The sequence below is a fragment of the Rhipicephalus microplus genome, chromosome 5 (genome assembly GCF_043290135.1).
Source record: "Rhipicephalus microplus isolate Deutch F79 chromosome 5, USDA_Rmic, whole genome shotgun sequence".
NCBI lineage: Eukaryota > Metazoa > Arthropoda > Arachnida > Ixodida > Ixodidae > Rhipicephalus > Rhipicephalus microplus.
Window position 1 is genome coordinate 50368230 of NC_134704.1, and position 144179 is coordinate 50512408.

At 46.5% G+C, this 144179-nt stretch overlaps 1 protein-coding gene across 1 annotated transcript; it reads right to left on the bottom strand.

Moving 5' to 3' along the window:
• Nucleotides 1-16210: 16210 nt before the first annotated feature.
• LOC119173871 (uncharacterized) lies at nucleotides 16211-93281 on the bottom strand. Its single transcript, XM_075895408.1, has 3 exons — nucleotides 93110-93281; nucleotides 83742-85884; nucleotides 16211-20242 (listed from the first exon to the last, which is right to left on the bottom strand). The coding sequence occupies exons 2-3, from the start codon at nucleotides 83825-83827 to the stop codon at nucleotides 18904-18906; spliced, it is 1425 nt and encodes a 474-aa protein (XP_075751523.1). The 5' UTR covers nucleotides 83828-85884; nucleotides 93110-93281; the 3' UTR covers nucleotides 16211-18903.
• Between the last annotated feature and the right edge of the window lie 50898 nt (nucleotides 93282-144179).

The window sequence follows — 144179 nt, forward strand, 5'->3', positions numbered from 1 at the left end:
GTGCAGCCCGGCCGGCTTCCTCAGGTCACCCGTACAGTATACAAGACGCACAAAGAGATGTCCAAGGCAGTTCCATCTCGGGTGGCGAACACATCTTGTAGGTTTCAGGCAACAACTGTTTTCGGCCTTTTCATATGATACCCACCACGGTGGTATTGTAGTAGCGGCGCTCCTCTGACCCAAAGGTCGCGGGATCGAATACCGGTAGCGGGGGCCGCATTTCGACGGAGGCGGATAGATAACATGATATAGTGTTTCTTCTGAAACAGCTTCCCGCGATGACGTGGCTCTGTTATCGAGCACCTGCTTGCCATGCAGAAGGCCTGTGTTCCATACCCACACGAACCGAAGAACAATTTTAGTATTTCATTATTTCATCCTTCTTGACTTCTCGCTGACGACGCCAACACCAGAAGTTCGACGAAACTCTCTCTGTTGTTTCATGCATTTACTTTCACTGATGATCGCGTTACGTGACAGAGGGGTGGGTGGACTCACAATTTTCTCGCTGACACGGCGCAGAAAGCGGTATGCTTAATTATTATTGTCACTGATACAGTGCACTTACGTGGCTTAGAAACAGCGTTTTCGGGTGTCGGCGCACAGCTTAACGCCTCAGGTATTCGCCTGCAGAGCGGAGGGAATAGGTTCGACTCTCAACACTAACAGTTTTATTTTTATTTATCAAACCGTAAGATTTATAGCATTTTTTAAATATCCGTCTATGTGACATAAAGGCAGACGGACAAGAAAGTTCCATCGCTGATCGCGTTGGGCGCTGACGCTCTGCACATCTACGCTGCAGAACGACAGACCGCGCCACAATGTTTTCAGCGTACAGAAAGTATGCAATGATGCTCTCGGTTCGTTTGATCGAGCAAACGTTCCCCCTTAACCTTAGGGTCTTCGGGTCAATGGTCTTTTCAAAGGGAGAAATTTGAGGCAAGGATTCTCCTGCTACTCTGGCTTCCCCTTAATGGATAGTAAAAAAAGCGGAGGCGGAGACCGCTGTGCATCGTCTGCTATGGTACCTGGATGGATGTATCCGGCTGTTCCCTTTAAATCGGGCAGTGGCTCATGCCACCTAGCCATAAAGTTAAGTAATATCACATCGCACGCGCGCCATCTAGGTTTCACCGCTCGAGGCAAAATAGGAGGCACTGTAGCAGACGACACGCAGTGAACTCCGCCTGTGGCGCTGACTGCGTTGCACCGCTATAGTTTGCATGGTGGCCGTCGTGGCGCTCTGCGTTGCGTGGTCACCCGCTTCGCGTTCCCTCTAACAGTGGCCGCGACTGTACGCTTGTTCTGAGCTTAATTGTCCACTGGGAAGTTGGCTTTCCCGGATTGCATGGTCAAAACCAGCGAAAAAAGTTGAGGGACTTATGACCCCTGATAAGGCACAAGTTTTGTCCGACGTCACGACTTGCCGAGAAGGGCGTACTGTGCCTTTGTTCCAAGCTAATGTGTCTCTTGAGAAATTAGCTTCCCCGCAATACATGGTCGAAACCAGCGAAAAAAGTTTAGGCTCTTATCACCCCTGATAAGGGTCAACTTTTGTATGACGTCACACCTTGCCGAGAAGGACGTACTGTGCGTTTGTTCCGAGGTAATGTGTCCCCTGAGGCGTTGACTTCCCCGCAATGCGTGGTCAAAACGTTCAGTACGCCCTTCTAGGTGAGGTGTGACGTCAGACAAAAGTTGAGCCTTATCAGGGGTGATAAGGGCCTCAAATTTTTAAGCTAGTTTTGACCACGCATTGCGGGGAAGCCAACGCATCAGGCGACACATTACCTCGGACCAAAGGCACAGTACGCCCACGTGACAATTTGTGACGTCAGACAAAAGTTGGGCTTTATCAGGGGTGATAAGTGCCTGAACTTTTTTCGCTGGTTTCGACCATGCATTGCGGCAAAGCCAAACTTCCTAAAGGACACTTTAGCTCGGAACAAACGCGCAGTACACCCACGTGACAAGTCGTCACGTCAGACAAAAGCTGTGCTTTATCAGGGGTGATAAGGGCCTCAACTTTTTTCGCTGGTTTCATCCATGCATTGCGTAGAAGCTAGCTTCTCAGGAGACACATTAGCTTAGAACAAAGGCACAGTACGCCCTTCTCGGCAAGTTGTGACGTCAGACCAAACTTGAGCCTTATCAGGGGTGATAAGAGCCTCAACTTTTTTCGCTGGTTTCGACCATGCATTGCGGAAAAGCCAACTTCTTAAGGGACACTTTAGCTCAGAACAAACGCACAGTGCGCCCACGTGACAAGTTGTGACGTCAGACAAAAGTTCAGCCTTATCAAGGGTGATAAGGGCCTCAACTTTTTTCGCTGGTTTCGACCATGCATTGCGGGGAAGCTAACTTCTCGGGAGACACATTAGCTTGGAACAAAGGCACAGTATGCCCTTCTCGGCAAGTTGTGACGTCAGACAAAACTTGAGCCTTATCAGGGGTGATAAGAGCCTCAACTTTTTTCGCTGGTTTCGACCATGCATTGCGGCAAAGCCAACTTTTTAAGGGACACTTTAGCTCGGAACAAACACACAGTACGCCCACGTGACAAGTTGTGACGTCAGACGAAAGTTCAGCCTTATCAGGGGTGATAAGAGCCTCAACTTTTTTCGCTGATTTTGACCATGCATTGTGACAAAGCCAACTTTTTTAAGGAACACTTTAGCTCGGAACAAACACACAGTACGCCCACGTGACAAGTTGTGACGTCAGACAAAAGTTCAGCCTTATCAGGGGTGATAAGGGCCTCAAAATTTTTCACTAGTTTTGGCCATGCATTGCGGGGAACCCAACTTTTCGGGGGACACTTTAGCTATGAACAAACGTACAGTATGACCACGTGACAAGGCGTGAGGTCAGACAAAAGATGAGGCCCTTATCCCTCCTGATAAGGGCTAACTTTTGTCTACGTCACACCTTGCCATCGCCCCGCCGCGGTGGTCTAGTGGCTAAGGTGCTCGGCTGCTGACCCGCAGGTCGCGGGTTCAAATCCCGGCTGCGGCGGCTGCATTTCCGATGGAGGCGGAAATGTCGTAGGCCCGTGTGCTCAGATTTTGGTGCACGTTAAAGAACCCCAGGTGGTCAAAATTTCTGGAGCCCTCCACTACGGCGTCTCTCATAATCATATGGTGGTTTTGGGACGTTAAACCCCACAAATCATCACACCTTGCCATGGAGGGCGTACTATGCGTTTGTTCCGAGCCAAAAGGCCGCTTATGTGTCGGCTTACCCGCAATGAATGGTCAAGATAAGTAAAAAAAGTTGAAGCCTTAATCACTCCTGGTAAGGATAATTAAAATCGGAGAAAAAAAATCATTGCAGCCCTTGGATTCGAAGCTGGTCCCTCGTGCTCCGAAGGGGAGGGTCTTAACCACTAAACAAATCACGAACGCTTTGCAGGCCTGAATACGCATGAACCGTGTGAATGTGTAACCAACCAAGAACAAAAAAGGTTTTCATGGGATCACTGAGATTCGAACGTGGGCCCTCACGCACGGAATGCTCGTGCCTCAACCATTAAGCTAAGCGTCAACGCTTTGATGACTTATTACATACGAACCATGTGAATGCGTCCAACCAAGAAGAAACTTAAAAAAAAAAGCTTTTGAAATTTCAACGTAAGTCTTCACGCTCCCAAAGCTTGTGCTTTAACCATTGAGCTAGCTGCCAACAATTTGTTGGCTTGAATTCACATGAACAATGGGAATGCGTCCTACCAACGAAGAAAAAAAAAAGGCCTCGCCACAGCATTGGGATTCAAACGTACACCCTCACGCTCCGAACGCGAGCGCCTTGAAGATTCAGCGAAGCACCAATGCTTCGTTCACCTTTTTGTATATGAAGCATGTGAATGCGTCCTACCGAAGACGTCTTACCTACTGTAGGCTTACCTTCTTGATCAGAAGTGCACCAGCCCTCCCTTTTCATGATGTTGGGCAAATTTTTGAGTGAGCGGAAAAGATAATATTTTTTATTAGAAACGCACTCACATTCAGTTTTCCAAAGATGGGACAACTCTTTAAGAAATTGAATAATACAGTTCCAAGGGGTATAGCTTACCTTTCTAATCAAATATGCACCCGCAATCGGTTTTCATTTAGCTAAGCACCGATGTCTTCTTGGCCCAAATGCTAATGAACCATGTGAATGTGTCCTACTCACGAATAAGAATTAAGATTCATGGCACCACTGGGATTTGGACCAAGGCCCTCATTCTCCGAAGGGAAGCGCATTTAACCGATAAGCTAAGCACCAACTTTTCGTTTTAATCACTTGGTTTTGGTACCAAACGTCTAATACACACACCACTTAAAATGCATGAATTTCACGAAGTTCATGTGAGCAGTCTATTAGCAGTGTGCTGGTTTTGTCAGGCTAAAGTTACCGCAAGTGTACCAGCGGCTCTGGTCTTGAGAACCACTGTGGTGCTTCCGGTGCCACTTTATAAATTTCAGGAAACCGTCGGATGCATGCCATGAATAGCCCGTGCAGACTACGCATCCTTATCAAAGTGGCAGCCTGGCATTCTCGCTCTCCACATGCAGTGGATGCCCATAAGCATAACTGCATCAAAAGAGACCACCGTCTTCATTCACTATATAGTTCTTTTTGTTCTTGTTGTCCTTAACTTGTGGCTCATACCCACTGTGGAGATCAGCCAATAACAATTAGAAACCTAACGCCGCGCGAATAGAGAGAGAATTCTTTTTTTTTCCTGTTACTGCAAAACATCCCAAATATGAACCCCTTCCCAACAATGTAGAAAAAAAGCATGGCCTATAGATTCTTGTGGTTTACAAATTAAACAATGCGTACCTCAAAATAAAAAGCATCCCTTTTTCTCCAAGAAGGTGTTAACAGGCAGTGTCTCGCGATGGAGTTTACAGAAAAAAGTTTTGGCTCCCAGCGTCGCATGCATCTTTTTTTACCCTCTTCAAAATGTCGCTGTATACCTGGGCCTCCTCTGTACTAAGATCGGAACATTGTCACTGGAAAAACAATAGCACATAACGCAAAATAAAGTGCTTTTCATCTAAAAACAGCCAGGTACCCTCATGAAAAATGCACACCACGAAATTTTACAATGGACACTTTTTTTTTTTTCAAAATCGCACACATCTACCCGTAAAGGTAACGCTGAGCAGCATGCCATGGGTCGACTTGAAATTCTGTAAGGAGGTGCTGCTCTTTCTTCATCACCTTAGACGTTCATGGTTGCGTCCACAGCTGCTTTGCGAGCTCTCACCTCTGCCGCACTCATGCCTATGTCTCCATTCATATTACGCAGAGTGTGTGTGAGAGAGGGACACTAAGCGCATTTATTATACAGAACAGCGCAATGCTCCTTGTACACTCTTTTCTTTTGGGCTGAAGACAGATAATGAATACGAAAATGTGTCCTAATTATTTTGTAAGAAACCATTGCTTCTCGTAGAAATGTTCTGTAGTAGACCAGGCGTTACGGCGCCCGTTGACACAGTGTAGTCTGCGATGGGGTCGCACAGATGAACATGCAGTGCCACGATGAGTCCGCCCCACCACCGGTAGGGGCAGCTCGGGCGCAGCTTTACCTTCCGCAGTGGCATCTCGTGACGTCTTCCCCAACCACGTGAATGTCGCCAGTTTCCGACCATGACCCGGCAATAACCACGCAGGAGAACCTACAACGATAGATAGCAAAATGAGGTTAATCGAAACGGCAAGTCTGAGAGGAATTTTATCATCTCCTTTAGACGGCAGAGCTCGTATATACGAGCTATGATATACGAGCATATGACGTCATATGCAACAAAGCTGACAACGAATTTCACTGGAATGGCATGGTTCTCGCAGCAGCTGGAAACATATCAACGCGTTTAGAGGAAATGAATGCACTCCTCGAAAAATATATACATATGTATTTGATAAATGTTTTCGAAAATATGTGTAGCTTTAACCATGCTGGATGTAGCGCTGAATATGACAATTGCTCGCCAGATTCTCTGCAGAGGCCGTCAAAATTTCTTCCTCCCGCTTCTCCTCACTTTATAGCCATGGGGCGCTGTGGTTGTGGAATAAATAAATAAATAAATAAATAAATAAATAAATAAATAAATAAATCAGTTTTTTAGGATCTTAACTTTTTTATACTCCATCGATCGGTCAAGCTGTTTCGAATACATGCGTTAAATATTTGGTCAATCTTTTTTTCCTTGACTTTCGACAGGTCCTGTATAGAGGTCCACGAGAAGACTTACCAAGAAGGCATGTCCCGCGACTATGTCGACAGTTTTTTCAGTGCAATGAAAAGAGCCGGACAACGAAAAAAGTCTATAACGTGAGTGTCCAGAGCCACACGGGTCCAATTCGACGAACACGATATGCATCAGCTTGACCTTAAAATGAGTACCGACACAAATTTTACGATTGCCTCTGAGCCCATTACACAAATAATTACTGCTACGTTGAAAACCAGTTTCGCTATCGGTATCGAGGGTGTGGTATCACAATGACGTGTCAACAGCCTTGCATACCACAGGGACGTGTCAACTGACTGACTAAGATCTATGTCGTGTGGTTCGTGTAGATCCAAGTTACCGCTTGGGCAGTGCATTTTTGGTGAGGTCACGTACAGCCCAGAGTGTTTTATGGCTGCAACGAGAAAGAGAGAGAGAGAAAACGAGAAGAAAGGCAGGGACGTTAACCAGAGCTGAGCCTTGGTTAACTGGGGACGGAGAGAGGGGGAAGGAAAGATATAGAGGAGGAGAAAAAGGTCACTGACTGGGCCGACGCATTATAGTTTGACATCACAAACGATAAAACAGGCTGTTGTCTTTGAGAAAACGCAACAGAGTTTTTCTATCTTCATATTCACACGACATAAGCATATCATCCCTAAAACGTGAGATTGATGATGATCTTTCTGTGCGTCGCCGTATCACCAGCCTCTGTTTGATTCACAAATTTTTTCACAGTTCCCTCAATCAAGCACCTTACAATTAACATCCCACCAATGCACATATCTCACTGCACGACCCATCCTTATTCAATCGCACGCGCTCGCACTACTACTTTTGCTGCCTCATTTTTTTCTTCGCACAACAGTGGACTGGAATGGCCTTCCCCATGACATTGCAGCCATCACGTGCTCATCAACGTTTGCGCAAAACATAAATGCATATTGTTTGTCAGAAGATCACTCTCTGTAACCTCCATTTGTTAACTTACCCTCATCGGGATGTAATACCCCCTCACCGGGATCTTTAAGGTAATAAAGCGAAGTTGCCTTTCGGAAATTGGATGGGCAGTGCCATGGTCCTAATACTTTCTCGACAGTAAAATCACTTCTGTCCAGTTGATTCGAAACACTGCGCAGGTGAAGCCTCTCGTTTGTGTATGCCGGGCAGTAACATAAGATATGTTCAATAGCCTCATCAACGGCGCAGTCGCTGCACTCCGTGCTGTCGGCCATCCCTATCTTAAATGAGTAGGCATTGGTGAAGGCTACGCCCAGACGCAGACGGCACAACGCGGTACCTTCCTCCCTAGAAAGACCAGAGGGTAGCCGCAGTCGTAGAGATGGGTCGAGAGAATATAGTCAATGATGTGCGAACTGTGATGACTGCCACTTCTGGGGTGTCATGTTCAGCGCCAGATTACTTAGGTATCTAGCCGAGTCAATCCTAGAGAAAGGTACGAGAAAGCCTTTGTTAAAAAGCGGTATTCACATTGCCAACGAAAGCTCCTTAGCTACTAGAATAACTATATGCGTGTCCCCCGGGGGGGGGGGTCGCAGGAGGTTGACGCCCCCTAGTCACCTAAAAGGGGGGCGCAAAGTCATCCCGACACATTGATATAATAGGGAGGGGTACAGAGGGGAACCCTACGCATGCCTATGGCCATAATGTTGTCTGGGCTGTTGTTGATATACACGAACCCCCTCGTTATGCACTGTCGGAGCTGTGACATCACCTTTTGTGCCCCCGTACAACAGTTCAGAGAGCGGTGATCTTTCGCTACGTTGAAAAGGTGATTAAACGGATCCAGAGATGGGTACTGGTAAGGCGTATGTCGACCCTTATCCACTCCCCTTAATTTTTAAATGTACAATCTGAGCTCAGGTCTTGATGCCGAATATGATCTAATATACACTCACACTGTAACAGATTGCAATAACTCTTTGTTGCTTCCGTCTTTGTTGCTTCTGTTGCTTCAAACTGTGCGTATTAACTACGTTTATGTTTGCATCATTTATTTCTTGTATTGTGCCCTCACACTAACTGGACCTGTATAAACTTTTCTGCAGTATTTAGTAAATAAATAAATAAATAAATAAATAAATAAATAAATAAATAAATAAATAAATAAATCAGGCAGTAAAGAAAGAAATAAAGAAAGCAAGAATGTATTCTATAGTGCCTGGTCACGCACCCTGCTTTCGCCTTATCCTCTTCCTACACATCCCTCTCTCTGACTGGGGGCACGAATGAATAAATAAGATGATCTCGAGACGACCTTGTAAGGCATTCGTTCTCAATCGTAGTAGGAAGCTATTTCAATCGTAACTGTCGCTTCCATTGCGGGCGAGTGCTCGTGCCCCGGTGAGCCGGTCGCCAACGTGGTGACGTTTCTCTTCCTCACCTCCATGATATCACTCACCGTCTACGTTTCCACCGGTGGACTGGCTCTGGCTTTCGACGAGGTCCTGGGGTTCTCGCTTCGACCGAGATCGCAGGAGCTGGTATTCCGCGCCAGAGAAGTGTTCAGCTGAAAAGACCTCCGAATACCTTCTATATATAAGCAGCAGTAGTATAGTTGATGCAGATGTGGATTCTGAAACTTCTTGCTCACACTAAACTTTGAGGATTGGCCAAGAGTACGTCTCGCTCGCTTGTTTTCGTGCCGACCGGTTGTGCCCCCGCGATTTCCGACGACAGCGCAGTTCTGGCTGACTGGCTCGCCCTACATATTCTCCTGACGCCGACAAGCGCTCTCGCCGAGTGCTGCCCCGTCCTCGGACTCCTGCGACCGTGTCCATCTTTCCTATCTTCTCCTTACTTCCGTATCTGGCTGTCCCTGCTTCTCGCTCTCTCCTTCCTCTCCCTCCGTATCTATACTTTTAGTCCTATCCTTTTAATCCCACCTTACCCCCACCCCTCGTGAGCTACTGTTGAGGTGTCCTCCCCCTGAGAGACAGTTACGGGGCTCACTTTTCTCTTCTTTCCATTTAATATCACATCCCGCCTTCCCCAAGAGTACAGTAATTAAGGCAAGATATTCTAAGTACAGAAGTGAAATGAGAATAAACATTTATTCTGAGCAAAGCAGTGTGTGCCTTACAAGTGCACTCTAAGGAGGGAAAAAAAAGCCATTAGGTTCTTCTATGAGGGTTCTTGCTTGCCGCGCATATGACTCTCTTTAAAGAGACACAGGAACTCTTTTTGGGGAGTCGTTATACTCTCCTGAGAGTCACGTGGTCCACAAGAGAGTTAGTGTGCCTCTTTAGAGAGTCAGTACACATTTTTTTCTCAGAGTGTGGGCGACTTCCTCACTCCAGATGGACGCGGGACGTCATCCATCTACTCGTTGCTCTCGACACCAACAACTGAAGGACACGCCATACTGTGACGACTTTGGACCGATTGCATGCGGAGGCTCGAGTTAACGTAGAAAGTTTTCTGCCACCTTAAAGATCGAATATTTTTCGAGTACACCTTCATATACCTCTAGCTGTTGAACGATCGTTTTTATCTCTGTAATGATGCAGGGGGAACACTCAAGCACATATTTCGTTATAATCGATCGATTCATACCTGCACCACTTTGTGGAGCACGCCACCCAACAGCCGTGCTACAAGCCGAGACATTTGTCCAAGTTTAGGGTAATGCCCACCTGCCAACTTAAAAAAACGAACAAAAAAAGATAGAGAATATCGCCTATCGATTCACTCGCCTTCTTTATCCCGACAAAAGACAGCAACATCAGCTGCGCATGCTATTTCTACCTCACCGTTCCTTTAGCCCACAAGCAGGTATACTTTCGTTGATAATAAGTTTGATACATAAAGGTTCAACGTGTATTGCAAATGATACCGCAGAAACTATATCTCGGTCGCACACCATTCCTTACTCGAAAGCTTTCAGTTTACATGCGCGCCAATCAGAATACGCGCATAAAGCATGTTTCACATGCGAGTGACTGCACGGTGGCGATCGAGGCGATCAGTGGCAGCAGGACGCGTGAACGCGAGTTTGTTTTATATGCGCCACTTTCGCGCGATTCGCGCCGCTTGATGGGCAGTGTTTCCCGCACTGCGGAGTCGGAGTATACAAGGGCCGTTCGACGCGCTTCCCGCACAGCCGCAACGCACGTGCCGGGACCCCTACCGCACGCAAGCGGGGGACAAATAAGGCAATAGGCGACGTGCTTTAGCGGCGCCACCAATTGGTTTATTTGTCCCCCGCTTGAGTGCGGTAGGGGTCACGGCACGTGCGTTGCGGTTGTGCGGGAAGCGCGTGGAACGGCCCTAAGTTCCTTTCGGCGCGCGTGCGTTTAAGAGAAAACTTTATTCGGGCGAACCTGCGCCCGGTGAACGATGACTCAAACTACAGCAATTGATACACTCCGTGCACTGACAGTGACAAACAAAGGTCGGCCATCGCATAATCTGCCAAGCAATGAAGCGCATCGGCGTTTATACGTGTGCCACCGATAATTCTGGCGTTATCGCTAGCGGTCACGTAAGATCCAAAACAAGCACGAATGTGCGCATTGCGCGCGCAGTTTGATCACAAGGTTCTAGGATTATCCAGGTGGTTCCCAGTCATTCGGGTGTGGCTCGCGCAAGGCAGCGGTAACATAAAAAATAGAAAAAAAGGAGCGCGTGTGGCAGGTCTACGGACACATGTTAGCCCAAAAGATCGTCAGTCCCATTGTCATAAAACAAGAACACCACGGGATAAGTACATAGTGCCTTCGGCATACGTCATTAATATGTCACACTCGTTGATGGTGATTTTGGCTAAATAACAGGGGTCATTTGATAGAAAGCTCTTACTTACGGAGGCTGTTGCATATAGAGGTGACTGCGGCGTTCCTGCTGATGTATCTGTCGCTGCCGTTGTCGTTGAGGAAAGGTCTGCTGCTTTAACTGTGGTTGTTGCTTCGACCATCCATGGGTGTCGGCAAGGCCTTGTTTTGGAGTGCACACCCATGTTGCATCGCGGCTATGGGATGGGGAGAGTTCTGGTATAGCTTGGGTGGGGGGCATACGTTGGTGTAGCTTGGGGGGGGGGCAAGTGTTCCTTTTGCACCCCCCTGCCAACGCCCATGGCTGCTGGTGTTGCCGCTGTGGTGGCCTCTGAGGTGGCTGGCTCTCGGCTGTAACGCGTTCACTTACACGTTTGGTATCGGTCTGTACGTGTCTCGCCACACATTACTGGTCTTAGCAGTTGGTTCTTCCGAAGACTATCACAGTTGCCTTCTTCTCTTCCACCTCCTCCTGGATTCGTTTACTGCTACCAGTCGTGTCCATTTTTTAAGGGCGAAGCTCCTTAGGGTGTAGGTCTGTTTTTCCCCCGTTGTTGTTGTACATATATAGCCACCGATTGCTCTAGAGCGGGTATTTGCCGCAGGGGATGCAATATAAGAGATGGCGGTACAAGGAGTGTTCACTAGATGGACGCACGGATGGACGCATGGACGGACGGACAGACAGGCTAGCAGACGGATGGACGGACGCGCGGAGTGGGTATGTACCACAGGGAATGAGAGATGGCGGTACTCGGAGTGTTGCACTAGATTGACGCACACACGGACGGACTGATGGACAGACAGACTAGCAGACGAACGGGCGGATGGACGGACGTACGGACGGATTGACGTACGAACGCACGGACAGATGGACGGACGCATGGATGGTCGCACGGACGGACGGAAGCATGGACGGGATGACGGACGCTTCGTCCCACTCATCATCCTTCACTCCGTAAATATGCTGTGAATTGTTTGCTCCATCTGCCAACAGCACTTCTTCCTTAGCCACAGGCATCGTTATGTCTCGAATTCCATTCAAATGATGCATCAAGACCGCAGTTTTTTTTTCTTTTGTCAGCTGGCTTAGCACTCGGCGGGCGTAAAGAAATCGGCATTAATCTGGACATTTGTTCCTCCCGACGTTCACCGAAAGCTCTTCCGCCTAAACCTCGCCCATGTGGTGTTCAGGAAGTTCTTCGCTTCAGCTTGGGCCTTATACTCTTGCGCATGTATCGTGCTGTAGGCCGTCATCATGTCTGAAAAGAGCCGGCACGCTGCGAAATGCGGTGATCAGCCTCCTCGCCGAATATTTATCAGTCTTGAACACGCAGACCCAGCGACGCTCTGTTCGCCCCGACAACGAGCACGACTTCTCGGGCAATAAGTAACTAATGGGGGAGGCCGTACACTGCGAGGTCTGCATTGACAATGAGGCTCACCGAATGAGTTGAAGAACCTGCGTCGGTGCAGCCGTCCTTGCGCCAGCGTTGTCGCACTACTTCGTTCACATTTTCACAAGATTCCAAAGATGCTTGCACGTCGCCACCGCGAACGTTGAACATCGGTCCAAATAGTTTGCCGAGATACTCGAGCGGTGAGCGTTTAGTGGATCAATGCCATATGACGGAGCGAAAGTGCACCCTGCTGGGCCCATAGTCTGCTATAGGCTGTTCCTTCTCGAGGACGAACCGTGTTCTTCAGCTCGTCTCATCAGTGGAGGCTAGTGGCGCATGTTTAAATTTTATTTCCTTGACTGCTTACTGCAAAGTTAGTCTTGGAAAAATAAAATACGAGCAAGTCAATCAGCCTACTCACTCTGCATGCATGCCTGTTTATCCGAAGCGCACTAATATGGGGTCACGTCTTGAAGAAAGAACAGCCCTGCAGACGACTGGCCCAGCTGAGCGCGCTTGATGGGCATGCCTCGCCCCGTTCAAAGCTTGCCTTTGTCACGTGGCACTGACACACACAAAAATCCCCACTTGTTTGAGTTTGGTACGCTACGTAAAGGTTTGGGCCGCTCTAATGCATCCAATCAGTTTTCAACCTCGTATGAGGTGGCGTGGGTCGATAGCAAGGCAGTAACATTAGCAGCAAGCATCTCATTGCCCTGCGCGCGTTCTTTAAAAATGATGGCGCAAACAAGATTAATTTGATGCGCCACCAAGGCAACTCGGGATGCATATCAAACGATGAAGTGCGTCTCATAAACCATGGTACGGCTACATACTGATACGCGTGTTAAAAACAGACACCATTATACAGTGTTACATAACTTAAAAGACAATCGAGGCACGATAATCTGACAGCCCTGCGACGATATTTCTTCATATGCTGTTCCGACAGTGCTCGTCATAACAGTCCCGTTCGTACACTGTATACGGTGGACGGAGGTGGAACCAGTCCTGAGAGCGAACGTGCTTCTCTGGACTAGCGGCGTGTAATTCACAGTAACCGTCTAGTGTTGGTGATTCGATAGCGTATCTGAGTGGCTCCATTGTCTCAAAGGATTGTTTTCTCATTGTGCGCGAAATGACGCAAAATGCCAGTTCGCCTAGAACAGCTTCTTAAAATCGTTGTTGCACAGACCTGCGGCTTCTTTTTACCGCGAGGGCGGCAAGAAGCTGTTTCTGTTTTCACCCCGCCGTCGAAGTACACCCGCCGCAACACCGCTCGTAACACTCTTTCAGCTGCTACCCTCTTTCTTTGTCTCTGCCCTCTCCTCTCAAACCGGTGCAAGAGGGAAGTGATTTTAAATGAAAAGAAAAGTGAGCCCCGTAACTGTTTCTCAGGGGGAGGACACCTCAACAGTATATATATATAGCTCACGAGGGATGGGGGTAGAGAAGGGAATAAAATGATAGCATTAAAATGTATAGAGATAGAGAGAGAGGAAGGAGAGAGGGAGGACTAGGGACAGGGAGCGACGTAAGTAAAGAGAAGACAGGAAAGAAGGACGCGGTTGAAGGAGTGCGAGGACAGGGCACCACTGGCGAGGGCTCTTGTCGGCGACAGGAGATGGCGTAGGGCTAATCCAGTCGGCCAGAGCTGCGCTGTCGTCGTCGTAGGGGACCAGCGGCAGGAGGTGGCGTAGGACCAACACAATCGGCCAGATCTACGCTGTCGTCGGAGATCGTGAGGGCACAAACGGTTGGCATGGAATCCAGTGAGCGAGTCAAAAAACTGGTGAACGCGCGAAATTATCGCTTCGCCTTGTCGCCTTCCACCCCGTGGCATTTTCAGATTTCCACTCCACCCAGTGATTGGTCCGTTGCCTGCGTTGGCTCGCGCTGCGCTGCGCGCAACGTGCTCGCTCAGCCTTTCCCGACGGCGAGTGTAGCAGACGCTCTCCCCACCCGCTTCCCACTTCACCGCTATCAAAGCCAGCAGCGAGATCAGGCGCGTAGTCACTTGTGTCCCATTTTCAAGGAGCTTCGCTCTTCGGTTGTATTCGTACACGGAACAACTGCTAGTTTTTGTTGTTGTTTTTATGCGCTTAGAAAACTGTTATGCTTATGCAGTACGCGCAAACTTACGTCACGGAGGATGCCATAGTCGATAGTTATAGAACGAGAACAAAACGACGACACAGAGACAAGAAGGACTATCGTGTCCTTCTTGTCTCTGTGTCGTCGTTTTGTTCTCGCGCTATAACTATCGTCATGTCATACCCACTAGCCCAAGCTGCCATGCTGCCATAGTGTTGCACAGCCGACACAAGGATAAGCTGTGATTTATCTCTTTTTTATCTCTAGAATTACAAAGAAATATATGAATCGTACAGTGATACGCCTTACGCACACTAACGTCATTTCAATATTCCTTTTATTGGGGCATTAGCTGTCACGCTGTTACGAGCTTTAATGTAGCAGGAGTCCTCGCAACGATTGATTATAACTGCCTGGACTGAGTACAAACTTGTATTAAATGCGCGCGGGATGTCCATGAGATAGTTTTAGAATACCGTACGCAAAAATTGTGGGCGTATAGCGCTAGCGTTCTCCACTCAACGAGAGCCCGCAAGAGGTTAGCGTATACAACCCATGTGCAACACAAACGCAAAGTTTTGTGTTGCGCTGGTCTAGAACTCTTCATAGCATAAAATACACGAGATGATAGTATATTCACTGCACATGCTCAAGGTGTCGGTAGCCGATTCTTCAGAATACAACTGTACTACTGGTGAAATCATGGTTAAAAGAGCCGAGCATGCCACTGACCATGTAATCAAAACAAAAGGACTTGTCAACGTTTGTTCGGATCCTCTGGTCGCTGTCTAGTCATTTGTGCAGATTGTGAATAGCATAATATCTGTTGCGGTTTTACGTCCAATAACCACGGTATGCTTATGAGAGATGCCGTAGCGGAGGACTCCGGAAATTTATTATTTATTTATTTATTTATTTAATTAGTACCCACAGCGCCCATACAGGCATTATAGTGGGGGGGGGGTACAGAAAAGAACATGAAAATTGCAGGTTCACATAAGTTCACATAATTGCATTCACATAAGTAAAAAAGAGAAAAGAAGTAGATTTCCAAAACACAAAAACATACACAGTTGCACCGAGCACAGATGCGTCAGAAAAGTCATATGTATTAGAGAAAAAAAAAGAAATTACGGCCATCTGGGCGTTATTTAGCATGTCCCCAAATCCAAGCACATCAAAATCTGGTCGGCGTGGCTGGGATTCGATCCAGCGACCGTCGGGTCAGCAGTCGAACATCATGAGTTAAGCACCCGATTGGTATGTGCTTTGGCATGGCAGGAGTTCTCGTGGCGATTGATCTGTATACATCAGACACTCACCTGTATTAGGTGTGCATGGGATGTGCATGTGCTTATGATCCGCAAAAAAAAAAAAACACATGTGTATGCACATAGAAGACACGCATGATGTTGGTCAATATTTCTTCGAAATATGACGGGACTCAACTGTTAAAGTCCAGTTTAAAAGGACGGAGCAGGTGACTGACCATATAATTCAAAACGAAACAAACTTGCTATATTTGCTCGGATCGTCTGCTTGCTTTCCGGTTATTTATATAGATTTGTGAAGGGTCCTGTACGGACGTCCAAAGCATCACATTATTTCACATGCGGTTAGTGAAATGGTTGACAAGAAAGCAGTCCACGTACTGATGTAGGACACCGTTGTTTGTAGTGGGAAACAATGACAGTTGTGTTCATCGTCAGTATTTCTCTTTATTATTTCAATAAATAACATGCCTATCCTACACTGTTTTCACAATTGACTTATTCTATACAACACTATGTACAATATATATCGGCAAACTGTCCTTATTGCAGATGAGCTATTGCATTAGAAGAACTGTATACGCGTAACAGACTTTAGCCTGTATTCTCAAGAAAAGTGGGACACTCTTACACTATGCATAAAAAAATTTCGCAAGAGAAAGTGCCAACCGATAAGAAGGAAGAACATGTAACTGTCAGGGGCATTTGGCCAATGGCAAAAACTCTTACGAATCAAAATCTTCGTTAATTTGGCCACCAGAGTGGCAGTGGCTCTAATAGTGCAGGTGCGCACACATTATTTTAGAGGCCACTACATTTTTTTTTGTTTTTTATATCACTCGAAAAAAGCTTTGATTTTTTTTTCTTCGATGCGATCTTTGTGCCATTTTCTTGTTTTTTTTTCACGGTATGTTTTGGAATAATTACCATGTACTTATTTTTGAGGGTTTGGAATATACATACCTTTATTGCTGTACGCTCCCACGGTTACCACGCTAGCCAGGTATAAATTATAATGCATTGTAGTGAAAGAAGGGAAACTTTCGCGCCCAGAAGTATAAGGTCATGGTCTCAATGGTCAAACTGCGAAGCCCTGACGCTTATTACGTTGCAGATTGAACGGTCGTGAGTATATAGAGTTATTTTATATGCTACTTTTACTACCTAAAGGTACCATATACAGTAACCATAGTCGTGAGTCACGTACAGCGTCATCTGTCCGGGAGGATTGATACTTTTCTGACAATGAATATTCGTTTCTAATTTTAAAGTAATATCCACAGTATTGAAAGTAAAGTACATCAGGCGCCTTGTTGTGCTTTCCAAAGGAATGAATTCCCGCTGACTATTTTGCTGCTGTATAGCTGCTGTCGATTTATCTCTTAAAGCCTCTATATGGTCTTGAGGAACGCTGTAGCGGAGGGCTCCTGAAATTTCAACCATCCGGTGTTCTTCATCGTGCATCCAAAACAGGCATCAAGCATTTAGACTCCATCTAAATGCGATCACCATGACCGGGATCGAACCTGCGACCTTCGGGTCGCCAATCAAGCACCACAAGCGAGTTATTTTACTTGGGAGTTTAGCGGTATTTTAATAAGTTAAGTCAATTTAACCCCGACATCACTGAGGAAGAAAATATATGGCAGCATTGCGAAGGAGAAACCCATTGAACACTTGAGCGAATAAATCTGGTCACATAGTCAGCAGTGAGAACACCGTTCGAGTTTTCCCCAACTTGTACGTTATTGTGGTGTCGTTTCACCACCCCTGGAGGATGTGACTTAGAACGGGACGCAGACACGGTCTCGGTTGAAAACGCTCTGAAGGTTCCTGCGAATATTTCGGTACTTTGACGGCAGTGTTATTACTCCTATAGTAATGATCACGCGAAGTCTGAAGACGTGTACATCTTGATTACGGCATATAGAGTGCGAGCGTCATGGGGCTTTTCTGTTTGTGTGCACGTCGACCATGTTGATTCGCTGTGGCTGTCCGTAACCCTCTGCATGCTCACCAGCTTCATATTATTCCTCTATGGGGCACATGCATAGCCAAGATGCACATTTTGTGTGCAATACTATCAATAAAATTTCCATTGAAAGGCATAACTAGGTTACCTGTGCGTTTCTTTTGAGGCAGCTAGCAATGCTGAAAGTAAATATAATCCTCGATGAGTGTGTACTGTGGCCCTGCTAGTGAGAATGAGTTACTAAATGTTACAAGCACACTGTATACCATACAGATGCACAGATGTATATCATAGAACTCCCCGAGGTACTACCATATGCCCCATTCTAATTTTCGGCACGCTGATACTGCGTCGAATCGGCACGGCAGCATCAGATAACGGCACGAAAAACTTTCATGAGACCGTACCAGAAATGCTGCAACGCACGTTCAGCGCACGAACACTTATCTTGATCTGTCTTAATTAAGACTAACTGAGAAGATCACCTGTACACCTATATAGATCAATTCAACAAGTTGTGTGCTCATGCAGGCGCGCCAACATGGGCACATGTAGAGCTACACACGGCTACCATCGTGCAAGCACTTCATTTGCCCTGGCATACACCGCACACACTCAAGGAACGGCATTCGGCAAAGAACGACCCTTAGCTCAAGTATAACTATTATCTACACTTTACGTGGGTCAGCAAAATACATTCGTAATTCATAGCGCTGTCCCGGTAATGTCGATGCCTGAAGCAGTAGTCCGCGATACGATTCTGTGAGACTCGGCCTTAATATTGAGGATAAAAGCACCTAACAGGCTCCTATATACATTCACAACAATAATTCATTTTACGTGCCGTGATGTCTTCTGCATGTTTTGCTAGACAGGTTGCATGGCACTACATGACACAGTGTCTGCTAATAATATGCACGACCAAAGCTCTGGGCGTTGGAACCTGCAGGAAAACGTTGCGAGGAAAGTATGTCATGGTCTTCAAAACGTCTTGCGGAAATCCGAGCGTGCTAAAGATCTCGGAGCACGAGTATTTCGTTTGAAGTTCATACGTCAGCTCGTTCGCGGAATCACAATACACTGCAGCCGGAATCATGCTTGAGAGCGACACCGGAGGCCAGGCCTAAATGACCCTGCTGTCGGTCAGAGGAGTGCGGCGGGCATCATGGCGCGGTCGACGAGGATGCCGGATGCCGCTACGAACGGAGCGTGCAGCTGCTGGAACCTCGCCACCGTCTCGGCGGGCGACGGTCGGCGCGACGGAGTTGTGCTGGACGCGACGACGCTCTCGTGAAGCTTGCGCGAGTGCTTCTTGAGGTCAAAGTTCCTGCAGAACCCCTTGCCGCACACCTTGCACGTGTATGGCTTCTTGTCGTTGTGCGTGTGCATGTGGAAGGTGAGGTTATACACCTGGTGGAAGGCCTTGTTGCACACGCTGCACTTGTACGCTTTCTCGCCCGTGTGCGTGAGCCGGTGGTTCTTGTAGTTGCCCTTCTGGTGAAAACCCTTGCCGCAGTACTCGCATACCCAGGGCTTGAAGCCCGCGTGTATGCGAACGTGCGTGTTAAGCGTCGAGCTGCGGTTGAACGCCTTGCCGCACGTGGCGCACTTGTGCGGCTTCTCCTGGGTGTGGATGATCTTATGGCGACACAGAGTGCTGGCCTGCCGGAAGCCCTTGCCGCACACTTTGCACACGAAAGGCCGGGCGCCCGTGTGCACGGGCATGTGTCGAGTCAGGTTGTAGTGGGCGTTGAACACCTTCCCGCACTCGGTGCACGTGAAAGTCTTGTGCTTATTGTTGGCTCCACTGGCACCAGGCGCGCCGCCTGCGGCGAATCCTCTGGCTTTTTCCGACTCCTGCAGCCTGGAGTGCTTCAGGACCTCACCCGCCGCGGTCGCCAGGCGTGGCTGAGGTCGCACCAGCCTCGCGGTCACCTGCTCGCCATGGGTCGCGACGTCTGGCAACACCGACGCTCCTCCAGGAGTTGAGGAGGAGATGACGTCGGAGGCTTGCTGTAGCCACGGGTAGACGAGAGCACCGCCGCTACCGCCATGATGTAGCCTGGCCAGTTGACTCAGAGCAGTCGTGGCGATGCCCAGGGCCAGGGTCGAGTCTTGACGCTCGACTAGCGCGTTGTGGTGAGGGCCACCGTCCGGCAGAGAGGAGGGCCTGAACCAGGAAGCCCCTGAGGCCTGCAGCTTTCGGCGCCAGTCGTGCAGCATCGCCGTGAGAGAACAGGTGGTGGCCGAAGAGGCACTGCTTCGGTGCGCCTTGTCCGGAGCCATGATGCGAGCGATGGAGAAGCCCAGGGCGTTGGCGGCCTTCTTGGCGGCGGCCGTTGACGACGACGGCTGTGTGCTGACGCAGTCTTCCTCGTCGTCATCTTCGACGTCCAACTCCGAGTCGGAGCCCACCTGACTCGTCGGTAGTGGTTCGCCCATGGCCGTCTGGTGTCGGTTGTTACGCCTCGCATCTCTCCATCTGCGCCAGGGAAAACAAAATGCTTAATCAATCATTGAAAAAAAAAACGTCGTTACGCGCATTACTCGCACGCACATACGAAACTGTGCGCGGAATTTCTATCGTATTGCCATTTGCAAAACTTCTTGTGACTATGCGCAACAGTGGAGTTTCAAGATTCACAGAAAATAAATAATAGACCATGTGATGTACGGACAAAAGTCGGCAGAGAGATTTGACGTCATTCAGTGCGACACAACAAAGAAGGTTGGAAGACAGCATATTTGCAAGGATACATGTCTTATCTCACGATGAAATAATTTTGATATCTAATATCCCGATCAGCACCCAAAAGCTACATGAAAGATGATGAAAACTCACATACCCACTCTTTCTTTTGTAGCTTCAAGCGCGCACGAGAGAGAAAACAGTTCTCTCTTTGAATGTTGTGGACGTGTAATGGTGATATTGCGTGGTGTTTATGCTGATGGCCAGATCACGTGGCCAGGTCACGCGAGGCAACGACCAGGTCACATGAGCGACGATATACAATGCCGTGTGAAAGTGAGAAGTCATTCCCGAGATTTCTACTTTACACTGTATGGGCTGAGCATAACATAAGCAATAGCACACCAGACGCGCTGAGACCTTCGTTTGTTGAAGCAGTTGCGACTATACAACGCGGAATTTCAGGCCCCTATTTATAAGCGAAAGTGTAATACTTGGCGACTTCAAAAGCGGCGTGTGATTTACATAAGATACCACAATTATCTTGCTCCTCAAACGATATTTTTCTTTCTCGCACGAAGCTGCAAATGGAAGTGTTTCCGAAACCACAACTAATCAAATGGCGTTTCCCGAATGTAGGCACTGTGATAACATAATGAATTTAGACGACGTATTTTGAACGTGTCCCAGCATTGACGAGACAGACACATACCAAAAAGGAGGTACTCAATGACAATTAAGTCACCAGTCTACCCCAGACTGCCGCCTACTTCCAGGGGATCCCGAGAGACAGTCAAGGAGTATGATGGTGATCCAGGGCTCCTCTACGTTTTCCTCTACTTGACGAGTTAAATTAACGTCACTTCTTTCTTTACCTCTCTCGATCGCTCTCTATAGGACGCCTCATCCACTGTACCGTTGATACAGCTTGAAGCTGTTCTCTCCACTTTCCTTCCGTTTTTACCTCATCAATTCCAGTTGACCTACCTGCTTTTACTTTATTTGTATATGTCTATATATGCCAGGTTGACAAGAACAAAAGAAAGAGGAAGTCAAATATTTTCAAGGCGATTCTTTTTGAAAGAAAAAAAGGAAAAGAAATCAACAACAAAGATGTAGAAAAACACATTCACAAAGACAAGCGAGACTTGCAGGATGCATGAAGGACAGCTTGAGCATTCTGCTTCAACCTAACTATATCCACGACGTGACAGCTCAAACAACGCACGTTTATACATGTCGCAATGCAAACATATAAAAGCGGGTGAAAGAGCGCAGCATCGCTGCAAAAAAACAAGAAAAAAAATAAAGAAGTGGAAGTAGAGGAGGGGGTAAGCGGACGAAGCATCCCAAAAGCAACCCTCCATTTGCAATGTAGATCAGCCGGCGGCGGGAACGCGCCCTTGTCGTCGGTTTTCGGCATCCATCTGTTGCGTCCCCTCTGGCCCTCATCCCATTCCTGTTCCTGTCCAGCTCTCGAATCACCCTATTTGCTACGCTTCTGCTCTCGCGTATGTGCACAGTGCGCTGACAGCGAGCGGTTCGGCGAAAGCCCGAGTGGGTATCGCCGCGAGCACCGTGCAAACATTGAAAGCAGCCTGCGCAACACTATAGGTAGCGCTAGTGTGGGCTTACAGGACATTACTACGCTCTGTCACGAGCGACCCTGTCGCCTTTCGGCGGGCGGGAGTTCCCTAGAGAGGCGGATGAATATATATATATATATATATATATATATATATATATATATATATATATATATATTATCCATAATGCACGATTATGGATAAAATATCGCACGTATACGGAGAAAACCACGCTCGTGGCATCAAGATGTTGAGCACAAATCTGCTTGTTCGATTGCCATTCACGGTGGCCACGTATGTGTCATGACTGCAGGCGTGCACTTGTTCGGTGCTCATGTGCAGACGAATACGTCACCCCTTCTTAGATGAGCAGGGGGGAGCACCCTAGTTATCTAAGGGGTGTGATCACCTGCCACCCATGTGAACTAGCTTATGACTATTCAAATGAGGAGGCATTTGTCAGCAACAAAAACTAGAATTTGCAGGTGCCCATGTAAAGCTTGTTCTTTTTTTTCATGCGTAACGAAAATACGTAAAAAGAAGCCTGATTTACAATGATGGTTGTGGTCGTGGTGGCAATGTAGCAAGCGTGGTTAGCCTGCTATACAAAGCCGGCAATTGTTCCGTCTACCTTACGATGCGCACTGCTTGCGTGGCAATTTTCGAAAGGCGAACACAATGAATGCCATTACAGGCGTAGAAACGGTTTTCAATCAACACGGTTGGTGTGCCGTGACAAACTGATGTTGACAGACAAGGAATAATTATGTAAATTAAGAAATAAAATGCAAGAACAAGCTTGACAAGCGTAAACGTGGAGTTAGTCATTACACTACAATGTATATTAGCTACGAAGCAAACATAGTTTGACAAAGACGCCTCATCAAGACTCGTCACAGTTTCGGGTTAGAGTTTGCGTTCGTGTCGAGGTGTTTGCTCTGATTGGAAACTTTTTAATTAGACAGTGACTTTCGCTTTAACGGCACGCCCTGTTAGAAAAGAAAGCTTCCGGTCAATTCAAGAAAGTCATGAAGTAGAGGACAACGTAAAAAAATATAAATAAAGGTAGTCTGCAACACCGAGAATACTTTGAGAATTGTTGCAGTTCGTTACAGAAAGACTAATTTAAAAAAGCGCAGGCTGCGAAGAGAAGCGATGCAAACGAAGGTTCATTTGCAAGTCAAATATACACTCGCGATGGGGGACTGGACGACAAAACGGTGCGGCGGTGACTGCGGCACCCGATGTCCGCGGAGGGCGCACTAACTTCGTGCATTCTCGAAGCGAGAACACGAGCAGCGCTCGGCGTACCTCTTACAAACACACACGACCCGGCGTACGCCATCACCGCAGTCGTGCGGGCGTACGCGCACTGCTAATAAAGAGAACGCGCGGCCGAATATTTGGTCGGGAGCCTGCCGCGCTGCGTCCGAACACTCTCAGCGCGCGGAGCGCCGCGGCGCGGCGACCGCAAATAATAAAGCCGGCACACTCCCCCCTCTCTGGCATCCCTACTAGGTCCTCGCGGGAGCCCCTTTCTTCCTTGCAACGACCCTCGGGTTCCCATTTTTACCGACAATTGGTTCCTGATCCGATTGTGTGACCGGGACGGCCGATCCCCACTGGATTATCGGCTTTTGTGCTTGTGTACATAGCGGGCTCGCCGCCTCCCACTGCCGGCAGGGAAGGCGAGGTGCGCGCCCTCTGTATACAGTGTTCCTCACCGATTTGTGCGCCCTTCTGCTTGTCGATGCCCCCTTTACATCCCATCCTTATTTAACTACCCCGTTTCTTTTTTTTTCTCTGTCTTTATTATATCCTTTGAAAGCTACCTCACCCTCCCCGCTTCTCTTTCTTTAGACTCCCTCTCCCCGGAAGCCTGTCCCACTTCATTACACTCGCTACGCTGCCATACTCTCTTCCTCTCCACCCCCCACCCTCTTTTTTTTTTTTTTGCCCGATATCCCTTTGCGTCCAGTTGACGAATGCGACCGACCCGGGCCCCACTTTGCAAGGGCACCGATCACTGCGTATGCGTGCGTGTGTGTGTTCGCCTACCTTGCGTCCGTAAACGCGTATTACTACGCTTTATACACTGCAGTTAGTGTACAGCGAGCGCGGCCGAAGAATTGAACGGGCTCATGAAAGCCTGCTATTGACTAGCCACGTGTATACACTAAGGGTCCCTGTATATACTGTAACCACCATACATCGGCGTTTGAGCCGCCGAACCCGGCAAAAGCGCCCCCTGTGAGGTGAAGCGTTCCCTTCTATGTACTACAGCGTTGTCGGCGGCGGCAAACCACGCTTGCTTTGAGCGGCGTTTTTCTTTATTCCCCTCTATTGGCGTTAAATCCTTCAGTGACGTCCGATAATCTACGAACACATGACAACACCTCCCTCCTTCTTTCCTTGTGCCGGACATCACTGCCTCACCGCTTTCGAGGGAACGACGAAATATACAAAATAATAACAGTAATAGTAAAAACAGCCCAACGCACTGTACAAAATGTATACGCCTATCAGGTCTGAGAAGCCGCCACTGCTTGAGTTTGAACCACGCGGCATAACGTCTTTGCCTTAGGGACAGTCTTCTCCTGACCTGCGTTGCTGCCTATCCGGTATGTCTGAGGCTTTGAAGAGAATTTGCCCCGGGATTTCCCATTCTTTCGTCCGTTCGTTCTATACGCAGTGTACGGAGCTACTTTCTTCAGCGCCGTTGTGTGTAGGCCCCATCCCTTCGTATAAGCGATCTTTTTTTTTTCTCCTTTGGCTGATAACTTCTTGCGTCTTCTTTTGAAGCTACTTATTTTGAACTCGTTTTGTAATAACCTGAAGGAACTGGGCATTGACGGAATTCCGAGTCCTAAATAATCGACTCGACAGTCTTGAGCCTAACACTTTTGCTTATATGTTCGAAGATCACGCGGGGAGGAATGGGAAGGGGGGGAAAGAGAGATACCCCTATGTCGGCTTTGCAGCGACGGCGTGTATGCCATTGTACGGCTTATAAACGCAAACCTCGCGCGCTTCGAGTGGATACTTTGGGTCGCAAAGAACATGCGCGCGCGAGAAAGCGGATCTCGGACACTCCGGTTTTGTCGTGCCTTCTAGATGAAGGAATGCGGGTTGTATACAGCCTTAAGAAGGCACGCGCGGTCCTCCTTTAAACACCCATTGTGCGCAGGCGCGGGTCTTGATCCGGGATTCCGCCGGATGATGATCTGTAGGATTCGGGACGACGGTATGTGTTTACGCGGCTTTGTGGTAGGGACTTCGAGTTCTTAAAACGCCGACGAAGCCGGATTAAGGGGTATTTTCGTCGCGTCCTGTGTAAGCGTGACCACGAAAAGCGGATTATCGGCGCAGAATGTGGTGCCGCAGCGACCGGCTGTTGAGCCTCGTGAAGGGCATGTCATGAACGTAGCTATACTGGATACTGAAACAGACAGCGGAACGTTACTGCAACGGCTTGATGCGATCACATTATAAAAGGGGTGCGCTCGTTTGTTGATTACGTATTTGTTAGCGCGTTAGGAAAGGTTGAGATAGAGAGCTGGTGATTGACAATGCGCACTTTCCCGTTGGTAAACGTTATATTCGTGATAATGCGCAGTGGTAGTCGCTTTCATAAAAAATGTTTCCCTGATTGCTTTTGCTAACTTTCCGTTAATGGTTGTTTGTCTGAGCCGGTTCAATTCTAGCCCTTGTTGTTCTCTTGTCGAGGCTGGTTATGAAACGACTTCTCGGAGTGCTTGGTACTCGTGTACCTTAATCGCTGAACGATTACAAATCTCGGCAAAGATATTATGAGAATTCCTTATGGACGTACTTTTGTTTTTAGTGCAGATGCTTCATGACAGCACCTGGGATTACAAGAGAGGATACGTGCCAGGTGTCCAAGATAGCCAAGGAATATCGGAGAAATCAAAACTAGATCAATGGCTGGAGCCCAAGACTTTAAATGCACCGGAAAGAAAAACCTCGGCGGTGCAGTGACCCATGTATCATTTCCGATTCCAAATTGGCTGACCACGTTACAATTTTGCATATCTTGAAGGCACCGCCAAAACGAGCTATTGACCCGTAATTTACCCTTATTATTGATGCGCAAGTGTTCTTTCTAGCCTAGACAGCACTACTCTGCTTACGCTTTACTGAAAAACAAAACATAACTGCATTGTAGCGCAACCATTATACGGAACGCCTTCAAGACGTTTAAATCGCACCGAATCACATATTTCATTTTAGAGAACATCAGTTTTGCGCAACCAATATCAACCGTGGGATGGCCAGAAGGCCCGGAGGTGATTTAGAGCTTAGTGCTTTGCGCCCTACTATGGCAGGTGCCCTGCTTTTATGTGGGTGTAGATCCTTTTCTTCAAGAACCCTTTTCGAGAAAAAAAATTTGGTCAGTCTGTCTGTACATTTGTCTGTTTGTCCATCCTTAACGGTGCCCTAAACAGCACCAAAGTAATTTTAAGGATCATAGCCTTTATAACGCTGCGCAGGCCATGCAACGCTTGCATGAAATGGCAAGTGTTTCCAACTCTTTGCTAAGGCGACACGGTGGTGGCACCTACCCGTCGAATTGCGTTCTACACCTTATCACCTCAGAGACGGGCGCGCACGGCACGCGCCCCCATTTTCCAGGATAACTGCCAGATAGCGCTCATGCCTCACGTGTGACGTGTCTTGATGCGCTCGTTCGCCTCCGCTGCACGCTCGAGGCACTCTAACGCAGCGCCTCCAGAATACCATTCACTGATTTTCTCGCGCCGAACATCAAATAAACGTTTTGTTCACTCTTTCCAGACGCAAGACTATCGTCTTTCGACGACATTTGCAGTGCAACATGGAGATGCGGGGCTAATTTTTAATATAAAGTTTCACCAACAGCACTTCTCTGACATCCTTTCATTCGTTTCATATATATATATATATATATATATATATATATATATATATATATATATATATATATATATATATATATATATATATATATATATATCACGGCGAGCTATGTACATGTATATAACATCATTTTCCACAGCCAATGTAAAGCAACATTCTCGAACAAATCATGCACTTTGTTTGGACAAGCCATACATGTTTTCCTTAACATTGACGTGTCCAGTGGCTTCATAAATGAAGGGGTGGGTTCACTGAAGCACACAAAGTTTGATGAAAGGGGCATTCCAAATGTCTTTGGATCCACGTTCACTCTGAAGCAACAGGAAAAATTGCTCGCATCAAGTCCAGGACTACTCGGAAAGTTGTTGGTCCTGTTGTTACTGTGAATTCGGTTCCCATCGATATGCGAAACATCACTTTAGACGGACAAACTCAACTCGCTGCCGCAGATAAGTTGTGATTACGCTTGCACCGTTAAAACATCGCACGACTTCGTCGTTGCAACAGTGCACATCCCACCAGAAACCTTTCGGACTGACATCGTTTAACTTCTTGCTGCACAAATTCCGAGTGGTGTACCTATACAAGATGTCCCGGTGATAGTCACTGGAGACTTTGACGTGAAAAACAGTGGCTTGTCAGGTTTCTCGATGGCGAACTTGGACTTCGCCTCCAGTTGGACGTCACGCTGGCAACTATTCCCAACAACACCTGTTCAGATACCTTGGTTACTGCTTCACTGTCAATTCAAGCACAATCGACCATTTTCGCTACATTTTGTATGGTTGCTAAATCTGCTAGTCTAACTTCGCATAAAAGTCCAATGCGTTGCTATCGCAATCATTGCTTTGGTCTTGTGCCGAAACTGTGACTTTTTTTTTATCAGACATTTCACTCGCCGCGAAATAAAGTCAAACAATGCTACCGTCACACACACTTACGTACTTTAAGCTATCTCTCTCTCTCTCTCTTCCTGTGTCTCTCTCAGCGGTAAGACAGTTTACAACAAAACATACTTCTGTTGTCAGCTTCAGCTAGCACTCAAAAACATTTGTGATGTGGCACAAAAGGCAAAGAGAGAGAGAGAGATGTGTATATGTAGGCGCTGAGAAGGGTACATAGCCCCTCTATATCTTTCTCTCTATACTCAAAGACGTTTACGGTTCTTAAACAGCTATTTCTCTTGTCTGTCCATACAACACAGCACCCACGCTGGCTCTTGCGAGACTGCAAGCGCAGGGCGTGACGCCAGGGTCGTCCGCCTTCGCGACTTCGACCGCGGCTCTTTCCTCCTCCACTCAACTCCTTTCTTCGGTCCGCTTATTGACGCGGCTACCGCATCTTGGCGCGAGCTTTGTGCCCCGCGCAGGTGCGCGGCGGACTCGGGCTTGAGAAAGAGAATCCCGGTGAAGGAGGAAATGTCCCCCGGCGCGCGCACGAACACTTCACCCGCATTGCCGAAGGCAATGCGGGAAAAACCGCCTCATACAACGATGGCCGCGTTATATGGAGTACACAGGGCCGGCAATGCAGCATTCACCTCTGTACCCCCTCTGCCACGCATCACCCGGAGTCGCACCAAGATGGACTCCGAAGTCTGTGGCGCAGCCGTTGCATTGTGTTCCTGTACACAGGCACCTCGGGTGCAGATGCCAAGGTGCACCCCCCGCCCCCCCCTATTTAAGTGTATCCCCCCCCACATCATGCCGCACGGTCAACTTCAATACACGACGGGGGAGTGGGTCTTCGTAGCGTGGCGAACGTTGTGTGTCCGAAGCCGACAACGAGAGGGCGGCTGCATAAAACGCGATTTTCGCGACGCCGTCGTCCTTTTCAAAAGTCCGAAGGCAAGGCCCAAGCACGCGCGGAGTGCGAGTATGGGTATACCGTATTTACCGGAAAAAAATCCCAAACGCCGGCATACATAGTATTTGGCGTTTTGAATATCGAAAGTAAGCTTCACGGTGAGTTAAATGTCGAACGTTCGACCTGTAGATGGCTTAGCTGCATGGCGTTGCGCTGTTAGCTAAACCCAAGGCGGCGTGTTCGATTCCAGACATGTGGAAACAAAATGCGAATACTTCCGTGTACGCAGACTCGTCACAGTTGGTAAGAATGGTCGTTCTCCCACTACTTTGTGTCTTGTAATGATATCTTGTTTCTGAGACACAAAACTTGAAAACTTTTGATTCTGCTGGTACCATCGCTAAATATCGCTAAGAATAGATCACCGCACAGGGCGATTCCATCTTTGAAGATGTGTACTCGAATGCATCACCTTATGTATCAGTGGACGTATGATAAACCTCGGTGTCAACTGCAACGCTGGCATGAATGAGAACAAAGATACTGCTGCGGAACGTGGTCACTATAGTTCTAAATCTTGACGTAAAAGATAAACGTTGTAGCATGTAATCAGCGTTTAAATATTCTGCTTGAAGGCCTATGGCTAAGTGCGACATTCACGAAATCCCATTAATTTCCCACTGGAATATCTGATACGATGAGGATAAGAAAAAAAGGAAATGATCCGACAGCAATCTGCGCTATGCCTGTCGCCGCGAGGAGGCGCCACAGAACATTCTCTGTGACTGCCCGGTTATAACAATCAGAGAAAGTCCATGGCGTTCGTTCTAGCGTACCTTGACAATAATAGGCCAATGTCTACTGAAAGCATCTTTGCATGTCGTTTTCAGAAGGCATCGCAGCTGATATGGCGACGAAGGCCTTACTTAGATTATTAATATAAAGAAAACTTGGACAAGCGGCTGTGGCAATGATGTCACGTGCCACGCAAGAGTGACGGGCCATGCATAAACAAGCATGTGTGTGCTGCCTTCCTATATCTTTATTCTCCATCTTTAAATATCCCCCCTCCCGTTCCCATGTACAAGGTGCCGTACATGGGAACGGGATGGGATAAATGCCCTATATACCCACGTATAGCAGTGTTCCATGACACGGTTCCTTTCAAACAAACTGCGCATATAACAAGAGCGAAATACGGTACACGTACCGGCTGCATAACGGCCTCAGGCTCTCCACCTCGCGTCAGCAGAAGCTACAGGCCTGGTGAATTCATCTTGGTGTGGGCCGGTTCGCCCATGCCTTTGGGATCCACACGACCCGACCCTTCTCCTTTTCTTTTCCTGTAACGCAGGCTTCTCTTCTATGCGCGACAGGCCCTCTAGTACCCTCTTCGTCGCGTCGTGGAGTGACACTGAATGCGCCCGCCCTTCGAAATTACGAAGCTAAAGCGAGTTCTCCAGAAAGAATAAGAAAAAAAAAAGCAAGAGAGGACAGGGTACATCTCTCTTCACTGCGAGGTCTTGAAGAACACTCGTGTGCTCTGAGGTGTACATGTGATGGTCCAGCTATACGGCGTACGCTGTACACGGACGCTCGATCGGTGGCTTTGGGGTGTGGCAAGAAATTTTGGGGTCGTTGATCGGTGAAGTGTCATCCGCGGTGTGTTCCGCACACTTGCGGCGGAACGATCGGAAGTGTCTGTAACAGTGTTGCTCGATTTGTACAATACGTTCCCCGGCGAACCTCTTATAACCACACCCTCCTTGCTTCACATGGATGCGGTCGACGAAGAGGACGTGGGTTTCCTCCCGAGTTCTTCGAGTGCGAGTAGCTACAATACTGAAAGCTTGTCGAAGACGAATGTGTACAGGCCTTGTGAACGCCGTCTTGAGCAGCCTATCCAAGGAGCATGCATGTTGCAGCTGTTCGAGGAGTGGGAGGCGATGGTGGTGGGTAGCGCAGATGTGGGATGGGTGAAGGCGATTGAAGCGTCAAAATTACGTTTAAAGCTGTTATGTCAGACACTTCATAAAAATGAGAATCGGCGGTGACATTTACTTAAGACTGCCATATTATATATCTGAACTTACAAATCACATAACAAAATAAGGTCATGTCGCACCAGGACGAACCAGTACGCAAATTCGTTTTTTTTTGTGAAAACAATTAATCAGCGGAATAGTCTGCTGTCTGAGCAAGTGTGCAGGGTCAACGAAGATTTTTTTTGTTTGTAACCACCCTGCTGTAACGCCTGTGGGCAAAACGGAAATATGCATGAATAAGGAAACTTACGCACACGCATTCGGACTGGCTTTTCGGGGTGAATGTGTTGTGATGGTGACGGAAAATTGAGATGCGTGGCCGCTGGCCTACAGCTGTCACTTTTTGGGAACATTATATTCAGTGGCAAACTTTTTCCCCACCCCTGTACAGGGTAGAAAACCAGCTCTTCTATAGGTTGACCTCTCTGTCTCTCCCTTTAATTTATTTCGCTCTCTCTCTTGTCTGTTGGCGAGTTGGGGACAGCGTGAAAGCAAAAATGCTTAATTTCACAAAAAAATAAAAGAGAGAGAGAGGGAGAGAGAGAGAGAGAGAACACGAGAACCAACCAAGAAACCACGAGTAATTGGATTGCGGGAACCTATACTCGCAGAGGACTATTTCTGACTGGCATAGATTTTAACATGTACTCGCCAAAAACGATCGAGCACGCTTGACAACGCCTCAGTGAAAACGTTACGTGGTATTTAAGCTACGGCGAACCATTACACTCTGATAACCTCAATGGACGCCGACACGTTTAACGTCAGCTTAGCTGATCATCGTTTTTCTTCAGCTCTCTGCTGTCCGGCGGAAATGGGAAAAATATGGCTGTTTGAGTTGTTTCGGTATGATGACGCTCTTCGTCATGGAGGAAGGAGCGATATGTCTTGGTTCGCAATACTCCCGTCCTGGCCTCAAACAGAGAACTACCCCGAGTATAATCATAGATCCTTTCCTTGACAATTTCCTGCTTAAAAGTTCGATAGATCTCTAGTGCGGACTTCTTAATCATGCCAATTCTCCACATATCGGTCTCGGCTTCCTTCACCTTCTTCTTAACCGATAATTCTTTTTCGTTTGGCCTCCTGCTGTTTTCTAAGTATTTACCAGTCAATTTTCTGGTTCGCTTCCGCCATTTTGTATCGACATTCTTCATGTACAAGTAGCTGAATATCTTCCTAGCCCAACGCTCCTCCCCCATTTCTCTCAATCGCTTCTCAAGTTTTATCTTGCTGCTAGCTTCCCTGCTCTCAAATGATGTCCATCCCATATCACCTTGTATACTCCCTGATTTGGTGTATTCCCGTGAGCTCCTATAAGGCAAGCCTACCTATACCACGTTGCTTAATTTCTAATCTTGCTTGAAATTCTGATCTCATGAACAAGACCACATTGCCGAACGTCAGACCAGGAACCATGACCCCTTTCTATATTCCTCTGACAACATCATACCTATTGTAATTCCACAGTGCCCTGTTTTTCATTACCGCTGCATTCCTGTTACCTTTAGTCGACACGTATATTTCGTGTTCCCTTAGGTACTCGGCCCCATTGCTTATCCATACGCCCAGATATTTGTATTTATCTGTTATCTCTAGCGTGACCTCCTGTATTCTAAGCTCACTACCTTCATTGTCATTAAAAATCATGACCGCTGATTTTTCCTTACTGAATCTGAAATCTAACCTATCTCCCTCATTACCGCAGATGTCCACCAATCTCTGCAAATCTTCCTTGTTGTCGGCCATTAGCACTATATCATCTGCGTACATCAATGCTGGTAGTGCCTGTTCAATGAGTTTTCCTTGTTTGACGAAAGAGAGGTTGAAGCCCAGTCCACTTCCCTCTAATTTGGCCTCTAATACTTGTAGGTACATCATGAATAATAAGGGTGACAGGGGACACCCCTGCCTAAGCCCCCGTTTTACCTCTGCAGGCATCGATACCTGTTTTTCCCACTTTATAACTGTCTTGTTACCTTTATAGATATCCTTTAAAATATTGGTGACTCCATCTTCCACACCTAGTGTGCCCAGTATTCCCCACAAGTCTTCTTGGAGCACGCTATCGTACGCTCCCTTGATATCCAAAAATGCTAGCCACAGGGGCTTGTGTTCCTTTTCTGCTATTTCGATGCACTGCGTCAGTGAGAATAGATTGTCTTCCAACCTCCTGTGTTTCCGAAACCCATTCTGTAGTTCCCCCAGCACCCCCTCATCCTCTATCCATGCCTGCAGTCTTTCCTTTATAATCTGCATCACCAGCCTGTAGACCACTGATGTCACTGTTATAGAACGGTATAGTTGTTTATGCCAGCTTTGTCCCCCTTTCCTTTATAGATCATGCTCATCCTGCTAAGTTTCCATCCATGGGGAACTTCTCCATTGATTATTATTTTGCTCACTGCCTCTCTCAAAGCCTGCTTACACTTCGAACCTAATGTCTTTATCAGCATAATTGGCAAGGTTCAGCCACGGTGGCACCGCTAAACGGCAAGTGGCGAAAACTGGGATCCGGTGATCGAACGAAAACTTTGCCTGCGGGGACAACGATGTTGTTGTTGTTCCTCAAACACTATAGGCACCACCTACCTCGAGGGAATAGGCCATGAATCGGATGGTGCCTCGACTGAGAATTTAGTTGACTTATTGGAGGAACGGGTCGAGAAATGAATAGTTCATCCACTGCGATGCGGCATGCAAATTACTATAGATTTGTTGAACTTTGTTGAACGGAAGCCCATGTAGTAGGGATGATCCATAGCCACGCTATAAAACCCTATAGGCACTGCGCCGACCAATGTTAAAAAAAAAGTAGACGCACACACAAAAAGACGTCCAGGATCTCACGTTGGAGCCATGTTCAGAACTAAAATAAAACTTGTGTCCGAGCAATTATCTTTAAGTACGTATAGACTGTCATCGCTCCTGTTGAGAGTGTGGAGAATAGTCTGTATACCCCAAGGGACTCAAGATGAATACGTCTTGACAGTCGTTTTTTGCCAGCAAGAACACGTGCCTCATTCCTCAGTCGATATGTGCCCCCCTGAATCATGCTAAGTCAAAACACAGGATTTCCCGTTTTCATTCTTGACGTCATAATTTCGCTGCTTGAGACGCCTTTCAAAGTCACCAGTTTGGCCAATACATATACGCGTAGTCACAATCCGCGCATGGGACAACGTATATACACCACCCCGGAGAACTTCGTTCTGGGTAATATGTCCTTTGCGTTGACGAGTGATTGACGCAATTACTGTTCTGGAACAGGTCGAACCTGTACGCTGTAGGATCGCAGAGCCCGGCTTAGGGCGTCATTTATGGAAGATATATGCGGTACATTTGCGTGCTTTTGACCAAGGGCAGCACACGGTAATTGTGGACGCGCCATTCGTCGTTCGACAGCGTTCTAAAAGAAATTGGGATAGCCACAGGCTGCCAATTCATGTCGTCTTCTCATCTATATAGTGCATATTTACTACGTGGGTAGTAGAAGCGTGGTAACCACTGCCATATTGTGAGAGCTAGGTTGTATGAACTATAGTCCCGCAAAACGGCAAAGTGGTTCCGTTTTCTTTCAATGAGTATATCAAGGAATCGGAGCTTGCCTAAGAGTTCTCCCTCCACTGAGAATCAAATTGCTGCTTCCGTGCACCTCAAGGGTGAAATGAATGCCTGAACCACTTCTCTATGAATGATGCGAAAAATGTGGTCCACATAGCGACATGACACTTTCGGAGCAGGACCATTCATATCGAAGGTCGGAAACACGATTCTTGGGCGATATTCTCCGATTCACGAGCCGCACAGTCTCTGGTGTCACTGCGCATGCAAGATCGACTCGCCCTGGGCATCAGGCGACGACGAAATCCCGCTCACCAGCAGAACCGCGGTGTTGTAAAGCTGCTATGGGGGGCAGTTGGTACGAATGCTTGACTGAAGGGAACTACATACTAAGTAAAATATCATGTTTTTATAAGCGTTCTCCGTAGATGGTGACGTGCTAACTGACTTACAACATGCGCTTTTTTGTTTTTCGTTGCTCCTTTGGTTTTTCTTTCTTCTTTTCTCCTCGGGTCACACCAAAAAATTTGAGACTCATAAACATAAAACAGTTGTTAGCATGCGCATTACCCAGTGTGTATCTTTTCCTATGGTCACTTTGTTTAGTTGCTGGCAGCGATAATTAACCACGCATGTGTACGATGCTGTACCACAGTGGCAATATTAAAATCCCGTCTCTCACCCTGCATTCATTGCAGCCCTCCCAGGGCAAAATGTGAGTAAAGACGTGCCAACAACAACGAGAAAATGTTCGTGCTGACCCTGCCGCCAGAACCATAGATGAGAAAATTGATATACCCTTCTTGGGGTGTGGGTAGTAGTAGTAGTAGTAGTAGTAGTAGTAGTAGTAGTAGTAGTAGTAATAGTAATAGTAGTATGTAGCCACGTCTAGTTAGTTTTAAGAGTTGCTCACTACATGGCGTTGTGTGTACACTTCCTTTTCAAAGCACTGGGGTTTAGGGACAGTGAGGGCAAAATAGACTTTAAGCGGGTCGAATTAACTAGAAGGAGGTTATCTGATTGGTGGCTAAAGTCAAGGCACGAGTGAAAATGGAACCCTTCGCTGCAAAGTGCGAATCCTCAACCTCACTATTTAAGGGAAAAAAAATAAAACTAGATTTTGGTTCATTATGTATTACGGCTTGGTGGCGCTAGCCACCACTCGATCTAAAGCGTACAGCCATATCCATCCATCCATCCATCCTCTATAGTTACTGTATATGCTCCCTACAGGAGCAGAGTTATAGAGTGTGCTACAATTTTGTAGCAGGGTTGCGCATAGGTCTGCCATTATGTTCCATGGCTGTGCAGTGAAGCCAGTCGTCCCGCACACAGGGGGGAAATGCGGCGCGATGGTATATGGCACGGGTGGCGTGCCGCAGACTTATTCGAACGCACTGAACAAAATTGCACGGTTGCAGTGAGGTGATTGATTGATTGATATGTGGAGTTTAACGTCCCAAAACCACTATATGATTATGAGAGACGCCGTAGTGGAGGGCTCCGGAAATTTCGACCACCTGGGGTTCTTTAACGTGCACCCAAATCTGAGCACACGGGCCTACAACATTTCCGCCTCCATCGGAAATGCAGCCGCCGCAGCCGGGATTTGAACCCGCGACCTGCGGGTCAGCAGCCGAGTGCCTTAGCCACTAGACCACCGCGGCGGGGCTGCAGTGAGGTGGTATGTTTCTATAGGTAGCGAAAATGGTTGAGGCCCTCAACAAATAATAGAGTGAGGTGAAAATGATTAAAACACGTAACTCATTCGTGATGACGCCGCAGTGCGATTTTAACACCAGACGTACAATGTACAATCTCTGCAAAACAACTTTGTGATCGCCTGGTTCTTTTTGACACCGCTAGATGGCGCCACCTATCCAGTGTGTCGAGGGCTCACACGTTTGCGGCTTCCATGTTCTAGCCATTTCAGCTTTGGTTATCCGGCTGAAACAATGTAATCGCTATTGGCACTCACACTTCGCTTATTTTGACACGATGCCTGAAGTCTCCGCAACGCGGATACCACGAGTTTCTATGTACGAAGGCGGATTTGTGAAGCAGTGCTGTAAACGTAGAGCCTACCCAGCGGGTATTTTACGTTACATAAAGGCTTACGTTCTATAAAGCCCCGCGCATGCGAAGATTCTATCCGGTAACATCGTAACGCAAATTGTACACGTACAAGGTAAAACCCCTAATGGCAGTCGTAGGGAGTTGTAGAGTAGACGATAGTTATAGCGCGAGAACAGAACGACGACAAAGAGACAAGAAGGACACGAGCGCTCGTGTCCTTCCTGTCTCTCTGTCGTCGTCTGGCGGTGAGGTAAAAAGGTGACGGAAGCCAAAAAACCCCCAAAAAACCTGAGAGAGCGTGAAAAGAAATTTTTTCTACTGCGCAACGTTTTTATTCACTAATTAAAAAATAAATCCGCGAAAAATGTAAATGACGAATGGTAAAATCTTAGTTACCCAGAACAGTATACAAACGTTTTCGTTGAGGGACTACATGCTGTGGCGCAGTAAGACAAGCGTGCTTCGGCTCCGTAGCCTTGGCTGTGCTGCCACAGAAAGTTGTCGCCGGGTATAGTAAAGGTAGCATATACAGTATCACTAACGTCATCGGAAATAATATCACTAGATGTCACTAGTGGTTTTCGTATAGTTGACAATTTTGTATAATTCACAGACAGACAGACAGACAGACAGACAGACAGACAGACAGACAGACAGACAGACAGACAGACAGACAGACAGACAGACAGACAGACAGACAGACAGACACACAGACAGACGTTCCACCTCACTCATCATCCTTCACTCCGTTGATATGCTGTGAATTTTTTCATTGTACCTATATTCTTCAGGTAAACATTTTGAAACCAGCCAAAAGCTATCGCTCTTGACTATTGAGCATTAGAAGTTCAGCGTTTCATCATACGACTGGCCCACATTATGCCGCCGGTGCATATCTTCGCGTTTTTGGGACCTTGGCCTCAAATTTCGGATACACGTCTAAATGAAGACCAAGCTACATTGCTGCTCGCGTGAGTACAGTTTCTGACAAGGAGGCACCAACTATAACAAAAAAAAAGGAGACCAACATTCGTTACATTCAGCGGGAAGATGCCAAAATTTTCACGAGCCAAGGCCACGGTACAGGTCTCAGATTCGGCGGAGTTGGTGAATCTGAGGTTGTTTACAATAACCAGCAAGAGCAAAAGAGGTCAGGCACTCGACTCTTCTTATAAGGAGTCTCATTGTGCACGCAAGTGGTTTACCTGATTCCCCGGTAGAACGTCTACGAATAGATTGTGTACAAAGGATGCCAAGAAAGGATGACAAGACGATCCGAAAGTTTAGAGGTCACGTCTCAAAACAGACCAAAACCACGGGTAAATACGGGTACAACTACAAGTGTATCGTGCACTCTTATGCACGCTAGCACGTGCACATCAAAACGACGAGGCCGTAAGTTATAGAGGCGCACGTGCGCCACAAAACGAGCGCCAGCATCACTGATCCATAGACACACCGAGTCGCAACATTGACCTCGTTTTTCTCAGCTTTCAATTCAACTTCACCTCTAACTTTCCAGTCGAGCTTGGAACCACAAAAACGTGAACAGCAACCACAAGAAATAAATTAAAAAAAAAACGTGTGTGAGACATTCGAGAACAAAGTCATTTCTTTCTTTCTATTTCCGGTCAAACGAGCACCGCATAGTAGGGGAACACCCGACTCCAGTTCGCCGATCCAGGGCACAGGTGTTTTGGGGAATACGCAAGACGAGCACTTCGACATATGAGTCAGAAATAGGGGTCACGTCGACCTAGAGACGCAACCAAGGCCACTCCTTGGCTCATCTATATGCCACAAAAAACAGCGTTATATAGACTTCGACAGAACGTAAAATCAGAAACATTGGGAAACGTAAACCGAACAAGTCAGTTGCATCTGGGCAACTGGACACCAGCGGCTCTACTAGTGTTCGCCAGGAAAGGGAGACGTTGTAGGGCAAGGAAAAAAAAATAGGGAGGGGGGGGGGTCCTGCTCTTTTCAACTTCCCTGCAGGCCTTCCTCAACGTCTGAAGGACGTTTTCGAAAATTGTCTCTGATGTCGTGCGCGTTTGAACATCTATACACTCGCGTTTATGCTGTACCGCCACGTCCTTTAACAAACAGCACGCACACATGCATGCAGACGACGAAGTGTACGTCTGTTCAAGAGCCGTACACTGAGTTGAAAGCAGGCACAAAGAAAACAAGAGGTATACGTTGTGCTCTATTGAGAGACACGCATGTACTTCGTTTGTGGCTCTGAACCACGGTACTCTTCCCTTTTTTTTTCTCTCTCTTGCTCATAGGAAGAGTAGAATTAACGGTCGACCAGCCTGTGCTGTGCCGCGGCGGCTTCCTTTGAACCGCGAGCTCCGTTGGCTACCGACCTCACTGTCGCTTGTATTTCGCTCAAAGCCCACTCTCGAAGCTTGCGGATGCTGTTCGGTTGGGCTGGCTGAAGGAGAGGGGGAGAAGCGTGTGGGGGCGTTAGAAGGGCGCGGCTGTTTGTCGTGGGGGTCGGTGGTGCACCGAACGAAGGCCGCTTGTAAGCGGCATTTTGCGGAAGCTGCTCGCTGGCGGCGGCGTCGCGACAAGGACCGCGAAGATCCCGTTCTCCGATATCGTCGGTGTCTATAGTCACGAAAGAAAACTCTTCGTGTACGCGCACGGTGGCTCGCACGCTCGGTGAATTGATTCGTGTGCGCACTCAAAGTACTCGAGGACGTGACAGGAGAGACTTGTGACGACAGCAGGCGTGCCTGTACACGTCGGTGGCCGCACAATGGGAAAGCAGTTTGGCGGCAGTTAAGATTACGATCGTGGCGGTGGGTGGTATATCTATGCGTTATATACATCGACCGAACGCGTGTCCCTGTGTGCTGTTGGGGTTCTTCTGCGTGAGTATCGGAAAACCACCACAAGTCGTCTCTTCCGTTTTTTTTTTTCGGGAGGGGGAGGGTTGTTGGGTATGTTGTGCGTGTGTTGGCCCTAAGCTAGTTACAAATTTTAATTGTCGGTGGATTGACCATGGTATATCTTTGTATACTTTAAAGTATTACTTTACCACTTAGTATTTTTTTACAATTCAAAAATGTTTTAAACAATTCCCGCAAACGAAAGGTAAAGAAGAAAAGAATATTTTGACAAGCTTACAGCACCGTTTTTCGATGATTTATACATATTTTACACACTTCTAATAAAAAAAAGATGCAGGTGGGGAATTATGCATAAATTTACTGTGTATCAACGTTGCTTTCTTACGCACAAGTAACTTTATCACTAGCGCGTAACTGCATGGTACCCGCAAACAAAAGTCAAAGACGAATTTATTGCTAGAAGTGGTGTACATCATGGTCCGTATAGGGGAAAGCAAATAAGTTGTTTCCAAAACACATACATGGACCTATGTAGACTACAGATAGTGTAAGCAAACACGTTTCTGTGGGTTTCCCGCAGGTACACGCTCAATGACCTCAAAAGTACGGCGTGCAAATTCGGGAAGGGGGAGCAGGGGAAAGACGATAGCGCAGCAATTGATGACACGAGTGTCTTGAAAATGAAATGATCACCACTGCGTTAAGACGAAAAAAAATACAACTGCAAATTCGCAGCCAATACACATGTGCTTTACTTGATTTCCTACAGCGCCAGGGTACCAGGTCAGTTTATCCACACAAAAAGGCAGAGAAATCATCAGTTTCAGTATACGTGATTCCCCCCCCCCCCACACACACAAAAAGCGAGAACGAGAATCACTAGTTCTTTCAGGTCCTGTTACTTTGTTATTCAACCATGCTGCCTAGCACTTCGAAGTATTATGCAGCTATTCGTAAGAAAAGGGCACCATGAATGCAAGGGGAAACAAGCAAAAAACGCTGGCTCTGGCAAGAAGGTCTCGAACCGGAAGTTGGTGCAGACTGGCGCCGTAGCCCACAATACATTGCGTGAGCCAGGATTCTGCTTTCCATCTAGTACAAGTAGCACTTGTGTTCAGAAAAAAAGTGATTAACGATAGAGCACCTGGTACATTACTATAGGGAAAGCAATATGCCGTCCCGTGGGCCGACAATTGTTGGCAATGATTATGCCTTAACGACTTTCACGACGTCACAAAAGGACAACAATTCGACGCTCGTTAGGGCAACGTGTTTGGAAAAAGTGGTTAACAATTCACAGTACTACTACTCTACTATGGGAGAGCATAAAGCCGTCCCGTCGAACACAAGCGCCTTCGAAGACGTCTCCAGCAGAGCTAAGACGATAACGAGTGCCTTCGTGACACTGTTCAAACGTAAAAACTAATATTTTAGAACCTCCAGAGACGTTCAAGGTTGATTGAAAATTTTTCAGAATTAATCGCGCGAAATTGCGACTTCTTCAAGCAAATTGAAATTATACTCAATGACTTTGTGTCCTACGTGTGCCCTTTAGCTTACTTTTGATATTAACGACATAAAAATGAAAGCTGAGCATTTTGTTGGCTAAAGGCGCCTTGAAAATCGCAGGCACCCTCAACAATTAAGAGTACTACTACTCTACTATTGGAGAGCATAAAGCCGTCCCGTCGAACACGAGCGCCTTCAAAGACGGAGGCGGGGTTAGAAAAAGGGGGTAACGATTTAGCGCACATGGTACTCTACTGATTCGCTCGCAGGATTTCAAGCTGGACGGTTGTGCCCTCGCGATCTCCGACGCCAGCGTGTTTAAACGTGAAGACTAATATTTTAGAACCTCTATAGACGTTCAAGGTTGACTGAAGATTTTTCAGCAAATTAATCGCGCGAAATTGCAACCTCTTCAAGCAAATTAAAATTATACACAATGACTTTGTGTCCTACCTGTGCCCTTTAGCTTACTTTTGATAATAACGACATAAAAATGGAAGCTGAGCATTTTGTTGGCTAAAGGTGCCAAGAAACTCGCAGGCACCCTAATGCGTTAGACGAAGAAGGAAGGAGGAAGAAAGTTGAAGCGGAAAGACAGGGAGGTTAGCCAGTTCTTAGACCGGCTGGCTACCCTGTGCTGGGGAAAGGGGTGAGGGGAATGAAAGATGGTAAAAAGAAATGTTGTGTTAGACGACTTTCTCACACCGCGCCGACTCCATACCGTCGGCCTGTCTATATTGTCCGAAGGTGGGATCCGATATGGGTCGCAATATTGATAATGATAAGCAATGGGAGACCCCAAACGTTGACCGCAGCTAAACTCAGACCCAGGGGAACAGCTCTGGGCAATTCGACGGGCCTAGGACGCTGCCAGGGTGCAAGATATTGTGGTTTTAAAAAGGAAAATAACAGGTCGCGGGTTCGAATCCCGGCTGCGGCGGCTGCATTTCCGATCGAGGCGGAAATGGTGTAGGCCCGTGTGCTCAGATTTGGGTGCACGTTAAAGAACCCCAGGTGGTCGTAATTTCCGGAGCCCTCCACTACGGCGTCTCTCATAATCAAAGGGTGGTTTTGGGACGTTAAACCCCACATATCACCAAAAGGGAAAATAAGAGAAAAGTGAGCCCCGTAACTGTCTGCATCTGGTGTGACCCCTCAACAGTAGCTCACAAGGGATGGGGGTAAGGAGGGATTAAAAGGATAGGATGTTAAGTGTATATATATATATATATATATATATATATATATATATATATATATATATATATATATATATATATATATATATATATATAGAGAGAGAGAGAGAGAGAGGGAGAAATGCGCAGGGATAGCAGGGATAGCGAGCGACGACGGAAGCAAAGAGAAGATAGGAAAGATGAAACACGGTCACAAGAGTACGAGGACGGGGCACCACTTGCGAGAGCTCTTGGCGGCGGCAGGAGGTGGCGTGAGACCAACCCAGTCGGCCAGAGCTGCGCTGTCGTCGGAGATCGCGAGGGCACAACCGGTCGGCACGGAATCCAGCGAACGAGTCCTGCCAGGGTCCAAGGGCTCCTGGCTGATACCTGGGTGTAGAATCCGCACTCACCGGGAGGAAGCCGGCTTTCCAAAATAAAGTTTTTCCTCCTCCTCTACGGAGAAAGGAAAGCTAAAGAGAGGCCCTCGCCATCCGTGCTGCAGAACGGGAAGTATGGCGGAAGTCACAAGTTTTTTCAGAGGCTTGTGGGATTCCTTGGTCACATCATCGTTTCGTGTCGTCTGCTTCACCGCCCACCAGACCACGAGAGAGTCGGCTGTATAGTTCCGAATGCGCATTTTCATGCAGCTGTCGCACTTCAAGAATAATGCAATGTGTTGGAAGCGTTTATAACAGTGGGCGTCGGTTTTCACGATGGCAGTCGAAAGCGATTTTTGTTTTTTGAAGCCCGCGACCACTTCTTTTCAAAACGGCTGCAGCTTGGCTGTTTTCCTATGGCACTGTGCTATATTGCGTGCCTCAACGATGTTGAATTTCAAGAAGAAAACGGCAGCGTCAATAGCTCTAAATGCGAGAAGCGGCGGGTTGACCCGTTCCCGTAAACAACGGTCATATCGGAAAGCAGCGGCCCAGTGTGTTCAACGGAGCTTCCAGAGTCAAGAATTACAGACGTGCAAGGCAATTTATTGTTTAAATTATCACATCCTGTTTACGTGTTGGATGCGGCAACCTCAACTCTGGCCAACTTTTCCTCGGTATGGCCACAGGCGGTCGACTCGCGCTGCTGAGAACGATATACTCGTGTGAAGGATCGTGCACACGGGAGGAAAGAATGATTCGGGGGCGCTTCATCTCTTTGCATTATGGCTATAATCGGGCAACACGTGTTTTCCGCGGCTCTGCGATGTGTTAACCTGGGGATTTCTAGTTCCACGAAGGTTTTTCACACTTTCCTAAAGGCAACAAGTGAGCACAAGAAGTTGGACCCATTATTTGAGCAAGTATTCATTTTGCAGTCAGTACACATGAGTAAACCCGGTTTTCTACAAGCCTGACTGGACTGACAGAAGTGCAGCGTCGCTTGCCTGATTGGTGAAGACGGCATCCAAGCTCCTGTCTGGAAAATGCGTTTATTGAAAGGCTCGAATTCAAGTTGGCTCGGCTACATAGTATTAGTTTTTTTTTACTTTGGGTGTGTAGTTCAAATTATGTCAATCATAGGCTACTACTTGCTCATTAAATTTTGTGGTGCCATCTTCGACGAATGCATGGGTGACTTGTTCGGCGCAGCTCACTGCGGCTTCCGTTCTCTGCCCGCCACAACTTGCTGTCTTTATCTTTCCCGTAATTGACACGCCAACCAAGCGAGATAACTGAGTGCGATCCACCTGCTAATATCGCTGAGCAAGGGGCGAGAAGGAGCGGAGGCAAGCGTAAACCTAAGTCAATCACTTGCCGCGCTTCGCCCGATTTAGAATTCTCAAAATAAGGAGTAAGAACAGAAATATAAACAAAGGAGAAGTTCTTTACCGGGAGATCGAAGTTTTCATTCACAAAAAGTTGCGAAAGCCCACAAATGCAAATATTCACATTAACCTCACTTCGCTCAACCGGATGTTAGAATGCCCGGCAACCACTACGAGCGTGCACGTTCGTTGAAACCGAAACTAGCGATGAGTTTCCGGGGCCTGCTTGTCGTATCAGCAGAAAAAGAAAACAGTTTGTCAGTGGCAATTATATGGCCGTGTCACACCGTTGCTCCCTTGAATTCAGCAGACTAAACACGAAGTGCAAAGCTGCTAGTTTATCGTAGATGCACTATATGTGACGTAATGGAGCTGCGAGTGGCAGCCAGGCACTGTACAAGCGAGTATTGCGGCACGTGTTTTCTTAATCGGCACAAAAGTTTCTTCTTTCCAGCTATCAGCTGGCGGCGGCAGTGCTACAGTGCTATCGGCCGGCGCGCCAGTTGCGCCCTCTGACCGGCACCAGTTGCGCATGCGCGAACGTGCTGAAGCATGACCAACCTTGCGAGGAGAATCCCTCCACTCCCCACACTTCCAGCTTCACAATATGTGACGTCACAGCCTCTCCTTAGTAATCTTTCCTCCATGTACGGCTCGAAGGGGAGAGCCATCTTGTAAAAGCTTTATGCACATAATGCAGTTTAGCATTGCCTCCAGGATCGGAGGCACGTCTCTTAGCTTTCCGTAGTCTCAGTGGTCGCAGTACTCTCGCCATCTTCTTTTCTTCACTGCCGGTGTTAGATCTGTCAGTTGAAGCTGGACATGCAGGGCGTCCCGGTACATGCGCTCTTGTCGGTGCCATTCAGACCGAAGAATTTTGCACACCCGTATGCCATGGCCGATGGAGGGGTGGTAACCTCCAAACAGGGCTTTAACGTCCAAAGGGAGTTGCTTGGTGCGAATGCAAAAGGAAAAGGTGCGCGTACGGCAAATAGAGACTGCGATAAGGGTTACGAGGACTGAATGATGAAAAGAAACACACGAAAAAGAGCCCGAATAACTAGAAATGTAACTTAGAAGTGTGGCAGCTTGGGCTAGTTGGTATGGCATGACGATAGTTATTGCGCGAGAACAAAACGACGACACAGAGACAAGAAGGACACGAAAGACACGAGACATGGTCGGCCCGCCTTCGAGCAAGTTGCAATGCCATGTGGTAACACCATCACGTGACGTTACGTCGCGTTACACCTCACTGAGATCTTGACTTGGTCATATGGTGACGTCATCGCGTTATCATTTTTTTTGCATCACTCTCGTTCCTCACTTCGCCGGACGCTGACGGTCAGTTTTCGCATATAATGAGTCATCTAAGGCTTTCTTTTAAAAAAAAATGGTGATAATGAAAAAAAAACCCCAAAAGTATTCGTGTTGACTTTCGCCAAGGCCACTCGGTATATAGAGTGAGCGGCCGTGCTTTTTACACGTAAGTTCGCGTGCTTTACCATTTAGGCATAGATGCTAGCCGCTGAAATTTTCATGCGAAGTTTGTATTGAGTGACCTGTGATGACAGTGGTGATCTGCAAAACACATCACCACGGACACGTGGTGCGATCACCTAAAAATCATCCTCAGCCAGAACTCGAGCACGCCAATACATAAGTTTTCTTTCCTGGGCTGGGTGTGACCACAGTTTCCCACGGTCAAAAAAATTTACAGTATATCCACGAAGCGAATGACGAAGAGTGGGGCGAAGCGTCCATCAGACCACCCGTGCTTTCGTCCGCCCATTCGTTCTTGCTTCCGTCTGTCCATGTGTCGGTCCATCCGTGTGACCGTCGGTGCATCCATCCATCCATGCGTCCCTCAATGCGTCCGTCCGTCCGCCCGTTTTTCAGTCTGTCCGTGAATCTGTTGGTGCGGCTATCTATCTATCTATCTATCTATCTATCTATCTATCTATCTATCTATCTATCTATCTATCTATCTATCTATCTATCTATCTATCTATCTATCTATCTATCTATCTATCTATCTATCTATCTATCTATCTATCTATCTATCTATCTATCTATCTATCTATCTATCTATCTATCTATCTATCTATCTATCTATCTATCTATCTATCTATCTATCTATATCTATCTATCTATATCTATATCTATATCTATATCTATCTATATCTATATCTATATCTATCTATCTATCTATCTATCTATCTATCTATCTATCTATCTATCTATCTATCTATCTATCTATCTATCTATCTATCTATCTATCTGTCTGTCTGTCTGTCTGTCTGTCTGTCTGTCTGTCTGTCTGTCTGTCTGTCTGTCTGTCTGTCTGTCTGTCTGTCTGTCTGTCTGTCTGTCTGTCTGTCTGTCTGTCTGTGCCTCCACCCCTCTGTCTGTCTGTGCGTCCGTCTATCTAGTGAAAACTCCAAGTACAGCCATCTCACATCTTTTCATCATGTATTCATTATATACAGGTGCTGCCATCCAGTGGACATTCTAAGGACCGCTTATTCGGGTATGTGCCACCGGTGGCTACATACACCATCGGAGGATGGACAGACCATTTACATACACCATCGGAGGATGGACAGACCATAAGTAGAGAGCCTACATACGCCGCGCGCGGCGCGGCGTATGTAGGTTCCTTACCTATAAGGAGCTTCGCCCCTAAAAAGGAAATCGCAGCATATACACGGAGTGCATGATGTAGAGTGGGGCGAAACGTCCGTGCATCTGTCTGTCGATTCGTCCACTCCCGTCACACGAGAGAACGCATCAACATTCACTCCGTGGATATGCTGTGAATTTATTAATATAATAGCACCATCTACCCTCACTAATCGTCACCTACACTGAAACCACTAGCGCAATCTCGTGATATTATTTTGAACGACATATATACACACAACACCATCTAGTGAGCAATTCTTAAAATGAACGAGAAGTTGCTACTACAACATACTACGAGAGAACAATACCCACACCTTTCACCCCTAAAAGCGGGTGTTGTGAAAGGGCACGTGACCATGCTTCCCTAGTTTGAACGGAAGGATGCGACGTATACCGAAGATTTAAACACACGAAACACATGTGCACATCAAAGGTAACCGAACAATAGAGTGAGCTAGCACCCATTGCTGTAGCACGTGCACGCACCCCTATTTCCTTCTTTATTTGCAACACGCGTTTACCTGGGTTCATTTCATATTTTTTTCTGGTTATCTTTAAACGGCAGAAAACATCACCACACAGCATATATATATATATATATATATATATATATATATATATATATATATATATATATATATATATATATATATATATACGTGACCACAAATGATTGGATCGGTCGTTTTGGAATGTCCTCTACAGAGCAAAGTAACGCACTTGGCACAACATTCTACCTAATTGTAAACATTGTTGCTTAACATAAACATTACGTAATTAAGCGCTATATACGCGATTTACCCTTGCATGCGCCATGCGATTATGTGCCACTGGTTTAATTCAATTGCCGTCAACTACTCGAAAAAAAATCATAGCATATCCACGGAGTGCATGATGAGTGGGGAGAAGCGTCCATTTGTCCGTCCGTTCGTGCATCCGTCTGTGCGACCACCCATGCATCCATCCTTCCGTCAGTTCATGCGTCCATCCGTCCGTACGTGCGTGCATCCCTCCGTGCATTCGTACGTCTGTGCATCCATCTGTGCATCCGTCCCTGCATGCGTTCGTCCATGCGTCCATCCATCTGTCCAGCCACCCGTTCATCCGTCCATCGACCCTTGCGTCCGTCCATCGACTCTTGCGTCCGTCCATCGACTCTTGCGTCCGTCCGTGCATCTGTCCATCTGTCCGTCCGTCCATCCGTCTAGTGAACGTACCGACATCTCGCATCTTTTCATCGTATATTCAGCATATAGAAGTACCGCCATCCAGCGGACATTCCAAGGACTAAACGAGAGGTGGCACTCGCGCACTTCTTTACGGCCTGCGCTTCGTGTCTACTCCCCACCTTTCACCGCCTCTAGTTCATGGCTAGTCCACTATATTCATGGCACTGCGGCCCAATCCTCGCTAAGCCTTGCTAAAACCAAGGAGGTTACGCCCATGGGGAGTTTAACGGGGCAACCCTATCTGGACAGACAGTGCTTAAAGTGCGTCCTTGTGATAGTAGTATTTTTTTAGTAAGCATCAACTTCAAGGCAAGTTTTATTGGAGATTAAGTTAACAATACTCGTCTCTGCAAGCTATTTCATCACAAACAACGGTCTTTTTATTTGTGATTAATGCGCGCGGGTTTCCTCCTCATTTGAAAAGGGCGCACGCGTGCCGCTCCTCTAGTCCGGCCGTGCAGGTGGGTATACCTACTACTACGACAACTACATACATCGAGGACGCACGGATGGCATAGGGAGCTTCGCCCCCCAAAATTGCACCATCTCCCGCTAAAAGGAAACGTGTGCAGATGCGAAGCAGCGGGCGCTAACGGTTACATTGGTGGTGGCGTTTACGCTGGTATTCATCACGGCGTTGCGCAGGAGAGAAACCTCCCCCGCGCAACGCTTCAAGGGTGGTCACGCCGCACACCGGATTGAGCTCGGCCGTAATACGCTTCGCATCTAAAATACTTGATTCTGGTCTCGTGCAACATGCTGTTCGTATCGTGGGAGATGGCCGCGTCTCCACAGTCTTTGCCTCAGCAATCGGACTAGGGCCTGTCAAGTCCAGCTGCGCACGGCGGCATCCAGTCGAGCTCCGACCCCATGCAGCCATAGCCTCCTAGATTTCCCTTGCCTGCCGGATCATCGGTGGTCACTTGGAAAGCGGCCGTCGTCGGAACTATGGTGATGGCGCCACCTAAATAGGGGTGTCTTCAAATAAGTTTTTACGTTTTTGGAGCTTATATGCAACAAAAATAACGTAAAACAGTTTTTGAAAAGCGTAAACGTAATTATAATTACCTTAGGTAAGTGGCGCCGTCATTTTGCAGGCAACTTCTTCAATACAAGGCATAATTAGTAGCAAACGCCAAAATTGTCGATATCAAAGGCCAGGTATACTAAGACCCTTGCCCCTACGTAGGCAGCGCCGTCATAGATGACGGGCATTTCGCACTCGTCCGGCAGGCAAGGAAAATCTAGGAGGCTATGATGCAGCACATGACAATGATAATGATGATTATAGTGGAATTTGGGCTAGTTGGTATCGAGCATAAAGGACATGATTAGTTGCGTTACAAGAAGTCGGGGACGAAAAGAAAAACACGGGCCCACCCTAGACCGTAAGGAAAATGGTTACAGCGTCCCCATTAGGTATAGTGCAAAACTTTAGTTCTACAACGCAAGGCCGCATCCACCATTTCAGGCGCAGAGGACTGTGCAAGGTCCGACCACATCGGTTACAAAGTCACCTGCTTCATCGCCCCGCCACGGTGGTATGGTGGCTATGGTACTCGGCTGCTGACCCGTAGGTCGCGGGATGGAATCCCGGCTGTGGCGGCTGCATTTCCGATGGAGGCGGGAATGTTGTAGGCCCGTGTGCTCAGATTTTGGTGCATGTTGAAGAACCGCATGTGGTCGATATTTCCGGAGCCCTCCACTACGGCATCTTCCATAATCATATGGTGGTTTTGGGACGTTAAACCCCACAAATCAATCAATAAACCACCTGCTTCATCCTGGACTTTTTTCATTAGCAGAGCAACGGAAGTTGTTCGAGTATTCTGAAAAAACAGCGGTAAGTGTGTTTCGAGTTCCGGTGAGGTATGCATCAACGGTGACCGAGTTTCTGCAGACGAAACAGCTTCCGTTGCTCTGCTCATGCAAGAGTCCAGGAAGAAGCACGTGACTTCGTCAGCGAAAGTGGTATACAGGCATATCCGCAATGCTTATTACGTGAACACATACCATTTGAACACGCATACGCCTGTAGACATGATAGATAACATTTATGTGCTTCGCCTCTATATTTTGTTCGTTCATGCGTCACTTACGACCATCTTAATGCTGTGCGCGAAGATTCAGATCGATATCTGGCGTCCTGTCTCAATAAACATGAATTCCTCTCTATATAAAGTTGGTTACGTTTGTTTGAATGACTTCCATCCCTGTCTTCTCCCCTCTTCTTCCATCACATATTATTTTTATAAAAAATTGTTTGATGACCTTTTCTAATAACACTCACACCATTCAATCACTTGCTCACAGGCCTTTCTTGATCCTTTACCCATCAGTCTGACGAGCATTTATGCAAAACCTAGTTATATCAAAGACGCTGGCATGTCAAAAAAAAAAAAAGTATGTTGACGCTAGTGGCGATAACACATAACCAGTTTACTCCCTCCTTGAGCCAGTGCTTCGAATGTCGCTCGTACTCTGAATTGTGATTTAATTACAGCATATCAGAAAAGCTCACTGAAAATTTACACGAACAAAAGACCTTTACACGCACGAAGACAACAGCGCGTCGGAATAAAGAAATGTAAGCATCAAGATTGGTGGCTCAAGTCATCGGTGGTTCACGAATCACTGAGCCAATAACACGTGAAGACACGTAATGGCATTGAATATTTACTCAAGAACGGAGAAATTGAAGGGTGGGCACGAGGGGAGAGTTCGCACATGGCGTGCCGAAACGAACGTTTGCCCGACACGGAGGCGTTTTTTTATCTGTTTTTGAGCAATTAAGCCCTTTGTTCTGTTCCATTCGAAGACACCTTTATTAAACAAAACGACATTTGTTTTCAACGAAACTTTTTCGGAAGTTTAAGAGATAGATGACGGCATCTCATATGAAGGAGAGACAACCCTAAGTATATAGCTTAAGTGTCACTATTTTTTTTTCTCATTAGAAAACCACCGCTGATGGCATGTATAGGTTATGTATACATATACAGAGCGGCAATAAGACGTTTTCATGCTGTAATCTCAAGTACGAGGTGGGTTCGAATCTCCTGCAGCCACACAAGTCGCTTTTCGACGGAGGTGAGATGGAACACACCTAACGTGTTATTGTTCAAGGTATAGAGAACCACTGATGGTCATAATCAGCCCCTCAGGCACATCGTAATTACGTTAATGCGTTTAGCTGGGTAACAGTTGGTACTTGATGAACTGTTCGCTAATAGCACTAATGTATTCTTCACATGTGAAGACGGCAGGATTCAATGTAATTAATTTTGGGAAACAATGCAGAGGTTGCAGGGCCGCCACCTTTTAAATGCTGTCCGTCAGATTAGATTAGAGCTTACAGCGGAATCATGCATGCGCATAACGGGTGTTGCCCAAACGTTAATCATAAGTACAAGCACTCGGACTTTTCTGTGTGCCCCATGCATGTGACACTCAGCGTGACACAAAGCAGCCTTTGTGTGATGCGCAATGAAAAGGCGCTGTTGGCGTTTCGATCGGTCTTGTTGTCTTAATGAAACTTTATGAATGAATGATGTGAATGACTTCGTGATACCGCGATATGGGCGCTCATCTTCCGCATCAGCTCTTGTACACTCCTATAACCAGAAATGGGTTAGAAAAACTATCGAAACAGACATGATGTTCTGGCTGTATCAAGGGCTTCACGCAGGATATATGATTAAGAGTGTATACGCGTCTTTCCTGAAAAAGTATATTGTGCGCATGATCTTCACAACCTTATATCGAGTGAAGTTATTCAGTGATTCATAACCCGTATTACATCGTTCAGTTTGTATGCCGAGTTTCATCGGAAAAGGTAGCGAGGCACGATGCCTTTTTGAAAATTTATTTGCTGGGCTTCTCTGGCAGAACAACAACAATTCTTTTGGTCCCTATTGAAAGGGGTTGCGTTTGAAACCGATCGCAAATGACGTCACTTGTAACAAGTGAAATGTCGCAAGCCTTTTCTGCGATCATTGTAAAGAGTAATACTCACGCAACAATGAGCATCACAATTAGCGGGTATGCTTCCTTATTTCTCAACTGGAAATAATAACCCTACATAACAACGCTTAACTGATGAGGTCAATAACGGCACGGACATTGTTCGGAGCTTTATGACCTTCAGTTGATGCATATCCTCTTGATTGTTAATAAGGTGTCTCCCCTACTATGACAGATACTATTAATACCTGCTTATATACTATTATTTTTCGATAATTGACAATAGGCGTGATAGATTTGACCTTATAAGGCACTGAGAATGCAGTGGTTGTACTCAATTGGATACATGCGAAACATTTCCGTAAACAGCGCCTCTGCTCATCCTTGAAAAAGCAGATCTGAAAAGCACATTTGTAATAAAAGAAAATAGATAGCATCAACTGAGCACTCAAGTGCCCATGATGTTGGAATAAACGAATGATGAATTCGAAAATGATCGACGAATTACATCGGGTGTGAGCTGGGTGCTTGCGCTCTTTAACAGACCGAACTATATACTCTGGAGCCCACAAGGTGACTCGGGGCAGAAGCATTCATGCATCATCAGTTGAATCAATGCGAACGGATCCACGAACCAGCCATTGCAGAATAGCGGACATGTTTCGGCGGCTGCTGTCTCGAAAGACGCGGATTTGGCCACGGCGCATTTTAATGCGTCCATTGTACACATACATTCAAGTGAACGTTCGAGAACCCCGGGTGGTCGACATTTCCGGATCCTGCAGTCCACGTGCCTCAATGGTCATATAGTTACCTGTCGCGGTGGTCTATATATAGTTACAGTGCTCGACTGCTGATCCGGATGGTGGTGGAATTGAATCCAGGCCACGGTGACCCTATTTAGATGGAAGTGAAATGCCAGTGGCCCACGTGCTCAGATTTATAAGAAACTCATGCAGTCGAAATTACTACAGTCCTCCACTACGGCGTCTCTAAACTGATATTGCAGCTTTAGGACGTAAAACCTCAAGATTTATGTTCATAACGGCAAATAATGCCGTGGTCTTAGCACGTAAAACCAAAGCAATGATTACTATTACTGACCAAAGAAGGGAATTACGTTTAAAAAAAGACGTTCACTCACCTTAGCAGCGGCTGACGAAACTTGTCTTAGCCGGCCATCACAAATTGGTCACTCGAGCCAATGCAGCTGCTTGAGACGAATCAGTGAACAGCTTTAAGGTCGTTGCCAGCACACTTTAGACGAGGTGACTGGAAGGGACCACTGCAGGTCGCACGTATGTAGATCGGAGAGCGTTCTAGAAATCCCACCTCGGAACGCAGTGTAATACCAGCCGTTGATTACGCAATTAGCGTATCAGGAAGTTTGAAAAACAATGCGATGGGTACTCACGGAGATCAGAACCGTGAACAAGTTTCGTGAAAGAAAGTTAATGTAGCCCACTAATAACAAGTCGTTTCGTGACTTGGTGGCTCCAAGATTGTCGCTTCGAAATTTCAAGACACCTTGTTTTTTTGTAATGCAAGAAATGGTTAGGCAACTGTCGAGTGTATATTGAAAGTGCTAGCTATCCCGATTGCGGCTTGCCTCGACTGTCTTCGGCTATCCCTATTGTGGAGCAGCTTTCCTCCTCAGCGCCCTAACCGAAAATTGGCCCTCGTGAAGGCGTCCAAAAGGTGAACTGAAAAAGCGCCGCCGCCAACGCGCCACTTGGTCGCGCAAAACGCGGTGACCATTTCGCGCCGCCGACGAAAAAACGCTCGCGCAAAACCCACGCAAAAGCGAGGGGCGCGCCAACGCCGGCCTTTCCACCGCCGCCACCCGCGTCACCGCTAGCGTCAGCGCGCCCTCGCCCCGTCATTGGCGTGCGGCGAGAGGAGCAACCAATCGTGAGCCACTTCCAGGCCGAGCAGTCCGACAAAGGCCCTGCTCGCCAGCCAATGACGAAGCAGCCCCGTAAGAAATGGTAGGGAGAGTAGAGGCTCCGCCCACTTCGCGCTCCCGTTTTCGGGAGCTATCGGTCTCCCTTTTTCTCTGCGGTCCCTCGTTGAGCGCATCCCCCACCCAACGCTCCCGCGCCTCCCTTTTGCGTTCGCTTTCTTCTTGATTCAACGCCCTTCCGTCCTTGCTGGCGGCCGCAGTGAAAGCTTTCGCGTGAAAAGACGACGCATACAGATGTAAAAAAAAAGAATATTCCTCGTGATAACGATGTTCATTTTTTTCTCTTTTACCTTTGTTTGCTCCATGTGTGCATCCCTCTCACTACCCTCATCCCGACCAACTCGCGCTGCCTATCCCTTCATTCCTTTTTTTATACCTATTCAGCACTCACTTCGTCAGTTTTGGTTTCAGCGACAGCTCGCGATGCCACCTTCCCTCTCCCGCAGCTCAGAACCGCAGCCGCACTCTCAGCCCGCACCCTAGTTCTGACGTCGCTCCATGGGACACCTTTTCTTCTCTTTGCCTCTCCTAACTCTCTCCCATCGTACACAGAAAAGAAGGACTCCCCATTTTCGCTCTCTCGCTTTGTTCCCCGGCGACGTTTTGTGACGTCGCCCTCTGTTCCACCGCGGTATACACATCGCCATGAGACTGCGAGCCCGACTCTCATCTGCTTTCCTCTCACTCCCAACCAACCTTCTCTCGGCAGTTCCTTCCTTCTTTCCCGAATCAAGCCCGTCGCTTTTCCTGTAATGCCAAAAAGTTTTCCCCATTGTGTTTTTCACTCCTCTATAAGGAACGTCATGGCTGCCACCCTGGCAGAAGCTGCCAAATCACCAATTTTCAGCCAGACAGGAGGCTTTTGACATAGCTTTATTCTTATTTTTACTTTCCATGCGTGGCCCATGCCCCAGCAGCAGCGTAGGGTCACGCTGTATGCATCACAGAGGAAACCCGCATGCTCGGCCTTTGAAGGGGCCACGAATCTCTCTTTTCCCTCATAAACCTCCTCATGCTCTTGTGCCTTTGAGCAGGCGCATTCGCAAACCGCGAAGTGTGTTTCGAAAAAAAAAATGAGAACATGGGAAAAGAGAGAACAAGGAAAGGGACATTCGAGAAATGAGAAGAGAGCAAAAGGGGCGAAGGACATGGGAGCATTCGAATCTGCGGAGTAATAATACGACAAAGAGAAGCAGACGACCATACGGCATGGCGCGCGCACGAACAACTCCAATGGCGTCGAGATGTGAACGATGTGGTATACCGCTTCGCGGCAGCAGGCATGTGAACGATGTTTTCTGGAGTGGAGCGACCACAGAAAAAAAAAGAGGAAAAAGAAAGAGACAATGAGAGAGTGGGAAGAGTGCGCAGTATAGGGAGCCAACCAGAGAGCGGGAACGGATCTCTCGGCGAGCGGTGATCCGTACATGTATGTATGGAGGTCGTTGAGGAAACTGCGCACATTCATCCACACATCCCGACGTTCGCGCCCGCGCGCATAATACGAACCGCGAATGCGAGCGTTGAAGCGTGTAATGCGGATGCGTGCTCTCCGATCACTATATGCGCATTTTCACTGCGGTTTGGGCTTCTGTGAAAAGGTGAAGGCAAAAAAGAAAACATAGAAAGGTGAACGAGATGCACTGATATTGCTGAAGCCGCATTGTCGCAAAGAAGTAAAGAAGCAAAGAGGAGACATGCGTGTTAGGCCAGAGCGTTCTTCACTTTGCTTGCAATATCTAAACGTGTGCAACCTTTCATTTTCGTTTCTTGATTCTCAAATTTGTTTTGCAACACCTTCCTCTCACTCCTTCACCCTCCCAACTCTCTCTGAACCCGCACCTTGGATATACGCATGTACGGCTTGCTTCATGCGGTGTTGTAAACATAACGAACAGCCAAAAAGCGTTCTCAGTTCGTCTGAAACGCTTTTTATCTGTCTGCTATCTTTATTATATCTGTCTGTGTCCTTTATGTCGTCTGCTACAGCACAGGAAAGCCTCTATATAACTGTGGTTCTCAAAGAGCACGGTGGTTCTACAGATCTAAGGGGGAGGGTGAAAATAAAGTGTATACAGAGAGTGATGCGAGTGCTTGCGTGTATACGCACATATACGACTGAAAAGCACTTATATACTTGTGTACTCGTTAAAATGGCAAGCAACCTCAGAGCGGCATGGCGCGAGGATATACCATGGCGCCACCACACATCCCTGACGTATATGTGGTTGGATTGCTCCGCCATGCCCTCTCGCGCGCAGCTCGCAGTCGTTTTCGCGTGTCCCTTTTTTTATCCTTAATTATTCTTACTTCACTCAACGAAATCAAAAATACTTCTGCAGCTTCTTCCCTGACTGTATAGGAAGTGCTGATAACTGCTCCGGAAAAGTTTTATACGCTTCTCATAATGCCTGAATGCCGGCGTCGTCTGCTATGACCACATATGAAAAAGCACGGGGGCCCAGCACGCTGCATGCTTTCGTAAAAGGTAACGACTCATTCTGGGTCAAATTCTTTATTCTTTATTTCTTTATTCAATGATTACACCGCTTAGCCCGAAGGTGCTGCAGCAGGGAGGTTACAATGTCGAGAAATTGAAGCATAAAATGGGTATTAACGTGAGCTGGCGACAAAAAGAGTTATTTCTCCTGAAAGAAATGCACGCAACCACGCCTCTCTAAAGAGGGGCCGCGGTTGACACGACAAGCGCGCAAGTTTTCATTTTTTTTTCAGCCCACTTAGCATTTCTAAGCACAGCGCAAGCGGATTCCCGCGCTTTGTGGGAAGCAATACAGCATTCTTACATGCAGCATGCAGCCACAACCTTTCTGTTGATTCCTGATGAACGCGAGAGTCGACGCACGCACGTTCCTGCATTCAGAGTTGTAAATATAAGTAAAATTTCACACGAGGAAAAGTTTTTCTGTGACATGATCCTAATACTTATTGCAAACATTTTGTATACGGTTGTCACACGGTGCACATTCGATCGCCATCGAGCCACAAATGGGCGAAAACTATAAACGATTGGCTCGGTTCCACAACTTCTACGAAGAGCTAAATCGTTATAGATAAAAAAAAATGGCAGCATATCTACGGAGCTAATGATGGAGAGTGGGGCGAAGCATTCGTCCGTCCATGCGTTCGTCTGTGTGACCGTCCATGCGTCTGTTTGTGCGCCCGTCCCTGCGTTCTTTCGTGCATCCGCCCCTGCGTCCGTTCATGCGTCCATCCATGCATCTGTTTGTGTGTCCGTTCGTTCATCTATTCAACACTCCAAGTCCCACCATCTCGCATCTTTTTATCATATATTCCCCATATAGAAGCACCGCCATCCAGCGGACATTCCAAGGACTAAACGAGAGGTGGCACACGCACACTTTCTTACGGCCTGCGCTTTGGGTCCACTTCCCACCTTTAACCACCTCGAGTTCATGGTATATTCTAGTTCACTGTATTCATGGCACTGCGACCAAACGCTCGCTAAACCTTTCGAAAACCAAGGAGGTTACGCCCAGCGAGTATAACGTAGCAACCTTTCCCTGTCAGATGGGCTCAATTTACATGCCAGTGGCTGCTAATGAGAAATGAGAGACAGGAGAATTCGGCTTTTACTTTCTTACGGCTTGCGCTTCGTATCTACTTCTCATTTTTAACCACCTTGAGTTCATTCATGGTATATACAAGTTCATTGTATTCATGGCACTGCGGCTCAACGCTCGCTAAACCTTTCTAAAGCTATAGGGAGGTTACACCCAGCGAGTATAATGTAGCATCCCTTTCTTGTCCGATAGTGCTCAATGTACATGCCAATGGCTGCTAATGGGGATCGCAGCGTGCGCGTTGACTAAAAGCCGAATGCTCATGTCTCTCATTCCCCATTAGCAGCCATTGGCATGCACATTGAGCACTATTTTTTATTGTTAAATAACGCACAGAAGAAATCTCTCACTGGCACCACCTTGGAGGTCAAGTGTTATACCTATTTCGGGTATGTGCCACTGGTGGTTACATACGAGGGACGCCCAAGCCACGCCATAAGGAGCTTCGCTCCTAAAAAAAAAAAAAAAAGCGATCCCGACCGGGCTCGATTGCCACAGCAAATGCACTGCGTGCCAGCCGTATTATTAAGCGTCCTTGAATGAGCATGCTGCAAGGTATACGTCTTGCGTTCGGTGATCTAAACGGCGATTTCATGTTGTAGTAAAAATGCTGCAGTGTCCAGTTTTTTTACACCTTCATTCACAAGCTGTGTGACATTACACGGTGCTCGTGTAATGTCACAGTACTCGTAGCAGCCATTGCAGAAAAACTTTAAACGGCCACTCTTAATCACATAATCGTTCGCAGTAGCAATTGAAACAAACAAAAAAACTCTAAACGAACAATCTTATACTCACATAATCGTTCCTTTCCTTATAGCTATCAGAAGATCAATCAGTTTTCAAAGCTGCTGGCCGCGTTTCCGCTTGTATATGGATAAAAACAACATCGAGAAGTGACAGTGGCTGTGGGCCCATTCTACACCCGTAAACAATGGCGGAGCTGAAGTCGCGGATGGCATGGTGCGGGCGGAAACATTGTCTCGAGGGGGCATCACCTCGATTAGAATTGGGAGACCGGGCAGGCAGATGTGGTCGACTGTTACTTTGTGCGCTATGTGCCATGGGAAAAAAACTCGGGGGGGGGGGGCACGGGCCGGGTATGCCACCCCCTGACTACAGCACTGGTGGACAGATTGAACCCGTGTGCGGGGTGGCGGATCTACACTGTGGTAAAAGCTATACCTTGGCGAGAAAAGTAGCTTTAGCAGACTGTAGAGCGGAACGTGTATGATGTAAGGAAAAAGGTTTCGTCGAACGCGCTGTCCGAACACGCAGAAGCAACTGGCCACGAAATATACCGGAATATAGTTAAATCAACAAGAAATTAAGAAAAAAAAATACTAGACTTCCGGGCTTCATCTTGACTGTTTGGCAATTCAGACGAAGGCACAGATTTTTAAATGTAATGACGGCTCGCCCGTGCACATGTATACGCACGGAGGTCGCATTTTAAGATATACATAATCGGACTGTTTGCACATTCATTTTTTCTTCGTAGATTGGCTCCCTACCAAGCACCCATGCGGTAACAGAAACGTTATGCTTTTATGGGAACAATCATTCGAGGTCGGTGTTCATTTTAAACCTATGAGCTTGAATTAACAACCACAACAACATAAAAAGAGAGAGGTGACAGTGGCGACGCCAGCAACCGTGACAGCGGCATCACGTGGCGCGCTGCTGATAACTTTTACTGCATCTTTTTGAATAGCGTATAGTCTGTACAGAAGTCCGAACACATGAAGTGAGTGCAAAACAACGCTGTTCAAAAAAATTGCCCGCAGCTTCCCTCGGGGGAACACTGAGGAGGATGCGGAGCATATAATTGGTTAACGGGGTGTTAAAGTGCGACTTACTTGGGTCGATGGCTAAATTGGTTAACGTGGTTGTGAAATGGGGTGTTAAATTGCGACTTACTTGGGTCGATGGCTAAATTGGTTAACGTGGTTGTAGGAGGGGGTGTTAAATGAGTGAACACGTACACACGTATGCGAAAGGGCGGCGCTGGTCGAAGGGACGTCGATCATTGTGTTTGTGGATTCGTTGGAATTCATTTCACCGCGACCTTGGACGTCGACGCGCCGTACAAACCAACCGACGAGCGGCAACTGAGCGAGCGAGCGCCGACCTTGAGTATATATACAGCGCGACGGCGCATGCACTGTCAGCTGTCGAATGTTCGAGAAGGGGGAGAAGCGCAACGGCGCATGCGCGCGCGTCAGCTGCCGATGTTCTCGAAGCGCGACGGCGCATGCGCGCGCGTCAGCTGCCGATGTTCTCGAAGCGTGATGGCGCATGCGCGCTACATTATACAGCTAGCGAATGTTCGTGAAGAGGAGAAGCGCACGTGGTGTGTAGAGGAGGAAGGGTGCACAGATGGTGGAGGAGTGAAGCGCGCGTGGTGTGTAGAGGAGGAAGGGATGCACAGATGGTGGAAGAAGGAGGAGGAAGCTTGCGGACGGCGCCGCACTACAAGCCTCGAGTATTAGATGCTCCGCATCTAAAAGTGAAAACACCGAGACGTCGCAGTTAAAAACAGCGCATCCAACCGCCGCAACTTTCCTTCACCAGGCCGAAACGAGATCACGTCATGCATCCAACCCTGCAGCACGTCAACTAAGGTCCCTAGATGAAACAAGGTAGCGTCACTCATTGTTCTCGAGCCGTCCTCCTCACTCTCTCGATTACTCCTCTTTTTCTTTGCCATCCGCGTCTGTAATTGGTGCATTACTTGCACGTGATCTTGCAAATGGGTGGTGGTGTTATTTATTATTATGCAAAAGGTTCAAAACGAGTACGCATGCGCATATGGCTCCAGCCGGATTCTCGCCATGACCAAAGACAAAATCGTAGCCAGAACATATAAACTGAAGAGGAGGAGCGTTTCGGTGTGCGCCAAGTCGACCAAGATTGTTTCGCCATGCTCGTTCAATGCAACATCTGCGTTTTTCAGCAATGCTGCGTTGCCGTAAACAACAGAAAATGGTTTCGCTCTCTTCAACTTACTTCGTGCTTTCCGAGATGAAGCGCACCATGAAGTGCAACTATGAACCATTTCACGCGAATGCTTTCGTGCAACTCCATCAACGTATACGTCGACGCGGATCTGCGAAGCGAGTTCACTTGCCGGTTTTTATTGAAACGCCAGGCGCGCGTCTAATGCGTGTCTAGTGCATGCCAGTTGGTACAAATACATGTGGGTATGCACGTATATAAAGAGCAGCTGTAGGTTGTAATCAACGCACCCTCAGAAACATTTCACTCTTGACCAGTTCCCGCTTGAGCCGAAACGCGCTGCTTCGATCGAGACACCTCACCAGTAGAACTCTCACTTTTCAGGAAGTTCCCAGCACCGCATCAGAATCACTTGGCATCACGATTGTCCAAATGGGCACATTTTAAAAAAACGTCATCGCAGTGCTGCTGGACGAGTGTTCGTACCAGTCTGGTCGTAGTTTTTTTTCTTGCGTGTGCACAAGCCGCGGTTGTAATCAATCGTCACAACGTCACGCCCTGTGGCCACTTACAGGATCCAGCAAGAAGCACGTTCACTGTGTCACAGCACGAACAAAACACAATCGGAGAAGTGGACTAGTTAGAACTGGACGAAATACCGCGGCCGTGGAACTAAAATGTACTACGCGAGACGCCATGGCTATAGTGGTGTAAAGTATAGAACTGCACAACGTTGCCGGTTGAGTAACGCACATCCCGCCTGTTCTTGTGTTGTGCCGTTTATGTTCATAAAGGTAACTGTTTATTCTACGTCTTATTTCGTTCCATTTTGTTTCATTTACATCTATTCACCGTAGCAACAGAACCCAAACATTCGCTTTTGGATGAAAGTTTTAAACCTTCTAGGGGGCGCTTCAGGAACATAGGCGAAGAGGAAAGGGAAAGGTGTCGCTACCTTGGAAACTTGTTTCATAAGGGACCTTAACGTCAACGCGAATGCAGCGCCCGCTATACACACTAAACAAAAATGACCTGAAATAACCTCAAAAACTGGGTAAACCATTTGTCCTCTAGCGCACTACCTATCCTGGGTTTTTTTTACCACCTACTACCGAGGTAAAAATTTACTCTCGTGCTAACTGAGTTTTTGAACGTAGGGAGAGTAGTAAATATTTACCCCAGTGAAGTTTTCAGCGAGTATAGAGAGAGTAAACTTTTACTACCTTCACAAGGTTTTTGAGGTGCTTACTGGGAGTTATTTCGGGTGGTAAAAAAATAAAAATTGACGGGTGCATTCGCCCAGAGACGACAAATTTATCGAATAGCAGAATTGATTGAATTTATTGAACGGCAGAATTGGTGACACATAGATTCACATACAGACAAACACGCACACACAACAAATGCAGAATAATACACCACTCGAGCAGACTGCACGCGTTGCTCGTTGCTTGACTACACTTCGACAATCCGGTATATATATAGGCATGACTTTTAGACCGGCCATGTAGTACCGGTAGGAGAGCTCTTTTTTGCATCGATTAACAACAACGCTTGAAGGTGCAAGCGTAAGCTTCAGGTGGGTTGCAGGGCATTAAATGTCACACCGACCTTTTATTATAAATCTACACAATCTCACCTTTTTTGATTATCCAATAATTGCTTGGCACACCGGGCTCTTTGCCCCACGCGTGTTAGCACTGCTGATGCACAAGTCCTTAAAATATACCTAAGTACGCACAAAGCATGGTAGCTCAATGATTTTCATTCGGCGACGGTGCACAAACACACTAGCAACACGTATTCATCACAACGGGCGTAGAAGAGCGGTCCACGCCTGCATACAAGCTGCTTACCGACGGCGTTCTAGGCCTTTTCGAGGAGCACGGCTATCCGATGAAACACAGTTGGCGATCACAGAACACATATCCTGTGCGAATTTCGTCGTCATTTCATACACAAATGAACACGTGACCGCTATCTTGCGGGGACGGGGTGGTGTATGCATACTTCCAACGAAAGACCACCATCCGGGCAGGTCCGGGTTTTCTTCGTGCTCACCGGCCGCCGCTTGTTGGTTCCGTCTGCCTCTTATCGGCTTCGTGCTACATGTTTGAGAACAGTTGGTGCATGAGGTGGGCAATTCGAGCAGCACTTTACTCGTGCAGACATCGCCTACTGTGGAACAAAATATATGCGATGCTTCTTTCACCTGCCCCGGCGACACACTCCCACTGGTCACTGGTGGCCGCGACTCGGTGCCGACGACAGAGTGAAGCATTTTGCTTATTGCTTCTCCAGCAGGCAAGCACGGACGATGACAACAGATTGATTTTGTTACCACTGGCAGATCTGGAGATATACGCGAACTGGAGATATCCGCGACGTGCAGCTTCGGAGGCGCTCGGAAGAGCACGGTCGCTCGATGATGTAGGAAACACGTGAGATCCATCAGCCCAACCAGACACACAGATACCGAGCTTCTTGCACTGTCTGTCTCCAAAGCCAACGCCTAGCAAAAGCAACAATTTGCGAAAATATGCAGGGCAACTTTCCACAGCAGGTTTTCTTTCTTTTTTTTCTCTTTTGAGAGCCCCCCCCCCCGTCTTTTTCTTTTTTTTTCATTCAAAGAATGCTGTTCTCGCTTGTTGTGCTTATGCTGCCCCCAGTTCCAGTAAAAGTGCGCTGACTCGAAGTCGGTCCAGAGGCACGGCGATGCAAAAAAAAAAAACAAAAAAAACATCTGTGGGCTTCGCGTACCTTCAGTATTCACTGAGAGCGTCACAAGGGGGGTATGGGGCAAAAGCCGCCGAAGCAGCTGCACCTTGCAGTCACGTGGTAATAAACTCTGAAACGCAGGTTAAAAATCACGTGATAGAAAACTCCCTAAGTGGTAAAACTGGATTTTGACATCCTTTTACTACTTGCCTGAGAGGTGGTGGTAAAACTATGTCATGTACCATCTTTTACTCCTACGCGAGGTAGTAATTTTAAACGCGAGAGAGTTTTCAGAGGTCATGAGCCGGAAAAACCCCAAACTCGGATAGTTTTTGCTTACAGTGTACACCAGTGGTGGGCCTCGCACCCATGCAAGAGCCAGCGCCCTCAAGGCGCTTCCTGCAGCGGTGTGAGAGCAGTGGCCGCATGTACCTTTTCTTAGTGCAGATTCTTTGATGCCTGAAGAGAGAGTTTCTTTCACGGGAAAATCCTCTCGCAATGAGTGCGTGGTCGTCTTCCTTTTTCTTTCTCAAGTACTCCAGTGGTGCGTGGCGCTTAGACAGAATGCGCATCTCACGCGGACGTGGTGAAAATGACAAATGGTTGCAGCACAGAAACACTTCACGAGACCCAGGTTTATCCTCCTTTGGATTTCGAAAAGCGGTTCCCGCGCGCACGCGCTCGATCGCTCGTTTTTTTTTTATTCACTCACTCACTCAGTCGCTCATCCACTCGCTCACTCTCTCTCTCTCACACAGAGAGAGAGAGAGAGAGAAAAGCTTATACGAGTTTCCAACAGTATATACAAGTCACGAGTATGAGACATATCCAAAAGTTTTGAAAAATGTGTCTGAAAATACTCTAAGACAAGATAAATGACCGATAGTTGCTCTCCAAGCTTCGCAAACGCTTTACTGAAGTAGCAGACATCCAATGATGTCTATATACAATAACTGCAGCACCAATTGCCGAAATTAATTTGCTTAGCTTTTCATTTAGAATAGAAAGGTGGTTGGGGCAAATGGGAGAACTTGAACCTTTTCTGAAGAGGGGCCACTGGCGCTTTCAGATTTGGTGTCTTTTGTTAATTTTCGCGAAGTGATAAAAGTGGACAAAATTTTGAACGCACGTATTGCGTACACGTGCGTTAACCTGCGCTGCATTTCTTAATCTCAATATACAATCTACTGGGGAGATAATACAGAAAGAGCAGATGGCTTTCGCCTTCGAGTGGTCTTAGGCAAATTCATAAAAAGCCCTACGAGTTTTTTCCTATATTCTGTCTGATCAATATAGCCTATATTATCTGTATGGCGTTAAATGCGCTGTATAGTTTGTTTAATAAATTGCTGCTTAGCGATAGGTTCCCTGGGTGCCTATGTATACTGTTCCTTTTGTTGTCAAAGTTATTTGCTATGCTCACAGTGATTTCTGCGTATACAGTCAAGCAGACGCTTGTTGTACAAAGCGATATATCAACAGCCGGGAGGCTTGGCTTTCAATATCTTGGGCCATATACGAGAGATCGATGAATAAATGTGAAAACCCGTAGGCCATTACCAGTTAAACCTTCCCTTCAGCCGATAGATTTACACGATGGGGAGAGAGAAAGAAAGACAAGTGAAAGACAGAGACGTTAACCAGAAGGAGACTCCGGTTTGGTATACCCTGTGCTTGGGAATGGGAAAAAGGGGTGTAAAAGAATGAAAGAGAAGACGAAGAGCTGATGAAAGTAGGGAAAAAAGAAATCTGGAGCGCTACCCGAGCATTACAAACATGCAGCAACGTTGTCCGCGAACATTCACACTTTGTCTCTCAGTCACCGGTTGCTTGCTGCAGGAACCAAATGCAACAACGCCCTCAGAGTGACTCGTGATGCAGGCTGGTTCTTTAGGTCAGGGCGCACATTTGTCCACCGTCGTATACTGACACAACACAAAGAATTCAATCTTATACTCTTTTGTCTCTCTATATATATTTTGAGTGCGAATTAAACACTCAACACCCACGGCGTATCCACGCACACATGCATCGTAAACACGGAACTGCTTAACCAAAGCATTTTTTACTCCTAGTTCCGCGTACGCCATCACCAACATGTTCGTGCGGTCATAGGTTTTGTTTTATCAGTTTTGTTCTATTGCTCGACATAGGTTTTGTTCTATTGTTCTACTAGCTGTCTCAATCACATCACACACAATGCCCCGCCGCAGTGGTCTAGTGGCTAAGGTACTCGGCTGCTGACCCACAGGTCGCGGGATCGAATCCCGGCTGCGCCGGCTGCATTTCCGATGGAGGCGGAAATTTGTAGGCCCATGTGCTCAGATTTGGGTGCACGTTAAAGAACCCCAGGTGGTCGAAATTTCCGGAGCCCTCCACTACGGCGTCTCTCATAATCATATATGGTGGTTTTGGGACGTTAAACCCCACATATCAATCAACATCACAAACAAACAGCGACCCGAACAGGAAGTTTCGGAGCGAACGTTATCATAGAAAAAAAAAAGAACGAAGCCCAAGGCCATTTCAGATAAATCTGAAAGTGATAAAAGGGCTTCGAAGTCTCTTTTCCTTTCAAGACAAATATTTGGAATAAATACTGAGTGAAGTGACATCGAAAGCAAGCAACACGATTTTATGTGTGCTCCAATCAATCTAGAACTTTCGAACTTACCAAATGCAGGACTGTAAGTATATATGTATAAATAATCTTCTTTGCTTATTATTTAACGCTTTTTTATCCTTTAGGAACCACGAGAAGAGCAGAAACCGTCGAAAGTGATGGCGATAATAAATTGATTTCTTTTTTTTAGTTAAAGAGAAAGCCCATGTCGACACACTTTTTCAGTTTTAGACACAATTCTGGCTTTCTATAGAATGCGCAACTAATAAAAAGACGAGAGATGGAGCGATAAATGCACAAATTTCCGTTCACACGCGGCGCGAACTGAGAATCGCCCTATAATCCCGTCTTGCGCGACACCCTTGAAGATTAAAGCTTTTCCGGCACACAAAATACGCCTGCTACACACACAAAATACAGCCTGCTGCCACGATACAGCTTTCCAAAAGCATACAGTTGAGTTCACGCTAATACCCGATACGAGCGCCTATAGATTTAACACCCATGCCGGCACGTATAGTGCGCCAAGTATACAGCGGAAATCCCACGTGAAGTCTATACCCAACCCATGCCGCTTAGTACGTATACAGAGGCCGTGGGAGCGACAGCTCCGCGTCGTATATAGTGCCGCCACTGCGACATCTGTGGCAAGGGAAGTGCTGCGTATGCATGCAACAGAGCACTCCACTAACCACATGCGCGCACGGCCACGATCACAATGATGAGGGAGAGCTGGGCAGGACTGCCCGAAGACCGGCCCGCACGCCGAAAACCAGAGCACCGCTTTAAGGGGGCTACCTTTCTCCCTCTCTCTCTCATCTCGTTCTCTGTCCCCATTGGTCCTGCTCCACCGCTCGCCCCCTGCGACTGGAATCTCATCTCCCAGACGAGGTGGCGGGAGCTGGCATAATGTGCGTACGTGGCACATTTCGATTGATACGTGGGGTTTACAGCGTCCCGAAACCGCCATGTGATATCATGGGAGACGCCGTATATATATATATATAGTGAAGGGCTCCGGAAATTTCAATCACTTGGGGTTCTTTGACGTCGAGGTACGCACATTTTATGCGATACAAACACGGCACGGCGTCGTTCTATCTTAAATATATGTCTTGGATGCGTAAATCCTCACTTCGGCTTGGACTGCCGTCAGCTCGATCTCGTGTAAACCATCATGCGAGAACTCTGCGTGATGTTGATTTCGTAATCACATTTTGTGTCAATCAGGCGCGTAGCCAGAAGGTTTTTTTTTTTTTTTTGGAAGGGTCCCACCTTGATTGCGGGCGGTGTAGCCCCGTAAAATGGCCATCTTTCACTCTCTATGTCATGACGAAAGAAAATTACGAGGGGGGGGGGGCACGTGCCCGTTTTGCCACCACCTGGCTACACCCCTTGTGTCAATAGAAGAGAAGTCCATTTCTTATACGTTTATTTCTTAAATGATAACCGGCAGACTTTACTCAAAGGTTGTAGTCAATACGACACTTTCGCAATACAAATGGAAGCCACTACCCACCACGGTGGTCTATATAATGGTCACCGCGCTCGACTGCTGACCTGAAAGTCACGGATTAGAATCCCAGCCCCGGAATACGCAATACGATGGACGCGGATTGTTGGAGGACTTTGTACTTTGATTTAGGCACACGTTATAGAAATAACCAGGTGGTCAAAATTTCTGGGGCCTGCTGTGAAATAGTCCCTCGTAACCACATCTTGCTTTTGGGACGTAAAATCCCAATATTTGTTACGTATTGCAGAAGTTGGTCTCACTCATGTAGATGGCCTGCACTGGCGTCACTGAAGCTGCCGCGTCGTATAATGTGTTGGAACACGAGGAACGCATGCAGGCCAAATGAAGTCTCGGCCGTGTAATCCCATAGAAGCACGCGGGTTAACCACACCATGGTTATTCCACTTTGACGTCATCAAAATCGCCATGTCAGAGTACACCAGTACGTTAAGTTCATTCTTACATGACGTCACATACGGGCTACCAATAGAATGCTTGGTGAGGTGAAAACAACTGACAAGCGTAAGACAGGTAGCACCACCACTTTTTAATTACTCCGCACTATATATAGACTTATAAAGAAGACCTCTGTCGTATTCCAAAGGTGCTAAATACAGAATTGGGCAAGACTCGAGGATCTATCTACATACCACGCTGCGACAGTATACTTTGTCGCCAGAAAGTAGCAAGGTGCAGTTACGACCAATATGAAAGGGAACATTGAAGTTGCCCTTGGAGGTCCGCCGCTAAACGCACTAACCACTCTATAGAGCGAAAGTATCGTAGAATTCACTATACGTCACATTCACATCAGTAAAAGTAATTGTTGATTAAACACAAACTCGGTGTTACCTCTGATATTGCTGAAGATTGCATGTGTTTATTCCGACATAGCGTTGCAGAATCTGTGGCGTCGTATGTTCTGTCTGGTTGGAAGCAGTGTGATGAAGTCATGGCACGCCCGCACGCTCCCGAAATAAATAAGCGCGCCAAAAAGCCCGATTTAAAGTTATTCAGGTCTATTGCCAAGTTTCCGAGTGCACCAAGCATACAGCGTTTGGGAGGTTCCGAAGGACTCTCAACATTCGGTTAACCATCCAAACTTCCACATTAAAAACTCCTGCAGCGCAAATGAAGCATTAACGAATTAATAAACTCACAGGGCCCCCTTACGCATTCACTTGGGAAGACTCGAAAACGAAAGCAATCTTCATTTGTTCTTCACAGTCGATGTATTGATCCTGTCTCGCCACCCTTCAAAAGCTTTCTCCCCCTCACGTGGTTTTCCACTGCCTCCAAGATCAAAGACACCTCACCCAACTTTCGTTGCACCCGCAGAGGCAATCTATTGGTTACGGTGTTCCGACTGCTAACCCGAAGGTCATGGAATCAAATCCCGTCTGCGGTGGCCGCCTTTTAGATAGAGGCGAGAATGCTTCAAGACCATGTACATATATTTAGGCGCACGTTAAGGAACTCTAGGTGGTTAAAATGACCGGATAGCCATTAAAATGACCCAAATAGCCATTCTCCCTCCTTAAAGGCGTCCATCATATTCATACAATGGTTTTCGGACGTACGATAAACCCCGCAAATATGTTATTATGGCTTTCATTGCCTTCGTAAGCGCACCAGCCTTGACCAAGCTACGTTGTCATGGGATGCATGATGCTATCACGTGACGTTACGTCAACTGACGTCACAGGGACGTCATGATGACGTTACAAATTATGGCGATCGGCGACGTCGAATGATATATATATATATATATATATATATATATATATATATATATATATATATATATATATATATATATATATAAACCCGATAGGGTGGAGTAAAATGAGACATGGGGCAAAACGCGGCATTTTAGCTGACTAAGTTGCCGACTTCCATAGCTAATACAAAAAATACTTTTCCTTGTTTCTTTCTTTCAGCCATAGCTGCTGTTAAATTTTTTACCTTTTTACGTGTAAAAGTTGATGATTCCTCATAGAGTTCGCGCGGAAAAAACAAATACCCGTCAAAAAGGGGCGAAATTTTACTCGGCCAATTTTTCGGATCTGTGCATGAGGCCACTCCTGCGTCACTACAGCAACATATTAAATTGCTTCAGACTATATACGCGCTACAAAACACCAAAAGTTCAGTTCGTTTGGTGCCCGGGGCCAAAGTGGATTTTTTTTTTATTCTGTCGTGCTGTGAGAGGGGAAAAACGCAACAAAAAGCCATCCAACTGCCCGAAGAAGAATATTGCTTTAACCATTTACTTATATTCATTATATATCATGTTTCTTTGTTCAGGAGAGCATGGACGTACAGTCGGCCAAATATTCAGCTATCATGAGTGGCAGTCACCGTGTCTGTGAAAATCTTTCCCCTAAGACTGTCTTAAGTTTCAAAAAAGGGTGAGGACAAATGCCCGCAAAGCACATGACGACGAAGTAATAATTTGTAACTTCCTTTCATAATATGGCCCTGAGAGACAAAAAAGTGGCCGCTGTGCACAATGGTTCTGACCGACTGTACAAGGTAATATCATAGAGCTTACTTCATGAGAGAAAACGGCATGAAAAATCACTGATTGCCGTTCAGTACATGACTCCCTCCATTTTCGCTGCATCGAAGTTTTTTCCGTGTTCCAAAGGATGCTCTCAGAAGGCGCATGAAAAAAATTGGCAGAATCTCCAAGTCAAGTCGTTCACAAACATGTCTTGGGATCGAGTTTTAATGACGTTGCTCCAATACCGAATTTTAAATAAGCACTAGAAAATACGAATCTAGCAACGTTTTAAATTCATTGCTTCACGGCTATAGCGAAGAAAAGAGCTATGAAACACGTGAACAGTTCATCAAAACGGCAAAAAGAGGCGAAGAAGACACGTCAACGCACATCGCCTCAAATCAGTGAATAATCTAAGGAAGTGTAAGCGTTCAACAAAACGCGTTATCAAAAAGAAAGACTGGCGGTGTTTGATCTGCAAAAAGTTTCCGAGCAATGCAGCACCGGGTTCCGTCAAGATTAAATGCGCGGAGCGAAATCCGTCCATCCATCCATCCGTCTGCCCGTCAGTGCATCCATCCATTCCGTTCATTCCATCCGTCCGTCCGTCCGTCAGTGCATCCATTCATTCCGTCCATCCATCCGTCCATCCATTCCGTCCGTCCGTCCATCCGTCCATCCATCCATTCCACCCGTCCATCCATTCCGTCCGGCCAGCCATCCCTCCCTCCCTCCCTCCCTCCTCTTTCCCTCCCTCCCTACATGCCACGCTCTTGATTCGCTGGCGGCCCTTTCGCTAGCTTCACATGTACCAAACTTGGTATTACACGACGCGAAAGGACGACATAGGTAAATGAACCATCGAACATGATAACCGCGACATGCGTGTCATGTAACAACATGACTACATGCCACACTGATGGTGCGCTCGCGGCCGTTTCGGTAGCTTCACATATGCCAAATTTGGTATTACGTGACGCCAATGGATGACGAATGTAAGTGACTGGTGCAAACATGATGATCATGAGATGCGTGTCATGTGAGAACATGACTACATGCCACAGTGAAGGTGCCAATACATTTCGACGTGACGCGGTGCGCGTGCTCGCCGGCGTTCATTTCGTCGCATCACGCCGGCGTTGCCACGCCAGGCGCCGGTCCTGACATATATATACTCGCAGGCGCGCGTCGCACTGCGTTGCTTTTACGCGTGTGCGTTTCAGCGCGTCCGGCGTCCCTCCGTCACGAAAAGAAGGAGATGCAGTATTGTCTGGGTAACGCATCGGCTCGAAATGCAGCATGTCGCACTTCGCGCCGGTTGCCACCGGACCGCGCCGACGGACGCTGGTCGCGCTTGGCGTCACATTTTGTTAATGTGTACTATAGCGTCACTGTGCCCAGCGTGCTCGCGCGTCAATGCTACATTGGAGTATATTGGGCCCTTCATGATGCACTCACAGCCGTTTTGCTAGCTACACATATACCAAATTTGGTGTTATGTGACGTCACTGGATGACGAAATGTATGACTGGAGAACATGATAATCCTGACACGCATGTCATGTAAGAACGCTCATAGCGTGCTCGCGGCCGTTTCGCTAGCTCCACATATACTAAATTTGGTATCACGTGACGTGAATAGTTTATGAAGATAAACGACACATCCAAACATGATAACCATGACACGGAAGTCATGTACGGCATCATTTAGCTCCACCTCGTAGCGTTGTGCTGATTTTAAAGCGACATATCAATATTTTTCATTCGTGTTTTCACATCATGGATTCTCACTTTGCGTGGGGTCCGCCAAATTTTTATTGAGCGACACTTAATGAAATGGCACTAAATATATGTACAAACGTTGCACACACAGGCATATGTTGAAGAGTTGCAGATGTTTCTATAACAGTTGTTTACACTTGCGCAACGATGCCAACTGGAACATGCGTATTAGCAACACCAGACGCTGATATGAAGCGCTGGTGTTCGCGATGATGCTGGCGGAGGGCACTGCTACAAAATCAACGCGCATGGCACCAAACCACAGTTCACGTTAACCCGACGTGACGGCTGTATCAAAAAAGTACATATTGCCACCCACACGAAGTGGGTCGACTGCAAGAGTGGCTTATACCATCTGGAGGAAAGAAAGGAGATCGCGTGCCTCTTCTCGACTCCAGAGCCAGCCACGACTGACGCATCGTCCCAGCACTAGCTATTTAGTGGTTTAATAAACCCCCAGCACTTGTGATTCATCGTGACAATATGCATGTCTATAAAATTGGACAGGCAGCGCTGCAACCACAATCGACGTTTCACAAAGCTTAGCGTCTGTATTTCAAAAAGGAGTTCCGAGATCTTGCATAGCTCTGCGGTAAAATGCTTAATTGCCACGCAGATTGCTTGCATGGGTCGATTCCAGCTGGGACCCTGACATTTATTCTTTGCATTCGTCGGGTCGACGCTACCGATGTCGGGTATTTAACGCTCGCGTGTTAAAATTACCCACGTGTGCTTTTTTCCTTCCAGGGTAGGCGCTAAGTGTCAATCACCAGTGGCACATACCCGCACACCAGCGGCACATACACGCCCGTGGGTATGTGCCACTGTCTAGCGGGAAGTGTTTGACAACGTGCGCGACGGTATTGTGACATTATTCATGTCTTGACCAGCGTGTCATATCCGTCAAACCATCTTACCCTCCCATGCTAATTTTGGTTCGCGCCATGTTAAGGTGGTGAGCCCGAGATCACCCAAACATGAGTGGCTCTAGATACGCTCGAAGTCGCTGAAGTTCGCTGAAAAATGCTTCGCATTTAAAACGCGAAATTTCACCTTAATTTGCCAGGCTTAGCGATTCAGAACGTGATGCAAACGGCGACCGATTACGGCACCGTCTTCTATTTTTGATAACTGATCATTAAATTCCTCCACATTTGATTCATTGAATAGAGAAAGATTACACCGTCATTGTAATGACTAATTAACAGAAATGTGCTTCGTGATATGAGCACGTAAGCAAACAGCACACTACATTGGAACGTAAATTGAAAACATATTATTTATTCTCATACGTCTGCTCACCATGGTACAATCTGCGTTACCCTGGCTACTGATATGTATACTCGTAAAACACAATTTTCGCAGAGTAGTTATAGAATACGCTCCAATCTGCAACGCAGAGACTTCGAGTGTGAGCCTTGAGGCTCATGGGACAGCTTTCAGCTCTCCCATAGTAGAGTGCATAGTACTCGATAACGTTGCCCACTTTTTCTTAACACACATTTTAGATAGTCCATGCGCTTCTAGCGCCTTCTTGCCAGAAGCACGGCTTCGATGGCATGTATCTGTATGCCTGGTGGTCAGTCGTGAGCTTCTTCAAGGCGAAATGTTTGCCGCGAGGGCTTCGTCAAGGGTGAGGCCCATAGAGTTTCCCTAATACACACTAGAGGTAACTCTGTCACTAGTGTCTATGGGAGCTGCGACGCACGGCACTTCAGCGAGCATGGAAATGATGGGTATATAGTATATACACACATTTGTCTAATCTTCGTACTTCTGGCCTGATTTTCGCTTCATGTGTGTTCGTGTGGCTTGGGCGTGGAGCGGCGCGAAGCGAGGACGAGAGGAGGCCAATTCGATACCCTTGCCGCTCTTCCGCGTAGCTACAGTAGCTAGAATAGGGAAGTGTGAGGAACGCGCGCCGGCTATAGCGCGTAACGCCTTGGGAGGAAACCACCAGGTGGCGCGGGCACACTTGCGCGTGGGCTGACGTTCGGCAATGCGGTCTTGTGCATGAGATCAGAAGTTCAAGCAAGATTAGAAATTAAGCAACGTGGAATAGGAGGGCTTGCTTTAGGAGCTTACGGGAATACACCAAATAAGGGAGTACAAGGTGATATGGGATGGACATTATTTGAGGGCAGGGGAGCTAGCAGCAAGATAAAATTTGAGAAGCGATTGAGAGAAATGGGGGAAGAGCATTGGGCTAGGAAGGTTTTCAGCTACTTGTACATGAAGAACGTCGATACAAAATGGAGGAAGCGAACCAGGAAGTTGACTGGTAAATACTTGGAAAACAGCAGGTGGCCAAACCAAAAAGAACTATCGGTTAAGACGAAAGTGAAGGAAACGGAGACTGACATGTAAAGAATGGGCATGATTAAGAAGTCCGCACTAGAGATCTACCGAACTTTTAAGCAGGAAATTGCCAAGGAAAGGATCTATGATAATACTCGGGGTAGTTCTCTATTGTTTGAGGCCAGGACGGGAGTACTGCGAACCAAGACATATCGGGCCAAATACGAAGGGGTAGACACAGTATGCAGTACGTGGGGAGAGGAAGAAGAAACTGCCGAACACTTGATAATGATCTGTAAAGGGCTTCACCCTATAGTTCAGGATGATGGCGCAGAGTTTTTCAAAGCACTGGGGTTTAGGGACCGGGAGGGCAAAATAGACTTTAAGCGGGTAGACTTAACTATAAGGAGGTTATGTGATTGGTGGCTAAAGTCAAGGCACGAGTGAAAATTAAACTCTTCAGTGCAAAGTACGAATCCTCAAACTCACTTTTTAAGAAAAAAAATATAGTTTTTGGTTCATTAAGTATTACGGCTTGGTGGCGCTAGCCACCGCCCGATCTAAAGGGTACAGCCATATCCATCCATCCATCCATCCATCCATCCGTTGGGCCAGGAAGATATTCAGCTACTTGTCCATGAAGAAGGTCGATACAAAATGGAGGAAGCAAACCAGAAAATTGACTGGTAAATACTTAGAAAACAGCAGAGGGCCGAACCAAATAGAACTATCGGTTAAGAAGAAAGTGAAGGAAGCTGAGACCAATATGTGGAGAATCGGCATGATTAAGAGGTCCGCATTAGAGATCTATCGAACTTTTAAGCAGGAAATTACCAAGGAAAGGATCTATGATAATACTCGGGGTAGTTCTCTACTGTTTGAGGCCAGAACGGGAGTATTGCGAACCAAGACACATCCGGCCAAATACGAAGAGGTATAGACGGTATGCAGTGCATGTGGAGAGGAAGAGGAAACTGCCGAACACTTGATAATGTTCTGTAAAGGGCTTCACCCTATAGTTCAGGATGATGGCGCAGAGTTTTGCAAAGCACTGCGGTTTAGGGACAGGGAGGGCAAAATAGACTTTAAGTGGGTAGAATTAACTAGAAGGAGGTTATCTGATTGGTGGCTAAAGTAAAGGCACGAGTGAAAATTAAACCTTTCACTGCAAAGTACGATCCCTCAACCTCACTATTTAAAAATATCTAGCTTTTGGTTCACTAAGTATTTCGGCTTAGTGGCGTTAGCCACCGCCCGATCTAAAGGGTATAGCCATATCAATCCATCCATCCATCCAACGTCACCTAAGGCGGCGATGCGCTGCGCAGAGACGGCAATCAACCACACGCGCGGGAAATGTGACACATTTAGGTGTATTTTGTTGCTCGTGAATGGCCGCGAATGGCGACCGAGAAAATATGCTAATGAGCTTCGGGAATAACAGGATGCCTACGCGGGTGCGCGACTGAACTGAAATATCGACAGGGTGCCGAAAGTGAGCGCGGATGGCCGGCACTGAAACATTTTATCGATGTGAAAAGTGGTAGAAGAGTGAAACGATTAACTCCATTGTGAGACATTGCTTGCATCACCTTCCACGGCAAACTATTATACTTCCTCAAGCACTAATCTATAAATAAAGCCCTATTATTCGTAACGTCAAACTCAGAGACGTGAATCATGAGCGGTATCACGATGAAAGCCTTTTATTTTCTGCACACGGGTCATACAACGCATTTTCGAGTCGTGACTCACTATCTGTTTACAACAATGCATTCTTCGTAATTGGTCACGCGTCTTTTTTTATCCCCAAGTAAAAAAGCTCTATCGTGCACAGGCACCCCACAGAACATTAGGCTGCAAGCCTAGGTGATGCGCCTGAGCTTCAGGTACTTCCTCTTTTCACGGGAAGATGCTCGCTCCTTGTGGAGTACTTTTATGTAAAAACGCAAATGGGTGAGCATGCAGAGAAAACTTGGTCACTTGATTGGTGAGGCTCGGACCATGTTGTGCGCAGCCCAGGGACATTTTTTTTCAAGCATGAAGCAAGCTCTTCCAAGCTGTCACTGTGAAGCTCGTTGTAGCTAAATTATTTTAAAAAAAATTGCCGGAACCCACGTACAATGGGAATCGATGATATGCGAAGCACGAATGAGACATGTTGATATGTCACTTTAAATCAGCACAACGTTACGAGATGATGCCGTACATGTCTTTCGTGTCATGATTATCATGTTAGGATGTGTCGTTTACCTTCGTCATCTATTCACGTCACATGTCACCAAACTTAGTATATGTGGAGCTAGCGAAACGGCCGCGAGCACGCTATGAGCGTGATATGTTGTCGTGTTCTTACATGACGCATGTGTCAGGATTATCATGTTTGCACCAGTCATATATTTCGTCTTTCATTACCCTTCACGCAACACCGAATTCGGTATATGCATGTGTAGCTAGCAAAACGGCCGTGAGCGCATCATGAAGGGCCCAATGTACTCCAATGTAGCGTTGACGCGCACGCACGCTGCCATGGTCACAGCGACGCTACGTTAGCCAAACACTGGCACTCTACACTCTTAGAAAAAAGGTAGTAGTACTTGCTAACTTTGGGGCAGTAACGGTTTCTCACATTTGTTACAACCCTGATTGTAAGTGCAGTTAGTAACGGCGAGGGTGGTCACAGTTACCACCTTTGCTGTTACTACCAGCATTTAGTAACTGTTACTACTATAGCTGTTACCACCCACGGGCAGCAACTTTTAAGGTTTCAAAAAAAGTAGCAACCTAAACTACCCTGTTATTTAATTTGGTATATAGTCTTTCTTCATTGCTATTGTTGGTCAATCAATGTCTCATTACTACACAACATCGGGTAATCTTGCGTGGAGTGCAATGAGTACCGACGAATACATAGACCTAAGAAGTTCGCTATCTTTTTACGCGACAGTGTTATGTACGCGTGGGGTATATATGGCCCCTACTTTGCAGGTGCATGTCTGGCACAGGAAAGCACTTGTCTTTCTGAATGGATTATAGCAAATGTGGATCTGGAACACTATATCATACTACCCGAATACGTGCGTTTGGGGACGTATCACGAGACTTTTAATCAGCTTTAGTTGTAAAAGAAAAAAAATATATGTCATATTTGTTTATTTTAAAAGGGCCACAAAAAGGCCCGTTATTTACAGTGGCCGAAACAGGATACCGTACTTATTAACATAGTCTCAGTGCATTTGAATGCTTCACACAGCTAGTATATCAGTGGTTAAAAAATAATAATCGTTTTTAGTGTTTGACGTGCCAAAACAACGATAATATTTGGAGACACGCTGCAGTGGGACAATTGTGACTGTCCTCCGGATTAATAGTGACCGTCTTGTTATTTTGATCAGCCGGTCTTGTTAATTTGCTGTAATCTACTAAGTTTGTTGTACTTGTCTATTAAAACGTGTGTATATCACTTGCTTATTGTTTGTTAACTTGTACTTCGTTTTAACAATATCAGAATGACGTTTACATATGTCAGTTGCGTAATACAAAACAAAATTTTTTTCTTGATCTATGGAAATCTACGTGATTTTTTTGTTTAATGATGTTACGTTGAGACGATTCCTCTCATAAATTATCAGAATTGGAATCACAGACTGTTTTGGATTAAGTAGTCAGCAGCCGGGTAACAAAAAGGTAGTATAACGGAGCAAGAAAGGTAACAAATACAGTTACTACCTCTTTCATTCCAGTTACTAACTGCTTACTAACATATGTACTAAACAGGTCGCAAAAAGTTAGTGTAGCGGCTGCAGCTAGTAACTGTTTGCTAACGTTGGTATTAAACAGGTTTAGCGCCCCCCCCCCCCCCTATTCACCTAGGAGATGGGCGCTAAATCTGCTCTATACATTAATTAGGAGACGGGGCGCTCTATTAGTGGGCGCAAGTCTGCCTCATACCATTATTTAATAGGGAGCAGGTGCCCTGCAACAAACCTCCGCCCCCCCCCCCCCCGCTCCCCAAACGGCAAGCACACCTATGGGCCTACCCCATTCAATACGGACAATTTCACCATTCACAGTGTGCTCGAAGTGCCGGGAGATGTACTCCTCATCGAAGTGCAGCTCGCACACAGCCGGATTTTTGAGAGGCGAAGCTCCTTAAAGCGGCACCCGTTCGTCCCTCGTCGTAATGCGTATACCAGTCTTACGTCTTGACCTGCAAGGTGGTGGCGGTGGGAGATTTCTCCTGTGCGTTGTTGAACAATAAAAAATTCGCAGCGTGCGCGTTAACTGAAAGCCAAATTCTCCTGTCTCTCATTCCCCATTAGCAGCCATTGGCATGTACATTGAGCACTACCTGAAAAGAAAGGGTTGCTACGTTATACTCTCTGGGCGTAATCTCCTCGGTTTTAAAAAGGTTTAGCGAGCGTTGGACCGCAGTGCATGAATACAGTGAACTAGTATATACCATGAACTCGAAGTGGTTAAAGGTGGGAAGTAGACACGAAGCGCAAGCCGTAAGAAAGTGTGCGTGTGCTCTCGTTTAGTACATGGAATGTCCGCTGAATGGCGGTGCTTCTATATGAGGATTATATGATGAAAAGATGCGAGATGGACGCATGGATTGCTGCACGGACGGATTGACGCATGGACGGACGCAGGGGCGGATGCATGGACGAACGCAGGGATGGACACACAGATGGACGTGCGGACGCACGAACAGACGCACGCACGGACGGGCGGATGGACGCACGGGCGGTCACACAGACGGACGCATGGATGGACGGAAGCAAGAACGAATGGACGGACGGATGCTTCGCCTCACTCTCGATCATTCACCCCGTGGATATGCTGCCATTTTTTTTTTCATAGTACGCCAACTTACATGAACAAACCTTGGAAGAAACACAGATGAGAAAACTGCTTCGACAAGTGACGCTTGCTCAGAAATCTTGGCGGTAGAACTGCCTCAATGAATGTGTGTAGAAGAGACGCTTGATCGGCAAACGTGTGTCTAAACGAAATGCGAGTCTGGATCATGTCACACGAAAATAGTCCCTGCAGTCTGTGTGTGTGTTCTTAAGTGTAACAAGCAACGCTGCTGAATTGGTATATAGGTGAGTTTTTTTAGTGATTTGAAGTGTTTTTCGTGTAAGCCTTAAGTAAGTTAAGAAGCGCTGTTGGTCGCGGCACGCTAAAAAACAATTCCGCAGAAATTCTGACAAATGGAAATAACAGCCGCGTCTGCCTTGTCCTATACATTTACACCTCCCCTTCATGAATGTGTAGCTAACGTTCATCTATATTATGATTCCGAAGTTTGAAAATTTGACTTATATTTGTTGAACGCCGCTGAGCCATCCAAATGCCAACCAAACCCTCCTTTTATTATTATTTTTCAATTCCACCATAACCTTCTTTCAAGGAAAGACGAGTCAACGGGTCCCTCAGTGAATTAGGGCTCTAGAAAGTATTAAGAAACAGTGGTTAACATGTTTGAACCCTTACGTATATATAATTTCATGCCTCGTTTTTTTTTTACTTTCTGCACCACAAGCTTCCTTTTGCTGAAAGCGAAAAAATTAACCAATCATGTAAAAGCTCGGGTAGCTTCCGGATTATGCAACATAGCGAGGTTATTTTCTTTCCTGCAAAGCGTACGCTCCAGGAAATAATCCGCTCAAATGCCCGAACTGTGTCGACGCTTCCACAGGTGCTTGCGTCACAATACTATCTAAAGAAACTAAATATTGGAGGAGAGAGCAGAACAAGAACAGGTTAATTTTGAAAGAAAAAAGATGGTCCCGCATCTGCATGTTAATCTGCAAATGTCGTCGAAAGACGATAGTCTTGCCTGTGGAGGGAGTGAACAAAACGTTTGTTTGATGTTCTGCACAAGAAAATTGGTCAACGGTGTTCTGGAGGCGCTGCGAGAGCGTCTCGAGCGTCCGGCGGAGGCGAACGAGCGCATCGAGTCAAGTCGCACGTGAGACATGAGCGCCATCTCGCAGTTATCTTAGAAAACGAAGCGCGTGGCTCTGAGACGGGTGTGCGCGCCCGTCTCAAAGGTGATACGGTGTAGAACGCAAGGTGGTGGGTAAATGCCACCACCATGTCGTCTTGGCAAATCATTGGAAACACTCGCCTTTTCGTGCAAGCGTTGCATGGTCAGCGCAGCGTGATAAGTGCTACGGTCCTTAGAATGACTTATGTATGCCTTTTCTACTAAAAGACGAGCATGCAGAATATACACGTTTTGTTATAGAGCCCCAGACATGCGCAGTAATTGATTTTTAATTGAAAATCGCACAAGTATGAACGCTAAACCTTGAGCAACATTGGTGGGTGCTGTGGATGGGGTCGGTCGTTTTAAGTACCCGGTGTCGCTATAAGAGTGGACAAACGGACAAATGTACAGACAGACAGACAGATCAAAATTTTTGCGTCGAAGGTGCCCAAGAAAGACTATCGTCTTTAAAAACGTAAAAGTTGAAAAAAACGATAAGAAAACGGGTGCGATTGACGGTTACGACAACGATGAAAACGAAGCGGCGGAAACCGCAACCGCGAGGCGCACGTGTCTTGATTGAATACAAGCTTCGCGTAACCGGAGACGGCAGCACGCGCGGGCTCACTGAAGAATACCGAGACTCAGCTGGAGACCTGGAGCGCACGGTGCGGCTGTTGTTCTCAACGGACGCTGCCGTTGAGGCGGCGTTCGCGCGACATCCGTGCATGCTTGTGCCGTCCCCAAACTTTGATTCACGTGGCCGCACGCGACCGGAACTAGGCAGGCCGGATAAGGGACGACCAGAAGGCACCGCGGGAGGCAAAACGGTTGAGTGGGATAAAAAAAATGCATCGTCATCGTGACAGTAATATAGAAAAGGGTGCGATCTCAGTTGCAAAGTGACACACACTCATCCTCCACAGAAGTTGTGCTTGCGAAGAGAGCTTGTCGTGCGCTAAATAAGGTTGTGGAGCTATAGACTGCTGGCGTGAAGGTGGCGGGATCGAATCCCGGATACGCCGGCCGCTTTTTTCTATGGGGGCGATGAGGTTATAGAGGCCCGTGTGAATATATTTAGGTGCAACGTTAAAGAAACCCGACTGGTCGAAATTTCCGCGGCGTCGCTCACAATAATATCGTGGATTTGGGACGTTAAATCCCAACAATTCTTATTTATATGGGTAATAAAGCTCGACGTGTCGTAATTGACGGATGCATGCAAGGTCATTTTATCTTGCAATAAAGGTCAGTCGGTATATATATATATATATATATATATATAGTTGAGGTATTTCAGGTGAGAGACAGGGGTTCGCGAAAAATCAGCTTAATAAGTTGCTCAAGCAGCCGTGCATGGTGTGTGAGGGCATCTGAAGGGAGGTTTGAATCATACATGGTACACGTAACGCTCGTCGAAATTGAAGTTAACATGACTATATTTACAGTAGAATGGGAGTTTGATCGAGTGTCTCCTATTGTAAACATAACCATATATCAGGTCACGGAAACAATCAGGGGATGGGTGAAATTACCGTGTAATATTTTTTTTTTGCGTTTTCATAATTCCCCTCCCTCTCTCCCTATACCCATGCATTCACGTGTTGAAACGATGGTGGTCCATCCCGTTTAACTTTTCTTGTTTTCATTATATTATCAAGGAACCTACAATTGTCATTAAAGCAAAAACGTACAATTACTGCGTACTCCCAGTTCGAATACATAGGGCTGAAACAGGGAGCTTAAGAAGGAAAGTATACTGCAAATGTTAAGAACCGCGCAGCCTGCAATGGAACAGAAACTGATAAGGAATTCTAACTGCTCGGAGGATGGCAGAATGGGTCCCATAGCAAGGAGGGGTTGCGGGGGCCCCAGATGACCTCAGGCAAAAAAAAAGTGAACCTGCAGGCTGACCACGTGATGCGTGGAAAAGGCAAGTGGTGGTAGGTGCAAGCTACACAATGTTCACCAAGGGATGAAAAGCGCAGTCGGGGATGGCGGAGATTTAGATAGAGTGACGAAGTTAGGAAGTTTGCAGGGACAAAACAGAATCGGCTCGCACAGGTTGGGACAAACTGAGACTCATTGGGTGAAGCGTCCGTTGTGCAGCCGACATAAATAGGCTGACAATGAATGAATGAATGAACATGGTTCTACAAGCAGTTCTGTATGAGCGATTTTTTCTTTTTCTTTATTTGATTATTGCAGAAAAGTAAGATGAAATAGACAATGTTATACATAAGAATAGGGATATCATTTTCCTCTTAGAGAGGATGTCGTCAAAGTCGCAGTCTAAAGCTGACATGCATCCTGATGACGTCGAAGTAAGAAATCGAGCAGAAAAAAAATGCTGAAGCATAAGGGGTCCTTACGCCATGGTACTGGTTGTTTTCTGTTTACTTACCTAGTTAAATTAAAACGCATTTAGGTTTTCTTAGCAATTTCATCTTATTTTCCTCTACTTGATTTTTTCTATTTCACCTAAATACTATTCGCAAAAGCGAAGTTTTTCTTTATCTAACGTATTACTACAATTAACTATAGGCAAAATGAGGCTTCGCGAAAGTCATCTCAAGAATGGCTCGGGGAGAGTAAAAAATGTAGAAAAAGAAAGAAAAAAAGAGATGTACTTGGTTACTTGTTCCACTTAAATTTTTACGCTGATACCACTTCGGTAATAGGATTAGTCAAGGAAGTGGTACAATACGGTTACTTTTAACTTTGCACTAAATAACGTTAAGGCTGACATGAGAAAGTGTTTTGATTGAGTAAGTTTGACACTTCGCCTATAGATCGAAGGACACGAATACTTTTTACTGCTGTTCCTTGAAGTACACATGTTAAGAAAAGTTACGTAGGAATACCTTTGAATGTATAGGTTATTTTCTCTCACTCATTTAACAAACACCCCTCCCCCACCCGCCTCGAAGAACCCAAATCATAGTTTAGACACCAACACCACCACTGGCCAACCACTAAAGGTTGATGGCTCTTTCCTAATTACTATCCAAGAAATTATCCGCGACCCCCATGATTAACCTAAAAGGTGCTGCGAGCTTGTAAAGCCGGGTATTAGCTGCGAAGTTACCTCTTTTTATCCGTGATGGCATCTTTCTTTGGCGCTCTGTTTATGAACAGCAGTCTCGGTTGGTAGCGGGTTGCAATGTTTGACGGCTGCCGCAAAGATTATTGGATCGAATCCCGAACACGGCGGCCACACTTCGATGGCGGCAAAAAGCTTGATCACCATGTGCCCTTTTTAAGTACACATTGAACCCCTTCAGGCGTTCGAAACTTCCGCAGCCCTCCACCACGGCGTCCCATATACTAATATCGTTGTTTTAAGTATTATTGCTATTATAGTTGTTGTTATTGTTACTGTTGTTATTGTTGTTGTTGCTGTTATTGTTACTGTTGTTGGTGTTGTTATTGGTGTTGTTGGTGTTATTGTTATTGTTGTTATTATTGTTGTTGTTTTTATTGTTGTTGTTCTCGTTGTCGTTGTTGTTGTTTTGTTATTGTTTTCTTATGGTTATTGTTATTGTCATTGTTGTTATTGTTATTGTTGTTATTGTTATTGCTGCTGTTGTTGTTGTTTGTGTGTGTGTGTGTGTGTGTGTGTGTGTGTGTGTGTGTGTGTGTGTGTGTGTGTGTAAAAAGGAAAAAAATAGAGAAAAAAATTCTGGAAGGCTTTAGTCTACCTCCCCCCCCCCCCTACTCCAGTGGCATATACGGGCTTTAAAGTGTCTCCTCATATATACTACTGAAACGGCACCACAAGGTAAGATGCACGCGAAAACTTAGGGAGAACACGAAACACCTTTGTTTGCTGAATTGGAGAGTCGACGCTCTTATCGAGGCGAGAGATATAGAAAACGTGTGGTCATTCACCCCTCACATTGACCCACATGCACACACGCACACACATATAGTGTAGCCAATGTAAGGCTTGTCAAATAAGCTGTAGCTGACCTGTTTCTTAGAGGGTTATAGCCGCTCCTTAAAAGAAGGAAAAAAAAAGCCCTACCCACCCTCCCCTCTTCCAATGAACTTCAATCCCCGAACACTAAGTCATATTCCAAATCGCCGTAATGATCATTATCATTATCATCATAGTGAGAATCAAAACGATCACTCACCTGCGCGCACCCCTCTTCCGGCGCTCCACGAGGAAGCAAGCTTCCGCAGCGGGAAGGAAGGAGTCTCCGTCCACGCTCGGGGGCATGGCTGTCCACGCACCCGGAGTCGGGGCAAAGAAGGCTAGCGAAAGTGTCCAAATCGCACACGCGAGGAGCGTCCTTCGATCGGGGTTTGCCGCGTGATTTTTCTCCAAGACGCAACCAAGCAAGCCCGGGTGGCGACCACGGTATACGGCAGTTTCGGTGGGGCGAAGACGCTGGCCCAGACGTCTTCGTCGTCGCCGTACACCTTCTCCTTTCGCGAGCAACCACTCAAACACAAGTGGCGCGCTCCAAGGAGTCTCCGAGGGTGAAACTGCGCACCGACCGCACGCACGTATAGGGAACACACGCCCCCTTCACGCGTGTCAATACAGTCCCCATGCTGCCGCTATGCCGGAACTACCATACGAGCTCCAGATAAAATGAAAAGAAAGAAAGAAAGAAAGAAAGAAAAAAGAAAGAAAGAAAGAAAGAAAGAAAGAAAGAAAGAAAGAAAGAAAGAAAAGTGTAGGTGCTGAATAAAGTATACAGGGCGCAGAATGAAGGGAGCAGAAAGTACTCAGGTGTGCGCCCACGAAGGCCGACCACGGCCCTTTCCTTTCTCGCATTTCGTTCCATTTGTTAGCCTCCCCCTTTCCAGTTTCTTTCTCCGTCTCTCTGTCGCGGCGAGCTCGGCTAGCTCTCGGTAAACTGCCACAAAACGGGAGATGACAGGCTCCGATTACTTTCAGGAACGCGCCGTGCGAAACCCTCAGTGTACACCCCCTCCTCCGCTGTATCATCGGAAGCGCAACACTTTCGACGACGTTGTTTACCGAAGGTGTGCGTAGGCTAAACAGTATACGTAACAGTGATACGGCTAGTGTGCGTGTATGTTTTTTTTTTCCAATTGTGCGAAGGTTTGCCCTTAAGGCACAATTCTTTCTCTGTATAAGGCCCCTATTCACAAACCAACCTCGGCCTTACCTGATGTCCTCACCTTCCTGTACTGTCCGCATGCTCTCTAAAGGCGCACAAATGATAACAGAGTGAAAGATAAGGACAAGACTGGGTCATGAATACTGGCCCAATTTGTTCATGATGCGCGATAAAGATTTAAAACCGATAAGGCAAACTCGAAGAAAGGGTGAGGTTGGTGGTATTGGATCTGTGCTGTAAGGCCTGCGTTGCGTATCAATTGTGGCAGTGTCTCGTGGAACCTGTTAGCATATGGTCCACTGCGGTGGTGCTTAAGCCGAAGGTCACGGGTTCGATTCCGGCCGCCGAGGTCGCATTTAGACGGATGCGAAGTATAGTATAGATTCTCGTGTTACTGTGCGATGCCAGTGCAAGTTGATGAACACCAGATGATCTGAATCTCCGGAGCCTTCTACAACGGCGTCTCTCAATCATATCGTGGTTTTGGGCCCGTGAAATTCCAGATACGGTTTCTATTATTATTAACATATTATAATGTATCCAGCAGGCATAGCTGGACGTGACGCTGTAGCGAAGTCCGGCTATAGCAGTATGAGGCAGAATGAGTTCCATTTGCAAGCCTTGACACTGCGTGCGTGTGCTCGAGTGTGCTTACCCACACAGCCGTGTCCTTTGATTTGTCTTTCTTACTCTATATGCCTATAGTGCAATGTGCTGAAGCTCATTTAGAACCACTCCATTACGGTATGCAAAAAATCGCCCAAATCTACATACGGTAAATATTTACGTCCGGGAAACATATGGAGCAGATTGCATGCAGTAGAAGGAAGAGAGAGAAACTAGGGAAAGACAGGAAGTAGTAGTAGTATAGTTCTATAGTGGTTATTGCAGAAATGACGCTTAATTCTGAAGCCCAATATGGAACACGGCGCAGCGTCAGGGAAAGGGGATGTGGGAAATAAAAAGGATAGCATAAAAGGGAAATATAGAAGAAAGATAGAAGGATAAACAGTCGGGGTCCCATCCTTTTGTGAGGAAAGCCAATTGGAAATGCAGTGTCGTTGCGGTAAGGGTTGGCAGTAATTCAGGTCACTTCCAGAAACTCCAAGAGGGAGGCTGTGGAGAGCCCATGGAGGCGGAGGGAACAGGAAGTCGTCGGTCGCAGTGAGGCCCTGCATGTTGCCTGTATAGTAAAACAGGAAGTAAAGAAGGGTGTTACCGAATTTCACTGTTAACCAGGTTGATACCAAGATAATTTACAGCTAAGTATCCCTCGTGAAAATGAAAAAAAAATTATTTGGAAGTGATGCGTCTGTGAGAAATGATATCACGTGAGTGGTCACTGTTGTTAAAATATACTCGTTCATAAACTACTTGTTGCACCCCCTATATGGACCTTCTCGGAAAAGATCATCCCGAGACAGCACGCTACGATGTTAGAAGGTTGTTGTTGTTTTTGCGTACAGTTGAGCGAACAGGACAGGGAAAACTATATCAGCACAATTGGTGGTACCATGCGAAATAACTCCTGTCAGTTAACGAATGAACAAACAAACACACAAACAAATAAACAAACAAACAAACAAACAAACAAAGTTCAGTGCATCGTGTAAATATGATTTGTATTAAAGATCGGTTTGGCATATTAAAGTAAAGGCAACTTTCGGACAGCGCGTAAAATGAAAAAAAAAACACAGCAGTGATACAAAAATGAAAAATGAATCTGTGCGGAGGTTTGTGTAGGAAGTATACAGAGATGAGATCAGTGTACTTTTTGAAAGAAAAAAAAGTTCGCAAGAAATAAACTGCGCATAGCTCTCGTCGTGCATACAATCAACTTGGAAACAGAGGGTGAACATATACTTTGTGAATTACAGCGCACGCCGATGTAATCGTCTGCCATGACCACCCTTCAGAATGTTTGATGACGTTTTGTTTCCCGGGAAAACACGCACCGAATTTCATTTCGCATTTTTCTACATAATTAACGCTTTCATAATTACTTTAATGAGAAGTCTGACGCGATGGCAAGATATACCTTACTACCCGCCACTGCGGTCTGCAGTATGTTTATGGTGCTCGACTGCTGATCCGATGGTAGCGGGATCAAATCCTGGCCGGGGCGACCGCATTTCAATAAAGACGAAATGTTAAAGACCCGTCTGCTCAGGTGCGCGTCAAAGAACACTGGAAGGTAAAAAATTTCCGAAGCCTTCCGCGACGGCGTCTCTTGTAATCGTATTGCGGTTCTGGAGATGAAACCTGAACTATTCTTATCCCATTATACATCCTTTTCGTATAATAAAAGTTTATGACGACGACGAATTGGACTTTACTGTCTGATCTGACTGGTTAAAAAACAATGATTGCATTCTTTCCATTTTAATGTACGTTTATATACTTTTTCTTACGTTTGTTATATTTTTTATGTTGAATACTTCGTATTTTTTTAATCCATCTGAAAAATTCTTGACCACTTTGTGTATTTAAGCCATGGTAGATGCATCATCATTGCCATCATCATCACAGTCATCATAATTCGCAGAATTAAAAAGCGAGTAGCTTCCTTCTGTCAAACATCATTCAAAGTTTTAGAAGTCATATCAGCATCATTACCCTGATCCTAAGCGCCGTTCGAGTTATGGATCGTCCTTGTTGGTTTTCGCGATATTCTTGTCAAAACAAAACAAAGAAAAACAAACACACACACACACACACACACACTTACACACACACACACACACACACACACACACACACACACACACACACACACACACACACACACAAACCCCGCGGCACCCACCCGCATTCGCCCATGCATTCCCACCCTCACAGAACTCATATTCTGGAATTTCCTTGCGTTCTCCTGAGAACGCCTGCGCTTAAGAAAAGCTGTTATGCGCCCTACGTGACGTATGTAAGATGTCTGTGACAATGGCGTCGCGACAAACGTTCACAGCGCCACGCGGTGGGAGAGGCTCTCACCAGGGGGTCTTCCGGATTCCGAGGCGCGTCTCGAAGATTTGATCAAACTGATCTCGCGCCACCTCCACGCGGGAAAAAAATGGTCCTGCGTCGCGCCTCTGTATGCGTGTATCCGGTGTGTACGAGCTGCAGAGCTGAATCATTTGTGAGACGTCTGCCTGCACACGTCAGCTGCCCTAGTACTTTTAATTTCCTTAATCTTTTCTCTTTTAAGCGGAGCATTTTATGAGGAGTAAAGTGGGGATTAAGATGTAGTTCTCGGTCAGCATAAAAAGAAGTACGAGCTGAAATTCCGAAAAAGAAAGTACTCATTTAGACCAGTACACTAAATAACTAACTTCGGAAAAAAAGATTTTCTAATTACCGTAATTAGGAACAATGCTACCACTGATACGTGTTGGCTGTTCACTCACATAATGTAAGATACGCACGCACGCACACAATAATAATTCTTGGTGTTCAACGTTCCAAAACAACCATATATATACACACGCACACATAAACGAGCGATTTGATAAGAAAAAGAGAACCTAAACTGAAGAGTAAATGAAAAAAAAAAGTGACGTTTACTTTCCTCAGTGCCGCTAAAACGTTTTCTGGTAAATGATGAAAATTTGAGCGACAGAGCAACACTTTAAAATATTATTTATAGCGGCATTGCTATTATATTAAAGCGTCTACTTACTGAAAAGCCGGAGATGATAGCAAGCCGCTTGTGCCTTATACTATAGCGTTCCGAAGTCAGCATTAGTGTAATAAAAATTCACTCTATTGACTGGTCAGAGAGGAATGGCTGCATTCTCATCATGTTTGCCGAGACATCCAATACCTCCACCTCTATATATATAGGCGCCTGCTGCGCGGAGAGATTGGAAGCGACAGTAGCCTGAAGAAGACGTGTGCCTGCGTTCCGAATCACACGATCGCTTTCGATCTGACGGCACGACGTCAAAATGGAGGACAACAACAGACCCACAATAGAGCCCACCTCGCCTATCTGCCCGCCCGACCGCTTGCCCGCATGATTCGCTTTCGGTGGGGGCGGCAAACATTCGCAGACGGCCGGGGCAAGAGAGGTTCCAGACGAAGCGGTGCCAGCAGGAGTTAAGAAAGATGTAATCAGTTTGCGACAGTCAGACGGGTATAGTCGTCCAGAGAGCGTCGGGAGCACGCGGAATCTGCATTGTGTGGCCGTCGCCACGAAAAAGACGTCAGAGTCAAGGAATGAAGAAGCCGGTCTGTTTACTCTGCCGTCTCGAAGCAATTCAAACCATGTGCTTCAATAGCATTGCGTTACCACCCGATAGTGTCTCTTTGTATTGGCATGCTACTTCTTGTTGGATAATGTGCGTATTTAAACAAACGGTCAAACAACGTCAGCAATCAAAACCTCTTTTTGTTTTTTTTCTCTATTTTTCTCGTTTATGCTCCAATAGTAATAATATTCTATGGGGTGTACGTCCCAAAACCATGGTATGATTATGACAGACGCCGTGTAGTGGAGGGCTCCGGAAATTTGTACCACCTGGTGTTCTTTAACATACACTGGCTTCTCGCAGTACATGAGCCTTATATCATCTCGCCTCCATCTAAATGAGACCGTCATGGCCGTGATCGAACCCACGACCTTCAGATTGTTGTTTATGCTTCGTATTGCGCAAAGTAAACAAAGTAATTACCTCTTATGAAAAAACAAATAAGAAGCTACATATTCCAACACTTCCGTGTGCCTTCAGACGCCCACGATGGCGGCGCTAGTGACGACAACTACGACGACCAAAATTACTAGTACACTAACCAAAACGTAACCTACCTTTCCAAGTTTTCACACGAAAATAAGAATCTTATTCGGAACGTCCCCAACGACCCTCACTCCTAGCATGTCTCGGTTGCAGTGTTGATGCATGGTGATTTGCAATGAAATATTGACTATTACATCCGACGCAAACATAAACAAAATAAGCCAGCCACTACGTATACGCATCTACGTGACCATACATCTTGCAGAGCAGCGACCTATTTCAGACGCGCGACTCGAAGACGGGGCCCAGCATCGATGCCGATAGTGATTACGTCACACGGGGGCAACTGACAGGCGAGCGCGAAGATGGAAACACGAGACCCCTGAGAAAGATTACATCGACCATAGCGGGGTTGCTTGTGGATGCGGGAGTGAAACGCTAAAGCTTATATAGGTTGTCTTGACTCTACGTAAATACTCTAGATAAAATTACCTAGAGTGCCACGTCCCCCATGATATAACTTAGACCGTTGTTTTGCACACACGTTCCAAACGATCTCATGGGGCCCGTTGCGATTGTCTTCGTTACACCTGTACAAAACTCCTCTAGTTTAACACGCGTCTGAGCTTGCAAGGCTTTTATTTCAAGAATCATGCTCGTCTGTGGGCTGTTCGCGATTTCTTTTTGCTTGATTTACGGATGTTTCCTACTTTGTTTGTTTCTTTTGCTGCGTGTACGTGAGTGTTTTTTACGCTCGTTTTTCAGCCTATTAAAAGCAAAAAAAAACGAGAATTGTTCTACGGTTTTTCTTTTTTTTCATGTCTCACCTCTAAAGCTCCATCAGTTACTCCTTTTTATATATATACAGCGCATAGCACACGTGATTACAGGCTCCGATTTTCCGCGTTTCCGATCACGAATGAAACGGAGGGGCAGGAGCGCGAGCTAATGCTTTCAAGCTGTCCAGCCGATTCCACAATGCAGTGATTGCTGTTCAGAAAGAAAAACAAAAGTCTTTGCCTATTCCCGTGTTACGAACCCGTCCGTACACGCAAAATGCTCATCGGCGACCCACGCACCGATTGAGACCAAAGCGACAACCATGGTGTTCTCCCGTAAAAGGGCGCTCGATTCGGAGTATACACGCATCTAAACCCCGCGTAGCACAGACCATAGCCCCGTGAGCACGAATGGCATTAAACGGTTCACCACGCAGCTCAAACAATGGCTGGCTACAAAGGAGTGTTCGCTTTCACGGGTCGATGGGAGATCAATTGAAAGCCCCGCAAGAGGCGCCACGTGTAGTATATACCTTTCCGGGAAATGCAATACATGCCTCCCATGCCTCTTCCGCGTATACTTCGTTTCCGCACACAACAGGCCGTGCAGAGCCAGTCAACGACAGTGTACGCTCCTGCGTAGTCAGGATGGCACACCGTATAGCACAAGACACATCTGCATGGCGTAGAGTGATGATTGCACAGGAAGGGGCCGAGACAATTGCGTATAAAATGCGACACGATGCCATCTCTGGCTCCTGTTAAGTAAATGTCGAAGAGCGTAGCGATACAATGAACTTCGTAGAAAGGTAGGGCTAAGCAAACAAAAAGAAACTGACGAGACAGCTTTCAAGTTGAAGAAAAAATATATTGCTCATTGCAATGTCAAGTTGTACAGTTAATTTTGCGCGCGCGCGTGTGTGTGTCTGTCTGTCTGTCTGTCTCTCTATCTGTGTGTGTGTGTGTCTGTCTGTTCGTCCGTCTCTGTGTGTGTGTGTGTGTGTGTGTGCGTGTGTGCGTGTGCGTGTGTGTGCGTGTGCATGTGCGTGTGCGTGTGCGTGTGCGTGTGCGTGTGCGTGTGCGTGTGTGTGTGTGTGTGTGTGTGTGTGTGTGTGCGTGTGTGTGTTATTTTGGGTCATAAAGGTTATACCTCCAATAAATGAGAACAAACTACGGGTATACGGGAATCACACGTGAGTGTACAGGACACGCGACGTTGCGCAAATAAATTATTGTTGTAATGTTTGGAATGGAAGTTATCTAGTTATCTTTTTCTGACACACCCACTTATTGATGCATTTCTGATCAGTGTACATTACATCAATCACATCCTCTTGATATGTATCAGTAAGTGTCACTCAAGTAAGTGTATTCCAGTATTTTTTGAAGCTCAATTACAGATTTTTAACCTTGATGTACTTTTTTTTAATTGGGCGATTTGCTACAATTTCAGTGTAGTACATTTGGTCAATTCACATAAAAATTTGCTCTCTATCGTGTTGCAAGACTTTCACTTTGTGAACGCGATAAACCTCGACGAATTCGGTGCAGCGGAAGCCGATAAAAACAGCTCCCGTGTTGTGATGTACTAAGGGACTCTTGAACAAAATGATTTCCTCAACCGAAACCAAGGGGCCGAACGACGAAACGTGCTTTGGGTCCTCTCCCATCCCTTCGGTAAGCAGTCTCCTGCTTAGAATCGAGATCCAAGCACAGCTCCAATTTATCTTTCCAGCAATATCTCCACGCGTCGTTCGTTATTATTTCTTTAAAAACGTGTATACCGATTCCTACATGCTACAAAGTCAGACGAAGCGAAATGAAATCAAACAGGGTATACATAGCACAAAACGCACTCCATCTCCGCGTCACCTATCAATGTTTCACTGGACGTTACATTCCGTTTTTTCAATTCACTGACACGCTTTAGCGAGGACCAGAAAGCACATGTAATCTCCCGCTACAGTGAAGAGCTTGGTACCGCTCTCTATAAAGTATACAAAACAGAGTAATACGGGCTCGTACAAGTTCACTGGGAGCGATCGCACTAATCGTAATTCCTTGCCATCCTGTACCTTCCAGTGCTGCTTTATTTTCCGCTATACCTTTCTATCCTTCCAAGTGACTGCCGAGCAATAAAGAAGTCGGTATCAAGCGCTCCCTCGCTACAGCGAAAAAGCTCGGTGTCGACCTGCCCAACATAAACGAAATTGAAACGGCCACAAATGAAGACAACAAGAGGGTATCTGCACAAACCACGTGTTCTTACAGAACAAACTTCTGGTGCTTTCTTTTGTAGCGATGATTCAGATCCAGCTTTCTATACATTGTATACAAGTGTTAAACGGGAAACAAATGAAGAAAGAAGGAGTAACCACACCAAACCACGTGTACTCGATGCACGAGTCAGTGCTTTGATGAACGCCATACTTTCCTCCCCCCGCCCCATTTTCCCAGCTCACAGGCGCGTTACAACGAAGCCGTTACTACACTCTCTCTCGTTATCGCGAAGCGTCCCTTTCCCAGAGTGAGTCGCCCGCTTTCGCGCATGTTCGCGTTTCGAAATCGCTCACGCCCATTTCACGCTTCCGCTGTTTCCGTTTCCTGCGTGGCTCACGTCTCGGTTTTAATGGGACGCAGGTAGGTATAAAGATGTAAAACGGATGGGGGGGGGGGGGTGTACGTATGTTTAGATTGAGAGGGATGGGTCACAGTGTGGCGCTTTAAAGTGGAGCGTGGAGTGCAACACCGTGGAGGGGAAAGCAACGAGCAACGAGCGACGAGAACGGGTCGTTAAAAGCCCGTCGGTCGAACGACAATCAATGAGCGACGGCAAGACGGCATGCAGCGAAGCGCTCAGGGAACGTGTGCTTTTTTTTTTTTACTCCTTTTTACGCACCTTTTTTTTACGAGAGTCATCAAGTGAAATTCGGAACGTAGTTCTCCCCGTCGCTCCACGTGTGCTTTCCAAGGTTCTTCGCGGTGTGTGCTGGTCGATGTGCCGTCGTACTTGAGCTCTTGAACGCGGTTCTCTCGAAGGCACGTTCGAAGGAACCACCGTGGATTGTATTGCGCTGCGTCCACTGTAAGCAGCATCATAGAGGGGAAAGAAAAATTCGGCAGATCCAACGTATACCTTGGGCATCGAGGTTATGCAAAGCATGCGCATGAAAGGTGAGAGGGTTGTAATTTTTTGAATTAAGCCAGATGTTCTGAAGTAGCGCTAAATATATCTACCGTCAGCGTCAAGTGAAACCCGAACAGTGGCAAGCCTTTGCGATGGTATAGTGCGCGCCGTCAACTTGTCACCGTTGACAGGCGCGCTCGTCCTTTTCGGCAGCTGTGTGTATATATGCGTGCCTGTCAACGATGATTAGAGCACGGCGCAAACTATACAATCGCGAAGGCTTGCCATTGTTCGGGCTTCATTTGATGCCGATGGTACAAATCCACGCACACACATACGTTAACCAGCCGCATATGTTACGTGATGTTACTGCGAAAGCTGTTATGAGATCACAACTCGGGTATCGCGCAGCGCCGTAGTTATCTGAAACCACCATGGACGTTTCACGAAGATTGGCGTCTACTTGAAGAGTCGTTCCGATACCTGGCGTAGCTCTGTGGTAAAATACTTCATTGCCACGCAGAATGCTTGGGTTTGATTCCAGCTGGAACCTTCCCTTTCATCTCTAGAGAGGGATCAGATAGATCATTTCATTCGTACGGCATGTAAACCTGCTCTGCGCCTGCCTAAAAGTACCGCTACGAACAATCTTCTCCAGTTGGGGTGCATAACACAATAGATGAACTAATCGAAGCGCACCTCATCAGCCACTATGCCCGACTTTCGCAATCCGAAACAGGAAGGCTGCTCCTTCAGCACCTAAAAATCAACCTCACAGGATGCACCAGCTCCACAAAATTAACCCCTGAACACATTAGCGACAGTCTCCTGATACCGCCATTGCCTGAAAATACCCTCCCCATCCATAATCACGACCGGCGGATAGCCAGATCACTTCATAAGCGCTACGCATCTTCGACTCCGGTCGCTTATGTCGATGCTGCAGAATACTCCCATGGTCCTGCCTTCGCGGTGGCAGTATTAGACAATTCCCAGAAATTACTTTGTAGTGCCACCTTCGACCGAGTGGCTCAACCAATCGAGGCGAAAGAAGCAGCGATAGCGTTAGCGATTGCTCCCACCCAGGCGGAATATATCTTCTCAGACTCAAAAATTGCCATTCGTAATTTTGCTATGCGTCCCACTCATGAACCTGCACAACGTATCCTACGATTCCTCCCTTCCCCTCAACGAATAATCACCATTTTGTGGGTCGCCGCGCATTGTGGACATCCCGGGAATACAGCCGTCTACGAGCAAGCCCGAGCATTCGTGAACCGGGCAGTGGACGGTCTGCCTTCCTTTTGCAGTGCGCGAGAGTGCCTCTTCACTTACCGTTAATTTACTTTACATTACCGCGATTCCCGCATGATCTGCCTACCAGACCATAAGTCACTGTCCCAGACTGAGCAAATCGTTTGACGCCGACTCCAAACGGGCACCTTGATTTCCTTCTTCATACATTCTAAAATTCACCCACATGACACCTTAATTCATTGTCACCTCTGCTCGAGTCCCCGAGCCGACTTTCCTCATACATATAGAACTTGCCGAAACAAGCCGAATCCCCCTTTGCGGGGGCTGAGCGACAGGTGTGATGGGAGGCTGCTCTGCGCAGCTCATGACCGGACGACCATCTCCGGATCGTAGGCTGGGCCATAGGGGTCGCCGAAGCGCGCGGACTTTCGGCCACCTAGCGGCCTGAGGGCTCATCGTCTTCTTCGTCCCTGACCCCCTTCCCCTCCCTCACCTGACTCATTTTTGGCATCATTAAAGTTGTTTCCTCCTCCTCCTCCTCCAGCTGGGACCCTTATTTATTCTTTGGATTCGTCGGGTCGATGCTACCAATGTCGGGCATTTCTTAACGCTCGCGCGTTAGCTGTGACAATCACCTGTGGCACATACCCACATACTAGTGGCACATACCCGCCCATGGGTATGTGCCACTGTCTGGCGGGAAGTGTTTGACGGCGTTACGCAACGGGATTGTGATATTATTCATGCGTTGACCAGCGCGTCATATTCGTCAAACCATCTTATATACCCTCTCATGTTGATTTTGGTTCACGCCAAGTTGAGGGGGTGACCACGAGAACACCCAAGCGTAAGCGGCTAGATAAATAGATAAATACGCTCAAAGTCACCGAAGTTCGCTAAGAAATGCTTCGCATTTAAAATCCTAATAAATTAGTCATTATGATTATCCATTTTCTGACGAGCGTATACTAAGATGAACCGGGAAGGCCAAGTGCGATGTCATTAATGTAATCAAGCTATTTGTGTTCTTTTGATATTCATTCTGGGGTAGTCCTTTGTTGGACTTATTCTCAAAAGAGCCTAGTGCTCTCATACAGTAGAGTGCATAGTGGTTCTAAATCGTCAACCATTTTTTCCAAGTACATATGCGTCTCTTCGCACAAAGACAGCTCGTTGCTGTCTCATGGCATATAGAGCACAACATGCTGTAAATCGATGAGAATTTGTTATAAACACATGTATATGGGCAACACATCCCGCTTGTCGAGTGCCACATATAGTGTGGCTCGTGTTTGAAATTCTACGTCTTTTCCATGCAGCACATGCGAAAGGGCACCACGTGCCTTTTCAGTGGCTTCCAAGTCACTGCGGCGTCATTGAAAACGAACATGTCGCCGATGCCACTCGGGTAGCTCTTAAAGGAACACAGCAAGATACCATACCACTTTCAAGGTCTGACGCTGCTAACAGGCTTCGAAGGCTTGCACAGGAAATCACGCTATCTCCATGGTGCCCACCAACCAGCCTGACGAACCACACCAATCATCAACACCAGAGCAGCTTGTTTGATGATGATCCATGTGCGAACTGGACTCAGCTGGAGCGATGCCGCACTGCTTTATTGTTTGTGGTTAGGCATGGCACTCAATAAATCATACTCCTATCACATTGGTATGGCCGACAACGCTCTCTGCGACGCCTGTCATAGCGAGGAGACGCTGCGCTACATACTGTGTGACTGCCTGGTATACGACGTTAAGGGACAGTCACTGGCGTCCGTTCTGGGGCACAGTAACAATAGACGAATGCCTTTTGATTGTATTCTTGACAGGACATCGCAGCTGAAAGCGACCAAAGAACTCCTGAAGTTTCTTAGAAAAAGCTAATTTTGGACAAGTGGCTGTGACAGCGATGTCTTGTATACCACGCGAACGTGATTGGCATGTAACTGTCTGCGCGTTTGTGTTTGTGCTGTGTTATCTTTCTCTCTCTTTACACTCTTCTCTCAACTTCTTTCATTCAATCTTTACCTTCTCGTTCACCCATGTAGGGGAGCAAACCGGCTTTACTGGTGTGGATACCCTCCCTGACTTTCCTTCTCTACCATTTCTCTTTCTTCTTCCATTTTTCCTACACAAATAGACACACACAGGTCTTCTTGCAGTGACGTTATCTACAGAAGATAGTTTGCGTTAGTAAGTCTTTGGAGGACAGCGACACGAGACTCCTTTCAAGCGAAGCTTGTAATGTTAAGATATTCAACGGAGATTTTCCAGAACGAAGTACCCGCGGCACATATACAATAAAGAACGCAATGGGAACTGTAGCACGTTATACGAGAGCCCTCGAATAAAGGCACACACACCGCGTACACATCTCGTAACGTAAGACACAACGACAGCCGCCTTCCTCGCACGACAGGTTGCTGTAATGGAGAGAATGACCGCGGATACTTGAACAATCTCGGAGGGGCACACACACATGACCCATTGATGCACTCCTGATTCCACTCTCGCAGTACGCGCGCCTACACAGATGCAAGAAGGTATAACCTTTGTGTGCTTTCTCCATGCACATACAGGTCCGGCCCACGCGGGGTTGTAATAACCGCGGGGCTCTCAGCGGGAAAAAGAAGAAGGGGGACAACGGAGATAAGGGAAATAGTGCTTTCTAATCCAAAGTAAACGAGTGGTGAACTGATCTTGTGTGTGCTCTCTTTCCGGTCCCCGTCTTGTCTTGGCTCGTCAACAATCGGGCAGTTGGGTACGCACACGGGGAAAGCTATACAGAGACCATCCTCACCACGCCTTTGAAGTCGAAGGAAGAGACTGCGGTGTTGTGGCGGTCAGTGCCGTATTGACCCACCCAGATTGCGCCGTCCATTCGCTCGGCTACCTGCGGCTCTACGTATATACCGTCGAGGGACGACTCGGGGACACTTATTTTTCGTTTCCTTTCTTGTAATCACTCCATTAGCCGCAAAGACAAGCAGTGGAATAGTATGCAAGGGGTGGGGGAGGGGTTAGAGCCCTTTCAAAACGATGCCACAGACCATAATGCCCTCCTCCCGCACACACAAACTCTTGTCTATTACAAAGAAGACCGCTTTACTGGGTGAGGGCTGACGAAACCTCACCGTTCCATCTACGGACTTTGCGTACATCGAATAAAGAAGAAGAGAGAAGGAGGGTGGATTAGATAGGTGCAGTCGCTAAAGACTCACCGCGGCCGCAGAAGCCAAGGTCCTGTGGGCGCTCCGTTCATGGGAAGAGAATTAGTTCTTGAACACACACGGGAAAACGGCGCGCGCCCGCACCACTGCGAATGAACGGAATACAAGAGAAGGGAAGAGGGTTTGCGAGGAGAAAGGGAATGTGTACAATCCTAAGAGGAGGAGGAGAAAGAGACGTGCGTCCACCACCCGAGCCAGCTTCCGAAGCCCTGTTCCGCGACTATTGTGGCCTTTCCGTCTGCATTTCTTGTTACTTTTTTCCCCTTCTTTCTAACCACACTCATACACTTCACTAGAGCTTCTGTTGCTGAATGAAACCACCAGCCCCTGTCCGAAAAACTTTTCGCATTCGACTCCCTACCCTGTTCTCTTTTCACCGGGTCATGCCGTCATGGAAGAGCAGAAAGAAGAAGGACTGTCTCTTCGTAAGGACTTCCAACTTTGCGTTCCCCTGACTGCCGTTAACCTACGCACAGAAGAGCCGCGGTTCTTTGTAGTAGCCGGCCGCCGAACTACTCCTGACCCTCACCGCGAGAGAGGTACTCTTCATCGGTCTATTATAGGTGTTGACGCGGTGTGGAAGCGAATGGGGAGGGGGGAGGTGGGGGGCGCGTTCGAGTTCGACGAGTGCTCTGGCGGTATTGGAAGCAGCGGAACAACAAGCATGTCACATGTATAGGAACGGTCTGTGAACGAGCTTATAATATAGGTATAGGGCGTGTTACGGCGAGCCGCGAGCGGTCCTACGGACCTCGACGCTATAGAGTTACAGAACCTTCCACGTATACATACGCGCTGATCGGAACGGTGAGAAGTCCGACTGTGCAACTGACAAATTCCCAAGTTACAGAATAACTCGCGCGTTCAGGGGGGGGGGGGGGGGGGGGTATATGCATGGGATTGTTGCCCGTTCACCTTTCTCGGCCATGCTGCTCCCCTATACACCCCTTTATGCCCAGGTGTGAAGTTATTCATTGCATTCACTCGTATATGCCGATTGTACACAGCTACTCGAGTGAATACGTGTATGGTATAACTTGAAGAATGCGCGGAATGTGTGCCATTGGTGCACGCTTGCCGATGCCCCACCTGTGGATGCAGACGCGCATTTATTGCTTTTTTTTTTCTTCTTCATCGTGTTGTAAAACGGGTTTGTACACAGCTTACCGAGAGTTGCAAATTATTTTATTTGCGGTATATTCCCGGAATAGCTGAAATAGAAGGGCCAAATAATACCTGCATAATATTGATTAATATTAATCATTTGTGGGGTTTTACGTGCCACAGCCACGACATGATTATGAGAGACGCCGTAATGGAGGGCTCCGGACGTTATGACCATCTGGTGTTAATTATTTAATGCGCGCTGACATGGCATTGTACGTTGGCTTGTGGCAGATTATAAGACAATTGTACGGAAAGTTACAAAGTGAACAGTCTTATCTCCGTGGAGTTCTTCAGCATTCAGGCAAAACTTCATAGGCTTTTTCTACATACCTTATACAGACCAGTTCTCGCCAAACGTTCCCTGATTAAGATACAACAGTTGAAGTGCCCTACACCTGAGAATACTTCAGAGCACTGTACTGTTTTAGGCATAGTGGACAAAGCCTCAAAGCTCTGATCGTATCCTTTTGTGTACCTCATTGTGTACAATGAAGAAAAGAAATTTCAATGGCTCATTTGTTGTTTTTTTCAATAAACCTTAACCACTATTGACTCAATCTTCATTATCTGTTAGTTTTAATTAAGGTTTAATCATTGCGTACAAGAGAGACGAAGCAACAAATTCGTTGTTTTTCTGAGCTCATTCTTTATGCTTTGTCTCATTGGATAATGAGATCATTATAGGTCTGCGTGCGTACTGAGTTGGAATAATTGGTATTTAGCTGTCATCCGTTGGTCTCTTGTGAATTGAACGCATAAGCTCAAGGACCTATACGGCGACGCGTGCTTTTGTGTTCTGCATCTTCCTGGAAGCAAGACAATTAGAATGTCGTAGGAACCGAAAACTCACATTCAGTAATACCGGATGCACTTTTCTTATACCTATATATATATTATAGCGTAACTTGACGTAATGTATGTGAGAACGTGTCTATTCATAACCGGGTGCATTTAAAAGTGTACGATATATATATATATATATATATATATATATATATATATATATATATATATATATATATATATATATATATATATATATCTGCCTCTTTGCACAACATTAAGTTCGTAGAAATGTTAGCTGCCTTAGAACCTCTTTATCTACTACCCCATCATACCTGTTTTGTAAGACATTAAATCAAAATTAAATTTGTAAGTTGAAGCGAAGTGACCATCTGGTTGGCTGCTCTACACTGTCGAAAAAAAGAAAGCTAGAAAGTCTGTGGGAGAATATGATGGTAATCCGTCCGCGCAGATCCCATCAGACCTACTAACTAGTATCACATCCCTTCATACGACTCGCTCTCTGGATTTCGTGCCGACTGGTTGTGCCCTTGCGATCTCCGACGACAGCGCAGCCCTGGCCGACAGGGCTATATATACCAAACCTGCGTTATTCGAAGGTCGCAGGTTCGGTTCCTGCTCACGGCAAGTTTCCTTTTCACCCACTTTTCTTTCTTCACATACACGTTACAATTGGGTCTAATAACTTCTCCTATACAATCCTTGGCATTATTGTCTGTTAGATCTCATTAACATTTTGTAAAAACATGAAAAAAAAGCCCTTAAGTATACACTTATTTCCCTTAATCATTCACGAGGGTCTTGTACTGGCAGACTTGGTGCCATTAGGTTGTATACGAGGGACTATTGGTCAGCTGCCAGCTCGTAAAAAGTTCACGTGCTACGTGACGCCAAACAGGCTCATAAAGAGTGTGCTACACTCGCCGCCATGGCTACAGGTGGCAGTGACTGACACTCCCATGTTTAAATTCACATATAAACCCAATAAGGTGGCTGTGGTGATAGCCGCCGTGGTAGCTCAGTGGTAGAGCATCGAACGCGTTATTGGAAGGTTGCAAGTTCGGTCCCTGCTCACGGCATGTTATCGTTTCACCCACTTTTCTTTCTTCACATTTACGTTACAATTGGGTTGAATAACTTCCCCTATACATTCCTTGGCATTATTGTCTGTTAAATCTCGTTAACATTGTGTCAAAACACGGAAAAATGAGCCCTTACCTTAAGTATACACATCTTTTCCTTATATATATATATATATATATATATATATATATATATATATATATATATATATATATATATATATATATATATATATATATATATATATATATATATATATAAAGTTAAGTTTGCTAACTTGACCTTTCAATCATCCTTCAAGTGCTAGTAGTGATAGACGTTACTTTGATGGATAGATGGCCTTTAGCTTCTGCTTCATTTCTGTTATAAACAGAAGAAATAGAGTAAATTCAATTCAATACCGAAAATCAATTGAAGAATACCGCAAAGAACTCTGACGTTACTGCAAACTAGTCTGGAACCGTATGGTGGCGTCCACACCATTCTTCTTCTTTTTCTCGTGAAAAATATTGGTCGCATTAGAAACAAAAAAAAAGACCTAAGTGAGAAGAATAGGCCGCTGCAAAGTCCCGTCTACACACAAAGTGCCCACGTAAGTTTCACGACAAGACGCCCCCTCGATCAAGCCACTCGAAGTAACCATCAAATCGCTCTTTCGCTGTCGACCACACTTGTCACTAACTTCCCCTCCCTGCACTCACAACGGGAAGTCACCATTACCCCGATGCCTCGGGGGTGGATAAACATCGCTTCATTGGAAGGCTCAAAGTACACCCCGGTCGGCCCACCGCTTCAACGGCTCGGAGCAAACGTCGTTATATTAGAGACGCGTTCGGATTTGCAGTGGTCTGGGTCGACTATAGGCTGTATCTATAGTGTTTGTTGGCTGCAGGCATCTGGCGGCTGGCATGTTCACCTCTTATGCTTCTTGTTGTCACACCCGGTGATAGAAATAGTCCTCCTCCTTCACGCAGCCACAGCACCACGTTAGGACAATGGAACCGGAACCCGGAAGTGTTATTCAATCTTGCACTCGGCTTGCACGCGGGTTAGGAACGTTGACGGGGCAAATCGGTGTTTTCACCAGACCTGTATATATATACGTGGTTGATGTACTTGCGGGGAACGCTGTATTGATAATGTACATGACGGGGTCTGCGCGGGATTGAGTTATCTCTATGGTAGTACGTATACTATATGTGGACTTGTTGGCAGAGGCATCATAGCTGCCTGCACCGTCGTGGCTCTTAGTTAATGTCGTGTTTTATCAGTTGTTTGTCAGTATGGTTGATTGGGCGAGTTGGTGATACATGATTGTTTTGAAATGAGAGCACACTACTTTGACGCGGACAGAAAGACAGGGATGAGCGCTTGTCCCTGTCTTTCCGTGCGCGTCAAAGTAGTGCGCTCTCGTTTCAAAACAATTATTTATGCGTTAGCTTCGGACCTGATGGTTGTTGATCGTTCTTTAGTTGTGCACGTGGGTGTTTTGTGATTAACGTTCATATGCTATCAACACTTCGTTCCACGTGTGCACGCGTTTAACCACTTGCGTACAGCCAACAGCAAAAGTTTACGGTTGGCTCCTCGACAATTGTGAATTTCTGTTCTACTGTCAGGTAATGCCTGTAATCTCACTGCTGTAATCTCACTGGTGTGTGCGCGCGCGCGCGCACACACACACACACACACACACACACACACACATATATATATATATATATATATATATATATATATATATATATATATATATATATATATATATATATATATATATATATATATATACCAGTTCGGAAGGCGCAGCACAGTCACAGCAAAGGATAGAAAAGCGGCCTTTCAGAGCCCTTTCTAAACACTCATTCGGTAACTTCTGCAAGCACACGTGCCCATTCTTGTGTGGGGCACTGACTCATGAGAACGTTGACTCAAGAACAACTCATCACTAGCATTTTTTTGTTTTCAATTTTGTATGTGTTTTGCGCATTCTGCTTGTTCCCGCCCTTGTATTCGTTCGTGCATGCGCGTTTAGAGATTGCTTTATTGATATGTTGGGTTTAACATACCGAAACCACCATAATATTACGAGAGACGCCGTATAATGAAGGGCTCCGGGAATTTCGACCACGTCGGATTCTTCAACGTGGACACAAATCAGAGCACATGGGCCTAAAGCATTTTCGCTTCCATCGAAAGTGCTGCCGCCGCAGACGGGATTCGATCCCGCGACCTGCGGGTTATTATTCGAGTACCTTAGCCACGTACTACACCACCACGGCGGGGGCGTGTTTAGAGACGCTGAAATTCTCCAACGTCGCGGGGAACGATGCAAGCTCGAACGAAGACGAGGCCGTTGTACCATCTAGCCGCAGAAAGAAAGCGCGAACTTTTGTCATTTCACCTGTTGGCTCAGAGCAGGAAGGGCAGTTAAGAAAGTCAGCGGACGGCAGAGGATAACCCTCGGCGGAGTGGTACGTAGACTACTGACTTGAGCCAAAGGCCAAAGGGGGAATAGGGGAAGGCAAACAAAGATGACGCGCAGATTGAATGGGACACAGAGAGAAGGCGGTCGGTGGCAGCCAGTTTTTTTTCGATGCATAGCTAATGTGGAGGGAAACCGAAAGAGCCGAACACTGGCTGCGGGCAATGCGCGGCTGCGGATGTACACCGAATGGGAGAACGTGTCGGGGCTTGAACACTACGCAGTTCCGAGCCGCACTCCCTTTTTTTATTTTTACCTTTCTGCCCGAACGGCAGCGGCAGTGTGGCTTCAAATGAGATGCTAATGGCCTGGGCGCTGCCGAGAAAATGTGTGGCTCCGCAGTGAACGGGCGCGTTTTTCCTGCAGCGCTCAACCGTAACCGCTCCTGTGATGGGTTCTGGCTTCACTGCCATGCTTTAGACATCACCGGAGAAGCAAGAACAGCGAAGGGAAAGATGTGGGAAAGTTGGGAGTATATAGAAACAGTTTTAGGGTTTCCGTGGTGACACTTCTAAGCGAGTGTGGGGAAACGAGAGGGGGGGGGGGGAGGTATGTGGGTTCATGGTTTGCAGGGAAAAGGGGGGAACCGACGGTCGCCGATCGCTTTAACGACACGCTTAGCATATTACCGGCGGTGGCGCATGCAGACAGCATTGATTGGCGGAAACGATTTATGCGGCAGCCTGAGGGTTTTTCAGCTGAAAGCAATGAAACCGAGGGGACGGTGTGGTGGTGACTTGAGGTGGGTAAAGTGGAGCGGATAAGTAATGTGAGCGTCTTCGCGAACGATGTTCTGACGCTGAGAGGGCTTATTGTTTGGAGGCTGGCCTCACGTCAATACTGTTGGCATAAATGCGGAAGTAGACTCGCTGGTTAGCGTAGGTTAGGTCAGCGCCTCTTCTACTCAGTGTAAAGGAGGCGCTGGTTAGGTTACATTACGTTGAAATAGTTAGGGATATGTTCTGAATGTGGTCAAGGATGGTGCGGCATAAGCCAATTTTCGCACGTCCATGTTTCTGGGTATTGGGCAGGCGTTCCCAAAAGGCGTCGTTTTGGTATGATTACGCAGTTTGTTCACTGCTTATTGATAGCTATAGCAAAGTTGGCCCTAAGATGAAAACGCGCATACACTGTATATCACGAGGATTGCAGCACTGCTGACGAGTGTTTCCTTTGATGACACAGTTCCAGCGAAAAGCTGAGGTAGTTAGTAATGAGTGTCATAGAACATTATTACCCCCAGATATGATTATAGCAACCACGTTCTTTAACAATACGTCTGAATAACTCAATCTGTTTTCGTACATACAGACTCAAGTGGAAGAGGAAACCGATATTGCAGCGCACATTTATTTACAACACAAGGCTATGCGCAAGTAGTTTTTTTTTCTTTCTTTTTTTCGGACAGGAAATTTGCGGGGGGGGGGGGGGTCACACGAATGTTTGAATTCAACATGGGCGTTACCGATAAGTGAACTTCGTTTAGTCACTGGTGGAACACTGATAGCGGGGTAGCTTATTGCTCTCGAATAATACAGTGTACATAGCCCTCTAAATTCTCTCCATTTATTCTCAGCGCACAAAACCATTTAGATATGCTAACTCATGCGTTGGCGTGGCATGACCATGAATGTTATAGATTTATTATCATGCATGACCCTATAGTCGGTGACAAACTAAGCATAAAACGTAAAGTGCACCACTGTCCATTTGTATTATGCGCGTCCAACTGCGGCTGCTCATCACTATGACGTAACAGTCACGATGAACCAATGACAAATTCAGATTGGTGCAGTTCGCGACGGGAGGCGATGTACCGCTGCACTGAGACCGGCAAGCGTCCATTCAGTTCTTCAGTGGGGTGTTTTTCAGTCAAAAACAAGCTATTTCATCCACTCGCATTCAGCATAATCCTCGTCGGTCGTCATTTGATGCTGGCGTTTATGATTTTGCAGCGTTTGAAGTGCACCGCAGCGGTGGAGCTTCATAGCGTTCCGCCGGTTCGGCAGCGTGAAGCAGCTGCATCGCTTGGATGCACCAAGAATATCGCCTCAGGGTGACTACTTTCAACTAGGGAGCCTACATGACCGGTCATGCAGGCTCCTATACTTTCAACGATTGTCATAGTGGTCATCAAATGAAGGCAAATTTTGGATATGCGTGCCTGTGTTTCGTATATAGAGTGTGCACGTCTGTGATTTACAGCCCGCTAAAGCCATGGCATCAGCGTTCCCACATGTGCTTGAGTGAGTTTGTTCCTTTGGTGTCGCAAGATCTTGGTGATCTTTTGCGATGTGCGCTGAGTTGTGCGCCCAAATGAGTGATGTAAGTGCGGGCGAGGTGCCACAAAAAAAGCAAGCGAGAGAACTTGCTAGCGTGACAAAATACGAAAATAAACAAACCCGGCTGGGGGGGGGGGGGTGGAGGAATGGGCTGCAGTGTGTGCAATATAAAGATAATTGTGGTCATCGGGGGTGTGCGTGCGTGCGTGTGCGCGTGTGATTGTTATAACGCGTGCCAATCAGCACAGCTGCGTCATTTTAATTACATTTCACGCTATCGGCTCATAATTACATGCCAGATTGAAGTGTCAGTTGCGTAAGCCCTTTTTTCGCGCTAGATGCGCGAACGCCTTGCATGAAAACTGACACCGTGCGAGGTCTTTCGAACCGGTAAATGACGCGAGCTATATAATATTGCTGCATCTATCGTGATCGACGCACCGCTCACGATCAATCACGATCAGTTACATCAATCGTGATCGTTACTGAAGCGACACCACTAAACCTTTTATTGAGCGGAAAAAAGAGAAAGATTTGGTTTCTATCTGATTAGTAATTGCCTTACTCTCTTTCTCTCTCATATATATATATATATATATATATATATATATATATATATATATATATATATATATATATATATATATATATATATATATATATATATATATATATATATATATATATATCATTTTGCCTGTATTGCGTGCATGTATTACGCACAGAGATAGCTTGTTTATACTAAATTAGAGTACCACGAAAGGAAAGATGGATGCGTTGCACTCCCCTGTGAAAGAAAAGTCTGGCACGCAACGCACTCGCATTCCCTCAGAGCGAGAAAACCCTCTTACCTGCACAAGCACACCTTCACGCAGACATATATACTCGTTGAAGGTAGTGGCCCCTGTTGCAGATAAACTGGGCCCCACTTTGAAAAAGTTGAGCATTCATGGGGAGACGGGGCAAAGATTTCAACACCATGGAGTGGAAGTTGTTGTCGAAGCAAGAAAAAGAATTCACCTACAGCTTTTAGTCACTGCCAATTTAACCGCGCACATCGCCTTGGCATTAACTTAACGACAACGTATGCAATGACTCCCACTGTGAGACACAGTATGCGCTACTTGCTTACATTTCGAATAAACAAGACGCCGAATGAGACATTGGCGTTTACCCCAAGCGGATGACAAGCGCGGCGACGCGAGACCCACATTCGGTATTTACGGCAGCACAACAATAGAAATTCGCGAAGTCAATCTCGGTTTACTTCATTTTTCGCTTTGAGTCATAGTTTCCGCGCAGAAGACAGTGAATAAAGTTTCGTAAAACAATTGCAAATGACCTGATGAAATGTGCTTAACGGCCCTGTTTCACTTTGTGAAACCGTAAAAAAAAAGATCAATTCCTTAAGTTTGAGCATTAAGTTAAATGTGGCACTGTTTGTTTAGTACAATCATAGGTACCACTCCGAAACATCGCCTTCAAGAGATGTACATTACTTGTTCGTAGACTCCGAGATGAGCGCAGTGGGAGGCGCAATTTAAGCAACAGATCTATTTCTAAGCTGACGCAAAAGTATGTTCCTTCTCAAACTTATTTATCGAGTCTCGGATTATTGATTTGAAATACAATGAAGTATTCTTAGATAATGGTTGTATGCGCAAAAAGAGAACCACTGGTTGAGAATTACTTTCTTTGTAGCACGGAGGCATGAGGGAAATGAGGACTCGTGGGTGGGTTTTATATCTATTTTAGCTTGTCACCGACTACAGCACAGTCACCCATTAGTATAGTCATGCATCATCCATCATACCAGGCCCATAGGAAAAAAATTGTTTCGGGGGTGAGGGTGGAGGGAGGACCTGTTGGAAGCCTTAAAAACCACCTATTTTTAATATTAATGTCCTCAGCGAAAAACGCACACTGCATCCCTTTTTTTATTTTTTCAATTTCAGCTCTCCCCTCTTACTGACTACGGCAATCCGTCTCACTGTCAAGTATTACATGTCAAGTTCTACGAACGGACAGTCGGACAGACAGATGAGCGGATGGACTGATGAACATATGGGTGGACGGACAGACAAACAAACAGACGGACGCTTCACCCCACTCATCATCATTCCCTCCGTAGACATGCTGTGTTTTGAAAGACGGTAGTCTTTCCCTTCGAAGGTCCCCAAATTTTGGCCTGTATCTGTCTGTCTGTCTGTCTGTCTGTCTGTCTGTCTGTCTGTCTGTCTGTCTGTCTGTCTGTCTGTCTGTCTGTGTCTGTCTGTCTGTGTCTGTCTGTCTGTATGTGTCTGTATGTGCCTGTATGTGTCTATGTGCCTGTATGTGTCTGTATGTGTTTGTATGTGTCTGTCTGTGTCTGTATGTGTCTGTCTGTGTCTGTCTGTGTCTGTCTGTGTCTGTCTGTATGTCTGTATGTGTCTGTCTGTATGTCTGTATGTGTCTGTCTGTACGTCTGTATGTGTCTGTCTGTATGTGTCTGTCTGTATGTCTGTATGTGTGTCTGTATGTGTCTGTCTGTCTGTCTGTCTGTCTGTCTGTCTGTCTGTTCGTCCACCTTTAACAATACCTCAAACGGCACCAAAAAGCCGACCACCACAGCAGCGCCTACTAATATCGCTCAAGCTTGAGCGTTCATATTTGTGCGATTGTCAGTTAATAAGCAATCATTGCGCATATCTGAGGCGCCATAACACCACGTCGATGTTTTGTATGTGTGTCTTTAGTGTATTTACACTACAAGAGGCACACACAAGTAACTCTAAGGACTGTAGCGTTTATCGCGCTGCGCTGACAGTACAAAACGATACTCAAAACGGTGTTTCTAACGCTTTGCTACTACGAAACGGTAGTGGCACCTGCCCATCGCTCTGCATTCTACACCTTATCACCACCGAGACAGGCGAGAATCTTTCTTCGCGGGCGCGCACGCCTTCGTTTTCGAAGATAACTGCCAGGTGGCGCTCGTGTCTAACATGCCTCGACGCGCTCGTTCGTCTCCGCTACACGATCGAGGCACTAACGCGGCGCCTACAGGATACCATTCACCGATTTTCTTGCGCAGAACACTAAACAAACGTTTTGTTCACTCTCTTCAGACGCAAGACTATCGTATTTCAACGACGTTTCCAGTGTAACATGCTGATTCGGGGCCAATTCTTTAATATAACTTTCTTTCTGCCTGCGTCTCTATTTCTCTCTGTACCATGGGCATCGGCACTATTTTGTCTTGTGGGTGGCAATGTCGTACAGCATCGCGTTGGAGGCAAGATGAGCGCTGGTGTGGAATCAATGGAGATGGGGGGGGGGGGGGGGGGTCAGCTGTAGCTTTAAGGGGGTATGTTTCCCTTTTGCACCCTCTGCGGACGCCCATGATCTGTACACGTTCTCTTCGCTTTCCCAACATGATTACTTATATATGGGTCCCACTTATTTTAAGCACACTTGTTTTGTGAACGAAGCAGTAGATGAAGAAGAGGACTGGGCGGAAGAAGAGAACAAAGAAGATAACGGAGACAGCACGTGCAGAACTATGATGATGAAAATAGTTTCTGTCCACACTTCCAGGCCCAACAAAACGCCTAAATAACACCACTCTTAAACAGGTGTCTTAATATAACCTAGAAGAGAGTACTAGTTTGGGCGTGTTGAATGACAATTCGCGCTATACATTAGGTATATGTTTTCTTCTGAGTCATCTGTTTTTTACACGGCGCAAATATTATTTATTATATGCATTCTGAATTGAAAAACGTTCCATGGTATATTACTGCGCACCCTCTCTCTAAGCATGTATATAGTGACTCCCACTCTGTTGCACAAGCCCATTTGAGTGACTCAATACAACCGCTCACTTTCCACCAACCTGCCAAATTCACAAGCGTGACAGGACTATCTACTGACGCCCAAGTCAAGATAGCTAAGTATAGTCGGAGTAATTTCACTAACCATGATGACTAAACGCCATCGAAATGAAAATGACCCCACCTGAAATGAAAGAGCAGGAAAAGGAAACGTTCTGCCAGGAAGAGCGTGCAACAGAAGACCGTTCATCTCCATCTTTAACTTCGAGCAAGAAAACTAAAACAGAATAAAAGTGGCTCAGAATTTTATGGCGAGAGTGTACATAACCACAATCTTCGCCACCATAGCAAATGAATTCGCGAACGTATAGCGACAAAGTGCGTTTTTTTTTTCGTTCATGGCGTTGATTTCTTCCTCCATTTCTTTCTGCAGAGTTTTTCTTTCGTTCTAATATACAGACGCCTCCACCAGTCGCCGCTTTAGTTCTTCTTGCACCCACTACTGGCGTTTCCGCGCAGAGTTTCGCTTATTTCTGTCGTTCAAAAGCAGCAACAAAGACGAGAAAAGAAAAAAAAAAATCTAAACAGTCGGGAGGATCGCGAGACCTTTTGTCCGTCCGTGGCCCTCATTTCTCGGTTGCTTCGAGCGCATTATAGGAGATGATTAAGAGAAGAATCGCACGAAATGAAGAGGGAGGGGGGTATATAGTGCGCCTGCGCGAAGCCAGCAGCATAAAGGCACGGCTTCCGCGACGTACCGTCTGCCTCTTCTTCTTCTTCGGTATCATCACAAAGGACGCGCAATTACCTCCTCCGCGATGGGAAAGTTGTACAGTTATAAAAGGACGCGATTAACGAAGCAAAACGAAAAAAGAAATACGTGACAAAGGCTGTGAAGCCAGATTGCGACACGAACTGAAGACACAGAGAGAGATCACGCGAGGGAAATGCTACCGGGCGTGCGAAGGAAACACTATGTGTGCCCGCTTCTTCTTTTTCTTTTTATTTCTGATCATCGCATGATTATACGGTATTGACGGACAAGAAGAGAACGAAGAGCAGGGTGCTCACTCAATGACGCACACAGGTTGCAACTTGCTGGAAAAGAAGAGAGGGACAACGTTTGCTGTTGCTGCTGCTGTCTCCGACTTGTTTTTTTTTTAACCCCTCCCCCTCTCTGTGAGAGCACGAACCTAGGCTAAAACTCGTTTTCAGTTTTTTTTTTTCACGCTCGCACGCAATAAATTTCGTGGGCTGACATCGCAAAATTAGACGACTAGCTTTTGTGTAATGCGTGCACTTGCCCTTTTTCTTTCTGTTTTTTTCTCGGTTTTTCTTGCCTCGTTTAGGCCAAAGCCAGTAGTCGGTACTGGATCTCGCATTTCGGTGAGTCTACACTTCCGTCTGATTTTCGAAAAGATATTTTTTCCTGTTTAGGTTTCTTTCTCTGTGTCTCTTATAACATATGAATAAAGCTGAATTGAAATGAATTGAATAATCGCCACCATTTCACTAGAGAAGCAAGGACAAACTAAACAAAAAGCAAGAGGCGAACAACACTAGAACATTTTCCAAGAAGACGCGAACGCGATACGACGAGATTAAGAGCAGGCGGAGACAATCTTATTCAGTCCATTTTTATTTGTGCGGGATCGCAACAAGGCCATTATTTGCAGCCACCTCTTCAGCTTTTGCGATGGCCTGAATTACAACCAAATTAGCAGAAACACGAAAAAAATAGGAATAAAAAAGGCAAGACACTCCATCAGACGTGCATCGGTTCTGCAACCCTACAATGAGGGGAGAGGCACAAGAGATAAGAACAACAACAAAAAAAAAGACACGTCAAGCATGTGCGGGACATTTAGCAACGTTTCAGGCAAAGCTGGAGGAGCACCTTTTTAGAGCCCTCCATTGAAGCGAGAATTACACGGCAGCTTAAAGTTAATCAGAATCGTAATAATTTTGCGAGGCATGGAAGTAGTCATAATACCATTCACTAATCAGCCTTCTGCGGAAAGGAAAGCACTCGCTACGTCCACATCTGTAAATCATCACGGCACTTTGTTGATGCTGCTGATGCTGATGGTGATTAAGAATTATGTCTGAACATCCTGTAATTGTCGGGAAACTATAAACCGCCCAGTCATATACGGAAATCGTGTTGTGTGACGCCCGGTGTTAGTTCACTCTTTTAGCAGGTAATAATTACAGACGTGCAGTGGTTGGATCCATTGTCCTCAGAATAATGAACAATAACATGGTGGGTACTTCTCTACTCTTAGAATTGTAATGAAGTATGGTGCAGTGGGTTGCAGCTGTACTTGTAGTACGGTGAACAAAGTGTACCGTTTTATCCAAGAGTGCATAGCGGCATTGAAATTGATCATTGAGGCTTCCTCATTAGTCTATTTTTGAGCTTTAGGAGAGGGGGGATGGGGACGGGATGTCATGCCGACGATATCGCTGAACCACAACCGATCACGCTGATACCATTGATGTGTTTATATTGTGAGGGAAACGGCAAGGAAAAGAAGAATACAAACGCCTGTAACATAGGCTGAGTACCTGTTCGTTTTCGCAAGAAAGCCTGGAACATGTAGACACAGGAGCAGGAATGACGCATTAAGCTTGGCTCCATCGTAAACTCTTTCGATGTACGGTACATGATCAATGCTGTCCAACTTGCACTGGCAACGCCCGGAAGGTAAGCAAAAGAAAGATGTGAACTTGCTTTCGAAATAAACAAGAACAGGTTATTCTCACGTTTATGGCAATTGCTTTGGGACACAGCACACGTATGTTCTTTTCGCCATTGAAGACTATTATAGCGCCCGAAAGAATGCCTTGTTAAATTTTACCGAGTTTAAGTATTTCATGATTGTTAATTTGCAATTAAAGTAATATATCCATTTATTTATAGCAGCCCCATGCTACCCCATAAAACCTAATGGTAAGATCATCTCACTATACATGGTCACTTCAAGGTTGTATCAAGCACGAGTCATCGGCTGAAGATAGGAAGTAAAAACGTGAAAGATGAAAGCAAGTGAAAACATTTACATCGTATCAAACATTCTCACTCAAGACCACGCGCACTATTTTTTCGCGCATGCGCAAGTTTAATCACTTCTTCAAGTTCACTTCGCCATCCCTCCACACTTCCTCGTCGTGATCTCAACGACACCTCTGCAAAAATTTCCTCTAGGTGGCATTCATCATCCTACCATATTATAGCTTGCCCTAATGCGTCACTCTCTCCTTCCTTTTATTTACTCCTCCTCTCCCTGTCGCTTCCTCTCTCTCCTCGAAGCGACAAGCAGTGCGGATGACAAGCGATTAGAGCGACTCCTGGCGGGATTCCCGGACGTACAACCATCAAGTCGCCGGACTCTACGGGAGCAGGAAGCGACGACCGTCAGCTGCGCGTGTCAGCGTCAAAGGCCGGCAGCGGAGGAGCCCGACGCTCTCTCGCACAGCGACGCCCTGAGCTCCCGCGAACGCCCCTGTGTAGGAACAATCTTGTTAGCACCGCACCGGAACGGGAACAGCGGGAGATCATCTCTCCATGCACGAAGCCGCGAGGAGGGCTGGGAGGGAAGAAAGAGCGGAAGACAGCGGGAGACTCCTACATGCAGCAGCCATATATCGGAGGGGAGAGAGGATGAGAAAGCAGAGAGAAAGAAAGAAAGCGTTATAAAACGAAGCGCACGCACATTCGACCCGCTTGTCTCGACGTAAACGCCTTAACGCTCTTTTACACGCTTTGTGAGCGTGTCTCCGAGTTCACGCCGTTTTCACTTCGCCTTACATACGTGAGAGCGCGAAAAAAAGTGTGTGCAGACTGAGCTGACGGGGCACCGTTTATGCCGATCCGGAGCTTAGATTGACGGTTCACGGCGGTGTGATAAAGGTGTCATTCTCTTGTGCGACGAGTAGATGAAGTAAAGGGTCATGCCGACGTTGGCAGGTGGCAAAGCAAGGGGCACGTAGGTTTCGGAACATCTGTACAGTATGCACTCGCGATCTGTTTTTTTTTTAAACTTACGGTGTTTCGGAGCAACAATGCAAAAAGGGTGGTGCTATGCGTGCTAGATAATGGCGTGAGAGAGAAGCACAGCAAGAAAAAAAAAGGAACAGGAGAAAACCGGTGAAATAAACTTTACTTTATTTTACTTATACCACTAGGAGGCAATACTACTTCCAGAACTGGTTCCAGCGCAAATGCCGCAACTAAGCGTCTTTACCTCGAACATTCCGTGTGAGAAAGTACGGTCTCTAAAGACAAGGCATGCAATCGCTAGTGACGTACTCAGTCTTACGCTGATATCCGGAGGGCCGCATAACCGCTCCAGGCCACATGTAGCTAGCGTCAACATGCTGGCCCTTTTTCCAGAATATCGCAGAGCGGGAGAGAGAAAAACTTTATTTGCGCTCGACGTGAAGCATTGCAAAGGGTCGGGCACCTATTCCAGGGCTCCGTTGCATGGGTGTGTAGCCTAGTGGTAAAGACACTCGGAACCTGAACTTGGCAACGTTTAACGCTAGAACCTTATCTAGTGAGGGAAGTCTAGCTGTACTATTCGAGGAGCTAGAGGGTGTTAAATGGGATAAAATAGGGCTCAGTGAGGTTAGGAGGACAGATGAGGCCTATACTGTGCTACAGAATGGGCACGTCCTTTGCTACAGGGGCTTGGCAGACAGAAGAAAACTGGGAGTGGGGTTCCTAATTCACAGAAACATAGCTGGCAACATAGAGGAATACTATAGCATTAATGAAAGGGTGGTAGGTATCGTAATTAAACTGAATAAAAGATACAAGATGAAGGTAGTACAGGCTTACGCGCCTACATCCAGCCATGATGACGCTTCAGTTGAAAGCTTCTATGAAGACGTGGAATCGGCAATGAGTAAGGTAAAAACACAGTATACTATAGTGATGGGCGACTTTAATGCAAAGGTAGGGAAGAAGCAGGCTGAAGACCAGGCAGTAGGAGATTATGGCATCGGTACTAGAAACGCCAGAGGAGAGCTACTAGTAGAATTCGCAGAACGCAATAATTTACGGATTTTGAATACCTTCTATCAAAAAAACAGCAAGTGGACATGGAGGAGCCGTAATGGCGAAAATAAGAACGAAATAGACTTTATAATGAGTGCACACCCTGAAATCGTGCAGGATGTGGAAGTGACTGGCAAGGTACGATGCAGTGACCATAGAATGGTACGGTCTCTAATTCGCCTAGACTTGAAGAAGGAACGACAGAAACTGATACGCAAGAAGCCAATCAATCAAATAGCACTGAGAGGGAAAGTACAGGAATTCAGAGTGTCGCTGCAGAACAGGTACTCGGCTCTTAGTGAGGAAACCAACCTTAGCGTAGATACAATGAATGATAATCTGACGAGTATCATTACGGAGTGTGCAGTGGGAGTTGGAGGCAGGGTAGTTAGACAGGACACTGGCAAGCTTTCCCAGGAAACGCACAACCTAATTAAGAAGCGTCAAATCATGAAAGTGTCAAGTACAACAGACAAAATAGAACTGGCAGAGCTTTCGAAGTTGATTAATAGACGTAAGGTATGCGATGTAAGAAGGTATAACATGGAGAGAATTGAACACACTCTGAAAAACGGAGGAAGTGTCAAAGCATTGAAGAGGAAACTTGGGATAGGCAAAAGTCGGATGTATGCACTAAGGGACAAAGAAGGCAAAATAACTACCAATATGGATAGGATAGTTAAAATAGCGGAGGAGTTTTACAGAGATCTGTACAGTAGCCGAGACAACCACGGCCTTAATACTATAAGAACTAGCAGTAACCCAGATTACACCCCACCAGTAATGATAGAAGTCATAAAAGCTTTGGAGAGCATGCAAAGGGGCAAAGCTGCTGGTGAGGATCAGGTAACATCAGATCTGCTGAAAGATGGAGGACAGATTGTGTTAGAAAAACTAGCCACCCTGTTTACGAGGTCTCTCCTGACGGGAAGAGTACCAGAGTCTTGGAAGAAGGCTAACATCATCTTAATACATAAGAAAGGAGATGACAAGGACTTGAAGAATTACAGGCCGATCAGCTTGCTCTCTGTAGTATACAAGCTATTTACAAAGGTAATTGCTAACAGAGTAAAGAAAACATTAGAATTCAATCAACCAAAGGAACAAGCAGGATTTCGAACAGGCTACTCAACAATTGACCACATTCATACTATCAATCAGGTAATAGAGAAATGTTCAGAGTATAACCAACCACTATACATAGCCTTCATAGATTACGAGGAGGCGTTTGATTCAGTAGAAATATCAGCCGTCATGCAAACACTGCGGAATCAGGGCGTAGATGAAGTATATATAAACATTCTGGAAGAAATCTACAGGGGATCAACTGCTACCATAGTGCTTCATAAAGAAAGAAACAGAATACCAATCAAGAAGGGTGTAAGGCAGGGGGACACAATTTCCCCAATGCTATTTACCGCGTGCTTACAGGAGGTTTTCAGAAGCCTAGAATGGGAACAGTTAGGGATAAGAGTCAATGGAGAATACCTTAGTAACCTGCGCTTCGCCGATGACATTGCATTGCTGAATAACTCGGGGGACGAATTGCAACTCATGATTACGGAGTTAGACAAGGAGAGCAGAAAGGTGGGTCTTAAACTGAATCTGCAGAAAACGAAAGTAATGTACAACAACCTCGGCAAGGAGCAGCGCTTCGAGATAGGTAATAGTGCACTTTAAGTTGTAAAAGACTATGTCTACTTAGGGCAGGTAATAACCGCAGAGCCAAACCACGAGATTGAAGTAACTAGAAGAATAAGAATGGGGTGGAGCACATTCGGCAAGCACTCTCAAATTATGACAGGTAGATTGCCACTATCCCTCAAGAGGAAGGTATATAACAGCTGTATCTTGCCGGTACTTAGCTACGGAGCAGAAAGCTGGAGACTTAGAAAGAGGGTTCAGCTTAAATTGAGGACGACGCAGCGAGCAATGGAAAGAAAAATGGTAGGTGTAACCTTAAGAGACAAGAAGAGAGCAGAGTGGATTAGGGAACAAACGGGGGTTAAGGATATTATAGCTGAAATCAAGAAGAAATGGACATGGGCAGGGCATGTAGCGCGTAGAAAGGATAACCGCTGGTCATTAAGGGCAACTGACTGGATTCCCAGAGAAGGGAAGCGGGTTAGGGGGAGACAGAAGGTTAGGTGGGCAGATGAGATTAAGAAGTTTGCGGGTATAAATTGGCAGCAGCAAGCACAGGACCGGGTTAACTGGCGGAACATGGGAGAGGCCTTTGTCCTGCAGTGGACGTAGTCAGGCTGATGATGATGATGATGAAAGACACTCGATTTATGAGCATGAAGGTTCGGGTTCACAAAGTGAGCGATGGGAAGTTTTGAATTAACGATGCCGTTTGAATAGGCAACCTCTATAAAGTCCGACCAGCTATGATTGCATTGCTTCCGAGGTTTGCCTATAAATTCATCGGTCTGACAGCCGTGTGAGTGAGTGAGCGAGTAAAGTGGGCGAGTAGAGTGGGCGAATAGAGCGGGCGAGTAGAGTGGGCGAATAGAGCGGGCGAGTAGAGCGGGCGAGTAGAGCGGGCGAGTGAGTGAGTGAGAAGACCGGGATATTTACGACACCCGTCTTGATTGCTACACTGAATTGACATGGAACCATGAAGCAGAACAAAGTAAAGGAAAAAAACAGACAAAGAGAAGGAGAGTCTCGCATGCGCTCTCAAATCGCCTGCACCACCAGAGCCAGTTCACGAGGTGCTGCACCACGTCAATCATCTGAACGGCGTGGCAACAGTGTGCTCGTGGCGTCCGTTTCTCAGCTTGTGTTACGTTTGACCCGGCTGTTCGTCGGGGCAGACGCCATTGTGCGTAAGCCGGTCTGCTAGGTGGCTTTCAACCCCATCGGCGCCCAGTCAGCTAGATGCTGTCCTGTGGACGTAAGCAAGCACGTTGTGTCGACGTTTGTGTGTTCGCATTTCAGAAATCGACCACATACATGCCATACACGATTTTTCAAACTTACGTGGATGGCACACACTGTAAAAGGGCGAAAGCATAGGGCCTGCGCCGTGCCCGCACCACGCCATTCTCATTGAGCGAGCGCATCAGGATTCTCATTACGCGGTTTCTAAACTCCCCACTTTCCACAGCGAATCGGTTCATATGTGTTGCAGGCCAATATAAACGTTTGAACTCTAAAATTTTCGATGTTTTACCGAGCTATAGTGCTATGAAAATGGCGAAGAAATGTACAGTAAGCGAGCCCTCCTGAGTTCGTTAGTCATCGTGAATCCCTATTTTTTTTAGGGGCGAAGCTCTTTAAGGCGTGGGTCTGTGCATCCTTCGATGTTGTACGTAGCCACCAGTAGCACATACCCGCTTTAAAGCGGGTATGTGCCACAGGGGATGCGAGATAGGAGATGGCGGTACTTGGAGTGTTCACGAGATAGACGCGCGGACGGACGCATGGACGGACAGACAGACTAGCAGACAGATGGACGGATGCGCGGAGCGGGTATGTGCCACAGAGGATGCGAGATGACGGTACTTGGAGTGTTCACTAGATGGACGCACGGACGGACAGACAGATTAGAAGGACGGACGGACAGATGGACGGACGCGCGGTCGTACAGACGGATGAATGCAAGAACGGACAGACGGACGGGTGGACGGGCGCACGTACAGACGGACGGACGGGTGGGCGGATGCACGTACAGACGGACGGACGGGTGGGCGGACGCACGTACAGATGGACGGACGCATGGATGGACGCACGGAAGGTCGCGCAGACGGACGGAAGCACAGACGGGCTGACGGACGCTTTACCCCACTCATCATTCACTCCGTGGACATGCACCCTGCCGCAGTGGTCTAATGAAAGGTACTCGGCTGCTCACCCGCAGGTCGCGGGTTCGAATCCCGGCTGCGGCGGCTGCATTTCCGATGGAGGCGGAAATGTTGTAGGCCCGTGTGCTCAGATTTGGGTGAACGTAAAAGAACCCCAGGTGGTCAAAATTTCCGGAGCCCTGCACTACGGCGTCTCTCATAAACTTATGGTGGTTTTGGGACGTTAAACCCCACATATCAATCAATCCATGGACATGAATGCTGTGACGATTTTACAGCGAAAGCTTTTACGAGATCACAACTCGGGTCTAGCGCAGCGCCGCCGCCGCCGCCGGTGTCCGTAACCACATCGCGCGAAATCAGAATACAAACTTAGTACGAACGACACAGTGGGGCTCGTACCCGGGTCCACTAGGTGCCAGCCCAGTATTCTACAACTGAGCCACGCCGGTGTTTGGGACTTGCTGGAAAACTTGCCTTAGGCAGGATGATGTCGGAAAAGCAATCGCGTTAATTCGACTTATAAATATAAAGCGTTTTAAAACAGCAAAAGAACACGCAGCCGTCGCACAATGCGAATAGCGTAACGAGTGGGTCGTCCAATGCTCCAACCCATCACAAAAGCTTGTTTTTGTTCAGTTATTAACTGTGGCGCATGCCCACTTCAGGCATAATTCCTCATCGTGCATGGTCAGCCACTGCATGAACACTTGGCACAAAATTCCTCGCAATAGTTTAGCGGATACCACGCTTCTCGGATGAATGACGAAAAATATCATAGCGAATGCCGGCTTACTACCCTAAAATTTTTATTATTAATGCCGTATTGGGTATCAAGCAAGTACATATGCTCGCAGAAGTTACCCAATGAGTGATAAGAAAAGGCTCTGAAAGGCCGCTCTTCTATAGATTTCGCAGTGACTGTGATGCGCCTTCCGCGTAGGCCTGGCGTTTTTTTTTTTTCACCAAACTTTAGAAGTTTCGAAATGCTTGAAGTGTTGTCTAAGTCTGTCAGTGAGTCGGGGGAGGCCAGACTACTCAAGGCGCAGTAGTATATGCTGTCATTTATGCCCCAACCACAGCCACTCTCCAACAATCTTCGCATCTATAGTTAGCTTCGAAATGCGGTCTGCTAATCTTAGTGCATTGCGTGTAACAACATAGCGGGAACGAAAGTGCAATGGGTGTTCGATAGTGTGTTTTTGGTCCCACCAGAGGAAAAGTCCAGAAAAAACTTTCAATTCAACACAATTTTATTCAAAGCCTATATAAAACGTTGCGTTGTGGATTCATCTGGCATAAAAGGATGTAAGAATACAGCATATCCAGCGGCCGTGGAAGTACGCTCTAAAAGCGTGAAAACGCGTTTTGGAAGACAATGGGATGGCTGGCGGTCATCAAGAAATAAGGAATTTATATTCACATTACACATGTGCAACTTGTTATAAGCACTATTACATGGCACGCATTACACGCGTGCCCGCTGAAGTCTATGATGTGTCGATTGTTATGTTCACACGTGCGGATTCATCCTCGTAAGGACTATACGGACTGACTGCTATGCTGTGCCTATACAATTTAGTGATGACCAGAGACATTATCAGACGCATGATTAATTGCCTTTAGGATATTGTCCTTTACGCTGCGTCGGTGTTTGATATATGTGCGTTTCCTTTCACACATCATGTGTTTGATTTTGCATGTATTGCTGCCGGTATTTACTTTATTCAGTTACATGCTCAATATCAGGTAAAGGGACGGTACTTTATTTGTGCGCCAAGATCTTCTTATACAAATGTGGCGACCACTGCGCACAGTCCTGCCCAGCCTCTATCTCGCCACTGATTAGCCCGACGTGACACGGCCACTTACTGGAACCGTACGCTTCTGATAAAAGACAGTGCCACCGCAGTTTCACCGGAGGCTTACGTCACCACTACCGGCTATAAAACACAAGCTGCCAAGCTCAGCGCTCAGATGCCCCGCCGTGGTGGTCTAGTGGCTAAGGGACTCGGCTGCTGACCCGCAGGTCGCGGGATCGAATCCCGGCTGCGGCGGCTGCATTTCCGAAGGAGGCGGAAATGTTGTAGGCCCATGTGCTCAGATTTAGGTGCACGTTAAAGAACCCCAGGTGGTCGAAATTTCCGGAGCCCTCCACTACGGCGTCTCGCATAATCATATGGCGGTTTTGGCACGTCAAACGCCACATATAAATCAATCAATCAATCAATCAATCAATCAATCAATCAATCAATCAATCAGCGCTCAGATTGTTTCTCTAACCGTTCGAGCGCAGCATCGGCATGCTTGCCCTGCTGTCGCTACCGCGTTAATAAACGATCGTTACGTTTTATGTTGGGATCCGTCCTTCATCGACACCACATCCCACACATCCTAACAATAAAAAAAATTATCCTGTATAACCAGAAATAAAGTCTTAGAAAAAGAAAAGATATATACAAACCTCGATGCACGGTTGCATGCATACACCGAACAAGATGCGGAAGTGAAAATTGTCTCGACAGCCGCAGAGAAGCCCATGTGAAGACACTTTACGCGCAAGAGGAGAAAAGGGAAGAGCACGGCAAAGACTAAAAAACGGTCGCACGAACGCTGCAGGCACTCGTCCCCGGGAATAAATGCGCGACGGCCCATGGAATCCCCACCTGCGATGCGCACGTGGGCGCAAATTCAATAGGCCTGGCCGAAGAAGACACGGCCGCGCATTGCCGTTGACAATGGGGAGACGCCGCTGACATCCGACGCCTGGGGTCGGCCCGGGAGTCCATACGCACCAGGCCGGTAGGTGATGTACGAAGCACCGCTAAGAAAAACCTGCTCAGCCCTCGTGAGCGTCGGGAAGCCCCGCACCTCACTGCAACCCCCTCCGCCCTCCTGCCGTCCCCAAATGCAACCTTATTATTATTTTTTTTAATGCTCGTCTCTTTCCTTTAAAAGAAGCTTCTTGCACAAAATATAATGCGAGTCATACCGTGTAGCCTTTTTGAACACGTATCAATTTATGATTATTTCGACTTCACTTTAAATAAACAATAACGAAATGTCAATCAAAATTATGTGTTCCCCATGAATCGATACGGTTTCCACGCGAATGCCTTGTTCATTGCATGAACCACTCCATTTTCACAACGCCATTTCGATTCACGCACACAGGTATTATAGCAACGAAAATGAAACAGACTGACAAAAAAAAACACTGATTGCCAAATGCATGATAGTTTGTTCGTAAGAAAGCAGGCTCATTTTTTTTTGTGTGGGTCAATATATTGCTTATGCGCCATATGAGGTGTCACCAATTTGTTGATTTGTATATGCTTCAAGAATTGTTCTTCATGATTTGTCTAGTTATAAAAAGAAGCTTCCAGTTGGACAAACATTTTTTTTTAATATCGAATCGCCATGGCACTAAAGGCGCGTGTATTGTGAGACAAAGTGGTGACTGTCCCTTTAGGCAAAGCCAAGGTAATTAATTATTGAAGGACCCTGGAAACCCTATGCTTTAACGAGACATATCTTGCGTTATCAGTTCATTGTACTCAGCCTGAGCACAATATATTAACAATTGATCGCAATTACTGCACTACCTGGTAAGTACGCAAGCGTACGGTCAATTTTCCTGCACTATCCACTAACATCGTCATTTGCTTTTTTATTCAAATAAACGACTACTATTTCCGCTTTTTTTTACAAGACATCTATACCTTAAAGGAGCAGTGACATGAACTTGACTCATGTGTTTTTTTTTCGTCAACGCGTAGTTATCAATACTCACTTAATATGTGTAATATCGATTAGTACGACAAGCTCCAACCCAGTTCAAAGCCAATTCAAAATGCGCGCGAAGCCCGCCAATTCTCAGCGCTGCCAAGCAGTCACCTCAAATTCAAATTTTATTGCAACATTAAAGGAGACATTTCAAAAGTCCCAACAGTGATGCTGTGGGACGAACATCAAGGCTTGAGAGAGGCTTTCGCACCATCAGACAACATAGCAATATCAACAGTCATTACACAATATAAAAACAAACATTACATATACGAAAGGAACAGTAGGAATATTTTATTGCAGGCAACTATTTATTGTTAGCTGCAGTAAGGTATCTCCCTTCCAGTAGCTCGTGTGCTATAGGGGCAGGTGGAGGGTTTCAAATGCGCTAAATCAGCAAAAAAAAATAATTATTCTTCTTTCGAGATGTACGATATCGCTTCATTAAAACTCAATTGTACATGTCGGGTATTCGTTGTAAATTAAGGGCTTTAAAAATGGGCCTGGTATGTTCATCGCGTGGAACACCTGCAATTATGCGCAGAGCTTTTTCTTTTTGTATTCTATATATTTTCGCTCTAAGTTCTTTTCCGCTGTGGTGCCCCATACGAAAAAGCAGTAACTTAATGCAGATAAAAAAAGAGAACTATATAGTCATAGTTTAATTTTTCATGGCAAAAGAAAACGCAAACGTGATAGGGCCTCCACAATACGGGAAAGTTTAGTGTGAATAAGATCAGCTTATTCGTTTCTTAGCATGTTTTCATGAAAAATTACTCCTAGCGTTTTCACCTGAGGCTCAATATTGATGAATTGAGAGCCAATATTTATGGCCAAATTACATTTTATGGACTTCGGGGAAAAAGGACAGATTTTGTTTTTGATGTGTTTACAATCAGTGAAGTGGTTGCGCTCCAAATGTTCAACATTTCAAAGACATCATTTGCTTTGTTCTCACGTTTGCTGAGATCACAGCCCTTAAAAAGTAAACTGGTATCATCTGCATGAATAATAAAAGTTGTATCATTATCGATGCTCACTAGGTCATTGACATAAATATTACAAAGCAGGGGACCCAGTGTACTGGCACACCATGGAACAGTGTTTTTTTTAACTAGATGTGTTGCCATTAAGTTCTGCTTTTTGCTGTCGGTGCATCAAATAAGTTTTGATGATATTAAGAAATTTCACCCAAAAACCATAGTGTTCTAGTTTTTTTAATTAATGTGCTATGGTTAATCCTGTCAAATGCCTTTGAAAAATCCACAAAAAATCCAAGTGTACATATTTGTTTTTCAAATGCATTGAGTAAAATTTCTTTTTTGCAGTAATAGAGCAGTTTCCGTGGAGCGCTGCTATGTGAAACCAAATTGACAAGGCGTAATAATATGGTGCTTGGTTAACAATGACTCTACTCATTTATGTAAAGGCTTTTTAAAATACAGGCAGAATAGAAATGGGTCTGTAATTATATATGCTATTTTTGTCCCCACATTTGATAATAACCGAAACATTGGCCATCTGAAGACGACGAGGAAAGGCGCCCAATAAGATTACGTTGATGGTGTATACTAAGCGATATAACATCAATTACGAGCTTGACAGGGCGAACTTCAAGAGTGTCTACATCACAACACTTGATATTATTTATTGAGATAAAGTAAGTGGTAACCTCCCGTGCAGTCACCGGATGCACTATCGCCTATTTGCCTACCCACGAATCACGCAAAGCTATTGTCATGCGAGCTCTTCCCAATAGAGGTAAAGAATTTATTGAATGCTTCAAGAACGTCCTCACCGATGAGAACTTGGTTATCTGCAGTAAGGATAATTAGGTATGTGCCATCAATCAAAGATGGAATAATCAACATGTTTACCCTTTTCTAGATAGCTTCAGATGGAGCAACATGTTTAACCAGATGGCTTCAGATGCTTAAGTTTTTTCAAGGCTGAAAAAGTTACTAAAATATTCTAAGTTGCTTCTCCTTAATAAAGAATTTGTAGTATTTCTGTGTTTTCGAAACGTCTCAAAGTCTTGTTTCTCTCTTGATTTTACAAATTGCTGATTAAGATGATTTTTTTATCACTTCAATAGCTTTAAGGCACTCCTAAGTAATCCAAGGCGTTCTTGCCTATCGCGGTCGCCTTCTTGTTTTAAGCGGAAATCGCTTGTTATGGGCTTCGATAAAACTTTGGATGAAAACATTATACGCTGTGTCGGCATCAGTTTCACAGAAAACGGAGTCCCATTTGACTTTCAATATATATATATATATATATATATATATATATATATATATATATATATATATATATATATATATATATATATATATATATATATATATATATAAACGTATCAAGTGTGCTAGCGCATCTGTACCGGTATAGTGTAGGCGGTGACTTAGCATCCCTAAGTTTAAGTTACCTTTGTCTACAAATGAAATAAACAGGTAAATGGTCAGAGCAATATGAGCGCAAGACGCATCCTAAGCACCCACGCGATGGCATATATCGATGTCATCTTCCTTCACGGATTTACCAACGGCTTCACCAATCTTCTGAACAAACCTCATCAACTGCTCACCTTCCTGGATAGGAATGTTTTTCGCTTCAATATTTCGAGTTCGCGAACACTGTTCTAGGGCGGTAGTTTTACGCTCATTGCTCAGAACAAGCTGCACTTAAGTTGGCTGCATTCAGTTTGGATAACATCATTTTGTAGCCTTAAGCTCACCATTTTCTTTTTCAAGCCGTGAGCGCAAAGCCGACATTTCTTCAAACTTCGTATTTATTAAGTCTAGACGTCTTTAATTTTCGTATTTCTTCACGGAGCTCTCTCTAGAGCGCAGTTCACATTTCCGGAAACTCTTGTTTTAGCACTTTAAATTGTTTTGTTTTTTTTCCCATTTCGGCGAGTGACTTCAAGGTACAAGAGACACTCCGGGGACCGCAGCAGAAAAGCAACAGGTATACTGAGGAAGGAAGCAGTAGTAGCACTGACCTGCAAAAGCAACATTCAGTGGTTCAGTAGGCTGTGCACAGATCCGCTGCTGCTGCCAAAGTGTGGTTAACTACACCCAGCATTGCACCGAGCTGAACAGTAATCCAGGTGGCGCTCCCATCGTGCCACAACAAAAACACGACCGCTAACACAGCCGTGCTCTGATATGATACCGGACAATGCGTCGATGCTATTTAAAGGTGACTACTCACTACCACGATGACCACCGTCTTTCTCTTGACACGTGGCAGTGCGTCGACGACATGCGCTGTAGAAGCAAAATTCAGTGGTAGGCAGATCTGCCGCTGCTGCCAAAGTGTCAAGTGAATGCCAAAGTGACATTCGCGTGGTCCCGCCCAATCTGATCACGTGGCCACACGAAATCGTGATGTAATTTTGATCGATGATTGATATGTGGCGTTTAACGTCCGCAAACCACCATACGATTATGAGAAGACGCCGTATAGTGGAGGGCTCCGGAAATTTCGACCACCTGGGGTTCTTCAGCGTGCACCCAAATCTGAGCATACGGGCCTACGGCATTTTCGCCTCCATCGAAAATGCAGCCGCCCCAGCCGGGATTTGATCCCGCGACCTGCGGGTTAGCAGTCGAGTACCTTAGCCGCTAGACCACTGCGGACGAGTGTATATATGTCTTCGCCACCGCCATTGACGTGCCGCCGTCATCAGCATCCACAAGCAACGATGACAACACTGAGCAATATGGAATTGCGGTGATTCGCGGTGTGGCAAATCATGAGGGAGTTCTTCTCCCCCCCCCCCCTAAAGATAGCGTCAAGGCCACTGCGCATGCGCAAAGCCCATACCGCCTTTGTGTTTTGGTTTGGGGGCGCTATTTCTCTAATTTTGCGGAGCCCCAAAGCTTACCCGAAATGTTTTGGGTCAGACAAACATGAGGGCACCCACTGAAGTGACGGCTCTCGGCCAAGACTATATAGAGTGACACAGAATAGGGGGAGTGCCCAAGGTGCCACAAGCTCTACTCGAAAACTCCTCGCTCCTGCTTGAGCCAAAGCGTGCTTAGGCAAAGGGCTTTGGGGTCTCAACCTTTTGGGGGCCCTTATTCGAAAATGTTCGGTTCGATCCTCTTCTGAGCAGTGATTCTGAAATCGACGCCGGACCGAGCAGCGATGAGACGCACGCTTGGGCCACGCTGGTTGGTAAGACATGAACGCCACGGGCGCGTTGCGTGTTCGTGATGACCGTAGCACATTTAGTGCTCACGACTCTTTATGACAAATCACGCGAAGCGGCACAACGAAGACGCAGGATTCACACGAACGCACTGCAAGAACCAAGGAAAACAAAGCAAGTAAGCCAGGCGTCACAGCATATGCAGACGCCACGATGGCAACACTAAAATTGGCGACGTCATCACTGCTTGCTCACCGTCTCTTGGCGTCTGAGGCGTGGCCTTTGCATGGAGTTTCATAAAATTAACTATAAGGGGACTTTGTCATTGCGATCGTTCAGCGACCATGGGAATGATGGGTAGTAAACACATTTGCCTAGTCTTCGTACTTGCGGGCGGCGAATCGTTCTTGCGGCTTCATTTATTGCTGTGTTTCGGTATTGTTTTGAAAGAAAGATTCAACCATTTTCAGCTTCGTGACCCAATTTGGAAAGGTAAGTCTAAAGGAATAAGGTCGTGAAGCGCAACCGCAGAAAATTTGCCGATTTTTGTTTCATGAGAAAACAGCTCCAAGCCACACGAACACACAGTGAGCCAAAAGCAGGCCAGAAGTACGAAGATTAGACAAACGTGTGTACTACCCATCATTCCCATGCTCGCTGAAGCGCGTGCGTTGCAGCTCCCATAGACAATAGCGCCAGAGTTTCCTCTATGGTGTATATTAGGAAACTCTATGGGCCTTCGAGCTTGCTGAAGACGCCAAAATACTGTTTATCTTTCATTGCCACGAGCGAACCGACGAGCCTTGGACGCTCTTAGCGCTTGAGATGGGATACGTTCTGCGTAACGGACGCGATTGATACTTCACTAAAAATATCATATATATCAAGCAAGTGAACACCACATCTCGTGTGTGAAATTTGGTGTCACTGCTCCTTTAATTGCCTAATTTTTAATAAGGAGCACTTGGAGGTTGCCTCGCGCAACTCGAGGCCCAACATTCAGAGGGCCATCCTGAAGTGGTCTGAGAGAGTAGAGGTGGTCTACTTCAAGTAGTTCCTCCACTGCCACCTTCCGTCCTATTGTCCCTTTCCCTTTTACCAAGGACAAATAAAGTTGCTAATTAATAATTCAAGTAAACACTCAAGACTTTTCAGTATTTTGCCCATTTTCAATGTTAGGTATGATTGGCGTCAAAAAAACGCGCAAAACGGCAACTATTTGCGATGTTATAGTGCACACACTTTTTATAGTGTTATAGTGCACACACAGTTTGGCCGCACTGCGCAAATACGCGCAGTGATGACTGGAGGGCGGGGACCGTACCATCGCGAGTGCTTGCTGCTAATCGGGTCTCATTGGACGCCGATATGGTACAATACATGCGTCCGATGGGATGTAATGAAACAACAAAAACATACGAAAACAAACTCTTGGAGTATCTTCTTCCCCGCAATTGCCATTACAGCACCTTTTCCGATTCGAGCTGAAATCAAAGCTAGCGTGCATGCAAGTGACATCTTTATTTATTTAATTATTTATTTATTTTAATTTTTTATATTTCTTTCCATTCTTTCTTTCTCTCCCTTCCATAATCATATAGTGGTTTTGGGACGTTAAACTCCACATATCAATCAATCAATTCTTTCTTTCCCTCCTCTTTGTACAAGAAACCGATCAAAATAACCGTCATGCATTCAACAGAATACTAACGGGCCCCATTCGAGCACTTTATTCGCACCTCTCAAAAATACGAAGGGCGCAGCAACCCAAGAAATGCCCGTGGGATAAAAAAAAAACGAACTCCCCACTTCCTCAACTACCCCCTGAATCCCACATACCTACACAAACACAATCAGCATACACGTATATTCAGAAATGCGCCCCCCTCCCCCCAACAGCTTTCCCCTCCCAAAATACAACGAAGGGACCCAGAAGCGGAGCGAAAGACCCCCTGCAGGTATTCGCTATAGTTCGGATCCGACAAAGGTCGACCCAGCGACGCGACGTGGCACTGCGTGATTTAATAAACTCCGGAAATAAGGAAATAGCGCCCGGCTCTATTTTCTCCTCCAAGAAAAAAAATATAAATAAAAGGAAAGAGATCTCGAGTGTCACGCCTCGACAGACGACGCCATGGCCCCGGTGGCGGGACAGGAAGAGCGAGAGAAAGAGGCAGTGCACGCGAGTGCTGTCAGGTGCAGGTGGCGTTTCCGAACGTGAACGCGTGGGTGCAGCAGGGCGAGAACGGCTCGCGTGATGCGCTCACAACTGGAGTGGACGCCCGACTATGCGGTTCCGCTGATTCCTAACAAGGTGGTCGAGAACGAGAAGTATAAATACAGTCACCGAATAACTTTAGCAAACAAAAAAAAATGGCAGATCCCACGTACAGCGGGAATTGATTATACGCGAAGCACGAATGAGAAAGGTTGATATGCCACTTTAAAATCAGCACAACGTTGCGAGGTGGAGGTAAATGATGCCGTACATCACTTCCGTGTCATTATTATCATATTTAGATGTGTCGTTTGCTTTCGTCACCTATTCACGTCACGTGGTACCAAATTTAGTATATGTGGAGCTAGCGAAATAGCCACGAGCACGCTGTGAGCGTGGTATGTTGTCATGTTCTTACATGACACGCATGTCATGATTATCGTGTTTGCATCAGTCATATACTTTCGTCGTCCACTGACGTCACGTAACATCAAATTTGGTATATGTGAAGCTAGCAAAACGGCCGCGAGCGCATCGTGAAGGGTCCAATATACCGCAATGTAGCGTTGACGTGCGCGCATGCTGCGCACAGCGACGCTATACGTTAGCAAAATGCGAGCACTCTATAGTCTGACGCCAGGCGCGACCGGCGCGACCAGCGTCCGTCGGCGCGGCCCGACGGCAACCGGCGCGAACCATGGCTGTATTTCGCGCCAATGCCTTACCCAGACAACACTGCGTCTCACTCTTTTCGTGACGGAGGGACGCCGGACGCGCTGAAACGCGCATGTGTCAAAGCAACGCAGCGTGGCGCGCGCCTGCGAGTATATGGCAGGACCGGTGCCTATAGCGTGGCAACGCCGGCGTGACCCAACGAAATGAACGCCGGTGAGCACGCGCACCGCGTCACGTCGAAATGTATTGGCGGCTTGACTGTGGCATGTGGTCATGTTCTCACATGACACGCACATCATGATTATCATGTTTGCACCAGTCGCATACCTTCCTCATCTATTGACGTCACGTAATACCAACTTTGCCATATGTAAAGCTATCGAAACGGCCGCGAGCGCATTATGAGTGTGGCATGCAGTCATGTTGTTACATGACACGTATGTCATGATTATCATGTTTGCATGTGTCATTTACCTATGTCGTCCGTTCGCGTCGCGTAAAACCGAGTTTGGTACATCTGAAGCTATCGAAACGGCCGCGAGCGCATCATGCGCGTAGAATGTAGTCTTGTTGTTACATGACACGCATCTCAGGTTTATTATGTTTGCACCAGTATCATACCTTCATAATCCATTCAGGTCCCGTAATACCGAATTTGGTATAAGTGAAGCTAGCGAAACGGCCACCGGCGCACCATGAGTGTGGCATGAAGTCATGCTGTTACATGACACGCAACTCATGATGGTCATGTTTGCACCAGTCACATACCTTCGTCATCCATTCACGTACCGTAATAGCAAATTTGGTACGTGTGATGCTAGCGAAACGGCCGCGAGCGCATCATGAGCGTAGCATGTAGTCATGTTGTTACATGACACGCATGTCATGAATTTCATTTGAGAGTCTGTCGCTTGTGTTCACCATGCAATCAAGTCATATATTACCAGTTTTGCACCATGACATGTGAACGAAACCACCGCAAGAGCTTCAGGACCATGGCATGTAAATGACGACATTCATGACATACATATCATGATTTTCATGTTGTGACTAGTCAGATAAGTTCCTCATACAGTAATGTTATGCCATACCAAGTTTGGTATGGATACCATTATCGAAACGGCCAGGAGAGCTAAAAGTCGTAAGTAGCTGGATAGATAGATAGATAGATAGATAGATAGATAGATAGATAGATAGATAGATAGATAGATAGATAGATAGATAGATAGATACGCTCAATGTCGCGGAACTTCGCTAAGAAATGCTTTGCATTTTAAATAAATCACAGGCAAGGCGCTGCTAGATACTACGACGACTATACGGCGACACGGGACACACGACCTACGGCGTAAGGAGCTTCGCCCGTAAAATAAAATAATTATTGCTTGTGTTTCAGTCGAATAGATGTCATATTTGCGTGACTACTGGCTTCAATGACAAATCCGTCAATTGCTTTTCTAATCTCGTTTTCACTAGTGCCACACTGGAGGTCAAGTGAGTTTGTAAAACTGGAAGAGGTGGAAGCTAACGCTTTCGTTTAAGGTCTCTAGTGTTGCCGTTGAATGGATCAAGGGACGGTTTTCAGCTCTCCCATAGTAGAGTACAAAGTACTCTAAATCGTTCACCAGTTTTTTTTTTTTTTTCTAAACACGATGAACTCCGCGCGGGTGCTTAGAGCAATCACGGGACGGCTTAATGCTCTCCCATAGTAGAGTACCAAGTACTCTAAATCGTTAACCACTTTTTCTAAACACACAGCGTTTTCCTCTCTTCCTTAGTAGAGTACCAAGTACTCTAAATCGTTAAACACTTTTCTAAACACACCATTTGAGTTCTTTCACGCGCATTAATTCGGCTACTTCAGTATGTCACCTCCTATTTGAGGTACTCATCTTCTAGAATCGCCTCGGGAGGCTCATTGCTTTCCTACACTCGAAAGCACTTGAAATAGTCAAACACTCTTTTCTAAACAAACAGGGCCTCATCAAGTGTGAGGCTCATGGGACGGTTTTATGCTCTCCCATAGTACAGTGCTCTAAATCGTTACCCGCTTTTTACATTGTAAACACACATAAGCCAGGTGAATAACCGGGACAGCTTGCGGCTCTTCTTTATTAGAGTGAGTATAGAGCTCTAAAGCGTCAAATAGTTATTCTAAGCCCATTTAACGTATACATAATAAGGGGCTGTCAGTCAAGAGTACCATACACATGCTTTACTTTTGAAGACGTTGTAAAACTTTAGTGTCTTAAAATGAGTTCTATCGGTTGCTGTAATACACTTTCGTGGGCTACACCATTGTGTCCAAACACAGCGGTAACAAATCACGCGTTGACACGGTCTGGTAATTACTCGGGCTATCAGAGCCCAATACTGTAACCAGTACTGGTTTCAATGCTACTGCACAGCGGCACCAGAGGGAACATTTACCACATGGATCTGCGTTGCTTGCAATGGCTAGTGCTAAGTTCGCTGACATTTAAGGCCGCTCGGGGCATCCAGACCATGACCTACTGTACTCCTGACCTGCCCAGATAGCGGGGTTTTTATGGGAGTGCGTTTCCCCGCTCTCGTTCAACCGCTCGCCATTGGCGGCGCTACCTATAACCTGTTCGTCTGCTATTCTATGGCTGTTTGGATGATGCTGGAATAAGAATGCCTGCATTCTGTGATGAGCTGCCGGCATATGTGTGACTATATGCGTGAAACTATTTTTTTTTTCACTTGTGCATAATAAATACACAATATGTTGGACCAAATATGACAAACAAACGTAAAAAGTGACGTCAGTGAGCAGGTGCTGAGTGGCGCCACGCCGCTCGTAGGTTATGTCCCTAGTGGCAAAAGGTAGAAACTAAACGTGGACGCTGGAGAGGGGCTATTTGGGCAGGTCAGGAGTATAGAGTAGGTCGTGATCCAGACAGTAGACGCGCGCACGCGTCAGCCCTCTTCCCGTAACCCGGTCACCGGTGGCGTTGCCACAGTTCACCCACTCATGCAGGACGTCGACCCGCGAATCGCATTCCATTTTGTCCGGGCCTGTCTCAAACTGTTAAGCGTCGACTTAATCAGTGACTTTTCTCACTTTCCTTCCCCCTCTCTCCTTTCCCATGAGCAGGGTACCCTACCAGGCTCTGCCCATGGTTAACCTCTCAGCCTTTTTCCTTATTCTCTGGGTCGCACATAACCGAACAGTTGAAGCTATCGCGTTATGGCATACACACACTACTTTCATGCTATCGGCTTATGAGCGAGACGACACGGTATACGCGCGCTGCTTCCCGCGCGTCTGTAGTTGTCGCGTGCTCGGAGCACGTGCATCGGACAGGCACCATCGCTGCGTCGCGGGAGCGCTGCAAGTGGCGGCCGCAGCGGGAAACCGCGAAATCACGACGACGTCCGCGTGGCCCCGCTCTCTCACCCAGAGACACGACAGCGCGGATTTTCTAACTATGATGCGCTGCGTGAGCTTTGAATGGAGAGCGCGCGCGGACTTCGTTAATTACGCTGTTATCCTATAGGTCTCTAAGTGGGGGCAAGCCGTGTGCCCGCTAAGTGCGCTCCCGGTCTTCTCACGTCGTCAGCTTACAGCCTCCTCGCAACCTCGTTACCTCCTCGCTCTCCCTCTTGCGTCGTGCACATATAGATTATAGCAGACGGTCGACACACGGATGACAGACGTGCTTTGTTGTACCTCATACGGCTCAGGAAGCGCAGCGTATATGTGTGGCAGCTTGGGCTGGTTGGTATGACATGACGGTAGTTTTAGCACGAGCTAGAACAGAACGACGACAAAGAGACATAGCGCTCGTGTCCTTCTTGTCTCTTTGTCGTCGTTCTGTTCTCGCGCTATAACTGTAGCGGCGTAGAGTTCTTTATATAGTAACATTTTTCAGACGGGTAACTCACCTGACAAAGAATGATGAAAATATCCAAATACACCTTCTCTCGATAGCTAATGCGTCGTCATTATATTTATAGTTAGAAAAATCTTTGCACTCAAATTTGAAGAACTTGACAATACTATATTACGCACAACAGCGGCTATAGCCGCGAAGTCAATTAACGCTAGCCAAAAGAGAGCAGTGTTTAGCCAACACTAGCCAGTGTTGGTAACATACGAGGAAATAGCGTAGCTTATTTCTTTTTTTTTTTGGACCACATTGTTTTCAGCACCTCGTCCGTGTACTCACTTTTCTTGTCCGGTTTATTTAGCGTTGGTTTCCATGATCACGAATAACCTAAACCACTATCTTCTTCTAGTAAAAAAAAGGCAGTTGAATTTGGTTAGAAATAATTATTTGCGTCATCGTTCTCGGTTAGTTCAATCAATCAATCAATCAATCAATCAATCAATCAATCAATCAATCAATCAATCAAATTGTGTTTCGTATTCTGTCTGAAGATGTTTTTATTTTGTGAGTGTGCTTTTTTATGCTAATAGTTTATAAACAAGGACGGGGAGCTGGGCGAAGGGCACGTCTCTGCTACGCGCAACCATGATGACAGATAATGAAGCTATGACAAATATAGCGTTATCTATTTGAAGTTTTTGCTCAATTACCGTAACTGTGGTATGAAAACATGCGAGAGTGAAACAATCAACAGAGATAGAAACGAACCCGCAAACTATCATTGTCACTTCGCTTACAGCGCATCTTCACGTGAAAAGCGATGACACACATAGACAACAGTGACGATGCGGTCAACAGTGAAATGCCCTCTTCCTTCAGATCTCTTTTTAGTGCATATGTATTTGCCTAAATAACAATCTCTTATTATACATAGAGCGAATGGAAATTGCTATATGTTCGTGTGCAGACATGGCACACTTTTGTTTTTAATTTAGTTTTCTGTTCATTATTACACGAATTAAGACAGATTTTGCTGTAAGAACAAGGCAAAACTTTCACGGATATAAGGAGCGGAGTGAACCTTATACTTAACAGCCGATAGCGGCTAATGTCATCAAATTTGCCAGATGATGAAAAACGCGGTAACATTGAAGCCTTTGCCGTCGAACTATACTATCAACCACCATCTTACAAGTTACTTCTATAACTTGTGCCCACGATTTCCTGCAATAAACAACAAATTAAAAAATTTTAAAAATGCGCTCGGTATGGCACTCGTCAAATTAATCCCATTAAACACGCCCGCACACGCTGTCGAGAGAAGACGCATTATTTTGGCAGATGCAAAACTTATTTTTATCGCGCGTTATTCAAACAGTGATTCACATCCGCACGAAAAAAACGCGATCGAGTGCGTGGCGAAGCGCCTAGCGAATCACGCAACAAGAAGCTGTGACAAGTGACAAGCGTCGACAATCGTGGCGCTCAACGCGATTCGTCGACGTGTTCGCGGCACAAAGACCTTCGAGAGACCGTGTCTTTCACGCGACAACCATTTGTCAAGCTGTCGCTGAGCCGAAGACGAGCTGACGTGGTGTCGCCTTAGTTTCAATTAGGCCGCTGCGGAAGCAAACAGGGAAACGACTTTATGCAACAAACACGTTGGTATTATAGTAAAGCTGGTGACGAACGGCGCTCACGGATTGAAACGCGACATCGTTTTTTACGGTAGATCTGTTACGGTCGAGGTCTACCGTGTTGATTGACTGATATGTGGGGTTTAACGTCCCAAAACAACCATATGTGATTATGAGAGACGCCGTAGTGGAGGGCTCCGGAAATTTCGACCACCTGGGGTTCTTTAACGTGCGCCCAAATCTGAGCACACGGGCCTACAACATTTCCGCCTCCATCGGAAATGCAGCCGCCGCAGCTGGGATTTGATCGCGCGACCTGTGGCTCAGCAGCCGAGCACCTTAGCCACTAGACCAACGCGGCGGGGCAAGGTTTACCGTGTGTCGTAGATGAAAGATTATCCTCACAAACATAAACCGGTAAGCGTTCATTCATCGGCCAAGCCCTCGGTACAGATGCTTAACAATAGGAGCTCAAACGTGCAGTCCCATATAACCATTTCTCGTCAGTATGTTCCCTTAATTTAGATTGAACCAGTGTAGAGAGCAGTATTAGTATTGCACAAAATGTAGTAAAGTATAGTATCGTATGCGGTAGGAACTAGGTGAGAGGGTAAAAGGCCAGCAGAGACACGACTATAGGTGGCCACAGTCTCTGCTGTGACTTAGCCTTGAGCGACCTAATGCAAGCCGCTTTCTTCTTTTTTTTTTTAAACGACTGCTACGAGCAATTGCTGTAGCAGTCGTAGTGTCGACTGTAGACGCTTGACACGAAGCTACACGTACTGCATCGGCCTAGATTTTCGCGTTTCGTTCTGTGAGTAACGTACCTTTCGGAATGGAAATTAAAGGGGCTCATATGATGCAAACAAAGAGAGAGAGAGAGAGAGAGAGAGAAGAATAAAAAAGGAATAATCGATGCGAAAACGTGGAAGCGAAAACAAAAAAATGAAGGGTTCACAAACAATTATACATTCTTTAATTTACCGGGTACAGCTTTACACAACCAAAATTGTTCATTTTGTTAATTATCTGTTTGCCAAGAACGTATAGCAAGGATTTCTTGCCGACAGTGCAAGATTGACGAACATGGCAGCCGCCTAGTAGGCTTAATATCTGAGAGGCCTGCATCACAGATAGCGGTAATTCCATGTAGTATGACCAAACGCAAGCGAGAACAAGACCAATTACTTATTTTTTTCTGCTGTGTTCATTTTAAGATATTAGGACCTACCTCAATATTTACAGTGCATTATAACTACAACAAACATAATTTTCTAAAGTCACCAGTCCAAGAATTGCGATTTAAACTGAGAATATTAAAGCAAAAAAAAAAGAGCAAGCTGAATCCCTCCAAAGGTAGCGAGCGAATCATTTTCTCTCTTTAGCCTCACCCGGAGCTATAAAAATACTTCAAGGTTACGGGAAAGAGAAAGAAAGATAGCTTGCAGCAAGTCATTGTCGCTGCACATCTCAATGCCTTTCTGCAGATATCAGAGCGAGCTTCCAAGAAGAGAGATGAACGCAAGAAATGCCGACGCTCTTCAAAACTTCCAAACTCGCCACGCGAACATCGATTGTCACCACACCAGACTGTGTACACAAGCACGTTCCCCCTTCGCCAGTGACGTCAGCGACAAAGACACGGAATGTCAACCTTTGTCACACCACTTCAACGAAAACTATACGCAAGCAAGCGACAAAACGACTGACAGAAAGAGGGAGATGGTCCTATATCCCGCAAAGCCATCCCTACCCATTTCCCAGCTTCTGCTTTGTCTCCCCCTTTTTCTTTTTTCTCTCTCTGTTTCATTTTAAATGGAGAAAGGGTGAGGGTGTTCACGTTCACCTCACTAGGCGTGTAGGGCGCACACAACTGGCAACAGATGGAAAACGAGCCATCATTCCCTTTTCAAGAGGGCAGCGCCCGCCCCGTCCGTTCTCGAAGGGCGAAGCAAAACGCAACTTTCGTCTGCGATCAGCGCCGGCAAACGTGAACGCAACGCAGCAGCTCTCAAACAAAGTGAGAGTGTTTGAGTATCCCCGCCTCCCTTCCCCCAACCACTTCTCAACGAATGGGGATACAACTTTCGCTTCCACCATGCATTCTCGTCTCTATCATCTCTCTCTCTCTCCCTATCGCTGGCTGAGTATGGTTCTGCCTCGCGGATGGCTTTAGGCAGGGCGATGTACACGTTGTACATACTACAACCATCCGATAGCTATGCCGGCCGACTTCACCCCGAGGCGGTTCCATCCGCTTGTGTCAACTTCGCGAGCGAGCGCAATGCACACGAATTGTTTGCAGAAGCGTCCGGAGAGGTACATATTCGGCGGCGCTCTTCCGCAGCCCGCCTCCGCTAATTCCCTTTTTCTTTGATGTATGTGTGTTTTTTTTATTAGCTCGTCTCTCTTGCTCGCAGGAGGAGAGATGATGTTTAAGGGAGCGCCGGCGAAACGACTGGTGCGACTGAGCTTGCCCTGGAAGTAGAACGCGTGCCTTTGCCGCCTTGACTGATGCTTTCTTCCACAAGCACAAAAGCGTTGCAGTGAAGCAGTACACGAACCACACGTTAGCACGTACGCGCTAATGCGCTTAAGTGCACTGTCAAAATGTAGGAGAATGAACATTATTTCAAAAAGACGTGCACTAGCCTTTACTGGAAGTAGTTATGCGGAAAAAAAACGCTAATGATGGAGGAATATGCGAAAGCAGGGGCCTCACACTCACCTGCAAGGGCCCCGGCAGAGTCCGAAGTTCATACGGTAGAGCGAGAAGTGGAGAAAGTGGAAAATAAGTCAGCTAATGTTGCCATTTGAAAGGAATAATTTCCTCTATCTCATATACGGGTCATTTCTGCATTGAATTTGGAGTCGGTGTGAGAGGAGCATCGATACCGATCTGCACTAAAGATAACTGAAATATCGCACGCCGATTCTAAGATATACTTTTTGTTCTACGGTTTATGTTTGAACGCATGGTGACCACTCGGGGCACCTCAAGAAAAGAACGACTGAGAACAGTAATGTCTGTGTGGCTCATAGGCATTCTCATTACGAGGACAGCCTTGCGTGAACCTGGCCTCTAGCGAAATGTTCACAGGCCGCGAGCGGCATGCACGCGGGTTGCGCGTTTTGAGAACCCTAGGCTAAAGGAAAGAATTGCCGAACCACAAATATCACAGTTGTGGTTTCATTGACGTTGTGTGGAGCTTGCCGACGCTATTTCATGCCCGGGTGATTTGCGCTTGAAATTTTTGATGAATTTCCAGGGTTTCTACTTCTTCACTTAATGTTTTCTGATGCAAGATGACGGCACTTGGGTTTGATGAGAACATTGTCTGATGAGAACGTACGGCGGACAAACTGTTTCAACAGTGTATCATGATAGGCGTACGCACGGTTCAACTTCAGGAGGGGCGAAAGTTCGTCGCAGCGCCTCCCAAATCCCAATTAACTCAATGAATAAGGCAAACGTTGCCTCCCCCCCACCCTCCCCCGCGCGCATTTATGAGTATCACCTCATTCCGATGCACTGTTGCGCGCCAAATGTCGGCACGTGTTCCAACAACTCCGTTGCGAATGTGTAGCAGCAAAAGTCCCACCACGCATCGTGAATGTTTTTACCTTCAGGCAGCATGCTGTGTTGCTCGAATGGCGTGTTCGAATTTTTCAGGGGCGTCGCTTCGCGAAACTATTCGAAGATTTAGGCAAATGTAGGTACACGTCGAATTTACTCGAGAAGTAAGAAAGATTGAAGAATAAAACACAAACAGAAACACTGAATAAGGGAAAAAGAAAGAAAGAGGGGAAGAAAAAAAGAGAAAACAGAAGAGAAACAAAGAAGGCTGCCCAGCTCCCCCTTTCCCTCAGGCTCAGCACCACTAGGGCGATGTCGCCTGAATTTTTTTCTCTCCCCTTTTCCTCTACTAGTTCATGACATGCATCGCCAGGAAATAAGGTAAACAAAAGGGCAGGCGGTTGGGGAGAAGAGTAGCGGGAGGAAAAGACAGCCATTACGCCGTGGCAGCGCGGCTACCACCGGGCAAAATAATCGACGTTGCCACGGCGGTCGCTACGCGCGAGCCCCGAGGCGAAGCGACGACGAGTCGGGGTGGGGCGACGGGCGAAAGTGTTTGCACGTGCTCTTCACGGTGATAGCGTGCGCGGATAAATACGTAATGGAGCCCAGAAGGAGCTCCCCCGAATCATGTGCTTCCTCGGCTCTTCATAACCGCGCCCCTATCTGCGCTTCGCCTCACCAAATGCGTGCAGTACAGCCACAGTCTATATAGGTTGTTTCAGGCAACATGGAGCTACGGAGAACGTTGAAGATTAAGGTGAAGATGGTTACTATGTGGGATTTCGGTGTGGCGTTTAATTTTCGTTTAATAGGCGACGCACACACACACACACACACACACACACAAAAAGAGAGAGAGAGAACTTCAATACAGTTCAACAAACATGACAGTGGCTACGTAGGCATGTTTACTCTCCACGTGGACGTCTTGCTGAAGCATCGCACAAAAAGCACACACACGCACGCACATGCACTAAAAAAAGAGCGCTTGGATCTGAAAACATTAATTCATTCATAGAAAATCAGCTGCACTTGCACCACTCGTCAAGCACATGCGAACAACCCACGCTAGTGCATGAAAACGCGCTAACGAAATGCCGCTACGAAGAGCGGTTTTATGCGTATTTGTGACCCTGCGCGTCCATCTCTATTATATGTGTTCCCTTTCCTCGCTTTTCTAATACGGTACAGTAGTACGTCGCGGTCCACTCACCTGTTTACATAATCCTCTGACCTAATACGTACCTCTTTGCAATTGTTCTCTGCCATTGTTCCAGATGATTCGCCTGAATCAAAGCTTCGAAGACGGGTCAAATCCGTTTATTGGGCGATAAATGTTTTTTTTTCTTTATTTTGTCAGGGTCATTTACAGTTTTGGTCAGCGAACGGCGCAGTAGACTGTCGTTACAGTGATTGACTATCTCGTACCTCAGCATTTTCTCCACTGCATGGAACTGTTGAGACGAACTTTACTGAAAAGCCCCCACATAGAAGCGCCGCGGTGTCCGGCCCTCATTATGCGGACGGCATACAAGTACAATCTTGCGGGTGCCTTGGCGACGACCATGTTTGCGCTCGCATCTCGATCTGCGCAAGACGGCGAGGTATTTGGGGAGCACACCGTATACGATGCTTGCCCGAGGCGCTTCGGCTGCGGTTGGCGTCGCTTAGCCGATAGGAGGTCCTCGTGGCTGCGGCACGCATGCTCACAGACCGCAATTTGAAGGCGAGTGGTTCTTCCCGAGATCGGAAAACTTGCTCAGGAAGGAAGGAAGGAAGCAACAAAAAGGAGAAAGCAGGGAGGTTAACCAGAAAGACATCCGGTTGGCTACCCTACACTGGGGGATTAGGGAAGGAACAAGAAAGATGAGAAAGAGGGAAGAGAAGGAAAAAAAAGAGAGACTGACAGTAATTTCACTTCAGCGTGTAGAAGTTCACCGCAAGTCAGAGGCGTTCACACAAACCCGTCTTTCTCAAGGAACACAGCAGGGCTGTCACTGCCTTGTGGGCTGTCCAGGGATCAGGACGCTGCTGTAATAGCACCTGCACAGAAAGACGCCGATCATCCAGTCGCCGCATTGCGTTGGTATGTACTTGTCTGTCCCAGGCAAATCGAGGACTGTGCCACAGCAGGTGTTCGATATTTTCATCGGTGCCGCAAACATCGCATGCCGCATTGTAAGTCATTCCGATTAACGTGGTATAAGCTTTCGTGAGAGCAACTTCCAGCCAAAGGCGATAGAGAAGCGAAGCTTCACGTCGATGTAGGCCTGGTGGAGGCCGGAGTTGTAGTGAAGGGTCAAGTTTGTGTAGCCTTGTACGTCGTATGCTTGGTGTGTTCCACTCAGTCAATGTGAGACTGCGGGCCAGTTGACGAATCTTCCTCGCCGCGTCCGCTCTCTTGAAACCGGAATCGGAACGCTGTTTGCTTCTTCATGTGACTTGCGAGCAGCATGATCTGCAGAATAATTTCCGCTTATACCACAATGCCCAGGTGACCGGTGAAACACACTGTCGTGGCCTTGTATTAAGAGGCGGTAAAGTTTCACGGTTTGGTAGGTCAACTGGTCGTGGCATCCACGTCGGAGAACTGACCGCAGGCACTGTAACGCTGGTTTCGAGTCGGAAAACACGGCCTATTTACTTGATAAATCTTGAATGGGCCGGCGTCTTCCTCTACCTGTTAATTGGTAGAGCATCGGACGCGTAATTGTGAAGGTTTGTGGAATCAGATGGAAAGGGTTATTTCTCGTCCACCTTAACATCTTTTCAGTTTAGGTCAAAACCTTTACACTAAAGTTGAGAAAACTGCAAATACTGTGCCCTGAGCTTTCAATTGGATTAATTGTCTTTTGATTTCGCTAGGCAGCGTTTAAGAAACGAAACGAGCCCTCACCCGATTCGCCATATTTTTTTCCTATACCTGTCGAAAAATGATTTTCGAAGCTACACCCAGTGACGGCCTAGGAATATTGAATAAACCTCTAACTCAATTTTTCGCTCCCTGATTCACCTCCTACACTGTAGAGTAGCAAACTGGACAAAGTCGTTAGCCTTCTTTTTTTTACTATATTCTCTCTCTCTATACATTAAAGAATATGTGGTTCAACCGCATTTCATTTCTTTAAGATAAACGTAGCAGTGCAATCGAAGCTATGGCGCTTTTGGTGAGATAATGTAAATAATAAACGGTAATTTTTTTAACAACTTACAAAAATTAAAAAAGACTTACGTCGTTTCTATCGAAAAAAATCAACCTTAGCTTTTACTTACATGAGAATCTTATAAATTTGACCACTGCGTTCAGATTTCCGCCCTAGGCAGCGGTTTTGTACAATGATAGCAACGCCACTGCACACGTAAGCTGTCGCTAACTATGCGGATCATACAGCGCGTAAGATTAGAAACACAAGGGCAAAAACAAAATAAAAATGAAGTAAAGGTCAGCTCCACCCCAGGTGAAAATTTTACGAACTGCACAGCATTGACTCGCCCGTGTCTTTCTGGTGTTTATCGGCTCTTTTTTGCCCTTTTCTTTCTGTGTTATTAAGAGATATTATATATACTTTTTCTGTTCTCTTGTGAGGATTTGATTTGTTTCGCGATTATCCGTTTTCGCCTCCATGGTCTCCTCTCTACTGTTCTACTGATTGCAGCTCCGAGTGGGGTGCGCCCAACCTCCAGCGCCGGCGTTTCATTGTCACTTCGATGGATCGTACAGACACGGAGATCGAAACCATCGTGACCTGGGAACCCCACCTATCGGAATCTACATCCACTGCAACACCCGAGCGGACCTGAAGCACCTCATCTGGGACCGCCCGCTGCACTGTGGACCACGGCAACCAGTCATTACCGCAGCCCCACCGGAATGATCGTTCGACGACAATCCAGGCCTGGGCAAAACCCAGGCGCGTCGCCACCGCCGCCGCCGCCAACGAGTTATGGGCGGTCGCTGCTCCAATACCTGAACGAGCCCGGGGTTCCAGCCGTTGGCGTCAGGCTCCGTCTCGGGCGTGACAGTCGGAACGTCATTTTGCAAAACGCTTATAATGACTGCTTTTTACGGTGCCCCTCGCCCCTTTATTTTCTGTTTCTTTAATCCCGTGTCGCCCCCTACATTCGCCGCAGCTCTCCAAGCACATATGTCCTTGGAGAGCTGCGGTGAATGTAGGGGGAGACACGGGATTGAAAATTCCAAGGACATAAACAAGTCCTTGGAGGGCACTTATGTGTCAACAACAACAACAACAACAACAACAACAACAACAACAACAACAACAACAACAACAACAACGAATCTGCCCTTCGGCGATGCCTTCGTTCACGAGCAAGCAAAGGCTGGGCATTCCAAAAAACGTGAAGCCCTTTCGGCGTTTGCATATCAAACGTGACGCCAACGCGAGACACGGCGACGACAGGGCGGTCTCTCGAACTGCTCCACAGGTTAAACGCAGGCGCGCAATTCTAATTGACAGCGAGGTAACTAAGCGCGTGCTTCGCCACAATTTTCCGTACTCACTGCAGTTCGCGGGACTCGCACCCCTCGCTTCCTTATTGGCAAAACGCATGCACAAACACGCGTTCGCTTGCAGGCACAGTATGTTCACACTTAAGGCCGTCAATTAAATGGACCCGCACGAAAGATTAGACATACGCAGAGATCACTTTCAAAAGAAGGCAACAATCGACCGCGTGGGGCAGTTTGATAACGCCTGTAAAGCGTGCTTCACAACAATCGCACTTGTCATGCCAGTAAGCACGCAGTTGACAGCGATCGGCCCTTCACAGCAAGTGCGAGTCTTCGTTCCCACGTCCTAACGCACTGGACGTTTTTATACATAACTTACGTGAGAAGTCCACTGTTAACCCTCGTAAGCATGTCGCAATCATGATTGCGTGCGGTAGTCACGTGCCATTTTCTCCAAATGGTCGGCCTGACACGTGTACACGCCGTCCGTGGTTTTAACAGCGAGAGCGCTGAAGACTTCCGTTTTCGTAGAAATTCTTGTGTCGGCGTTTTGGTTCAAAAGCGATAATTCGGCGTTTTCCACGAGCGTAGATTCGAAGGAACACAGGGCTGATATTCTGGACACTGTCTAATTCCGCCTTATAGTGAACTTTCATAATGGCGGCTATGTAAGCCAATCAGAGAGGTCGTAGCAACTCACTTGGCCAATTAGCATTGATCAATGGCGGAATTCGACAATGTCCGGAATAGCACCCGAAGTTTTCTGCGTGGAAAGGGGCTCTACCCCAGAGCCACACCATGCAATGCCTGAAACTTCGTTAAAAAAAAAACGGAACCGCTGTACGAATGACCCATAATGAGGGAGTCCCCTTCATGTATTCATGAAAGAAAAGAACTGTAAGGGGTCATTTTCATTCGTTTAGTACAATATAAATGAGAACTCATTGCAAGTTAGTTTTCATTCTTAGTGTATGTAATATTTTATGGCAGGCAAAACACGTGATCTACGCAACGAGCGCGCGTGGTTTAAAAGGTACGCCCGTTACCAGTTCTGCAGGTGCACGTGACACCTAATGGGCGCGCAGTGGTACTTCGCCAATATGCACAAAGAATAATTATGGTGGGATGGGCACTTCGCAACAGTGCTTGCCGAAGGCATTCAAAGATAGTTTCAAACGACCACAGCCTCCTAGATTTCCCTTGCCTGCCGGATTATCAGCGGTCACTTGAGAAGCGGCCGTCGTCGGAACTATGGTGGTGGCGTCACTTAAGTAGGGGTGTCTTCATATAATTTTTTTGATGTTTTTGGAGCTTATATGCAACTAAAATAACGTAGAAATGCTTTTAAAAGGCGCAAACGCAAATATATTTAACCCTACGTGAGTGACGCCGCCATAGATGACAAGCGTTTCACGCTCATTCACCAGGCAACCCCTTCAACACAAGGCATGGCCTCCAAAATTAGCAAA

Excerpts from the sequence above, each read along its gene's own strand:
- LOC119173871 (XM_075895408.1), bottom strand. The coding sequence starts at position 83,827 with ATGCCCCCGAGCGTGGACGGAGACTCCTTCCTTCCCGCTGCGGAAGCT. Across the intron at positions 20,243-83,741 it reads CGGAAGAGGGGTGCGCGCAG|ATGGAGAGATGCGAGGCGTA; the intron begins GTGAGTGATCGT and ends TCCCTGGCGCAG.